This window comes from Diabrotica virgifera, chromosome 7, assembly GCF_917563875.1.
Source record: "Diabrotica virgifera virgifera chromosome 7, PGI_DIABVI_V3a".
Lineage (NCBI taxonomy): Eukaryota > Metazoa > Arthropoda > Insecta > Coleoptera > Chrysomelidae > Diabrotica > Diabrotica virgifera.
In genome coordinates, this window is record NC_065449.1 from 15,729 (window position 1) to 133,075 (window position 117,347).

General features: G+C 33.0%; 4 protein-coding genes across 12 annotated transcripts; 1 reads left to right on the top strand and 3 right to left on the bottom strand.

Annotated features, from left to right (window-relative positions):
* Nucleotides 1-5,950: 5,950 nt before the first annotated feature.
* LOC114328441 (uncharacterized) lies at nucleotides 5,951-64,258 on the bottom strand. 2 transcript variants are annotated; one of them, XM_028277290.2, is made up of 17 exons: nucleotides 63,990-64,258; nucleotides 63,274-63,453; nucleotides 53,841-53,901; nucleotides 53,684-53,784; nucleotides 36,770-43,773; nucleotides 31,455-31,732; nucleotides 30,362-30,577; nucleotides 27,947-28,518; nucleotides 23,242-23,478; nucleotides 22,200-22,414; nucleotides 20,481-21,183; nucleotides 17,462-18,196; nucleotides 14,033-14,306; nucleotides 13,728-13,883; nucleotides 11,214-11,524; nucleotides 8,560-8,889; nucleotides 5,951-6,869 (listed from the first exon to the last, which is right to left on the bottom strand). In XM_028277290.2, the coding sequence occupies exons 2-17, from the start codon at nucleotides 63,435-63,437 to the stop codon at nucleotides 6,440-6,442; spliced, it is 11,787 nt and encodes a 3,928-aa protein (XP_028133091.2). In that variant the 5' UTR covers nucleotides 63,438-63,453; nucleotides 63,990-64,258; the 3' UTR covers nucleotides 5,951-6,439. The 2 variants fall into 2 exon arrangements, with proteins under 2 accessions (XP_028133091.2, XP_028133092.2); XM_028277291.2 differs by lacking the exon at nucleotides 63,990-64,258 and adding an exon at nucleotides 63,751-63,890.
* Nucleotides 64,259-64,325: 67 nt separating this feature from the next.
* LOC114328443 (uncharacterized protein C3orf38 homolog) lies at nucleotides 64,326-102,154 on the top strand. 8 transcript variants are annotated; one of them, XM_028277296.2, is made up of 4 exons: nucleotides 64,332-64,846; nucleotides 64,903-64,947; nucleotides 93,037-93,210; nucleotides 101,391-102,154. In XM_028277296.2, the coding sequence occupies exons 3-4, from the start codon at nucleotides 93,093-93,095 to the stop codon at nucleotides 102,125-102,127; spliced, it is 855 nt and encodes a 284-aa protein (XP_028133097.2). In that variant the 5' UTR covers nucleotides 64,332-64,846; nucleotides 64,903-64,947; nucleotides 93,037-93,092; the 3' UTR covers nucleotides 102,128-102,154. The 8 variants fall into 8 exon arrangements, with proteins under 8 accessions (XP_028133099.2, XP_028133100.2, XP_028133097.2 ...); XM_028277298.2 differs by lacking the exon at nucleotides 93,037-93,210 and having other exon boundaries at nucleotides 64,326-64,846; nucleotides 64,937-64,947; XM_028277299.2 differs by lacking the exon at nucleotides 93,037-93,210 and having other exon boundaries at nucleotides 64,327-64,846.
* LOC126888007 (uncharacterized) lies at nucleotides 91,074-92,715 on the bottom strand. The gene is made up of 2 exons (XM_050655999.1): nucleotides 92,011-92,715; nucleotides 91,074-91,953 (listed from the first exon to the last, which is right to left on the bottom strand). Exons 1-2 carry the CDS (start codon nucleotides 92,428-92,430, stop codon nucleotides 91,561-91,563), a joined length of 813 nt encoding a protein of 270 aa, XP_050511956.1. The 5' UTR covers nucleotides 92,431-92,715; the 3' UTR covers nucleotides 91,074-91,560.
* Nucleotides 102,155-108,564: 6,410 nt separating the features above from the next.
* On the bottom strand, nucleotides 108,565-112,164 carry LOC126888008 (protein SREK1IP1-like). The gene is made up of 2 exons (XM_050656000.1): nucleotides 111,116-112,164; nucleotides 108,565-108,818 (listed from the first exon to the last, which is right to left on the bottom strand). Exon 1 carries the CDS (start codon nucleotides 111,791-111,793, stop codon nucleotides 111,173-111,175), a length of 621 nt encoding a protein of 206 aa, XP_050511957.1. The 5' UTR covers nucleotides 111,794-112,164; the 3' UTR covers nucleotides 108,565-108,818; nucleotides 111,116-111,172.
* Nucleotides 112,165-117,347: the final 5,183 nt, after the last annotated feature.

A 117,347-nucleotide genomic window follows, 5' to 3' on the forward strand; every position in this document is an offset into this window, starting at 1 on the left:
TATGATAAGAGTGTATAGTATTTAAATTTTCTTCTTGTATATATTCGACATCAAAAGGTTCTATAAATTTTATTTCCGTTGGAGTTTCTGCTAAATTATTTATCATAGTATAAGCGTAGTGATTATTAATGTTTATTAAACATGTGGGAATTTCTGCATCTCCAATTTTCATATAATTTAAAATTGCTGTACCAGATCTTCTATTAACTGGAATTTTTACTTTTTGAGACGTTCTGGGTGGAATAGTTATTTGACTGGGTTTGAAATATTTCTGTTTCTTTGGATCTTGGGATACAAAAAATATTGGAAGTTCGGTAATTGGAGTCTTTAGAATAAAATTCTGAAAATCTAATGTAGCATGGACTTGGGATAAAAAGTTACATCCTAGCAAGCCATCAAAATTGGGAAAAAATCAAAAAGGTAAAATTTGTGAAATTCAGGATTTTTAAAACAAGGGAATATTGGAATTGTCATAGTTTCATTGTGAAACGTAGTATTATGTGCAGTTTGCACAGAAAATTGTTCGGGAACTATATATTTTGAAAAAAGTTCGTTTGCTAAATCTGGTCTGAAAAAACTTTGTTCTGAACCTGTGTCAATTAAAAAAGTAGCATTTATTTCGGGAATAATTATTTTTGGTAGTTTATAATATTCTTTAACTGCATTAAAATTTATGTTACTGTACTTGTTGAGGCTAGTTCTTGAAAATTTTCACTATTTCTTCTGCGCCTAATATGATTCTGATTATGGTTATTTCTATTCAATTCATCATTTCTTAAATTATTATAATTTCTTGTATTTGCGTTTCTTACATCATGATTATATAAATTATTTTGTTGTGGAGGACGACGATCACGGCGATCGTTTCTGAAATTACTTCTTAAACTAAAATTATCGGATGATGTATCCATTGGCTCAGGGTATATTCTGTTTCGGATATTTTGGGTTTGATTAGAAGGCTGATTTCGAAATACGTTAGAAAATGGTCTAGAAAATTGTCTATTAGGTGGATTAAAACCATTATTAGAAAAATTAGGGCGATTTTGAAAATTATTATTATTATATCTAGGCTGAAAATTTGAATTATAAAAAGGACGATTTTGGTAATTATTACTAGAAAAATTATTTTGCAAATTATTTCTGTTTGGAAAATTATTATTTAAATTCCTTGGAGTATTATTATTAGAACGGGTATTGTTAAAATTGGAAAGTCTAGAATTATTATTATTTCGATTTTTGTAATTAAGGAAATTTTCTTCTTCTTTGGCGAATGCCATAGCTTGTTCAATTGAATCTGGGTTCTTAAGTCTTACGACTAATTGCATATGATAATTTAATCCATTTATGAAAGTTTTGAGACAAAGGTATTCATATTGTTCGATTTTTAAAAGTTTCACTTCTAATGTATCATCTGAAAGATTTATTTTAGAACATAGGAGGCTACGTGCGTCTTGAATTCGCAAACCGAAATTTTGGGGAGATTCATTTCTTTCTGGTTTCATTGAAATAATGTCCTGGACTAAACAATCAATCGATCTTTGGTCCGAAAAAGTAACTATTAGACTATCTTTAACTTTTGCCCAAGTGTCTAGTTCAGTTCTTGAGGCGATTATATCGGCTGCTCTACCTATTAGTTTACTTAAAATAGTGTCAAAAATACAAATGTTAATGGGCTTATTGGCATCTTCTCTACTGTGATTATTTATAAAATTTTCGCATGATTTTATAAATCTATTTAATTGTTTCGCGTTGCCATCAAAAGTAGGAATGTTATCAGCTTGATATTTTACTAGTTGAAAATTTGTTTGAGCCATTTTTCGTTTTTAATAAAATAATAAAAATACAATAAATATTTCAATTAGAAAAATCCTTAGTAAATATATATTCAAATTAAAAAATATATTAATTAAATCGTTAGTCAATTTTCAATAAATCTTTTTCAAAAATATCTTTTAAAAATTGTAAAAATGTCTGTGAAAATGTCTTTAAAAAATGTCTTCCACAGCGAATCAAAAATATAATAAAAATATATATGGAAAAGGATATGGATATAATTAGGAAAAATAGAAGGAAGCACTTACATAAAAATTTTCATTGCACTGCTGGCTGAATCTCTGGTACCAATAGGATGAAGACAATTCTTGTTCTTGGTCCCTGGCGTGGTATTTTCAATAGGATCTGGACTATGTTCGTTCCTGGTCCCTGAAGTTCCAATAGGAGTCGGACAATTCTTGTTCCGGGTCCCTGGGGTGAGTTTCGAAGACGTTGCTGCACCAAAAAACTGGATTCTTCCGATTAATCGTAGAGACGAAAAATTACACTACTTTAGCAAAGGTTAACTTGAAGCACTATGTAATTTTCGGAAAATCCTACTGACTGCGCCAAATATGGTTTTCGAACGGGAAAACGCTTTTTAAAAAAAAATTTTATTTTTTAAATTACAAGTTCTTAGTACAAACAAATCTACAAACTTCGAAACTGAATAATAAAATGACAAACACCTCTATTTATAAGTTCCTAATGCGTCACCTTCCACCTCCTGGATCTATTGAGTTACAGGGTTGTAACATCATTTCCATTCATTTTCAGTACATTATTCTTATTTTATTAGTTCACCTTTTAGTCATCATTACTATCCACTTAGAGCTGTTCTTCGACAGGCATGCAAACGAGCCGTATCCATCCTTGAGTGTCAAGTTGTTCTCTTGCATCTCTTGCTAGCTAACTCTATTTAGTTTGCCTCTGTCTCTCCATATTTCTACGTGTATCCCTCTTAATACCCCTTTCTTCAGTACTACTGCAAAGTAGTATTTTTCTTACTTCGGCTTCGACGCTGAAGCCCCTTCATTTTTATTTTCATAATAGCCACAACTATTTAGTAATCTAGTACATTTTCTCCTTACTTCTGTTGGAGTATATCTTTTTTTTTACTTTCACTCCAACAGAAGTTTTCTGATTTTTGTTACAAAATCTGAGATAGTATAGGGTCAGAATTAGGAGAAATTTATTGAATTAAAATTAATATTTTAAGGCCCGCGGTCTTTTCACCTCCGAATAAAGTTATTCGGAGGTTTATTTGACAGATTTACATGTAATCTGCCGGATAAACTTCCCAATAAATAGTTATTCGGAGGTGAAAAGACCGGGCCAAAATTAAATAGTAAAGGCTGTATGACGCTATGCATTTTTTTGTATCATTTCTAATATCGTTTCTGATATACATTTTCTTGTATCGTTTTTTGTACGTACATTTGTGCCCTGTATGACACTATGCAAGTTCTTGTATCGAAAATTGTATGAAATTCGGCACGTGATTGGTCGAAATTTTGTTTATCACCCTGTGTCACGTTACATTGGTATGGTAGTACTGCGTCTACAGCTGATTTTATAAAATTTATAAACTTTTAAAAATATAAATTTAACATTTTAATGTTAACCAGAATTTTTACGTTGACTGTTATTTGTGTTTTTATTTTGTTTTGATATTTGTGCTAAAATATTTGCATTAGAATTATCTTCAGTTTGATCCAAATTAGGAACTATTGTATTTTCCTCTATTAAAAAATTATGCAACATGAAACCCAAAGTTATACACATAGTTTGAACTTTACTAGGAGCTAAATATATTGTTATTAGTAGAACAGTAGTCCATACCAAACGGTATATTAAGTATCAATAAAAGATTTATAAATAATACCTACAAAAACACAAATAAATTCATATGATCTCATTTTCAGCCGCCATTATGACATTTAGATGTTTTACCAGCAGGTTTTACGTTTTTGCTCTTTGCGCAGTTCTTGTACAAGAATCTGTGCCTGACACAAATTCTTGTATCTGTGTATGACACTATGCATTTTTTTGGCATATCAGAAACGATACAAGAAAATGCATAGTGTCATACAGCCTTAAGAATGCATGAATTTTCATGCATTCGGCAAGTGCCAATAGCAGAAGAGCTTCTTCATCAGACGAAGTCATTATGTGTTCGTCAGCTACGAATAAACGTCTAAGGGCCGGTTTATTACCTCCGGATAACTGTCTGTATCTGTAGAGTACGGAGGGAGAGTCAATTCTTAGTGCACTTAGGCGACAATTGAGCCATTGTGCATCTTCGCAGGAGGTTGTCATCCTTAGCTCATTGTCCATCCTGCCATTTGCAGGAAGGTGGACAAACCACCAGAGGACATCTCCCCTATGTCGGCAGGTATACGCTAAGGCTCGTCGAATGCATACTCTCGTATTGACAATAACTCTGGACATTCACATAGCACATGCTCGACAGCTTCGTCATCTCGTTCAAAATTCCTGCACAGAGGTGTGTCTACTAGCCCCAGTGTGTGGAGGTGTTTGCTTAATTGACAATGGCCAGTTAAAAAATCAACTGTCAAGCGTAGGTTTTTTCTGGTCATTCTCAAGTACTTTTTTGATGCTGATTTCCCAAGGTTTTTTAGTGTTTGTTACCTTGGCAAGTCTACATCCTGGCCCTTCTTCCCATGATTTGTGTGTGGGAGTAACATTTGGCAATTTCCGCGATTGTTGTAGTTGACCAGCCAAAATGATAACCAGTTCCTACGAGTCTTAGGCTGGCTGCCTTCCTAGCTAGCTGGTCAGCAATGCGTCAGTCTTTATTTCCATTGTGCTCCCGATAATTAGTGATAGTGATCCGGAGCAAGGTGAGGAAGACCGGCCCTAAAAATATAATTTGTATGGCGAAGAGTCGCGCCAATGTGGAAAAGCCTTGTCCGCTACCGCTCCGCCTGCGAATGTTCCGCAACGGAAAATTCGCGTCACAATAGTTTCACGTCGGTTTGGGGGATCCTTAAGACAGTGATGTGTCCTGTCACCTTTGCTATTCGACGTTTACTCTGAGAAGATATTTAAGAAATCTTTGGAATGCACCTAGGATGGTGTCTAATTATAAACGGTCAATGTATCAATAACCTGCGATACGCTGATGACACGGTCATTCTGGCAGATAATGCTGTGTAGATCACTGCAATGCCTAATGGACCGAGTAACGACAGCCTGTAGAGAATTTGGAATAAAATTTAACAGAAAGAAGCAAAAACGATGGTCATCAGCAAGCACCAAAATAAAAGGGTGAAGGTCAATGTCGACGGAACAGATCTGGAAAGAGTAACAAGAATAACGTATCTTGGAAATAATCTTGATGAAATTTGGGCAACTCACTAGAGATAAGAACACGTTTGGAAAAGTCACGTACAGTGTTTTACGAAATGCAAAAAGTTATATATGCAACTGCCTGCTGGGCATATCATTGAGAACTAGAATACTTAAGTGCTATGTTTTCTCCACTTAAGTGCTGTTGTTGAAGCCTAGACAATGACAGAAGCAACACAAAAAAGAATCCAAGCATTCGAACTCTGGTGTTACCGTAAAATGCTCAGATTGTCCTTCATGAGCGGAGGATGAATAAGGAAAGAGAACTTATGCTTATAATTAAAGAACAGAAAATATTTTGGTCACATCATAAGGTATCAAAAGTATGACCTTTTAATAGAAGGCACAATCAAAGCAAAAGTGGACCAGGAAGAAGACGCAACTCGTGGCTTAAAAATCTACGACAATGGACGAATATGGCCTCTGTAAAACTATTCAGGGCGGCTGCAAATACAATTACATGGGCAAATGTAATGGCCAACGTTCTTAAGGATAAGGCACCGGAAGAAGAGTACTTCAACCTCTCCACCTTCCATCACGGCAAACCAAGAAATAAATAACCAAAACAATAGCGAGCTTAATGTTGTAGTCATATTAATGAATAATCGAACTAAACAATTAGCAGCTCATGTTACATAAATGCCACTTTCCATCTCGGCTCTGATCTTTCCAGTGATATTATCGGGAATTTTTAGGTACTCATAGTTTTAACGAATAGACAAATATACCAGTTGAATATCCGTAAATGAATAATAAATACGCCAAATTATTTTAATTTTATTTTATATTATACAAATAATTTCTATGTACAAAGTCTTATTATACCTACTATCAACTTGATACTATATTTACTCGGTTAATTATAACAATGAAAAATATTAACGTACATCACAGGTAAAAGTTGTTGCATTCAAGGTGCACTAATTATATAACAACTAAAATTAATTACTCCTCCTTTTTTAGAACTTTCTGAAACTTACATATCGATGAAATTAACTTAAACAATTAATTTTAAAAACCAGTTTTTATTTTTGGACATGTATTTGCCATCCAAACTTTATTTACCTGACTATGAGAATGCCTTTTACATTGACCAATTATCAAAATATTCGTCATCCTTAAAACTATCATTCAAAAGCGTATCCACAGAAGGTACAATATTATCTAATTCTAAACTGTCTGCGCCCAAATCATCCAAAATTATATCAATCGCATTTAGATCAAGTCATGAATCGGCGGCTTCTTGTGTAGTAGGTCATAACTCGATTGTAACAATTTCATTACTTTCATCTACATGTGCATCACATCTTTCCAATATTAGGGATGGATGTAAATTGAAAAGAGTACCTAGTCTCTCCGCAGACATATCCAGATGCATTCCGTTAATTTCCACACTTGACATAATTTTATTTAAGTCTACATCTTCTACGGTATTTCCATAAAAGCTAAATTCTTCCATAGGAAGAGTTGAAGGTTTCGAAGTGGATTTTCTCGCTGTATGTTTTTTAATTACTGCTGATGGAACAGAGCGGGCAGAAGGTTCTGGTACAGATACTGCTGTTTTACAAATAGTTGCCATAGTCGAGACATATAAAGCTTCAATAGCTTCATCATGTATGATGTTCTCCTCAACATTAGGGTGTTCCTTCTTATAATGAAAACTACCATCTGTTTTGGATTTTAACCTAAAAAATAATTTTGTTACTTATGACCATTAGAATAACAATATCGACAAATTCAAATGAACATAATTCAATTTTATGAAATAAAAGGAATAAGTATTTCATTCTTGCTGTTTGCTTTTATCATATCATGATAATCTAAATTAACGTTAATAATTGGAGATTTCAATGCCGAATTATGAAGAAAACCAAAATAGGAATAAAAAGATATGGTACAAAAATGGAATAAACATTGATAAATTGATGTACCACTAGAGGAAATGAAATGCAAAATCTTTTCGCTCTGTAAACGTTTTTCGGCAAAACAACACATAGAAAAGACTAACTCCCAACAGCAACACTAAAAACGATATTGGTTACATTCTTACAACAGAAAGGACTATCATAAAAAATGTAACAGAAATAAATCGATTTTCAACTCTGGCAGCTACCGCAGATATATACAAGCCAAACTGGTCATTCACAGCCGATTTGAAGCTATCATAGGCGACTTAGACTTAGTAGTTATTAACTGATACATTACTGAATGTGGGAAAATAAGTAGCACAATAATTTATTATTCTACTTGGGAAATAAGCCACAATTTAACTTGAAAAATGATTTTATTGACGTTTCGACTTCTACCTGTCGTTATCAAAACACAAAATATTAATAAATTAACCAAAAATGTTGTTGCTTAAGGCTCATTCTCACGTTTATTGCTGATGTTTATTTCTAATTTCATTTTCTCCATTTCCACAGTCCATACATCAATTAGTGGTTGCATCTTTCTCGGGTTGTCTGCTATGGGAACGACGTCGTTCACATACAGTAATCCTTCTATCATAACTGGTGTTAGGTGCGTATAGCCTATTATTGTTTTAAGTGGTTTGTTCTTCTTTTTTACATTTTTAAATAATTTAACCATAATTATGACGAATAGGAGTGGGCTTAGGCTATCACCCTGCTTTATCCCCTTGTTCATCCTAAATTCTAGTGATCTGCTACCTCCCATTTGTACTTTTTCCACTCTGCCACAAATAACTCGAAAAGTATTGACTTAGAGAAAAAAGTCTATAGAAGAAAAGTTGTTTAGAATTAGTTATTTTATCCAATTCCGGTCTTATTTTGAATGTATTTTTTTCATCTTCGAGAGGGGGGTATTTCCTCCATTTTTGTAAAATGGAGGGGATGTAGAATTGTAAACTTTTTCTTATAAAATTATAGACAATTTCAACTACCTATTCCCAAATTTTCATCCTTCCTTTAATTTTTTTGGGGTCAGATTGTTCTTTGATCGGGCTATTATGGGATACAATTATGGGGCACAGCCAGTAATTCTAACTTGGAATATCTTCAAATATGTCAAAATAAAGTTCTTCGAATGATAGTAAATGATCCCTGGCACGTGTCAAATGAAGTAACAGAAAACTATCTAAAAGTTTCTACTATCAAGGAAGAATTCTTCACCTTCAGCAGAAAATAAAAAGAAAGACTAAATATAAATCCCAATACGTTCGACGTTACTGGTGAAGTGCGCAGACTAAAGCGATATAATCAAACTTAATAACTAGATTTAGTAATCTTTAAACATTATATTCTGTCTGAATATTTAGTTAAAACTTATTGTTCCACTGGAAGTAACAGATTGGTAAAATAAAATTTATTTTAATCAGATTATCTCATTTAATGAGATTCTAAAAAAACCACTTACTTTATTCCGCAGGTGCCACATATATAAGCCTTGAAATGATTTCTCACGTGCGTCCTTACATTTCCAATACCGTTGGAAGTAAAGTCCCTTTCATATCTACATAAAGAACATTTATAATGTTTCCATTCTTTTTTCGAACCTGATAAGGAAAGCGGTGCAACATTCTTACGGATACTCGGTTCTGATACTTTCGTTTTCACGGGTTCGAAATAGTGTATCTTGTTGAATATATCTTTACATTTCAATTGAACTCCTGGATGTCTTCGATTGAAATGAATCCTTATCCCATGAAATTTGGTAAACCGTTTTTGGCAGCAACAACAGATATACCTTAAAACATATTTAACATTTTAAATACATACTTGAACGAATTTATAGATCTATAATATTAATGAAATATAAGCGTTTCATTGTTAAAAACAAATATATTATATTATGGTTTAAAAAGGACATATAAAATTAGTAATAATATTTTATCTTTTAACTTTTTAATACCAAATGAATTTTAAAACACCTAGTAGGTACTAGGCTGGACGAATTATCGCTCCAGTGTCTTTTTATGTATACAAAATTATTGTTAAAATGATATAAAAGCGGTAATATTTAAGATGTTTAATTTTAAAGACATTTCTATCAATAATTATTATTATACTATAAATAATAAGTAACTAAACATTAAGAAATATAATTTTATTCAAAAATTTTCAAATTAACCAATCTACTTTCGCAGTTATTACATATTTCAACATTCTTGCTGTGTGCTGATACTTGCGATCTTTCTTCTTTAGGAAAATATGGCACTTTCTTTTTGGATGTGGTGAATTCTAGATTATGACCAATTCTTAATAAGCCTTGGTCCACGCAGATACATTCGCTTATTTCGACATTTTAACTACACCGGATAAACACTATACACTCCAAAAGCAACTAGTCAAGTTGAAAACATAAACCACATTGAAAATTTCCTTACCAAGGTTAATAAAACCATTAAAACCACTGTCGCAATCCAAAACACAATCAAAGACAATTCTTGAGTTTTACTTTCTATTTTCAGGTACATACCTTTTTTTAGCAATTATTAATGGATTAAGATAAGAATAATACTATTTTGGAAATATCAGGTATGAAGGTATTTGAACCACCAATCAACAAATAAATTCGTTTTGGAAACCTATTATATTCACTTTTTATTTTATTTAATATATGAGTATAGGCGAAATTCAAAAGGATTATGGCGATATTCAAAATATATAAAGATATGCAAATACATATTGTGTGTGTGTGCGTGTGTGTGTGTGAGTGCGTGTGTGTGTGTGCGTGTGTGTGTGTGTGTGTGTGTGCGTGTGTGTGTGTGTGCGTGTGTGTGCGTGTGTGTGCGTGTTGTTTTTACCTTATTCTATATTCTATTAGTTTTATTATTTTTATTTGTTTTTACCTTATTCTATATTCTATTAGTTTTATTATTTTTATAGCTGTTTCATTTAAATGACATTTGTTTCTTTCAAATAGTTAATCAGTAATTTAATTATCTTCATTTCATGACAACTTAGTAGATACTCTATACTAATGGAAAAATACACTTGTGTTTGTCGCAGATTGTAATATAATAATTGGTCTATATATTTCTCGTTAATTTTGCATTCAAAGAGAATATGATTCAAATCTCTAATCGAAATATTCAGCCCTGTGATGAATCACTCACGTTAAATATAACGTAAAGTTATCCTGTAGTTAAGTTGTAATCGTCGAATTGGTGTGATGTATCATATTTAACTTAACTACTTGCGTTATTTCTTGACAGTTCTTGAGTTATCTGATATATCAACTCTCACTTTAGAACGCGACGTTAAACCTCAAGTTATGAGATAACTTTGTAGTTATGTAAGGATGTGTAAGATTAGGTTCATCTTTTGACTTGTTTTTAGATAGAAATCAAGTAAATATTCAACGAAGAACGCTGCTTTAGGTTGTCCTAGGTCCTAAGATTTTGTGCGATATTTTATTAATTTAATATCATATATAAAGCAGTACAAAATTAAAAATATCAAAAACAAAGACCTAAAATAACAATTAAAAGCACGTACGTAATAATAAAATTAAAACAATAATTAAAAATAAAAAATAGAGCTAATAATTTAAGAATAGAAGGGTAATACAATTTTAAAAATTATCCAAAAATCAAATCGAAAGATAAGTTAAAATTTATAAACATAGGGATTTTAAGTACCTACTGTTCTTTCTATCTACTTTTATGATACACCGCCGAACAGCTGTTTGCTGTTCGGTCATCGACGGTGGCCGACAGGTAGGTATACCTTCTCATGATTCTCTTTCTCGCTCCAACTTGTACTGATTCTACATAAGGTTCTCTTTGTTAGAGACTTCAATATTTTCTTCCTTTTATAACGTTCGTGAAATAACATTTCATAACGGTGAATGATCCATCACACGGAATTTACGTTAAAAGTTATCGAGAAAGTTATGACTGAGAGTTATCTTAACTTTACCGCAAACGTTAAAAATAACTTCGGTGATTCATCACAGGGCTGATTATCACAAAAGCAAATTGATGAATTAACTATTAACAGTTATAACGAATAAAAAACTAAACTAAGCAATTATCACTAAAAGTTTTATAATAATAAATGTTTTACCTATATATAAAGAATGTTTCTCCTTCATGAACATCCAAATGATGTTCTCTAATAGTTATTTCAGAACCAACTTCATTACAAATGGTGCAAGCCACATAATCATCCTTTTTACTCTCGCACTGGGGTCTATTCAGTACCTTGAATTTAATGTGCATGTGATCGTGTTGGCCAGATATATGTGACCTTATTTGCATTTCAGAATGGGACATGTACGGGCAATACTCACAACAAAATACGTCGCCATCGTTGGGAACGTTGGTATCAGTTTTGGAGACTATTAACAAATCTGATATATCTAAAGCATCTGAGGGCTATAAATAAAAAGTGTATTAAAAGTGTGGAAGGAAATGTAAAAGATACACATAATATTTTGTATTACAAATCTTTACCCCATAGAAAAAACGTTCTTATTAATACACATTGAAGGTATTTTCAGTAGTGCGTAACATTACAAAATATTCAGTTATACCGTTGATTGTTCTGAAGCTATTTTTTTGTGGCATTTTTACAATTTTAACTATTTATAATGGGAAATAAGCCACAATATTATTAAAAAATTATTTTTATTTTTTAATAAAAAGTTAAAATTAATACCGTTGATTGAATACACGTGTATTCAATCAACGGTTATATTCACTTTATAAAAGTACGTAGAGTACTTACAAATTTTCGTGAATCTGACTCACTCATTTGGTGACAATCTACGAATGAAATGATGAAATCTGACATTACTGAAAACATTAAATTGTCTGCATTCTCAGAACAAGACAGAGTCAAAATAGCTTTTCCTTAGTAAAATATACTGTGAGGTATACTATAAGTATATCTAAGTATAAGTATAGCTAAAAATTAAATGAATAACAATACAATAAAAGTCTGCTCCATTGTATTCGCGGTGTGCAAGTACTTGGAAAGGGAAACGAGAAACGACCGTGCGCGAGTCGCGGAGAAATATTGCAACCATCTTAAATAATTCATATTGTCAATTGAAATTGTCAAATTGACGTATATTTCATACCTTCTGTCATTGACTCAGAAAAATTATATATTGCTCCATAATATTGATATGATATGCAATTATTATATAAAGGTAAATTTAATTAATTGTATTTTGCTTGCAGTACTGCATTTTAATAACTGATTTTATTTACTACATACAATTGTTTACGTTTGCTAAACATAACCTGCATCTTATTTTTTCTTCTTATTATTTTTTTGGACTATGGTCTTGACAATTATCCAGCAACCAGGACTAATATAATTGGCCAATATAATTAAAAGTGCGAATTAAAGTACAGAGCGTAGAAATAGAGGTCGCTTTGCCGAACTTGCACGGTCCCATTATAGACCATGTCACTTATCTACATTAACAGTTAACACCAGTTTTTGAAGTTATACTTCTTTAGGCGCGATTGAGATTAAGGGTAAATTTATATTGTTCTGCGCGCATGCGCACACCGACAGTTTGGTATTTCTTTATACAGGCTCTGATTGGGTGTTGAAATGATCTGTCAATAATTGTTCAATATGGAGGTTATCGGTAAACAAAAATGTTGTATAATATATTAGTTTTTATTGTTGTGAGGACAGAAATAAAATCAAATTTATAATTATAGTGACTTTTTAAATAGTTTTGAAAAGCCACAGGTACGTAATTCTAAATGTTTCAGTTGTATTCCAATAAAAAATTATCTTCATACCTATTTGGAAAATGTAAAAAAAATAATGTAAAAATAACACCTAGTACTTGCTATGCTATACCTTTAGTAGGCAATGCTTTAATTTACATAATCTGATTACGAACAAACTTTCTACAAATTTTCATCTAATGTATCGTTTTCTTACTCTATATATTGTTGTATTTTAATTCGACAAAAATCAAACTATTAAAAATTCATATAAACAAAATGTCAAAAAGTTGTTCAGTTTGTGTATATTCCCACATGACGTATACGCGAATGTGGTGCAGTTTGAAATCAATTCGACTCTCGTACGGTGGTATTCACGGGAAGTAGGTTCAAGCCCAATGCAAGTTATATCATTTTTTTTATTTTTTTTATAGGATTTATGATTGTAAGTATATTATTATATAATTTTTTTCAGAAAATACGTATTTAATTAAAATTTTTGGCAACAATTATTGTTCAGAAATCATTTGTGGCATTTTTCAATGTGTTTGTGTGTGTTTTATTCTTTTATTTTTTTTAATTTTTGGTATTGTTTTAATAAAAATTTTTGGAAAGTAGTAGAGAAACTGTTTAAAGTATATTGATTTCGTTGAAATCATATAATAGAAATATAACTTCTTACGTGCGTACAAAGTACACACATTCTTTTTTTTATTTTAATTTTTGTTGATTCAAAGAAATAACTAATTAAAATAAAATACCAACGAATTGTTTAGTCTATGTTTAAGTTTTATTGCAATAAACGAAGCTCCAAGTGATTTAGTTTGTAGTAATAATATGAATCGTCATAAATTAAATCAAGATGCAGCTCCGTTGGCTAAATTACCTCGTGGTGATCATCAGCGACTTCTACAGACACTTTATCGTTACTTTCATCCAGAAAAACCATTCCTTGGACTGTCCCGTCTTGCTCAGATTCATCAATCATATCAGGACGAACCACTTCTGGTACTAGAACTTGTGCAATAGCCGTTTGATTTACCTAAAACAAATTTAGACTTTAAAAACAAACTAAAACTTTATATACCTACCTTGATTTATCAGTCACAAACAAGGTCTTTTTTTTTGTTTATTACCCTGGTGTATTCAGAAAATCAACTATAACTTCTATAAAATCAATAAAATATTTACCTTTGTTGGAGGATTAAGTGATGTTGTCAATTTGGATTTTTCCTTTTCCTCTTCAGCTTCTTTCATATGTAAGAAATCAGAGTACTGAAGCTCTCCGGCCACTGTTGGACCAGCTGCAATTATAAAAGGAGTTTTTCCTCTACCATGTGGTAAAGTAATATGTAGAGTCATGTGAGTGCGCGTATACGCTTCAAAACTGCATTCGCTACATTTAAATGGTATACATTTCCAATGAAATATTGCATGCTCATTTCTTTCTTGCTCAGATCGGTACCTAGAAATTTTAACAACATTTATTCCGTTTATTTACACCAACACATGAAAGTACAGAGTACCAACGTACCAAGCTCCTGATATATATACAGTGTGATCCAACAAAAATTTGACCCCCTCCCCCAGAAACTCAGAAACCAAGAGTTTCTTCAAAATTAAAAAAAACACTTCAATTTGTACTGGAACGCGGACGAATTTTCATGCAAAATTCATGCCCTCAAATGTACCCCCCTACTGCCCCACATCAACCCCCACTTTTTTTTAATAGCAAGTGTAGTCGAGTAGCACATTATTTGAAAGGTATTTTTTTTCTCTACACAACCCTATATATTTTTTTAATTTGCGGAATAACTTTTAAGATAATTTTGGATTTAACTAATTTATAATAAATTTTTAAGTCCAAAACTATCTCCAAACTTATTACGTAAATTAAAAAAAAAATAGGGTATCATGTATAGAAAAAAATTACCTTTCAAATGATATGCCACTCGATCACACTTGCTATTAAAAAAAAGTGGGGTTGATGCGGGGCAGTAGGGGGTTACATTTGAGGGCATGAATTTTACATGAAAATTTGTCCCCCTCACATTAGGAATTAACGTGTTTTTTTTTAATCTTGAAGAAGCTCTTGTTTTCTGAGTTTCTGGGGAGGGGGGAGTCAAATTTTCGTTGAAAAAGACTGTATAAGACATATTCAATATCAACAAACAAGTGCTTTATTAGGGTTGCAGTTAGAAGTTTGGCCAGGACATCAAAGAAACACTCTTTTGACTTTTTGTCTAGCTTTCGGGATTGTTTGATCCCTTTATCAAGCTATAATGTAAAACAAAAATGTAAGTATTGATTCAAATTTTATATTGCATTAGTAAACCTACTAGTTTGTTGAGATTATTAAAAGAAAGCTTGATGGTATAAAATATTATACTCAACATTCCAAAGTAACACAAATATTAAAAACAGAAGACAAAGAACACAATACATTTTTAAAATTTTGATTAAGTAGCAGGAGTGAGCACAATAATTACCCTGCCATATCTATCTATTTTTAATGTATGTCAAACCCTGACACATAGAGAACAGAAAGAAGAAACAATCAAATTAAAAAGTAGATAATTAGGTGTTATTATTATTGTGATTATTTTCAAATTCTACGAGGCCACCACGAGGCCCATAAAGGGTGATCTGAATTCATAACTGTCTTAAGAGTATGCAACATATTATACATCCCTGTGTGTTTTGTAAAACAAACAAGTATTTGTAACAAACAATTGCAAAATTGCAGCAAACAAACAATTTTTAAGTCATCCACATCTTCAACAAAGTGGCGTGTCAAAAATATGTAAAAATTACAACAAAGAATGTGAAAACGGTATCTAAGCTATACACAAAAACCAAGGATCCCTTCACTACACAGGAATCTTTGAATGTTGTTTATTATATACCTTGTTTAAATTGTAACAACGTGTATTCGCGGTGTGCAAGTACTTGGAGGAGATACGAGAAACGATCGTGCGCGAATAGCGGAGAAATCTTGCAACTTTCTTAAATAATTCATATTGTCAGTTGAAATTGTCAAATTGACGTATATTTCATACCTACTGTCATTGAAGAAGAAAAATTATATGTTGCTCCACAATATTGATATGATATGCAATTATTATATAAAAGTATATTTAATTAATTGTATTTTGCTTGCAGTACTGCATTTAAATAATTAATTTTATTTACTACATACAATTGTTTACATTTTAATAACATAACCTAAATCTTACTTTTTCTTCTTATAATTTTTTTGGGCTAGACTTGACAAGTATCCAGCAACCAGGACCACTATGATTGTCCAATATAATTAAAAGTGCGAAAAAAGTTGCCGAGCTATGAAACCAGGTGTCGCTTTTCTGAACTTGCACGGTCCCAATATTGGGGAAAGCTCTAGTAAAGTTGTGCTAGAAAACTATAGTATTTTTACTACAAAAACGTTATTACGTAGGTCAAAATTTTTGACGTAAGAGAACTGTCAAAACATTAGATTGTGACTTTTCATTATTGCTATATTTATTATAAACACGGCAATAATGAAAAGTCACATTCTAATGTTTTGACAGTTCTCTTACGTCAAAAATGTTGACCTACGTAATAACGTTTTTGTAGTAAAAATACTATAAGAGAGTCATTAATATTCAGCTCAGCGGGGTACTATTGATGGAAATGTGTACTTAAATAAATAAGGGATTATTCCATAAAACAGGTAGATCGTTTGTTGATAGAATTTCACACCTTGAAGAATAGCACCCCGCTCAGCTGAATATTAATGACTCTCTTAGATAGTTGGCCAGAATTTCCACAGTAGGGCTATCTCTCATCGCAGTGACATAAAAGTTAAAAAATTAAATGCATGTGCACTAACAGAACATGCTATAACAGTGAAACATGAGTTCAATTTCGAGGGTTCCTGTATTTTGGAAAAAGAAACAAACCACTGTAAATGTGTTTTCTTGGAAATGTGTTACATAAAATCTAGCAATTAGTGTATAAATAAAAAATCAGAAATAAATAAACTTGTAACATATATTGCTATCTGCTTGGACAACATTCAAAATAAAAATACTTGTTTGTTTTACAAAACACACAGTTAAAACAGTTATGAATTTAAAATCACCCCTTATGGGCCTCTGGAATTTGAAAAGAACCACAATAATAATAACACCTAGTTACTTTTTAATTTGATTGTTTCTTATTTCTATTCTCTGTGTCAGGGTTTAACATACATTACCAAGAGAAAGACATGGCAGAGTAATTATTGTGCTCATTCCTGCTACTTAATCAAAATTTTAAAAATGTATTGTGTCCTTTGTCTTCTGTTTTTAATATTTGTGTTACTTTGGAATGTTGAGTACCATCAAGCTTTCTTTTAATAATCTCAACGACCAGTATGTTTACTAATGCAATGTAATATTTTAATCAATGACTTACATTTTTTTTTAAATTACAGAGTCTTGATAAAGGGATCAAACAACCCCGAAAGCTAGACAAAAAATCAAAAGAGTGTTTCTTTGATACCCTGGCCAAACTTCTGACTGCAACCCTAATAAACCACTTATTTGTGTATATATTTATGTTTGTGTGTGTGTATTATATACGGAATAAAATACTTACCATTTGTTACAATATCTGCACAAGACTTTGTGTGGTGTACTATTAGGTGAAATTTCTTTAGGAGCCGCTAAGCTACGAACAATTATATTACACTGCATTCTAATTAAATTTTGTAACCATATTTCTAATCTTGGATTTTTCGGTAAAGAAATTATATTATTAATATCGAATTGTTGTTGGTGCTGCAATACGTGTTTATACATATATTTGTATGTAACACTCACATCAGAACATATTTTGCAAGCGTATCTGTTAATTTCTTTCTCTTTGAACATATGGAAAATGAAATCAGATATACGTTTTGATTTAAATTTGTTACACTTGGGACACTTTAGTTGTTTTAGGAATGGAAGTCCGAAGCTGCCGAATGTGTCCAGCAAACTATGTTCGCTAAAGTCGTCATCTATTTTAGAGCTTTCTACGTTACCATGTTCATCAATATCAATCTTTTTGAATTCTGGCGAATCTATTGTTTTCCTTCTGTAGGTTGTTATCGTTTGTGGCCTAACCTCGTCATCATCGATAATAATAACATCATCATCCAAGTCCCTTTTTATTAACTGGTTTATTTCTTCAATCAACTCGTCAGTGTCAGATTTTAGAGAAGGTGTCGGTTGAACAGGAACAGCCGATTCCATTTGAGTTATTTTCTTCGTAGGAGTAACAGCAGAACCTTTAGTTGCCTTCTTTAGGCTCTTTGTAGGTACAGGTGTAGATTCGTCAAACAGAATACCCCTATAAAAACACACATAAAGTATTATTGCGATGAAACATAATTAAATAATAAAGAACTACATACTTCAATAAAATTAGTATATTTTTAGTTATTAATGTAAGCCTGTGGAACAAGTATTCAATACTTAAGTTCACAGCTAACATAAAAATGATATATGTAGATATAAGCCGATATCCCAAATTTATTGCTATTCTTAAAAGAAAATTCATTGGCTACAAACCAAAAAAATCAACACTATTTAATAAAGAAGAAATAGATAACTTAATATCAGAAGCTGGAGGTAACATCTACTTAGTAACAAAGATTTATTATTATAATTATGATAAATGTAATAATTGCCTTTCTTTCTTTCGATTAATTTTTATGCATATATTTTAGTTTGCATTGATCACTGGTTTGGCAGGCGCTTGTCGTTGTGAAGAGTTTTGTAAAATGAATTTAAATGATATATAAGTTAACATAACCATGTTAGAAATTAAAGTTTCCAATTATAAAACTAATATGAAAAGAACCTTTACGTCTAGGAAATATTACGAAAACGGAACAACCTTGGTATTCACAGTTTTGGTAATATCACTTGCAAAATAGCTGAATTTCTTAAATTATTGCATCGCAAAGTATGCACCGAAAACTGTTTGCGAAGGAGCTCAGCTACTTCATTAGCTGATGGTGGTGATAACCAATTTGAAGACACTTCTTCATTGAAGAGGCTGGAAATCATCCAGTGTAGCAGAGGGAGAAAATTCTTTAAAAAACAAAATTCACATAGCATCGCAGATTAAAAAGGTCGTAACAAAATTAATATTTCGAAAACTAGTATAAATAATACCGATACGGTCCGTCTATTAATACCAATTTGAATACTGCAACTTCTGTTCATATTCCTAATACAGTGGAACCCCGATAAGTCGGCCCCGATAACCCGGAAGTCCGGCTAACCCGGACCGATTTTCATCAGATAAACATTTTGATTTTCAATATTTTGTATTTTTCAATTTAATTGTGGCTTATTTTCAATCAAAATAGTTAATTATCAGACAATCCTTTCAACAATAAAAGTGTATGTAATATAATATTTGAGAGATAATGTGTCTAGACTCTCTGTGTCGTGTACTTATGTGTGTAATTTGAACACGAGATTAAAAATTACTCATAGTACACGCCGCAGAAACAACAGCCAGCTGTCTGTAGTATCTATTCCTTTTTATTTCAAACTGTCAGCATTGTTTAGGAAAGACTATTTAAAAAATTCTTTTATAAACAATGGTCTTTAGTATTGTGTGTCTTGTATTGTTTGGGTTTGGTGTTTTTTTTTAGAATTGTAATGAGTAGGTAATATGTACTGTGCATATTTATAAAAATATTTCATGTTATTTCAATTCTAACGGAGTTTATCTGTAAGTATACCGTATTTTATTAATTTTTACCATATTCTCCGGCTATCTCGGATTTTCGATAACCCGGATCGGTCGTGGTCCCGATTAATCCGAGTTATCGAGGTTCCACTGTAATATTAATATTATTGGTAGTCAAGAGAGGAATTGTTATGGTATACAGTGATGAGCGCGCTAATAACCGGCAAAATAGCGTAAAAGATGGAAAACATAATATATTACGAAACAAAAAGAGATGAAACTAGTGGAGGTGGGAGATTTAGCGATAAAAACCTATAAATTTACATTCTATTTATTTTTTCCCACCTTTAAACGTATCGGACAAGTTTGGCAACTGCCACTGTGACAGTGACAGTTTTAGTTGGCATACTCATGCTGCGTCTAAAGGTGGCAAACAATAAATAGAATGTAAGTTTATAGGTTTTTATCACTAAATCTTCTACCTCCACTAGTTTCATTTCTTTTATCTCACAACTTAATGCCTTCCATCTTTTGAGTTATTTTGCCGGTTTCTCTCTGCTCACCCCGCAGAATATCGTAAACACATTTTCGAATATTAAATATTTTCCGGGGCAGGAGTAGCTCAGGCAGGCGGTAGGATGTCTGACTTGTATGCAGGTAGACCGGGATTCGAATCCCAGCGTCGATTAGAATAGCTAGACATTTTTAAAAATGCCTATAGCCCCCAGGTCGACTCTGCCTGAACAAAATGAGTACCTTGGGTAAAACCAAGGGTTCAACCAAGGCGGTTGAAGCGTAGCACTTGCCCTGTTACCTTTATTGTATACCGTAGCCGCTAGATATAGCAGACTACCCTGCTATAATCCCAAAGCCACGTCAGCGGTATAAAACGGGAGACTATAATTATTAAATATTTTCAGAAACTTACCGAATATGTCTAACCCTTGGCCGGTCTCGTTGCCATAACGGAGTAGTGTCAAATACATCTGTATCTTTGTCATCTTTATTTTCCTCTTCGATCTTACAATACACCTGTATAATGTTAACTTCTTGGTTCGAATGGTGCTCCTTATAATGCCCTGGGAAGGTAATCAAGTCATTGGACTTATATATGCAAAGAGCGCATTTAAATTGAGAATCAATATCATGCTTTTCCAAGACATGATTTCGAATACCATCTTGTGTTACTGTTTTGGATTTACACATGCAACATCTCCAAGGTTTACTAAACTTGGAGGAAACCGGAGTAGATACAGGATGCGCATTCTCTTCATCTTCTATATCTTTCGGTTCTGATTCTAAGCATCTTAGAGTAATAACTTTCAGTGCAAGATCATTGTGATATTCCGTGATATGCCTGTCTATTTTATGTTTCAGATTGTGAACAAAATCGCAATAGTGGCATTTATAAAGTTGTAAACCATGTAGTTTAAGATGTTTAATTATATTATCTGCATCGGCATGGTTTAATTTCATTTTACAATGGACGCAGGTAAATTTAAGTTCTTCACTATGAAGCGCTATAAGATGGTGGCGAAGATTACCCTCCTCTGGACAAATGTAATTACAACCTTTGGCACAGCAAGTATAACGGGAGCTTGATGGTACAAAATCCGGAAACTTATCATCGTCTAAAAACATTAAATCTATTATTTTTATGTAATATCATTAGAAAGCTGAAAGTATACAGTGAGGACGTTTGAGTTGGAATAAATTCATTTTCTCAAGAATGGGCGACTCTGGAGATAAATCCTGAAACAGGTCGATTTTTGTTGTACATACTTGTGCAATCGAAAAGCATCAGTTTTAAACGTTTTAGATCGTTTGTAATGTGAAAATTAGCATTTTTTAGGCATATTTCAAATGCCTTATATTTGTTGCCAAAACTCAAAATCGAAATTTCATGTTATAGCTTTTGAAGTTTGAAGATTAGGCTATAATGCTGGGGCCACAGTAACGTCTAATGCCGTTAATTAATGCATTATTTGCCATCTCTGTAATGCAAAAAATGCGTTCCTTAAGGACATTAGACTTTACTGTGACCCTAGCATAACAACAGAAATTCTACAGCGGCCAGTTAATGAAAGTAATAAATTGTATTGATCTCTTGAGATTTGCACGCATCCGTTCAAAATATTAATTTAATTTGTAATTGTCGATTGAATTTGAATGTTTTTTTTTTTTCTAAAAATGTATACCATTTTTATTCAGTTGCAATGCGAAGCCAAAAATGTCTTAATTTCTACTTAGATTAGAGAGCGCAACCAGCACTCTTATCGACGATTTCACCTCTTGTTAGAGGCTCTTCAGAGAATGCATAGGTTGCTTTCTCTAATCCAGTAAATTTTTCGACATATATTGGTTCCACACTGCAACTGACGTGAACGGATTAGGTGACTAGCGTCATCTGGCAATTGAAAGATAAAGTTTTTCAATCCTAATAGCAACATTATTAATATTGAAAAATATTAAAAATATTACTAAAAGATTTTTAAATTGAAAACTTATTGGTACATTTCCCTGGTGACACCTCCAAGGCTTCTACAATTTGCAAGCCAAATGGATGCTGCACAAAGTGATGTCTTCACTGCACATAATACACACTGAACATTTACTTTACGTAAACATAATACACATTGAGCATTACCTTTTTTATCAAGCTTAGCGCCACCCATCCTCATGCTGGATGTGTGAGAACTGGAAGCCAAATTTACCATTTTGTCAAACATTTTTTCATTCTTTCCTAAGCACGGTACTGGATTAACTGGTGCGGTATCTGGCACCGATATTTCCTGCGAATGGAACTGCAGGTGCCTAATCAAATTCGTTCTAACTTTTGTAGTATATGAACAAGTTCCACACCTTAAAATAATATCTATGATAAAAAAGATGCCAACCATTATCAGTAAATACGTTCTTTAACACTAAAATATTGCAAAACCTTTAAAGAACCGCTTGGATTGACATGAAATTTGGCGCACACATAGCTAACAAGTCTAAGAAAAAAAGTGATATTATGCCGATGTGTGCTTTTCCCCTGAGGGTGGGTTTCATCCCTTCTCGGGAGTGAAAAAATATACGTCCAAAATAAGTCCGGAAATGGATAAACTGACTACTTTTAAGCAACTTTTGCTCTATAAAGGTTTTTCATTAAGTCAATACTTTTCGAGTCAAAATTTGAACTACTCCTATTGGTTTAAAAATAGACCATAATTATTGTTAAGGGGGTAGGCGCAAAATCTTGGTTCAATGCTACTTAAATGTATTCATTTTTTCCGAATCCTGAGAAAACTAACAAGTGTTTTTGAAAAATTTAAACGCAGAATGAAAGATTACATTATTACCGATGACCGAAACTCCCTGAAAGTTTCTATGTTTATTTTAATAATTTACAGGCTACTTTAATAATCTTTCATTCGGCGTTTAAATTTTTCAAAAATATTTATTAGTTCTCTCTGGATTAAAAAAAAATGAATGCATATAAATAGCATTGGACCAAGATTTTGCGCCCACTCCCTTAATCAAGCTGTATTAACTGTAATTAATCAACGGTTAGGATCATCTACATCCCATTCGGTGGAACAACACATGAAAAAAATATCGCCCGTGCAGATTTTAGCGTATTTTTTTCTTTTATAAATTACAAAATTATTAAAGACAATTTTGAATATTATGAGATTCGTACATACCTCAGATCTGAGCTGAATATGGACCGCATTGGAATTTTATTAATATCACCAGGATTATAAACATGTTCTGGTGTTGAAATCGGCGAAGAAGGTTCAGATGAAATGTTTTCTTTTGCTGGAGGATCTGCTATTAATAACTTTGGTTTAATTATGTATTCTTCCCCATTTGAAGCAATAGTGGAATTCAAAACAGTCTGTGTAGTCTGATTTACGTTATGTCGATGTTTCATATGGCCCCTAATTAAAACAAATAACACATTAGTTCACACACATCTTTATTTGGTATAAACTATTAGTTCGAATGATGAAACAAACAGAAATGTCTTTGTAAAACTATGCGTTACTAAGATTTTTTTATATACAGTTGAGTCCGCGAGTCTTTACCCGTGCGTCATCATTTAAAGCATACGAAATATGTCGGAAATTTACTGAACGCAACGGCAAATGGATATTATTCCGACCACGAGTTATTATAAAATTTGACGTTATCAAATAAATAGAATGTCAAATTTAAGTTTTGCTTTAAAATTTTGGTGCATCATTACACCTACATTTGAAGTACATACCTTAATAAATTATTTTATTTTCATTGATTAATAAATAAATAAACAATTTATAAAAAAATTCAATAACATATTTTATTTTCTTTTTGTTATTTTATTCACTTTGGCGGAACCTTAAACACAAGCATTCAACTGTGTCAACAATGAGATTAGCTTTGTACGTCGTCAAAATTTATCTTAAAAGAACATAAACTTATCACAAAATTTCTAACTCCAATATAAAATTAGTTGGGAAAACAACTGTTTGTATACTATTAAAAACTTCAAAATGCAAAAACTCGACAAAATAACAGCAAAAAATTCAACAAACTGACAGCCACAAAAGTAAACAAACCAAAACGTCAGATATTGTACTTAAAATATGTGAAGACATCCCCAATCGTCTTTCTTTGTACCTATCTCTTTTCAATACATTGAGTCTTAATCGTTTATAAAAATAACATGTGTTTTTACTTAAATAACAGGCGGCAGCTGGTTTGTCATTAATTTCATGCGTGCAAGAGAATGATGCTAAATAAAAAGTATGTGTTTTATCTCACCAGGTATTAATGACGCACGGGTAAAGACTCGCGGACTCAACTGTATAAAGGTTTAAAATTATGGAATAAATTCATTTTTTTTTTTTGAGAATAGGCCACTTTCGAGAGACAGGTCGATTTTTATTTTTTAATTATGATTTTTTGACATATATGCCATAATAGTGACATCATCCATTTGGGCATGATGACGTAATCGATTATTTTTTAATGGGTATAGGAGTCGTGTGGTAGCTCATTTGAAAGATTAATCAATTCTCCATTCAGTAATATAAACATTAACATCTGTCTCGGTATTTTTCTCCAAAGTGACCTATTCTTGAAAAAATGAATTTATTCCATAATTTTGAACCTCTCTGTACATATACTAAAAGAGACAAAAATCTATTAGGACGGACAACCGAAAGCATAAAGGTGAACATATCCAACAAACGATTGAAGATAACAAGAGCCTCAAGGTTCTAAGGAGAAAATTAATAAATGGCAAAAAAGAAACTTCGACTGACTCTTAGAGACAGGGTTGAAAACGAGGAAGGCAGACGTCATACAGCGCATAGCATGGTTGAAGTGGAACTGGGCGGGTTATGTGGCCAGAATTAATGAAAGTCGGTGGACCCAAAAAAATTACAATGTAGACACCACGAGCGGACTGAATAAGCAGAGTTAGACCAGCTACACCCTGGTCTACATGATGAACAGACAGATGACGTCAAAAAAATCGCTAAGAATTGGCCGCAAGAAGCTCAAGACCGACAGAAGTGAAAGAAATTAGGGAAGGCCTATGTTCAACTTTGGATGCAGAAGGCTGGATGATGATTTTTCATAACAATCTTTACTAATTTATAGGCTACTGCTAATATGTATAAAAAATAAAATATTTAAAAATTTCAAAAAATTTCTTTTTTTTCTGCTTTTTTGCTTATAACTTAAAAACTATTCATTTTAGAACAAAGTCGTATAGGAATAAAACAAAGATAATTAAATTTTCTATCAGATGCGATTGGTTAAAAATGTCTTAATTTATCACCCTTGCTTCAAAATAACAATAAATATAAAATAAGGGGGCAAAACAAGCGTGTCTTTATTCAATGTTTTTCCATCACTTAGGTTACACTTGGAACCTTCCTAATTCGCTTAGAAAATTTTGGTAATGTGCTAAAACCGTCCACCAAATTTCATTAAAATTGACTTACTAGATTTTGCATAATAATTTTACAATCTAAACTTTTTTTAAAAAATTAAATTTTTTTAAAATCTTGCACAACAAAAACTAGAACATACAAATAAAAGATTTTTCATTTTTTTTACAAGTACTCCACCTATCTAATGCACTTTACAGAATTGAAATCGGATTATTTTAAATGTTTCAATTTTTATGTTTTAAAGTTATAAACAATTTTTTGGCTTATAAACAAATTAGTGCTGTGGCCAGGAGGGTGTGCTACGGGCTCCTTTATTTAGATGGACTTACCCAATTTTTTTTTATGTATTTTGACCCGTAGAACACGAATTTTTTGAGTAACAGTTGATCCGGATGTCGATAAGATTGTTATAAACAAAGAACTTGAGGAATTACATGACATCGATTTTTCGCAAAATAAAACATTTTTTTGTATTTCTTGGGTAATTCTAAGCAAAAAATGTTCTTACAAGTTTTTTCGTAGGATGCATAGTTTTCGAGATAAACGCGGTGGAACTTTCAAAAAATCGAGAAATTGCAATTTTTGAACGCGAATAACGTTTGATTAAAAAATAAAATAGCAATTCTGCTGACAGCATTTGAAAGTTTAAGTCAAATTATACCGGTTTTAATTATTTGCATTGATAAAATTTATTTTTTTATTATTAAACAAAGCTATTTGTTTATAAGCCAAAAAATTGTTTATAAATTTAAAACATTGCTGAGGCCCCTTAAATAATCCGATTTTAATTCTGTAAAGTGTATTAGATAGGTAGAGCACCTCTTTATTAGTGATGTTGATTATAGTTACTTTCGAGTACTCGTTACAAATCGTTACTTTTGTATAAAGTAATCATTTACAGTATTCGTTACTTTGATTACTATGATTACTTTTGTATTTGAGTACCGGTAATCATAATATGAGGTAATCATGATATTATCGAAAATCGTATTTCTCAGTAGGTAGGTATTTTGTATAGGTATTCCGATATAACAAGTAATTATTTACAGTATTCGTTACTTTGATTACTATGATTACTTTTGTTACTTTTGTATTTGACTACCGATAATCATATCGAGAATCGTATTTCTCAGTAGGTAGGTATTTTGTATAGGTATTCCGATATAACAAGTAATCATTTACAGTATTCGTTACTTTGATTACTATGATTACTTTTGTTACTTTTGTATTTGAGTGCCGGTAATCATATCGAAAATCGTATTTCTCAGTGGGTGGGTATTTTGTATGCCCCCCTAAATGCCCTCGTCTAATTCTAATAAAACCAATGCAATACATACAAAATTAAAGTTGTTGATCATACTGTAGAAACATTATCATTTCCACATTTTCCGGTCAGTCTAGAAAGTAATCAAGTGTACTGGCTGTAGATACAATAGTCGATACTCGCTCTGATACGACTGGTACGAAGTAACGAAGTAATCAGAGTAATCAAATTAGATACAATAGTCGTTACTCGCTCTGATACGATTGGTACGAAGTAACGAAGTAATCAGAGTAATCAAAGTAGATACAATAGTCGTTACTCGCTCTGATACGATTGGTACGAAGTAACGAAGTAATCAAAGTAATCAAAGTAATCAAAGTAGATACAATAGTCGTTACTCGCTCTAATACGATTGGTACGAAGTAACGAAGTAATCAAAGTAATCAAAGTAGATACAATAGTCGTTACTCACTCTGATACGATTGGTACGAAGTAACGAAGTAATCAGAGTAATCAAAGTAACGATTTACTTCTCTGTATAGTAATCGTTACGTTCGGTATTCGTAAGTAACGAGTACTTTGTAACGAATAGTTACTTTTTCAACATCACTACTCTTTATATGTAAAAAAATTAGACAACTTCTAAATGGTCTACTTTTTGCTCAGAAAAATTTTAAAAAATACCTTAAGACATTTTGTACCAGTCGTATATCATACAAAATTCAATTATCTTTATTTTATTTCTCTACGACTTTGTTCCAAAACGAACCGTTTTAAAGTTATAAGCAAAGAAAGCAGAAAAAAATCGATGTTTTTCGAAATTTTTAAATATTTTAATTTTTTTATTAATGTTCCGGGCATATTTGAGAAGGATCATAAGTCAATTATTATTACTGAAGGTGTCACCTAACTTTATCTGCAAAAGTCCGAATGCCACCTCTCACATCCAAAAATAGACGTTTTTTCGCAGATCCTTACTGGTCTACTGTGTGTTCTACTCACATTTGCAAAACTTTAAATATATGTATACAAAAAATTCGGACCACACAAAATTAGGGCATTGGGCCATGTAGGTACCGGGCTCTCGGAATGCCATGTGTTGGGGTTTGACAATCATAATATTACAGTCACCCTCCAGGGGCGTAGCGTAAGAAGTTAGTTTGTTACAACATAAAATATAAATAATAAATTTATAATTACCTTCCTTGTCTAAACGTAGGGAACTTGTTTCCACAAAGAGAACATGAATATCGAAGAATGCCATGGCACTGTATATGATCACAAAGAATATTGGAATTTCTAAAAGATTTCTTACAATGGACGCATACAAATGGCTTGTTAGAATTATCTTTATCTTTACACAATAGTGACTTGGCTATGTGTTTCTTGAAGTCATTTAAGTTAGAACAAGAGAACTCACAAGCTGCACATCTGAATAATTGGTAACCGAGAAGACCAAATTTCTTTTTTGATTTGTCATTTTCATCTTCAGAACTATCCCCAAAATTCTGGGAATTCACAGATTCTCCTAATTCCAAAGGATCGACATCACACTCTCTCGATTTCTCTCCTTGCGTTCCCCCACTGAAACTAATTTGTTCTAAAGAAGTTTCAGGCATTGGCTCAACTGAAGGTTTCTGCTTGGATGATGGGGATTCTTCAATCATTATATTTTGTAATTTCTTATCACTTAAAGCTGTAGGCGACGGCATCTCTATCAACGTGTCAATATCTAAAGGATCTGTTAATGGTGTTGAAGATTTGGATGGTATCTGTAAAGTATAATGTATTTTAAATTACAAAAAAAACTGAAAAATTCGACTTACTGATAATTACCGGAAAATTTAAAGATTTGACGAAACATTTTAAATTGCATTTTGCTAAATAAACTGATGCAAGTGTGGACCCTAGTCTTTCATCGCCAAGGGAAGGCTTCACATATACAGATGATACCGGGAGACGGGAGAATGAACACCCAGAGTTGACCAAAACTAGTCATTAACGACGACAGCAAGTGGTCTGAAAATTATCTACAAGTAGAGAGTACTTGTAGAAGTGCACTGGAATCCACAAAAAAGTGTTACAACGGCGATGAGAAAGACAGAGGATAACCACCTCACTATTTTGTTCTAAGTAAAAATTATAATGGAATTCATTATACATGTTTGTTGGATTAATGAGGTGAACTGGCCAGCGGCTGATAGATGTAACAGATAGGGATGGACTTGAGCCGAGCCGAGCTTTTGACAAGCTTGAGTTTGGCACGAAATTTCACCAAAACCAATGAAATCAACTACAACGGAACACAGCATTTTCGTTGGAGAATTTCTTCTCCTGAAAATTTTCAGGAAAAAAACATATTTTCAGCGTTGTATGCAATGTTATTATAGAATATTAATCAAAATTAAAGTCATTGGAGCAGAAAGAGTAAAACTATTTCCAATATTCGAAATAGTTATTTTCCTAACTAGTGCGGAAAGTGATACTTTCACGCACGAGACTGCCGTTGACCCGAACGACGCGATAGCGGAGTTCGGGCAAGCAGTCGAGTTAGGAACAATATTTTTTCTATGGCTGTATGTTTGAAAAAAAGCCACAAAAAATAGAGTTATATCAATTTTTATTTAGAAGTGAAAATACACACATTAATTCTTTGACAAGGTTGTCAAAACCAAACTTTCAATATAATGGGTTACCACGACGACGATTCAAAACCATTGTAATTGTCTACTGATCTGACTTTTAAATATTATGTCAAAATAATTTTATTTCATCGAATTATCAGTAGTAATTGCACAAGAGCTCTGAAATTATTGAATTTTTCCCGAGTGACACTTTTGACAGAGATGTCAAAGTGTCACGAGAGCAAAAATTCTATATTAATTTCAGAGGTCGAGTGCAATTTGTTGCGATTATTTCATTAATAAAACTGTTCAAAACCAAAATTTTATTGTAATTTATATAATATGTAAGTACCATTAAGCACACAGTTTTTATAAATATTTGACGATTGAAAGTCATCACTTTTATAATTTTTAAAACATTAATTGCCATTAATGTCACTGAATGTATTTTTTCGTACCAACGAAGGGCATCTGACGTAATACACTTAACGACGGGAGATTATCAAAAATTATCGATTTAATTCAGATTTCTGTAGCTTTCTATTGGTCAGAATCTCCTATGAATGAAATAATCGCGCTAATTTCATTAAAACATGAACACAATAAGATAAATTTGAAATAAATTAGTAAATAATATCTAAATATTAGTTTATTGCATGTATTATAATATATTACCATAATGCCATATTTCCAGGTATTTTACTTTCCCGTACGCCGTGCGGGAAAATTTACTTTCACGCACGCCCTGCGGGAAAGTGCAACTTTCGGAAACGAAATGCGTGCGTGAAAGTGGCTCTTTTAGCACGGCCGTAGAAGAAAATATTATAGTAAAAGTTGATATAGTAAAATGCGTACCAAGTGCGTAATCGTTGCATATTACAATTATTAAAAATAAAGAAAATATTTGTAATATTGTGAAAAAATAATAAAAATAGGGTATTTTGTTAGTCGCTTTTAATTTATACATATATCTAACGTAAATTATACTTACAAGACTTGATGTTGTAGGTAATGCTGGAGATCTATTGGCATCTGCAGAATTAATATTTGAATCAGCGTATGGGCTACTTTTAGGTGGAGAAACTAGTAAACTTGGGCTATTAGGTAATTTTAACTTCAGTTCTGTATTATCTGATATTGTGTTTGTAATATTTACAATTTTTCTTATTTTCGTAAATGCTTCAGGAGTATTAAACACGTTGTGTGGCTACGAAATTAAAGCATTGTAAATTCAAATAACTACTTAAATACATAGATCAACAACTAATAATATTCGGAATAAATGTGCTCATGCAAAAAAATCTTAGTCCTGTCGTCAGGGACGAAAATGCCTCTTAACATCTAAAAATTGTACGAACAAGCTGAATTTTGCTGCGAACCTCAATTTTCAAAAAGGGAAAAAAGGAAAAAGGAAAACATCGATTTACCAAGAAATATGTAGGTACGCCGCACTGTGGTTCCAAATGCTGAAAAGGTGGTCATGAAGCTTTAAAAGCGTATATTGTTCATAAACTTCGGAATTACTTTCGTACTTAAGGGTTTTTTGGCATCGCTGATTACGAATCTGATATTATTTTCTTTGAAAAACAAAATGGCAGATCCAACATGGCAGAAATTGAAAATATCAATAAAAACGTAAATTTTTTTGTTAAATTTGGTAGTTTAATGGCGGATCCAATGTGTAATAAGCGTCATTTCACACTTTTTGTGTAAAATGCGCTCATAAGATGACATTTAAAATGGCCGATCGCTTCAAGCGTTGTTTCTGAGAGAACGGTTCTTTCTACACAAATACTGGTAATGAACGTTTTTGTTCAAAATTATCTCAGCTACATTTATTGTTTGAAACATTTTTTTCTACGGCGACAGATTCTTTCTAAATCAATGTTTTCCGGTTTTCAAAATTGCTTGAATCTATTCAAATTATGAATACAACCAACGAGTATGGAACCTAACATGTTATAAACATAACATAAAAATAAGATATGTTGATATCAAAGTAATCATGTGCAAATCATCATTTCTGGGACACATATAAAATATGTAGATGGTGTTTTACTTAAAAAATATATACTGATACTTACCATTTTGGGACTGATAAATCTAAACAGTATTTCTGGATAAAGATTTGGATGTATATTTGACAAATGATGATACATCGTTTTGATTTCACAAGAATTGCTTGTGCAATAACCACATTGGTATACAGATACGTTATGAGACATTGACCAGTGTTGTAATAATTTTGCATGTGTTACTCGACTGGTACATGATTCATGACCACAAGTAAAAAAGTTATTCTTATGTGCTTCCTTAACATGGTCTGAAAATTCATTCTCAAACAAAAATTCCAAATTGCAACCTAAAATTATTAACATGATTAATTGTTTTGTCTAAGTAAAATAAAGTTATTTTATAATATATAAATATATATACAGTATGTCCCTGTAAGTTGTATCCATATGGAAAACTTTTTTATTATTCATTTTACGAATTACTAATTATTAAATTACGAAGTTATTCTTTATAAAAAGCTCTGCATGGTCCAAAACCTAAGATTTAACCATCAAATATCAAATTTTTGAATATTATACGAGGTATGTTAAAAAGTTTGAATTTCACTCAGGAGTAAAGTAGCTTTGTTTTTCGTAATATTGGAAATTGCTATTATGAAAAGTTGTTTGGAATTAAAAATTATATTCTAATATGCAATTACATCCTTCTAATTAAAAAAAAAATTTTTTTGAAAAGTTATGGATAACTATCATTATTTTTTCAGTTATTTCAAGTCGGATAACTCTTTTATTATTAATTTTACGAAAAAAAGTGATTGTTAATAAAAAGTTCTGGATGGTCTAAAACTTAAAATACAACCATCTTATATCAAATTTTATAAATTTTATACGAGGTATGTCAAAAAAGATAAATTTAGATCAAAAGTAAAGTACCTTTATAGTTCAGAATATTTCAATTAGAAGGATGTAATTACATACTGAAACATAGTTTTTAATTCTAAATAACTTTTCATAATAACAATTGTCGATATTGTGAAAAATAAACGTATTTTACTCTTGAGCGAAATTCATATTTTTTTACATACCTCGTATAAAATTTATAAAATTTGACATAAGATGGTTGTATTTTAGATTTTAGATCATGCAGAACTTTTTATTAAAAATCACTTTTTTTTTCGTAAAATTAATAATAAAAGAGTAATCTGAATTAAAATAACTGAAAATAATGTTAGTTGTCCATAATTTTTCAAAAAAAAAATTTCAATTAGGGTGTAATTGCATGCATACTAGAATACAGTTTTTAATTCCAAACAACTTTTCATAATAGCAATTTTCAATATTGTGAAAAATAAAGCTACTTTACTCTTGAGTGAAATTCGAACTTTTTGACATACCTCGTATAATATTAAAAAAATTTGATATTTGATGGTTAAATCTTATGTTATGGACCATGCAGAGCTTTTTATAAAGAATAACTTTTTTTCGTAAAATTAATAATAAAAAAGTTTTCCATATGGATACAACTTACAGGGACATACTGTATATAGTCGAGGAAATGAAGCTGAAAAAATGGCAAAACCTCGCAATTTTTTCGTCCAGCATCGATTTGTACAAAAACTTGGGATTAGGCTCATTACACCCTCTAGTTCATTTTCTATATTGAGCCGTTGTACGCTTTTGGTTTTTTAAGGGTGAAAACTACCCCTAATTGTAAAAAATTATAAAATAACATTTTAAACTTTAATATTGTCAACATTTGGTTCTTATTAGTTACATAATGTTTGTTTTATGCTTTAAGATATACTATCATAATATTTCAACCCTTAAAACCACCCTTTTTGGAGATATATAAAAAAATTACTTATTCTCAAAAGAATAATTTCGGCTTGCATCGATTTACATAAAAATTTGGGATTAGGATCATCTCACCCTGTACTTCATATTCTATATCATGCTTAAGGGCGTTGATTATTTTTAGGGGTGTAGACTACCCCTTATTGTCAAAAATTATATAAAAACATTGTAAACTTTAATATGGGTAAAATTTGGTTTTGATTGGTTAAATAATGATTGTTTTATACTTTAGGATATAATATAATATTTCAACCCTTAAAAACCACCCTTAACATTACAGTTTTTATAAGTAGATATTTGAATAGATCTATACAGAAAAAAGTAGAATTAAAGAATTACAAAAACATTAATTTACACAAAAATACGAATTTACAAATATATACAAATACAAATCCAAATAGTTTTTTAGTCATCTTCCAGTATACGAATCGGTTCTGTGGTATTATACATACATTGAAAATTATCCATAAGCGGACTATTCGAATTTTTCGAAATAAAAAATTCGTTTTATAAACATAGCTCCTGCATTTTTGGCGATAAAGAGTTTTTTCAAAAATGACTGTAGGATTTTTGAAGAGTTATAAGACTCTGTAAACTAAATTCCGTGAGATCCCTTAGTTTTTAATTAGGGTGGGTTTAAAGGGCTCGAATAAGGGGGTCTTTGCTCGTAAATAGAGGATTTATACAGCTATATCTCGCTAACTGTTCACTGCAATGAAAATCTATGTACAAAAGAATTTTAGTTATTAATAAAGCTACAATTTAGTAGTCCATGATTTTTTTCGTATCTCCAGTATTTTCGGAGAAATTTTGAAGTTAATGTTGGAAAATGGGAAATTGCAAAAAATTAATTTTTCTTTAAACTCCAATTTTTCTAAAATTAGGCCTTTTAAATAAATCAAACTTCTTGGGTGTATTGATAATACAAATATAAAAGGAATTACAGAAAGGTAAAGACCAATTTTTAATTAGGAGGGTAGTTAGGTGGTTGTTTTCACTGATTTTTTCATAGAGCAAAGCAGGTACAATACCGACCTTTTTTTGATCATTTATGTCGCTTAATTTTTAGACTTTTTATTATTATTTTTTGAAAGGATTTACTGTATACTTTAAAAAACATTATTTAAGTTTTCCTCGAAAAAAATGCAAAGTTTTTCCGTTATTTGGCTTTGAATATTTCAAATTATGCATTTGACGAAAAAAGCTAACTTTTACCATGCCGTATCTCGGTTTGTATTGATCTTAAAGATAATAGAGAAAAAGAATTTGGTTTGTGTTACTAAAAGATACAATTTTGATATCCACAATTTTTTTGATTAAATGCATATTTTTCGAGGTATTCTTACAAAACCCTCTAAAAAAGTCGATTTTTTCGTCAAAAAACTGTTACTTTCAAGCGCGAATAACTCGAAAAATATTAGTTTTACGAAGAAAATGTAAAAAACATTTTTTTCTAAGAATTACTTTTTACATCGATTTACATGGTTAAAATGTAATAAAAAATTCCCGCCCACGAGATGGGGTGGCAACCACCCCCAAGGTTTTAGCGTACAGCGGCATGATATAGAAAATGATCCTTGGACTATTCCCTACCTTCTGTGAAAATTTCAAGTAAATCCATGCTGGACGAAAAAATTGCGAGCCAAAATGCTTCATTTCCTTGACTAATATATATGTTTATAATATTTTATAATAAAAAATAGTAAATTGCAATTCTTCTTCTTATGCAATCCACTAATGGATGTTCGCGATCACGTTTGACCATTTTTCTCTATCCCTTGCAGTATGTATTAGGTCTCCTATGTTTCTTAATCTTGTCTATTGTTTGACATTACGGAGCCATGACATTTTCTTCCTTCGATCTTTCCTTCAATTAAGGTTTGCAGAAACTGGTATCTTTCGTTTCTAATTAGGTGCCCCAGGTATGCCGTTTTTCTCTGTTTAATTGTGCATAGCAGTTGTCGTTCTGTACCAATTCTTCTCAGGATTTCTTCATTTGTTATTCTTGCGGTCCAGGGAACTTTAAGGATTCGTCGATAAATCCACATCTCAAATGCCTCTAGCTTATTCATTGTGTTTATTTCTAAAGTCCATCCTTCCGTGCCATATAGGAGCACCGACCATATAAAGCATTTCGTGAATCTTAGTCTTAGGCTTAGGTCAAAGTTAGAGTTCGTAAAGACGTTTCTGAATTTCATGAATGCACTTCTGGCTCGTTTTATCCGACATTTCATTTCCATATGCGACATCCAGTCTTCACATAGCCAGGTTCCCAGGTACTTAAACTTTCTTACGCGCTCTACATCTTGGTTGTTATATGCTAGTCTTGCATTTTGATGTTGACATAATTGACGGCTGATTATAAGGAACTTCCGTCTTTTTATGTTGATTCTAAATCCCATGTTCTCGCTATGTTCTCGAATTTTATTGAGGTTTTGGAGGTTTTCTATATTGTCTGCTATTAAGACCGAGTCATCCGCATATCGTATATTATTGACCCAAATTGCAATAAGATACCACAAATAAAAGCACCAAATATTAAATGGAATCGTCGCATCAATCTTGATTATAAACAAGAAGAGCGAGAATAGAGGTAGCCCGACAAAGGTTTATTAAAAAGAAAAGCTTATTTTGTAACAGTAGCGTTAATATCAGCCTTAGATGTCGTTTTCTGCATTGCTATGTGCGGTCAATACTTTTATATGGAACGGAGGCTTGGACACTCAACATAACACTGATGAACAAGTTAGAAGCCTTTAGATTCTGGCTTTATAGAAGAATCTTGAAAATACCTTGGACAACCCACACCACCAACGAAAATAGGTACAGACAGGGGTACCATTGTTGGGTTCTGGGGCTAGTTAGCAAATATAACGAGTTCACTGATGATGGATTGATAGATCCGAAAACGTTCGTTCTGAACATATTTTATGCAATATAAACATGAACATATTATGCATAACATATGCATAATATAATTAATTTGAAAATGTTGAAGTGCAGGAATAATTTAATTTCGCAGTAATTGAAGATATATTTTATGACAAATCTTGGATGCAAAAAAGATCAATAATATATGATCTCCCAAAATTCTAATCCAACATTCAACTTTTGTGGATACTGCGTATGCACAAACACACTCAAATTCTTATTTTCCTGAGATCAATAACGTACAACGAATGGATTATATTTCTTGTAAATTGTGAAGGACTGGTCTTAGCTCTTCCAATAACGCCAAATCTCAATGTTCCTTGGATGAAATTTTCACACATGATCTGGTAAAATACTTGATAGTTCAACTGTAATTTGTTATTTTTATAAATTTACTATACGAGTCAGTGCGTTTTAAACATAATTGTCTTATGAATAAGAGCATATCTATCATCTATCTAAGAACACGGTCTGATAAGAAAATTAGGTTCATAAATTTGTTTTATAAAACTTCTTATATTCTCGTCACTTTCATATATTAGATTATAAGACAAAATAAACAAAAATTACAATACTTAGTACTTAAATACATTTCTTACCTGGTATACACCGATATGGTTTGCATAACATTTTAGGATCTAGCTTAGCATCAGTGATGGTAAATTTCTTTTGAGTTTTATTTGAATTCACTGTTAATACAGAAAACTTTTGATACGGATGGACTCTCTCTTGGTGCAAAGTTACATACGATTTTAAACATGCTCTATATAGACAGTACGGACAGGCATATTTGCAGTTTGCATGTCTTATATCAATATGAACCACAAGATGTTCCCAGGGAGTTTTCAAATCACAATAAACACAAGGAACCATCGAATCTTTATCTGCAGTTCGACTGCAGACTGTATTTACATGTTGCTGTAGTTCATCACCAGAATCAGAGCTAAATAAACAATAATATTGTGGACACTTATACAATTTTTCCACTTCTTTAATAAACTTGGAAATAGCTTTTGTCGATTTTCTAGGCTTTGCTAACTCCGTCGATGTTAATTTGGCTTCTTTAACAACAAGCTGCAATGGTTTATTTATAGGGGTAAGAGGTGGTGGATTTTCTGGAGTTTCTGCAAGTGATACAACCTCGGCAATTTTGAATGGGAATGGATTATTCTCTACTTCATTAGTTTTGATGTCTCTGGCATTTATAATAGTTGTTTCTGAAACACCAACATGTTTTTCTGTATTGCAAATTACACTTTCATCGGGCTTCTCTTTCTCAGAATTTTGATTATTGGATAGAGCATCACCACTTAATTTTCTAAGTCTTATCATTTGAGGTTTTGGTGCAGTACTAGTTCTATTCTCATTGACTTCTTCACTATAAATATAATCCGAGTGATCTGTTATTGTGTGTTTAAATAAGTTTTCCAATAAGCTACCATCTGATGATGAGATAATTTCAACGCCACATGTTTCACACACGTTAGATTTCTTAAAATCAAGCGCTAAATGGTTTTCTTTACAATGTTTCTGAAATGAATCTTTGTTTTCTGTAGAAAAGGAGCATAGATCAACAAGGCAGTAAAATGTTGATAACTGATCTGTTTTAATCACTTTAATCAAGCCGCACACTTCTAACACTTTAATTGAAGGACTCAACTCGGTTAATTCATTGACGTGGATTAATGGAGGAGGATCTTCATTATCATTAGCATCGTCGTCGCTAAATGGATTATTGCTAAAATGATTGTCTGATGACCTTCCTTGTAATTTTTCAAGTATATTAATTATACTGTTATCATTTTTCTTAGAAACCCCTAACGCCGATTTAGGTGTTTCAATGGTTTGTTCTGTAATAGGTTCGGAATTTATTTTTGGTGCAGGGGTCGAAGTGAAAACAATTTTTTCTAATACAGGCATTGTATTAGGGCTTTCGTTTACAGTATGATGAACGTTTTCTATAAATTCTTCGGGTTGCTCCTGTTTAATGCTAATCTCACTTAGATTAATTCGGTCACATACCTTATCCACAAAATTTAAAGACGTTCTGTTTTCGTGTGTGACATTAAGGTCATCAATTTTGGAAAGACGATCTTGTTCGGGTTTATCCTTTTCTTCTTTTATATCTATTTTGGATGTAAACATACTCATATCTAGATCTTTTTTAATTACTTCTGCTTTTATTTTAACTGGCGAAACTTTTTCTTCTTTTTGATTAGTTTTTTCGTTAACAGAAATATTTTCGTTATTAGTAGATTGGCTATCAGTTGGTTTGTCCGAAATATCATTAGAGCAAGAACTATCCATTGCTGTTTTTTCCGAAATATCGTTAAGGCAAGAACTCTCCTTTGTTGGTTTATCCGAAATATCATCAAGGGAAGAACTATCCTTTGTTGGTTTATCCGAAATATCATCAAGGGAAGAACTATCCTTTGTTGGTTTATCCGAAATATCATTAGCACCAGAACTATCATTTGTAAGCTTTTCATCCGTTTTCTTTTTAGATGGAACGTCCGTCATTTCCATTATTTCTTTTAATTTTTCCTGTGCTTTTTCCTTAGCAGCTCGCTTAGATCTCACGGGCAAAATTTTGTCAAGATCTATATCAGAATTAATACCTCGTCTAATGTTAGGCGCCTTAGTAACCTCTAGGGGTTCACTAATTGAAGGAAGAGCGACACTAGTTGATTTTCTACGTTCCACTTTCTTCTTTGGCTTTGGACCTGGCTTCGACTTGTATTTTTTCATCCAAGGTGCAATATCACTACTTGGAAGTTCACTAGAAGTCATATCATTTTCAGTAGCTTCTGCATCATTTATATTATGTACTATTGTACTACTGCTACTATTTTCCTCTATTGACTTTTTTGGTTCGCAAAACTTTTCAATTTGTTTGTCAAAAATAGTAGACAGATTAATTTTATGTATGGGAGTTTCACCTGAATGATACTTCTTTATATGCTGCTCTATTGTTTGTTTGTTAGTTTGGACATAGTTACACTCAGCACACAAGTATCCAAATATGATTACATCATTAAAAACCTTTCGAACTACAGGTTTGTCATCTGCACCTTGGTGATTACTATTTACGTGTGCTTTAAATGATTTACTAGTGCAAAATGAAACAGGACAATGTGTGCAAACGTGTCTGTATTCGCCGGTGTGGGTTGTTAAATGATCATAAAATTGCGTAGGCAAAACAGTTGTAGTAAATTTACAAAAACGACATACATATGAGATCTTTGTACTTTTTACCACTTGATATTTATCGTATTTCTCCATATTCATTTGGGCATCAGCTATTGCTTCATCAGCCAGAGCTGGACTAAATCTAGCACTTAATACTTCGGAATCTGGATGTTCTACTTTGTAGTGTGTTGTTATATACCTGCCCTGAAAATTGCACAATTTACAACTGTAGAACTTTTTCTGTAACGAAAAATCTATCCAAAATTCCTTTGTGGGGAGTAATAATTCCTTTGTGGGGAGTAATAATTCCTTTGTGGGAAGTAATGATTCGTTTGGAGATATTTCAATTTCAGGTAATTTCAACTTCGTTAATTCATCCAAGTTTTGTTTCTTTTTCTTTTTTTTAATTATACCTGCCGCCCAATTACTTCTCGGTCGTTTTCGTTTTGATGATTTTAACTTATGACTGTCACCTGTAGATAAATTATCATCCTCTTTATCAGAACGACTGTCTGCATCTTCGATATCTGAATTTCTGTTTGACATTGATACCCCAGTACTTATAGAAGATTCATCATCGCTTTCTGTAACTGTCATACTTCTAGTGAAACGTCTCGATGCCTCAGATTCATCAACACTTGTATCAGGTATTTTCTGTATAATTACCCTTATATGTTTCATAGTTTTAAGTTCAGTTTCAGTCTTTTTTTTATTTTGATTTTTATTTTTCGGCTGAGGTTTTTTACCTGGTTTGGTGACTATTTCTTCTGCATTACATTCAACGTTTTCTGAATTCATCGCAAACTTATCGTCTTTTAACATATGACACATACGCTTACCAGATGCAGTTAAAACACCATCTCTAATAAACATTTCTTGGATATCGTCATGAAGCTTATCCAATTCAGATCTAGCCTTTTTTCTAGCCTTATTTCCTAACGTTGCAGTTCGTTTTCTTGATTTTGTTCTTTCCCCTACGCTAACCAATACCCCACTTTCTTTGTCCAACTGATCTCCTGTCTTTTCTAAAAGGTTTTCGCTACTTAAAACGTTTTCACTTAATGATACATCATTGTCAACTTCAATTTCGCTAGTATTTTGCTCACCAATATTTTGTTCTCCAATATTTTCTTCAACAATATTTTGTTTAACTGAAGATGGAGTTTTTCTCTGCCTTAATTTACGTTTGGGAATAATCTTTTCATCTGCGGTGTCATCTGCATTCTGCTCTTGTGTTACCTTATCTTCTTCCACTGCTTCTTTTTGGGAATTACCCTCCTCGGTATTAGATACACTTGGCTTTTGGGAAAGTTCTTCATCAGAACTGTCTTGATCCTCTTCTTTGGCATGAATAATTTTAGTTATTTTGCCCAATTCCTTTGGACTAAAACTGTCGGAGAATGTACTAATTAGAGAATATAAGGCAGTCTTCTTTTCTTTCTTATTTTGGCTTCCTAGGAGATTAGCAAAAAATTGTGCTAGTATTGTCTGTTCAGTGACGGGAGGTTTAACGGGTTCTTCGATTTTTGTCGAAGTTTTACTATCTTGAGAGTTAGAAATATTTTCAGCTTTTTTGTCATCAGTGACATCACTTTTAGTTTGCTCTTCACTAACCGAAGGCTGAGATTCCTCTTCTTTATATACTGGAGAAGAAATATCCATTGTGGTTGAGGTTACTTCTAATACATCGTTATCGATACACACCGAACTGTTGTGTATCTCCTCTTTATTTAAGTTCTTATTAGGATCTGATTTAATTTTAGTTTCAATTAAAGTCGATACGGGAACAGATTCTTTGTTATCTACACAGTTTACTGAAGTTTTACTATCTTCTTCATTATCACTTATATCAATAGTTTTATTTGAATAATCATGCCCTTCTTCATCTTGACTAATAGTCTCTTTACTCGTTTCGACCTCTGGTTCCTTAGCCTTTTCTTTTTCATCTTTTTTCTTTTTAGGTATTCTAAAACTCTGAACTCCATATCCTTTACCAGATTTCTGTTCTTCTCTACTGTTATACAAACTATCTAATGGAGATGAAAATGTGTCACCTTCAATCACTTCCGTTCTAGTTGATGATCTCGATCTTGAACGTGATCGATTCCTATTTGTTCTTGAATACAGTCGATCAAATTTGGAATCTTCACGACTTGATGATCTTCCTCTATTTAGTCTTGGATCCCTATTAATCTTTTCAGCTGCATCCAAGGTTTGTTTTGTAACAGTATTTTCTCTGTTAACTGATCCCTCTCTATTCAGTCTAGGATCTCTAATATCTTTGACATCTTTTGAATCTCTCTCCCTTGTATCTCTAACCACTCTAGGATCTCTACTATTTTCTCTCATTTCTCTGTGTTCTCTATATGTCATAGGCCCTCCAAATCTAGGTTTAAAATCTCTTCTTTCCCAATGTCTGTTATCACCTATCCTCCATCTTAAATCGTTGGGTGCATACGGTTCTCTATTAACGACGCCATACGGATTTACATTTTGAAACGGCTTCTGGTCTTGGTAATGAGAAGCATCCGCTGATAATAGTGGTGGAATATGGTTATACTGAGGAGAGGGACATATGTTTTGAGGATAGTAATCCAACCGAGGTGGTTCCATTTGATTAAAATTATTAAATGGTTGATTATACCTCTGCGGCATATTAGGTGTAACGTGTACATTATTTGGAGACATAATTGGAGAGGTCTGATCAACGCGAGGCCGTCTAGAATTGAACTCCTCTCTGACATACTCAGAAACAAAATTGTCTCTAGGGGATATACTGACAGTCTCCCTTGGAGAAAGAAAACTATCTCTTGGGGACATAGGTACAGATGAATTTCCATGAAAATTATCTCTTGGAGACATAGGTACAGATGAATTTGCATGAAAATTATCTCTTGGGGACATAGGAACAGATGAATGTGCATGGAAATTATCTCTTGGGGACATAGGAACAGATGAATTTGCATGGAAATTATCTCTTGGTGAAGCCAATTGAGTATTTGAAGCAAAAGTCTCCCTTGGTGACATAAGTGGAGAGGGACTTGGATGAGATAAAAAATTTTCTCTGGGGGATAACAGAATATTTGGACCTTGAGGATGAGTCCGTGCTGTGGGGTGACTTCCCCTTAAAACTGGATTATGTGTTAACGTAGGTAGAGGAGGTTTGAATGGCGGAAGTTGTGGTTCCAACTGTGAACATTTTACAAGACTAGCTGGTGGAGGAGGCGGTGGATCTGACAGCCGATATATTACGGGCGATATTTGAGGCGACAATTTCATACTTTGTTCAATACTCTTAGTAATACTTTTATCAACCTCATCTGCAATTCGGGGTTTCTGACTATACTTTTCAGCCAACCTTTTGAGACTAGCGGTGTCTACTTCATGTTCAGTTTTAGAATCTTTCAAATTATTCGCATTAGTTTTTGAGGCTTCTTGTTTAAGAGGATTTGCCAAATGTTTAATTCGGGGATCTTCCAAACGTTTAATTTCAAATTTAATTAAATTCTTAACATCTTTGTTATAATTGTTGCTTTCTGATGTACGGTTTCCTTCCTTTTCCGTTTGTTCCTTCAATTTTTGTACTTGTGTTTTATTCTTTTCATCTTTTAAGTACGCGTTTCTACGTTCTTCCCGCTTTCTATTCACTTCTCTGATTTTATCATCAATGTCTGATAAAGTACTAGCAAAGCCACTACTACGTTCCTCCCGCTTTCTATTCAGTTCTCTGATTTTATCATCCATATCTGATAAAGTACTACCAAAGCCACTACTACGTTCTTCCCGCTTTCTATTAACTTCTTTGATTTTATCATCAATATCTGATAAAGTACTACCAAAACCACTACTACGTTCTTCCCGCTTTCTATTCACTTCTTTGATTTTGTCATCAATATCTGATACAGTACTACCAAAGCCACTACTACGTTCCTCCCGCTTTCTATTCACTTCTTTGATTTTGTCATCAATGTCTGATAAAGTACTAGCAAAGCCACTGGTTACTTCTTTTACAATTTTTGAAGGTACCTTCGGTACAGCAGGTTCTTTCGATTTCTTTGAATGCCGTTCATTTGAAGAAGCTCGTACATCCCTATCTAATTTGATATTATGATCAGACTTTGAGCGGCTCTTTTTAGAATCATGTTTTTTGTCCTTATTCATTGATTTTATGTTTTCAAACATCAATTCTGTGGCAATTTTGTTTCGTTTCTCAGTTAATTCTTTTAAACTAGCTGCCTCATTTATTTTTTCTTGCACGTCAACCTCCAAACACTTTAAATCGTCAAGACTAATGGGAGGTTTTGAAATTTCAGTGGTTTTCCCCCTAGAAAGATTTCTTTTCTGCTCATCTGATTTTAAGCTTCTTTCGCCTTCCCTTTTGCTAGTGTAATCATCTCCTTTGTCGTTGAGTACTCTGAAAAATATTTGCTATTATTTTTCTAATACAAATAAAGTAAATATTAAATAGATCCCTATTATAAGAATTAAAAACCGAACGATTTTAAATACAAATAAGTATCAGTGATAAGTGCACTAAGAATCGGCCAAATAAAGCAAAAGACGGAAATCATAATACGTTGTGAAATAACAAGAGATGAAACTAGTAGAGGTTGAAAATTATCAATATAAACCTATAAATTTACATCATATTGTGACAGTTTGACACCGATACATCTAAAGGTGGGAAACCATATAATGTGAATTTATAGGATTCTATTCATAATTTTCCACCTACCTATATTTGTTTCATCTCTTTTTATTTCACAGCGTATTAGTTTTCTGTCTTTTCCGTTATTTTGCCGGTTATTAGCGAACTCGTCACTGTATTCTTTGCTACATATTCCATATATTTTATTTTATATGCTAAAATAACACCTAAATAAAAAGGATATGATTTATAAATCAAAAGTTTATGCAGTTAATCAGAGTTGACCGGTTATGGTAGGGGAGACCGAGTGGGAATTTTGTGTGTTGCTCTTACGCATCAAGAAATCACAACGGTAAGAAACCTTGTACCCTGTAAATGTACCCATACCATATAATATGGCTCTTAATACACAAGCGTGCGTTGGGGGCAGTTTGTAAAAAAATTAATCCTTAGAAAACCTCGCAAACGTCAGATTAAGACAAGGCAAGTTAAGTAAGTAAATGAAGAACAGTGTATATTTCAAAAATCTGACGATTTGAGCGGAGATTTTCACAAAAAAAACGAATATTTCGCGAAATGAACATCAGATCGAACAACTGAAAAATACGTGTTCAATATTTTTCAAAAATCTATCGAATGACACCAAACACGACCCCCACGTAGGTGGGTGGAGGGTTACTTTAAAATCTTAAATAGGAACACCCATTTTTTATTTCACATTTGTATTCCTTACGTAAAAATAACTAACCTTTATTCGACACATTTTTTCGAATTATAGATGGCGATATAATCGGAAAAACAATTTGTGGAAATGGAAAATAAATTTAAAATGGAAAATCCTCTCTAAAATGGAAAACTTAAGTTTTTTGGTTTTAGGACCTAATATTCACAAGCCAATAGGTACCCATGACGCTTTAGTAAATGCAAATTTAGCATCCAAGGTTCCCACACTATTACTAATAGTCATATGTCCTCTTCTTTATGGTTTAAACTGTATATTAACTCTGTTCTTTCATTAAACTCCACCAAAAGCCTTGTAACTTTTATGAAGGACGGCAATTAGTTCCACTCCCTACATTTCATATTCACAGATACTTATAGCAGTTTCTTACTCAATTTCGAATTTCCTGTACGGTTGTTCTCTTACTCTACCGTTGTTTTCTCAATCGACAGTATCTAGTCATATCTGTTTGCAGTTCTCGTCCTGTCAATGTTGCATCTTAACAATATGTTTAAATGAACAATGACATATTATTTTTTGGCTAAATATTACCTCATGTACGTATCCATACAAGGGTTCGAACCCTTGTATGGAGCCGTGTAGCGGCTCCAAATAGTGGATACGTCGGTGAACTCCGCTCGGCGCTCACCCTCTTCGATTCAACCGGTTTGCGGTTTATATGTAGGGGAGGCATGCAGTATCCATTTGAGCAGCTACATGGAGCGGGGTTCACCCTTGGATTAGCCAGTTGATTGTAATGATAATTGCATTTTTACTTAAAAAGATTTGACGTAAAAACGATTATTAAAGAAAAGAAATTGTGTTGATGACGTCATAACCGTTGAAAGACACTGCATGTTCTTTTTCGGTGCGCCATGAGTGAGACATCAGTATAGCTTTCCTCTGATTGGTACCCTGCTTAAGCACTCCTGGCGAAACATTCTGAAATATTTCACATGATTCTTGTTTAATACAGTGATAATAAGACTGAACCAATTATTGATTTACTATTGTGCTGAAACATACGCCCCATACTTTCTACAAGCATTATACAACCCACGGATTCATCATTTTCTTTTCTTACTTTTTGAGTAATTTTAGTCATATATATACGTCGCTTGATGACGTCACAGTATTAACTAAAAAGACTTTAGAGTGCACGAGCAGATTCCGCAACACGAATTATCTTATTTCGCTGTCTTGACTAAGTGTGAACAACTAGGTCTGACTCAGGAAAACAAAGTCGAACGAGACAAAGTTCTCAGAACAACTTCGATTCTCTTCATATTAGACCAGGGCCGATCTGTGAAAAAACGTCTATTTTTGGATGTGCGAGGTGGCATTCTGATTTTTGCAGATAAAGTTAGGTGACAACTTCAACAATAATAATTGACTTATGCTCCTTCTCAAATATGCCCGGAACATTAAGGTGATACAGTAGCGATCAACAGGTAGCCAAAACGCGTTCCAAGAATGCGGCTGCAATTTTGAATATTTTTTCGAGATATTTGGCACACGTATTTGTAATATAATAAAGAATGGCGGTACAGAGCCCAATTTGAAAAATATATTAATATGTGGAAATTACTCTGTAATTAAATACAATATTAAAAAAACGAGCCTGTACCGCCATTAGGAGGAACAAAAAAATACACTTTCTTCAAATAAACTTTTTTATCAGATGCCTAGATTTTGTGTCATTTTGGAACTACTAATGAAATAAAAAATTTTAGTAGCTCCAAAATGACACAAAATCTAGGCATCGGATAAAAAAGTTTATTTGAAGAAAGTGTATTTTTTTTGTTCCTCCTAATGGCGGTACAGGCTCGTTTTTTTTAATATTGTATTTAATTACAGAGTAATTTCCACATATTAATATATTTTTCAAATTGGGCTCTGTACCGCCATTCTTTATTATATTACGAATACGTGTGCCAAATATCTCGAAAAAATATTCAAAATTATAGCCGCAATCTTGGAACGCGTTTTCGCTACCTGTTGATCGCTACTGTTTCCTCTTAATAAAAAAATTAAAATATTTAAAAATTTCGAAAAACATCGATTTTTTCTACTTTCTTTGCTTATAACTTTAAAACAGATTCATTTTGGAACAAAGTCGTACGGAAATAAAATAAAGATAATTGAATTTTGTATGATAAACGACTGGATAAAAATGTCTTAAATTATTACTCTTTCTGCAAAATAGCAATAAATACAAAATAAGGGGGCAAAATAAACCTGTTTTTATTCAATGTTTTTCAACCACTCTGGCTGCACTTAGAACTTTCGTAATTCGGTTAGAAAATTCTTACAACATACCTAAATCGTTCACCAAATTCGATTGCAGATAAAATGCGATTGCGATAAAATCGACCTGATAGATTTTGCAGAATAATTTTGCAATCTAAATTTTTTTTAGAAAGTTCAAATTTTTTAAAAACTTTCTGAAGAAAAAGTAGACCATTTAGACGTTTGCTAATTTTTTTACATATAAAGTGGTTCTCTACCTATCTAATACACTTTACAGAATTAAAATCGGATTATTTAAGCGACATCAGCACTGTTTTAAAGTTATAAACAATTTTTTGTCTTAAAAACAAATACAGTGAGGACGTTTGAGTTGGCATAATTTATTTTCTCGAGAATAGGCGTCTGGAGATAAATCCCGAAACAGGTAGATTTTTATTTTTAAATTCTAATTTTTTGGTATATATATCATACAAGTGACGTCATCAATCTGGGCGTGATGACGTAATCGATGATTTTTTTATATGAGAATAGGTGCCGTGTGATAGCTCAATCGAAAGGCTATTCAATTTTGTATTCACTAATATAAACATTAACATAATCATTTATACAGGATTTGAATTAAAAAAAAAATTTGAATTAAATTAATTTCAATATTTAGATTACGTCATCACACCCAGATGGATGACGTCAATAGTATGATATTTATGCCAAAAAATAATAATTTAAAAATAAAAATCAATCTGTTTCGGGATTTATCTCCAGATTCGCCCATTTTCAAGAAAATGAATTTATTCCAACTCAAACGTCCTCACTGTAGTTGCTCATAAGCCAAAACATTGTTTATAACTTTAAAACAGTGCTGAGACCGCTTAAATAATCCGATTTTAATTGTGTAAAGTGTATTAGATATGTAGAGAACCTCTTTATATGCAAAAAAATAGCAAATGGCCTACTATAACAAATTCTAAATGGTCTACTTTTTGTTCAGAAAGTTTCTAAAAATTTGAACTTTTTTAAAAAAATTTAGATTGCAAAATTATTATGCAAAATCTATTAGGTCGATTTTAATGAAATGTGGTGGACGGTTTAAGTGAGTTTTTAAGAATATAAGAATTTTCTAAGCGAATTATGAAGGTTCTAAGTGCCACCAAAGTGTTGAAAAACGTTGAATAAAAACAGTCTTTTTGCCCCCTTATATTCTATTTATTGCTCATCTTAATTCTCTTTGCCTTATCCCTATGCGGGGTCGGCTTCCCTAATTGCATTTCTCCACACAATTCTATCTTGGGTCATATCAATGTTAATCCCCTTTACGAACATGTCCTGCCTTATCGTCTTCCACCAGGTCTTCTTTGGTCTTCCTCTCCTACTCCTTCCAGGAATCTGCACTTCAGCTATTCTTCGTATTGGGTGATTAACGTCTCGACGTTAAACATGAAAAAAACATCTTAACCTATGCTCTCTCATTTTGGCATCAATTGGTGCCACACCTAGACTTCCCCTAATATACTCATTTCTAATTTTATCCTTCTTTGTCACTCCACACATCATCATCTTGTTCCTCTTTCTTTTTCACTGTCCCACATTCAGTTCCGTGCATCATAGCCGGTCTTATGGCTGTTTTATAGAATTTTTCCTTCAGCTTCATTGGAATTTTTCTGTCACACAACACACCACTCACTTCTCTCCACTTCATCCATCCAGCCCTAATTCTACTGCATGCATCTCCATCTATTTCTCCATTACTCTGCAATACCGATCCTAGGTACTTAAAACTATTGCTTTTCACAATCATTTCACCATCCAAAGATACCATTTTATTTGTAGTAACTCCATCTTTAAATGAACATTCCAAATACTCTGTCTTTGTCCTACTAAGTTTTAAACCTTTTTCCTCCAGAGCTTGTCTCCACTGTTCCAGTTTTTGTTCTAAGTCTCTTTCACTATTTCCTATTAACACTACATCATCAGCTTACATTAGGCACCATGGAATACTACCCTATAGTTTCGCTGTTATCTCATCCAAAACTAATGAGAATAAATAAGGACTAAGCACCGAGCCTTGGTGCAATCCTACTTTCACCTGAAATTTATCAGTCTCTCCCACACCTGTCCTAACACTAGTCGTTACTCCCTCATACATACCTCTCACAATCTTTACTTATTCGCCAGGGACTCCTTTCTTATTGAGTGCCCACCACAGAATCTCTCGAGGACCTCTATCATATGCTTTCTCAAGGTCAATGAATACCATATTATTATGAGCGTTGGTCTCTTTATTCCTGTATTTTTCCATCACTTGCCTTACAATGAAAATTGCATATGTTGTTGATCTGCCCCGCATAAAGCCAAATTGATTATCGGATATATCGGTTTCTTCACGTATCCGTCTATCAATTACTCTCTCCCATATTTTCATGGTGTGGCTAAGTAGTTTTATAGCCCTGTAGTTTGTGCATTGTTGTATGTCTCCCTTGTTTTTGTAGACAGGTACTAATATACTGCTTCTCCATTCGTCTGGCATTTGTCCAACTTCCATAATTCTATTAAATAGACCTGCTAGCCAACTTATTCCTGTCTCTCCCAATGCTCTCCATACTTCCCCAGGAATATCATGGAATATCATCTGGTCCGACTGCTTTTCCTATATTCTATTTATTGCTATTTTGCAGAAAGGGCAATAATTTAAGACATGTATATTATACAAAATTCAATTATCTTTATTTTCTTTCCCTGCGACTTTGTTCCAAAATGAATCGTTTTAAAGTTATAAGCAATGAAAGTAGAAAAAAATCGATATTTTCCGAAATTTTTAAATATTTAAATTTTTATATTAATGTTCCGGGCATATTTGAGAAGGGGCATAAGTCAATTATAATTATTGAAGTAGTCACCTAACTTTATCTGCAAAAATCCGAATGCCACCTCTCACATCCACCTCAAAACAGATCCGCTTTGGTCACTTACGATCTGTACAGTTACGATCACTGAATAGTTTATACCTTAATTTGTTATTGTAATATGTACTGTAAAATTGCAGTGTCGTACGGATCTGATAAATGACAAAGTCAAAAAATTTCAAAAAGTCAATACTTGTCAAAAATTTCGAGTGTTGAAAAATAAAATAAAACGATATCAAACTCCTCAAAAAAAAACTTCTTTGTATACTTCCCATTTTGTTAATTTTTTTATTTAGCTTAATACCTCGGCAACTAACGGCCCTTGGCATTTTTGTTAAATTTTGTAAAATATATTTATATTGTTTCCATTTTTTAATTTTAATCAACCTATTCTAGGTACACCACTGGTAACGTGACTTTGACATAAAAGGTGCGTTTAAACGAGGTAAAATTTTAAAAAATCGGCTCCTAGATACGTAAGCCTCTAAACTATTCAATGATCGTAACTGTACATTTACGCAGAGAGAAATGCTATGTGCCTATGACGGCGCTAAATCAGCATGCCCTGTTAAGGCAAGCATTGCTATTACGTGCCGTCGCCAATATACCCGAGTCAATGCCACGTCAATGTTGAAGGAAATTAGACAGCAGGTGTCTGAATATGATCTCTGCCATGCAGTTTCATACTGTGTTAAACGATAGTGTCAGAAGGCCCAAATTCACATAAATGGGCATATATTATTCATCGCCATCATCAAAAGTGGTTTGAAAATCCGTTGTGGATCTTGGCCTGCTCGCAAAGAAGTCGCCACTCCTGTCGATTCCTGGCAACTTCTCTTCATTTTCTGATCCTTAGAATCTTTAGGTCTTCTTCTACATTCTACATCATCAATCTTCTACATCATCAATTTTCTTCGTGATCGTATTTTACTTCTTGTGCCCTCTGTTTTTGAAATTGTTAATCTCTTTGTGTATTCGTGATCTGGCATCCTAGCAATGTGTCCAGCCCATCTAAGTCTCTGCAATTAACGAATTTCACAATATCTAGATCGGTGTATAACTCTATATAGTTTTAAGTTATATCTTCGACACCACAGACCATTTACAGCCCCGAAAATATTTCTAAGAATTTTTCTCTCAAAAATACCAAGAAGTCTTTCATCATTTTGAGATACGGTCAACGTTTCAGCCCCATATATCAAAACAGGTATTATTAAGGTCTTGTATATATTGAGCCTTGCGGCACGTTTTATATTTTTATTTTTTAAATGTTTCTGGAGACCGTGAACAGTTCTGTTTGCTATTGACCGTCTCTTGTCGTGTTTGTTGCGTTTAATAGCGATCCAAGATATGTGAATTCTATGACTTGCTCAAAGGTATGGTTGTTGATTTGAATTCTCTGTTGGATATTTCGGGAATTTTTAGAAACCAACATATACAGTATGCGGCAAAATAAACGGGTCTAGGACGTTTCATCGCCGCCGTTTCGATGCCGCCAGTTCGATGCCGATGCCGGCCGATTCATCGCCAGTCAATTAATCGCTATCTGATATATTTCCGAATTTTCGACAGTTACAATTATTAGTTATTTTTAGTATTAATTAGGAATTCTAGGAAATGCGAGATATGACGGCGATGAAATGGACTGGCGATGAACCGGCGGCATCGAAACGGCCGGCGATGAACCGGCGGCATCGAAACGTCCCATTCCGAAATAAACAGTACTGAAATGAATATTGAAATGTTTATGATTATTTATTTATTTAGTATACATGATATAGCCTTCAAATACTATTCACGTCGACGCACGTTTCCGATAAAACAGATGTTAAAATACCCTCTGGCCCAGTGGCAGATCTACGGTGAGGGAAAATGAGGAAATATCCCCTAACAAGGTCCAAAATTAACGAAAAAAATTGTTCAAACAAAAAAATGTATTAGCTAACATGAAAACGAAACCACAGACAGACAAATTCAACCCAATAGACATGCTAGTAAGGAAAATTAAAGGAACTTAATGCCTGTAAGTTATTATTTATGTGTTTTATGCAATCTTTTTTATGTCTTTTGGTTGTTTCCCCCTAAGGCAAATTTCCCCTCCCAAGGCAAATTTATAGATTCGCCACTACCTCTGTCATGAAAAAATCTTAAATTCTAGCCCGTATGTCCGAAATGGCAGACGGTGGGTCTGTCCGACTCCTTCAACATTCCCCATATGTACGCATCTGGTGGCGTTAGTTCTGGTGAGTGGCAACTCCCAAAATGATTACGCAGTATTCGAAGAGACTCCCTGGCAGTTTGACAGGTTGTCCTGTTCTGCTGAAACCACTGTTGGTTTTAAGCTTGGACCGTTTTCGTGGCCTTTTTCGTATGTCTTAAAATAGTACTCGAACATAAAATTTTTTTCTGCAAAACTGAGAACCTAACATTATCACGACATTCACATACGTTATAACGACGTTCGGAAACCACTCAATGCGTTTCGGCACCTGACACATACGAATTTGAGGCATACGAATTTCAGTAGTTTATTTTGCCGCATAACGTAGTTGGTTTTTTCCTCTTTGCCACAAGTCCTAATTCACTTGCCGCGTTCATTGCACCATGTCTCTCATACTTCTGCCCACTACAACCATATCGTCAGCAAATGCGAGAATTTCCGTTGATCTATTAAAAACAGTTCAGTTCATTCTGATATTTAATTTTCTGACTGCTATTTTTAAGGCAATATTAAAGAGAAGACACGCCAGCGCGAGGAGACCATTATTAATGTCAAACAACGTAGAGTTTTCTCATTGAATTCTAACGCACGAGCTTACGTTTTGCATTGTTAGTTTGGTTAACTTAACTAAATTAAGAGGAGATCAAAGTCTATGATTGCATTACATAATGCAGTTCTTTTAACACTGTCATAGGCTGCTTTGAAGTCTGAAGCAGTCTACGAAGAGAGAGTGTGTATCTGTTATATTCTAGTGACTTTTCTAGAATCTGCCTATGTGCTTGAATTTGATGTATAGTTTACTTTCCAGCAGTAAATCCGCATTGATATTGACAAACAATATCCTTTGCAAAATGTTTTTTAAACGATACATTGCCGAAGATTTTATACGCAGATGCTAACAGAGTAATGCCTCTGTAATCCTTACAATCCAGTTAATCACCCTTTTGATGCAAAGGACATATAATTCCCTTTAGCCACTCTTCTGGTACCAATTCATTCTGCCATATAAGGACTTTTAGTTTATCGATTGCTGCAAAAAGTTCATCACCACCTTTTTTATACATTTCCGAACAGATTTCGTCGATTCCTGGGGCTTTATGATCTTTAGAGTTTTAGGATGGCATTTGAAAGTTCTTCACTTGTTGGATCTTCACTGTGATGATGTAAATTTTGTTGATTTTCTATGTTGTAACCTCCTTCAATATCGTTGATATTTAGATGTTCGCTGAAATGTCGTGCCAATCTGTTAAGAACTTAGTTTTTACCATGTATGATTTCACTGTAAGTGTCTACAAATTTTTAATCGTGGTGTAAATTCTCGACGGCTATTATTTAAGGATGCATAATTATTAAATCAAACAATTTCCAAAAAAGTTGTCATACTTGTCTCATCTTGAATATTCTATTAAATCATTTTCCAATGGAAGGTAAAAGATCCTTTTGTAATCGTTCTAAGTTACGAACAATTTTATAACCATACTTAAAACTATATTAAAATTAAATTGTACTATTTCTACATTAAGCCATTAGAAAGAAATTACAGTATTATATAACTTATAATTACTTATCAACATTGTGTCTTACCTTTCCGATGGTATCGAAGAAGCTGTGGAATTATCTGAAAAACTAGGGCTTATACTAATCGTTCTGGTAGTCTCATTATCTGATTCAATAGATTTGTGGTTCTAGAAAACATTAAATATTTAGAACTAAAATATATTTATGCATTATCAGCACTTACCACTTTTATGTACAATTTCGAGATAACGTCCTCACATTTATTTAAGGTCTCGACTTTTAGTCTAAAAATTATTACATTCATGTAAATAACTGAACTTCATAAACTAATTCATAGAATCATTTAAGATATTCCTATATTACATTAGATCCACATAAATACAAAAATACATAAGAGGCTTGTTCAATTGAAACCAATCTTTGGTTCAGAAAACATTTATTGGCAAATATATCTAATCTAATAAAACGATAGAACGACACGCCAAGCGAAAACGCAATTTGTCCTAGCGCCATCTAGGAAAAAAATCTGAACTACCAAATGGCATTTCCGTGGATTAAACCATATTTTTAGTTTTGTAAGATGTTTGATAGATAACTTAATAATAAAATATTTATTTTAGATATATTTTTCTATTAATATTTATAGGTGGTAAGTAATTTTAACCTATATATTACATACATTTTTTGTTGTATATAGCAGTATGTTATATATTTTTGTACAGTAGGAAAAATGAAAGAATACCCATGAACGAACAAATAAAACACGCTGTATTTTCCTGTTACCGTGTCACACAAAAAATTGGCCAGCGCAGGTACATGTAATAATTATTGTTACACGTACTTGCACTGGACAATTTTCTTTGTGACACGGTGACAGGAAAATACAGCGTGTTTTATATGTTCGTTCATGGGTATTCTTTAATTTTTCCGACTGTATGTATATGATATGCATATGCACTCAAAAGTGCATAAAATGCCGGCATTGAAATATTAACCAGTTTTGATTTTAAATAACTTTTTTATTTATGATGCTATTGTAACAATTTTTGAAAAGGTAGAAGCAACATTATTCTTTATTAATTCACGAAGAATTCAAAGGTGGACGAGAAACATTGCACATTGGAGACCTCGCGAGCACAGTCGTAGTAGAGAAAGACCACAAAAGCTATGCATAGACGACATCAAAGCAAAAATGGGGAGAAACTGGCACCAAATAGTACAAAACACAAAACAGAGAAGAATAGAGAACTCATGGTGAGGCGTTTGTCCAGGAGTGGATGCTAACAAGCTGAAAAGAAGAAGAATTCACATCATTATAAATAGGGCCGGATTTATATTAACCCATTAGCGCCCAAGTTTTTTTATTTGAAAATCTTTACTTTTAGGGTTAATTAGATGAAAATGTTAATAATTTAATAAAAAAAAAACAAGTTTTTCGGTTTCATGTCTTTTTTTAAAAAAATTATATGGTGTTACTATATGGTAACGCTGGGCGCTTAAGGAATTTTTAGGATCGTTAAAATCAAAATTTTTATTTTTTTTTTTAATATTTATTTGAGAATATTTTAATCGTCTGGTGTGGTATCCTATAAAACAATTAACACACAAATAAAAGTTTTACTCCTATAGAAGTCAAGAAAGACATAACCAAACTCAACTCACGAAAGGCTCCAGGTTATGACTTAATCTAGGCACAAGTACTAAAACAACTTCCTCGTAAGGCCATTATTATGCTAACAGTAATATTTAATCGCATGCTAAGTTTATCATACTTTCCAAAAATTATGGAAATTTGCAGAAATTAAGTCTGGCAAAGCGCCCAATTTTTTTTTTATTATAGGTTATTCACTACATGCAATCAATAAACAAAAAAATTATAAGCATGTTAGTTGTTTGTTCAAAGGGGTGTAAGTATAAATTTGGATTTGTTATCCAATGATAACAAAGACTCCACTAGCCTCTTAAATTATTGAACTGTGCCCTGAAAGGGTAAGTAGTTCACTGCACTGCACTGCATGACACTTCACTTCACTGCTGCTTAGAACCTATGTGGTAGCTCCAGTGGTTTGTGCCTCCTCAGTCTCCGAGTCTGCTCACTATTATCCAGCAGGTTTAGTGCAAGATTATTAGGGTGGTTTTCTAATTTTACCAAATAGCGGCTGCTGTATTCACTCACTGTCTCCTTTACTGTGACTACTTGAAGATCGTCTCTGATTTCTCTGTTAGGTATAAACTAAGGTGCATTTGTTATCGTCCGTAGTACCTTCGACTGAAAGCGTTCCAATATCTCTATGTTTGAGTTTGCAGCCGTACCCCATAGTTGTACACCATATGTCCATATTGGTTTTAAGGCTACTTTATACACCAATAATTTGTTTTTTAAACTAAGCTTTGACTGTCTTCCCAATAGCCAGTAGTATTAAAGCGCCCAATGAAGTAACATCTTATCGACCCATCAGCCTACTCCCAATCGTTAGCAAAGTTTTTGAAAGATTGCTGCTACAAAGAATATACTCAGATCATGAATTCCTAACATTACTACCAGAACATCAGTTTGGTTTTCGGGAAAATCACTCTACTACACAACAAGTCCATCGAATAGTAAATAAAATATCAAAAACTCTCGAAGAAAAGAAATACTGCAACGCTGTATTCCTAGATATCTCACAAGCGTTTGACAAAGTTTGGCACAGAGGTCTGCTTTACACAGTAAAATTAGCACTATCTAGTAACTATTTCCTCCTAATCAAATCCTATTTATCAAATAGCTATTTCTTAGTAAAATTCAAAGACCAACAATGCAGCCTCTGTCCTATTAACTCCGGAGTTCCGCAAGGTAGTGTTCTCGGGCCGCTGCTTTTCTCAATCTACACAGTCGATATACCAGAGTCTCATAATACTACGATCGCTTCCTTTGCTGATGGCGTAGCAATACTAGCTGTAAATGAAGATCACATACAAGCCTCATAAGACCTGCAACACCATCTGGACATACTCAGTGAGTGGTACACAAAATGGCGAACAAAAGTAAATAAAACAAAATCATCTCAAATAACGTTTACAAACCGTCACAACACATGCCCACCTGTAAGAATGGAAAATGTACGAATACCAACAGTAACAGACGCTAAATACCTTGGCCTCCATCTTGACCAACGTCTTACTTGGAAAAAACATATACAGACCAAAAGAAGACAACAAGACTTGAAATTTCGGCAAATGTATTGGCTCCTTGGACGCAGATCAAAACTCAACATCCAAAACAAAATTCTTCTGTACAAAGCAATACTCAAACCTATTTGGTACTACGGACTACACCCTGGGGCTGTGCAAAGTCAAAATCACTCAATATCATTTAAAGATTTCAGTCTAAAGTTCTAAGATCAATAGTGGATGCACCATGGTATGTAACTAATCAAACACTTCACGAAGACTTAAATATACCTTTCATCAGAGAAGAAATCCATCGAGCATCTGAATCACAAAACGAGCGAGCATACCATTCACCATGACAATGAGTTAGTAAGGGAATTATTCCATAATGGCCTTGCCACAAGGAGACTAGATCGAACCTGGCCTCAGGACCTATTTTAAAACTTAAACATAAATAGAATAAAATGAGACATCATTGGAAGTCTCTTCTTCGTGCCTAAAAACATGGAACAAATTTACTTAATACTTTTTTAATGATGTAGATTGTAAATAAACATAATTACATAAAAAAAGTTGCATTTTTGGCATATTGTTCGTCCAAATGTTGTACATCCGTCACCAGCACATCGCCTTCTACTGCTTGGTGTAATGAAATGGTCGAAGCGATCAAAACGAAGATCTGGCAAGTTCTGTCTATGTAGACTAGATCTTCCTGTATATAAGGGAGGACTTCCATATCTTGCGAGAAGAACTTGGGCTAATTATCTCCTAAACGATAGCAAGGATATATCTTTTTTATTTTTTTTTATATAAATGCCATGAGTTATGGACTGCAACATCCAACAACCATGTTACAATTGGCCAGTACAATTTTTACTGCGAATTGCTACTCGGTAGATGGAAACACCTTGATCCATCAAGTCGGTACCCCCATATTTTTGTTGTATTCAGCAATACAGTGAGGCCGACTTACTTGAATGTGTCGTTTTTCTTCATGAGAAAATCTTTTTACCGTGCCCAATGCTGAACCATCACAACTCGTAGATGCCACTGTAACAACAGAGTTATCTTTCCATCGCACCATTAACGCTATCGCTTCTGCTAACGAAAATCAACGACTGAAAAAAAATAAGATTATGACTCCGTACAGGAATGTCATCTAAAACAAGGGACGACAGTCGTACAAGACGACGAGATTTGCAATCCTAAACGCCTCGTCTACGGAGCTCAATGCCACAACGAAAGAACTTGAGTGGCGGTGAGAGATCTACGCGACTGGAATCGAGTCGACTAGTTCGAGCGTCGCGTCGCCCCATGTGCGAACAAATCAACGTTTCACATTGATCACCTATCATTTTAAAAATATGCCACAGAAAATTTATTTTTTTTTTAAGTGCGTTATTATGTTCACGTTCTGTTACAGCTATTCCGAACACTTCCTCCTTTGTTACATGATCCATCCATGGGATACGTAGTAGTAGTTTACGCAATATCCAGATTCCGAATGTTTCTACGCGATTCAATGATTTTAATTTAAGAGTCCATGTTTCAGTCCTTTATGATATTATAGGCCCTATATAACATTTTCCATGATTGTTTACCATGTTTGATTTTTCTAGGCCATCATTAAATCCTCTCACCTAGTCGTTTAGGCACTAAAAGCGGAAAGCTTTAATAACTTGTTTTATTTTTCCGTTGCGTCACGACCCCCGCGTCTCTTTCCTGTCACGATCCTATAAGCCGTTCAAATTCCCAAGTAGTAACTGCGCATGAGGTTCTCACTAAGGGTTCTGAACCACGCTAAGTCACGCATCCGCCGGCAATATAGATTCAATGCTTACAACCGACATAACAATAATTGTTGTTTATATGTGTTCCGATTATGTTTATCTCTTTTGCTTGGTTTTGAATCATTACCTGATATATTATATCTCCTCTACATACATAGATAGACATTAAATAGGGTATAAGACAAAAGAGTTCTAGCGTCCACATCTTGTTATTTACATTTCTTGAGTTGACTTTAAGTTTATCCCTATTTATTTTGTTATACTGAACTATGTTACTTTTTAGTTTAACTATACGCCGTTCATTCATTCTATCAATAATTTCCTCTGTCATCCAAGATTGCTTTGCTTCTCGTTTACCGTCCCAATGACAACAATCGGTGACAAAAAGTACTAAGGTATTCCGAAAAATTGTCGGCTTCACCCATAAACCGAAACACTGTTTTTCTTCCTATATTAATACACGTGTTAGTAGATGTCATGTATAATTTCACGTCATTTCAGGCAGCAATTGAATGTGGGTAGTCGTTCGAAACGGCTACATTGTGCGCAGTGTTGAAATTAGAAAAAATCGAGTATCGTGCAGTAGTAAAACTCCTCTTAAACTAACCCTTAACAGCGACCCAACTAACTTGAAGTTATGTATAAATATTTACGGCCAATTTGGCAGTCGGGGTTAAAGATCCCCTCAAAAATGTTAAGATAATCTGCGTAAAGCACAGCAGAAATCATCACATCATCATCGGAATATAAAGAACACTTGGAATTACTAATACTCAAAAGATATACAAGGAACGTTTAGTCATATCTTGGACCAGAACTTGAATATGAAAACGTATTGCGCAAGATAGATGCCGCGCGTGCTCACTGTAGATCACAAACCCATTTAAATTACCATTTTCGAAGTCTGGCTCATTATAAAAAAAAAATAAAAGTTGCACATACGTTGAACAATAACAGCCTAAGTGAGGGCGAAAGTTTAGACTCAGTTAAGTGAGATAGCGCACGGGTGACTTATCCTAGATTTCCGTAATCAATAGAATGTTCGAACGTAGCATAAGGTGACGCAATTTTTGTACGCCGCAATAATTTTTGTACGCTACAGTAGAGACACAAACGAATCGTGATCTTTCGTTCGTGTGCACCAGAAGAAATATATAGCAAAATCAAACCGAGTTCGGTATTATTTCGAGCGACAGCACCATTAAATTATGGTATTTTCTGAAGAGCGGAAAGAATAGCAAAAAACCCATCGTGATGGTTATTATCACAATAAAATTTAAAAAATCAGGGAATAAAGGACAATGTTTCGTTAGGCTTATCAGGAAGTTGTTTTATTTTTTAATTTCTTTAACAGTAACAATTTTTACTACGAAATTAGTAAACGATTAGCAATTGATTAATCACGGGCCGGAGTAGCTCATGCGGTAGGATGTCTTGACTTCCATGCAGGTAGGCCGGGGTTCGAAACCCAGCGCCGGCGAGAACATATAAACATTTTTAAAAATGTCTGTAGGGTCCAAGTCGACTCAGTCTGAATAAAATGAGTACCTTGGGTAAAACCAGGGGTAATAATAAGTGATTGAAGCGTAGCACTGGCCCTGCTACCTTCCTCGTATACCGTAGGTCTAGATATAGCAGACTACCCTGCTATAATTCCAAAGCCACGTTAGGGGTGTCAAACCGGAGACTACAATTGATTAATCAGTTCTAATAGTGCGTCTAGCATTTTGTGAATCATTATTTATGAATTGTTTTAGACTGTATTCTTTAAATAAAAGTGAATTACTCTCTGCATATTAATTATATTATCATAGAGCGTAGTATTAAAAAAGGCTTGCCAAAAATACGATTCTAAGTTAAGGATATCTCAGAATAAAGGTGACGTAATAATCACATAGTGGTGAACGTAGGTCAGTGGCTATACTAGCCGGGTGGTCCGGGTTTGATCCCCGACACAGACCCCAGAAATGTTTCACTTTTTAATTTAACTGAGCTGCCACCGGCGAAAGCTTGTGAATCCGTCGGTTCCGACTGCGTAAGTATTCATTATCAATAAAACCTAAGCCAGAAGGTTGCAGATGAAAGAACTACAATAAGCCAACTGGCTGAATTACGGCCGGTTATAACAAACTGCTTCCGAAAAAAAAAATATATATATTTACATAAGCACAACGACTGAACAAAGTAACCAACAAAGAGAGCGGAAAATAAATACAGAAGTGTGGAGTGGAAGATTATAATCGTTCACGTATCAACGAATCGTAGTCGTTCCGAGGACAATGATACTCAGTGATTATTATTATACGATTTTAGGTAAACGATCATCATTAAGCAGCGTTTAGACGCCGCGATAAATGCGGGCAATTTGTTGTGCCGATAAATTGCTACGATTTATTGATTTCTTTAAAGCTTCTTTAGACGCTGCGATATATTGTCGCGATTGATTATAAACTGAAACAACTCGACCGTTACAATAAATTGATGCAATCCAACTAAAATTCCGATAAATCGCTGCGATGTACCTTTACACACAACGATAAATTAAAACAACTCGATCGATATCTAGAAATTGCTCGGATTTATCGCGACGTCTAAACGCTGTCTTACAGTTGTCCCCAAGAAAACGAGCCTTCACAGTGGGTAAGAGCCGGTTCTATATCTAGAAAAAAAAGCGGGAGCCGTGCCAGTGCTGGAAAATATCGCGGCGTCGATATTTTACGAGACGAAAAGAATTTTGTTGATTTGGTCTTGAAATTGTTAAAACAAAAACTAGAGAGCTCTACTGTTAACTTTCAATGAAAATGGACGACTTGAAATAAGAAAAAATACGTTCCCATTATAAAAATGCACCTGTCACAAAAGTCCTCTCGCAAAATATCTATCTACATATTATAAAAACTTCCAAGACCCTCCTCACTGGTCAGCGTTTTTTCTTCTAATCATGCCAAGGTGATTATAGAGGAGTAATCTACTGTACTTTTAAAAACAAACTAAAATAACGGCATTGCTTAAATATGTTAATATATAAGAGCTTATGCCGAAAAATAAAACTTTTTTCAAAAGCACAAATTGTCTTTTTCATCAGCAAAGAGTTGTAGACCACCAATGTATGCAGTATTTAACTCAAATGAAAAAAAGAAGACTTCATTGTAAATTAAAAGAATTGAATTGATTGTAAAATACAACAAAAGAGACTATATGCAAAAAACCTTTTATAAATAGGGATTGTGTTTGTAATTATTTTATCAGCTGAAAGGCAAAAGAAAAATAATAAAAACCAATCATGACAAAATGTTGACTATCTACAAATAAATAGGATATACAAGATCTAACCAACTACTAGAAAAAAAATCTAATTTTATCAGAGATGCAATTTTTTATAGAGTAGCTCAAATATGTAAATAAAATATTTAACTTAGATCTACTTATAGTAGGGAGAATGTATTTATAACAGGAAATAGCCATATCTAAAACCATATAACTATTTCTCATGAAATATCACATTATTATGTGTGCCATATATCTTGAATTATTCACCATTAATTTCTACTTGACTGCACCCCTAAATCTTTTAAATATTGTTGCCTAATTGCAGTGGCATAAGCAGGGGCGGGGTTTGGGGGTTGAAACCCCCCCTTTGGGATGTATTTTGAGCTTTATATGCTTAACACCATTCTCTGAAGATTCCATAACCAGTTTCAGTCCAATGGTAAAAGTGACCATTGATTTGAATCACCAAAGTTAACATATTAATTTAGATAGTATGCACAAATCATTGCATATATCTTGATTATAATTGGTTATCTTTGAATCACATTACATCATCATATTTTTTGTTATGCATATTGTTTTTTAATAAATATCATTGTTTTTGTTTAGTCTATCCTTAAGCTTATTTTGCTTATGTCCATAGTTCCAAAAACAAGCATAACTATTTTGTTACGGATATCTTTCCGTAACTTTCTATAATGTGTAATAATAAGAGTTGTGTCAAACAGTAGGTGTTCAATATTAATACTGTTTACTCAATATAGTTGTTTAAATACACCCCCCTGACATAGTTTAAAAAGTATTAACATTACTTGCCTTACGCTGTTCCTCAATCGTACAGAATTTGTATTATGCCCATGTAGAAGTTTTTATATGTATGCTATGTTTTTAACTTTATATACTTAAAAAAAAGGAAAGCTAATGCACTCTGAAAGCATTAGGCATAATAAATGTAACATTCTAAATAATTAATAATTTTACCAGGGACAAACTTATAATGATTCAATGTAAAAGAACAATGTGATTAAAACAAATAATATACTTAGGTAGTAATATTACTATAGTATTGGTATATGACTAGTTACCAATATGCTTCTTTTTTGTGTCCAATTTCATAAGAATATATCACTGGTAATTACTCACTGGTACTTAGCTCTTATATTGTTTTAATGTTTCAAACTCTACAAGATATAATTGAATCATAAATGAAATTAATCTTATTTTGTGCTATACATATTTTTAGGGTACGCCACTGGTTAATATTTGCCCAGTCCAAAATTATAGGCCTATAATTTCCTATAATTTTTGGTTACTAGGAAGGTTCTATATATATTTATAAAAACCCGTTTTTAATTAAACTAATCTAACATTACTTCAAAAATGACTACTTATACTTTTCATTTTTCATTTATGTACTTGGTAAGCTTTATGATAATCACTTACTTTTTCTTCTTATCTGTAATCATTGCATATAAAGATTCCATTTTATTAAGCTGTTGTTCTCTGTTCTTTTTATTGGGATCTTTAAGTTGAATTATCATATTTTCCAGAAATGGAATATATTTTTGTAACCCTTCCATCTTTTTATTGTAGTCCTCGTCAGACATTTTTGTATAGGTAAACCTAAAAAAAATGTTAAGTGGCCATTTGAACTTATTTTCTTAAAAATTGTTAAGCCTTAAAATTAGTAAGAACAACTAATATATACGGCGCAAAAGTAAGCAATTATGCTGTCCAGTGGAAACTACCGAGGTACTACAAATTTTACTTTGAAGGCAAAGTTAGAATTAACCTAGTAATATAGGTAGGTATGTATACGTATAATTTCTATATCTTGTAATGTAAAGACACGTTTAAAACTATTCCATGTATACCTATTATAATCAAGTTGTGACTAGCTACCGACTAAAAGTTACTTACCTATATCGTTTTTTGATGGTTAAAACTATCTGTTACTCTATCTGATAATGAATCATTACAAATTTTCAAGAATTAACCAAAACTGTAGTACTCCTTCCAATAGAATCTATTATCTGATATAAAACACCCAGTACGGCTTATTGTTGAGTCGCCATATTACACTAAAACTGAACGACTAAACGGGCCAACATCAAAGCTTAGCTAACGCGCCTTTGTTATTAGAACTTATAATGTCTTACCTTGGGGACACACTGTACACTACACTAAAATACTATAATTAATACACTATACTAGAAATTAGGAAACATTTGATGTGATTTTCAGTAAAATATAACTCACTTTAATAATCGGAAAACTTTAAACATTTTGTACTAAAATCACGTTTTCAACATCGGCACATAAGCATCGACTCTACTGACTATTTGTGCGCAGGGAACAAGTGACACGAACGCTGACGTTACGAACCGAATGTCGGCCACTTCCACTTCCCCCCTGTTTTAGTGAGATTTTCGGTTCCCAAGTCGATGCGTTAGCATTTTCATTTTTCCATTTGCCACATGGAGTAAGTACGAGTTCGACGAGAATATATAGGGGAGTGGCAAATTATTATGGTTTTGTAGCAGTACATGAAAAATGATTATAGTGTAGTGCACTTCCTAAATAAATAATGCTAAATAGCATTAGTGTTTTATAGAATATAGAAAATACTAGAGTAAATTATCCACAATTATTTGAGAAAATATTTCACGAAGGTCATCGGCACCAGTTATTTGGATGTCGTACAAATAGGTGACATCAAGGACAAATGGGGCGTTTCATCCTTATAGGTGGATTCTAATTTCTAATGTAATTAGGAATGGCTCTGCCTCTGTTTTAGATGTTGCTAAAACTGAGTAGTGGTTTTGATGTATTTGTGATCTAAACAAAATGCCTTACTTCAAATTGATTTTGAAATGCTTTAATTAGTCAAAATTGTAGTTCATTGTAATCTTTGTGTTGGTTCAGTGTGTTTAATCTAATCTCCCTATCCTTGGCATTTTTTCTTCGAAAATATAAAAATGTTCTAGTTGACTTCCAATCCAAAATGACCTGATATGTAGGTACACTAATTATTTCCACTAAAATATAAAACTATATTTTTATAATTTACAGTGGTGATAAAACTGTTCTATTGACCAAATTTTAGGGCGAATATGGGTAAGTGGTCCATCAGATGTAAATTTATAAATTAGTATAGATTTATAGATTAGTAAATTCGGACAGATGTTTATATTCAAAGAATTGAAACAAATATTCAGGGAAGGCATTTATTCACTGCTGTATTTATTCTGAAATCTCTATTCCAGTATAATGTAACTAGCTGTTTTCTAGTATAGGCCAGGTTGGTATACCATTCAGTAATAAAATTATCCTAGTGTTTAAACAAGAAGTTTAGTTGCATACATACTTGACCAGTATATCACACTAGATTTTCATGTTAAGTAATTCAAATTTTATAGCACTTAAATAAATTTTTCAACTCTACAATCTTAGATAAACATGACATATTGGTAACTATCATATTTTGTGTTGCTTCCAAGTACTTAATTTGTTCAATAATAGAAAGTGCTGTAGTTATGGTTACTATTTCATAATTCAACAAAAAATATTAGACACAAATTTGGAAAGACATTTTAGTACCTAACTATCATAATATAATTATCTTTTTATGTATGTAAATTACTTAATAGTTTTCTGGTGAGTAGAAATGTGGAGCTAGTGGTTAGTGCATTACTAATAGTTTTATCAATGTTAAAATTTTGTGTTCTTCTGCTTCTTTATTGGGTTATATCGCTCAGGATAATTCGCCCAGCTTAAAATTTGGTGTTGGTTAGTAGATGTAAACTGCTGTTTAGATAAACTACTATGGATTCAAGCCTTGAATTTGTTGAAAAGTTGTTTAAAAAAAGTGAAGGTGGATATTATTTAATATAACATTCCAGTGGCCGGTTTCACCAACGACCAATAGTAGGTTATTCGATAAATAAAGTTATTCAACCAATCAACTGACACATTTACAAACATCAAATAACATTCTATTTAATAATTAACCAGTTAATCTCACTTTAAATATCTACGACAAACAAAATTCGTCAGTTTAACTTTAAATTAGCAAAAATGTATTGAAACAATAAAAATATAATCGACTAATAAGTTTTATTTGTAGAATAAATATTCATTGATTTACTTGTTGTTGGTGAAACTGGCCCTAAGTTTTGTCACAAATTTGTGTTGCACCTGATAAGTACTTTGGCCCTTCTGTGTTAATCTAGCTTAAAATGGACTAGACTTTACTCAGTTGACACAAACAAAAGTAATTAATCCATTCGTACTGTTTAGTAATGTTTGGTATCATTTTTTCTGTACCGTTCTTGTCAATGTCTATAAAATATATCGGTATTTTCAATAAATTTATACGTATCATTAGTATTTATTGTAGTATATTTCAGACTACTTATAAATTAAATTATATATTGCCAAATCTATAGTTATAATAGGTACATTAATTTTAATTTAGATATTTAATACATACATAACAGTATGTGGCCATCAAAGAAGATAGTAATTTTGTTGATAACTGGAATTTCACATGCCTCTACTAGTCAGTAATCGAAAGGTGAATGACTACTAAGGCTTCTCCCCCTAACAGAGTTAGAGACTATTTATTGATTCCAAAATGTTGACTACTTTTGTGAGAAACTTTGTTGTACCTTTTATTTGTTATGTATAATCAGTCATTATTTCTTTCTTCTCGACAGATAACCTATGCTTTTTTTTTTAAATATTTTCAAATCCATTTTTACAAAGTGAAGCCTCTTATTCCCATTTATCATATTATAAGAGGAATTTTTGGAGACTTTATTAATTTCAAAATAATACTACTTTCTGTAATCATTGTTGGTCCTTTTAAAAAATTTTGTGTATAATCACAATATTTTTTTCTCATCTACAAATCACTGCATTTTTAGTTTTTCAGATTTTAAGAATATTTTCATGTACCACCTTGAGTGAATCCTCTTATCTCCATATGCCACATCTCAAAGAAATTTGTTTTCTTCAATTCTGCTTGTTATATTATCAACTAGTTTGACCATAAAGTACAGTTCTGTAGTCAAACTAAGAGAGCCCTTAATATTCCGCTTAGCGGGGTACTATTGTTGGAAATGTGTACTTAAATAAACAAGGGATCATTCCATAAAACAGGTAGATCCCTTGTTGACAGAATTTCATACCTCGAAGAATAGCATTGCGCTGAGCTGAATATTAATGACTATCTGGGATATATTGTCAGACTATATAAGGTCTTTTTAGTAAAGAAATTGTATATAACATTTTTGTGAATTTCTGTATTAAGTGGGAATAAGCAGCTTCTTAGGTTTTATGAAAATGCTTAAGTTTAATTTCTAGATTTCTTTTCTTTTTTCTAATTTTTATTTTCTACTAAGTGTGTTAGTTCCTGTCTGTTTAAATTTAAAATTTTATTAACATTGATGAACATGTCCCCATTTATCAACGATCTTGAAAAGTATAATTATTACATACCTATGTTTTTCTCAATTAATTTCGAAGCCAGCATTATAATATATACAGGGCCGTCGAGGCGGATGAGCCCCGGCAAAAAACGGGAAATGTTACGTTATATAATGCTAATATTGGACTATTTTTATAAAAATTGAATTTATTATAAAAATAAGTTGGGAATTTAAAAATTTTTATTTAGATTAAGTAGATACAACTGAAATTATCTAACAATAATAAATAAAATTGTTATTAAATTTATAATAGTAAAAATATTTATGATAGGGGAGCAAAGTATGCTAAATGTGCAGTCACTCGAGCGCTTTGGGGACCGATTGGTTTGTGAAGAGTAGGTCCTAAAACCAAAAAAAGTTAAGTAAAATTTTCCATTTAAGTGGGGAATTGCCATTTTTTAATACAATTTTCCATTTCCAACAATCGTTTTATCGTTTATTGTGCCATCTATTCATAATTCGAAAAAATGTCTCAAATAAAAGTTACTTATTTTTACGTAAGGAATCCAAATCTGCAATAAAAATGGGGGTCCTATTTAAGATTTTAAAGTAACCCCCCACCCCACCTCCGTGGGTGTCGTGTTTGGTGTCATTCAATGGATTTTCAAAAATATTGAATACTTGTATGTTGCAGTTTTTCGATCTGATATTCATTTCGCGAAATATCGCGGGGCTCCTATTTAAAATTTTAAATTTACCCCCCACCCTTCTCCGTGGGGGGTGGTGTATGGTATCATTTGATAGATATTTGAAAAATATTGAACAAGTATTTTTTAGTTTTTCGGTCTGACGTTTATTTCTCGAAATATTCGCTTTTTTCTTGTGAAACTTTGTGACCCACACATTTCCTTACGCCCCGCTCAAACCGTCAGATTTTTGAAATATACACTCTTGCATGTGCTTAACCTACCTTATCTTAATCTGACGATTTCGAGTATTTCCAAGGATAGATTTTTTTCGGGCCCCCCTTAACAAACTCCCCTGTATTCATATCCAATATATGGTAGGGGTACATTAACAGTGTACAAGGTTTCTCCCCATACCATAATCTGCCGCGCTCGAGTAACTGCAAAAATCCCCGCTTGGGCTCCCCTACCGTTACAATAGACGTGCTTTTTTGATTGGCAAAGATGTCTATAATTTTCGAAAAATCGCATGATTGTAGCAAATCATGCTCAATGCACAACGTTGCTAAGTCAGTTAACCGATATTTCTTCATTGTAGATCTTATAGAATTTTTTATTACTAGAAAGACAACTAAAGGATCTTTCCGCTTCTGATATTGTCACCCGCAATATGCAAAATATTCTTTACGCAATAGCGACGTTAGGAAATAATCATTCCAATTTAAGATCTTAAAATTTTATTTAGTAAATCTATTGGAGAAATGCTAATGTCTTCTTTATACAGGGTGTTTCATTGGGAAAGTAACATACGTTAACTATAGAAAGAGGACACTTAGGCGGTCTCAAAAATACCATTCTTAATGGGTCTCACTCCATTAATAACAGAGATACTGGGTGTTTTATCTATTTTGCCATTTTCTTATTTGGTTCATAACTTTTTAACCACACCGTATATTTATTTTATATTTGGTACGCAAATATTCTTTCAGGTGTACAATAAATTAATTTATTTACAAATGTAAAAAATCCAGGCCCGGATTAAAAAATATTAGATAAATAGAATAGAAAAATGTTTCGACCCAAAAACAACACCCTGTACATTAAATTTTTTTAAAATGAATTTTTTAGTTGAAAAGAGGATGAAAAACTAAATTTAGTGGTATACTTTGAATTTTCGGCAAAATGATTTTTCTGGTCAAATTTTGAATTTAAATTCTGAAATTATGTGAATTGCGAGAGCTCTAAGTAGAAAAAAAATTAAATACAACTTACAACTTGTTAACCGCACTGTATATTTATTTTATATTTAACACGCGAATATTCTTTTAGGTGTCCAATCAAATATTTTATTTACAATTATAAAAAATCCAGGTCTGGATTAAAAAATATTGTAAAAAAGTTTCGACCCCAAAAACACCCTGTATATTAAATTTTTTTAAAATGGATATTTTAGTTAAAAAGAGGATAAAAAACTAAATTTAGTGGTATACGTTGAATTTTCGGCAAAATGATTTTTCTGGTCAAATTTTGAATTTGAATTCTGAAATTATGTATGTGAATTGCGAGAGCTCTAAGTAGAAAAAAAATTAAATACAACTTACAACTTGTTAACCGCACTGTATATTTATTTTATATTTAACACGCGAATATTATTTTAGGTGTCCAATCATTTTTTTTTATTTACAATTATAAAAAATCCAGGTCTGGATTAAAAAATATTGTAAAATTTTCCGACCCAAAAACACACCCTGTATATTAAATTTTTTTAAAATGGATTTTGCATTTGAAAAGATGATGAAAAACTAAATTTAGTGGTATACTTTGAATTTTCGGCAAAATGATTTTTCTGATAAAATTTTGAATTTGAATTCTGAAATTATGTCAATTGCGAGAGCTCTAAGTAATTTTAATTAATACCATTATTTAATCTAAATTGGTAAAATGTTAAAACATTTCAGTGTTTTTTTATTATCTGTGACAAATAGTTTATGGCAAATATTCATCTTTAAATAATGAATAAATAATAAAGAGTCAATAAAGAATACATCACTTTAATCAACAAAGTATCTAAAAATTATAACAAAACTAAAGTACTTATTCAAAATTACCACCATCAAAAATTATTGTTATGTGTCAAAATGTTAATATTTTACCAATTTAGATTAAATAATGGTATTAATTAAAATTAAATCATATTTTAATTTTTTTTACTTTAAGCTTCGTAATTCACATAATTTCAGAATTCAAATTCAAAATTTTTCCAGAAAAATTATTTTGCCGAAAATTCAAAGTGTACCATTAAATTCAGTTTTTCAGCCTCTTTTCAAATGCAAAATCCATTTTAAAAAATTTAATATACAGGGTGTTTTTTTTTTGGTCGCACATTTATACAATATTTTTTAATCCGGACCTGGATTTTTTTTATTTGTAAATAAATTAATTGATTGGACACCTATAAAGAATATTCGCGTGTTAAATATAAAATGAATATACAGTGCGGTTGACAAGTTGTAACCTGTATTTCAATTTTTTTCTACTTAGAGCTCTCGAAATTCACATAATTTCAGAATTTAAATTCAAAATTTGACCAGAAAAATCATTTTGCCAAAAATTCAAAGTATACCACTAAATTTAGTTTTTCATCCTCTTTTCAACTGAAAAATCCATTTTAAAAAAATTTAATGTACAGGGTGTTGTTTTTGGGTTGGAATATTTTTCCAATTTTTTTTAATCCGGACCTGGATTTTTACAATTGGAAATAATTTAATTTATTGTACACCTTAAACGATATTTGCGTGCCAAATATAAAATAAATATACAGTGTGGTTAAAAAGTTATGAACCAATTAAGAAAATGGCAAAATAGATAAAACACTCAGTATCTTTGTTATTAATGGAGTAAGACCCATTAAGTATGGTATTTTTGAGACCGCCTAAGTATCCTCTTTCTGCAGTTAACGTATGTTACTTTCCCAATGAAACACCCTGTATAACTCGCGCAATGTGTCATTTTTTTTAAATATTTTCTTTATCTTCATCTTGAGATGTCCATTGTCGATAATAAGTATATTAAGAGCCAACATTAGAGCGTCATCAATATTACTTCAGGAGATAGTATCACACCATTTTTCGAAAGTTCTGCGAAGCTTTGGCAACAGTGCGTCGGCAATATATTTGACATTAACTAAGGTGAAGGCTCAATTGTAACAATATAGGTACTCATAGGCATAGGCGCGCTAAATGGAAGTAATAGAAAACAATTTTATTTTAAATAAATAAATATTTATAAAAATAAACCAAAATAGGTGAAAATTTTATTAAAAGCGTGTACTATTATGGTTTTTTATTTAATTTTAAAATTTAAATTTTAAACCATTGATGATATTTCTGGAATAAAAAATCCTCCTAAAAATTAATATACTCGCATTAGAATTCGAAATATTTTTACGTAAAATATAGGGGAGACCGGGGCAGAACGGGAAATACATCGGTGTGCATAATAGTATGGTATAACTAGATCCAAGCCCAGACATCCAAAGTGAAAGTTATCCTCCAACACCAAATTGTTCTATATGGTCCACACAATGTTCAGAAAAAAGTCACACCATTTTGAGCGTCGGGTTTGGGGGGGGGGGGAGAGAGGGGGGAGAAATCGGTAAATTCGTAGTTTTTTAAGTTTTCGTCAGTATTTCTAAAACTATGCGGTATAGCATGAACAACCTTATATACTAAAATGAACGGTTCCAAAGTTACGGAGGTAGTATAATATAATTGGTCCAAAAAAGGCCTAACCCAGACATTAAAAGTAAAAGTTTTCCGCCAACACCAATGTTCTATATGGTCCAGATATTGTTCAGTAAAAAGTTACACCATTTTGAGCGTCCGGTTTGGGGGGGGGGGAGATGGGGAGAAATCGGTAAATTAGTAGTTTTTTTTATGTTTTTCGTCATTATTTCTAAAAATATGCTTTAGCGTAAACAATGTTCTATACAAAAATGTTCTACATCAAATTTAAAACAAAAAAAGGTCCTATACATAATTGTTATAAAATCAACGATCCAGAGTTACGGAGGGTGAAAAGTGGAGGTTTTCGATACTTTTTATATTTTTTGGGCAATTTATAATATTTTTACTGACTGAAAGAAATTTTCTTTAACAGGATTTGCTATTTCAGTGGCCGATGGTATGTTAGTGATAAGCCCTTAAAGAAACGTCAACCTCACCACCCAAAATCATCATCAATTGCCCAAGAAATATAAAAAGTATCGAAAACCTCCACATTTCAGCCTCCGTAACTCTGGAACCGTTGATTTTATAACAATTATGGGTAGGACCAGTTTTGTTTTAAATTTTATGTAGAACGTTTTTGTATAGAACATTGTTTACGCTTAAACATAGTTTTAGAAATATTGACGAAAAACGTAAAGAAACTACTAATTTACCGACTTCTCCCCCATCTCCCCCCAAATCGGACGCTCACAATGGTATAACTTTTTACTGAACAATATGTGGACCATATAGAACAATTTGGTGTTGGAGGAAAACTTTACTTTGGATGTCTGGATTAGGCCTTTTTTTGGACCAATTATACTACCTCCGTAACTTTGGAACCGTTCATTTTAGAACGATTATGTATAGAACCTTTTTTAATTCAAATTTAATGTAGAACATTTTTGTATAGAAGATTGTTCATGCTAAACCTCATAGTTTTAGAAATATTGACGAAAAACGTAAAAAACTACGAATTTACCGACTTCTCCCCCCCCTCTCGCCCCCCAAAACCCGACATTCAAAAAGGTGTGACTTTTTTCTGAACATTATATAGACCATATAGAACAATTTAATGTTGGAGGATAACTTTCACTTTGGATGTCTGGGTTATGTCATTTTTTGAATCAATTTTATCATACTATAACTTATAGTCATCATAATATCGGCAATTAACTCCATTCGAATGAACGTGGGTTGAATCACTTCACTCATTAGAAAGAAACTTATAGTCATGTAGTATGCTTCTTTACCGACATAAAATCCGTTTTCTTTTGTTTTGTTAAAAAATTTAGTAATATTTGTAGAAATGCTGTAAGGTGAGAGGTGAGTAAGTAAGTTTTATCACGTTTTCATTCAAATATGATAGATATGTTACTGAATTTTAATATTGGGTGCTGTGAACCGTTTTATATCTTTTACGTTACAAATGACTAATTTTGTTTGAAAAGACGTCTGTTGGGGCAAAGCTTAAGCTTTCGGGACAAGACGGGACTATCCCATTCTATATTGCCACTATATCTATACTTTACAGCATTTAAACTTAGTAAGAAGAACCTAAATAAAACTGAAACTAATAAAAAATCAAAGAAAACTAAAGAAGAAAACGAGATGGACACTGAATCATCACAAGAATATGAGAAAGATTGTGGTTGCATCCACTGTGGATACTTATACAGGGTGTTAGTAAATAAGTATGAAAATTTTTAAGGGCTAATTCTACATGAAAAAATAATGCCGGTTTGCTCTATAAACATATGTCCGCAAATGCTTCGTTTGCGAGATACGGGGTGTTGAAATTTTTATTTCAAACTGCCAATTTATTTATTGCTCTAAAACCAGTTGAGGTACGAAATTGAGCTATTGAGCATCTTTTGACATACAATTAAGAATTTTGTATTCATCATTGGCGCGCATACGGGTAATAGTCTGAATTTTTTTAAAGAAAAAAATAGTACGCCACTGAGATATTTCAAATTAAAAATTATTTTTAAATTCCACGTTTAATTTTTGATAAAAAACCTTTCTTGCCTTTTTTTCATATAATGCACGTTTTTACGCAGAAAAATAAAACATTTTGGCGCGTATTTTTCATTTCTTAATACATCATCAAGAACTATCACAATATAATAATACTAAACTACAACAATAACAGAAAATATTACTAATAAGATTTCAATTAGGTGCAAAGCTGCAGAAAATGTTTAAAATGATCTGCTTTACAGGTAACAGAAGAACTTTATATTCATCATTGGCGCGCGTACGGGTAATGGTCTGAATTTTTTGAAGAAAAAAATAGTCCGCCACTGAGATATGTCAAACTGCAAATCATTTTTGAATTCCTCGTTCAATTTACGACAAAAAATCTTCCTTACCTTTTTTTCATACGAGGCGCCGTTCTCATACAAAAAAATAAAACATCTTAACGCTTACAAAGTATTTGAGGTAGTTTCCATATGCATAGAAACTTAGTTCAAATACTTTGTAAACGTTAAGATGTTTTATTTTTTTACATAAAATCGGCGCCGCATATGAAAAAAGGCAAGAAAGATTTTTTGTTGTAAATTGAACCAGCAATTCAAAAATAATTTTTAATTTGACATATATCAGTGGCGTACTATTTTTCTCTTAAATAAATTCAGACCATTACCCGTACGCGCGCCAATGATGAATATAAAATTCTTCTATAACCTCTAAAGGAGGTCTTTTTTAACATTTGTTGTAGCTCTGCACCTAGTTAAAATATTATTAGTAATATTTTCTGTTATTGTTCCAGTTTAGTATTATTATTGGATATTTCTTGATAATGTATTCAAAAAATGAAAAATACGCGTCAAGATGTTTTATTTTTCTGCATAAAAACGGTGCACCATATGAAAAAAAGGCAAGAAAGTTTTTTATCATAAATTACGACGTGGAATTTAAAAATAATTTTTAATTCAAAATATCTCAGTGGCGTACTATTTTTTTCTTTAAAAAAATTCAGAGCCTTACACGTAGGCGCGCCAATGATGAATACAAAATACTTAATTGTATGTCAAAAAATGCGTAATAACTACCTCCTAAAACTCACCAAATTTCATTTTCATAGCTCAACTGGTCTTAGAGCAATAAATAAATTGGCAGTTTGAAATAAAAATTTCAATACCCCGTATCTCGGAAATTAAGCATTTGCGGACATATGTTTATAAAGCAAACCGGCATTAATTTTGCATGTAGAATTACCCCTTAAAATGTTTCATACTTATTTACTAACACCCTGTATATGCAGGCAACTGAAGGATGGCAGTGTGTAGTGTCTGCCATGAATGGGCTCAAAATTCCTGCGCAGGTGTTGAGGATGAAGACGAAGGTGCTCATATTTGTGAACTCTGCCAGTCTGACTAAAATACATTCCCATTTTGCGCCGTAGCATTTCCCATTTTGCCCCGGTCTCGCCTACTTACCTACAAAACTCACAATTAATCTATTTTTTCAAATATTCCGACAACTTAGTTCTATTACACAAAAATATAATCAATTAATGATAAATAAACACTACTTTCGCATAGATCAATACTAACGAATTCTTAAAATCATACAGTACTGTACTGAACTAATATGGATACAGATAACAGAACAGATAAGAGAATCCTGACGCAGGTTTGTCAAAATGACAATGACTATTTCTCTATGTTGCCTAATCAGTTATTACATATTTATAAATATGTTCGATTTGTTGTTAGAGATAAAAATTTTAGTAGTTCCAATATGACACAAAATCGCATGGAATAAAAAAAGTTTATTTGAAGAAAGTGTATTTTTTTGTTCTTCTTAATGGCGGTACAGGCTCGTTTTTTAATATTATATTTAATTATAAAGTAATTTCCACATACATACTAACATATTTCTCAAATTGGGCTCTGTACCGCCATTCTTTATTATATTACGAATATGTGCCAAATATCTCGACAAAATATTTAAAATTAAAGCCGCAATATTCGAAGGCGTTTTCCGTTTTGACGACGCGCTACTGTAGGCTCTTAAATAGCGAATGAGTTTAATTTTTCACATTAAATTTTTCAGAGCGAAATACTACCTCGGGCTCAGAATTATCAGTCGTATCGCATCACTACTAGGCCCAGCAAATCATCAAAACATCTCGCGCGTCAGAGAAAACAAAATTTAAGAAATTTTTATACAAATATACGCCAATCATCTGTATAAGCATTGGTATAAGGTACTGTACAATAAATACTTACTCGAAGTATTTGCATAAACATAAACTATCCAGTGATGCGCTGCAGTAATAACCGGCAAAATAACGCAGAAGATGGAAAACACATTAAGTTGTGAGATAAAAATAAATGAAACTAGTACAGGTGTGATATTTAGCGATAAAAACGTATACATTTACATTTTACTTATTGTTGCCCACCTTTAGTCGTATCGGACGAGTTTGGCAACTACTGCCACTGTGACAGTGACAGTTTTAGTTGACATACTCCTCTGATGCGTCTAAAGGTGAGAAACAATAAATTATATAATGTAAGTTTATAGGTTTTTATGGCTAAATCTCCCACCTTCACTAGTTTCATTTATTTTTATTATCTCACAAATGTTAATGTCCGACTGGTATATTATTTGAAAAAGTCAGTTAAGTATGATTTAATACCCTAGGGCGTTATTTTGGAAAATAACGCCCTAGGGTATTAAATTTAAATAACTAGTTAAATACTGTTAAGTTGACAAATAACAACCTCAGTAAAACTATGATTACCACAATTACGTTACGACTATTGCTGGTAAATGTACTTATTTGAAAACTAATTAATTTAAAATTCATTCAAATTTTTTGCATATAAAGAATATTTAGTCGGACATTAAACGTTGAAGGCACCACGGGTATTATAGATACTAACGCTTTCGGTCAACGTATATCCCTCGGGCCCAAGGCCCTCGTTATATACACCGTTGACCTCGAGCGTTATTATCCTTGTAATATCCTTGGTACCTTAATAACTATTTCCATCTTTGCGTTATTTTGCCGATTATTAGCGCGCTTATCACTGTATATAAACACTTGTCACTGTGCTAGTGAAGACTTAAAATTCTCGTCATTTAGCAATTACATATATATTGGTTGTTCAAAAAAAAGTATTCTACGACTTCGTGCCATCAATCGAGATGTCGAGAAAAAATAATGTCGAGAGACGCTTGAGAATACAATCTCGAACGATAGAGCACTTGCGTGCGAGATTTTTGTTCGACACTTGTCATGGTCGATATATCTTGACTGAGCTCGAGAATAAGACCCCACTATTTATGAAAGTAACTTATTTTGTGTGATTTAAAAATATAGAATAGTTTTTATCACATTCTATGAAAGACGTAATCCTTGTTTTAATAGATATTAGTCATCCTCCTTCATACTTTAATGAGAACATTTTTGTGGCTTTATTTATCTGTTACTTTTGATTTATATGTTTTTATTAGTTGCAACACGTAATATTATATTTAAGTAATTGTTTTCGTAATGTTGTGTAGATTAGCATGTACATACCTAGTGATATTATTTTTCCAATCTCAGCTTGTTAGGATTTATGTGTATGTGATTAAATAACATCTGTATTAAAATATAACATGATAACAGCTTTTTGGAGTTAGAGAAAATACACACATCAAAATAATCTAGGGGACAGAAACAAAATGCGAGATTACAAAAGCATTTCAAATAATTTATTTCAAATATTTAAAAAAGAAGCTATAAACAAGGGTTCCGAATTAATATACAATAAACATTTTGAAGTTATACTTCTTTAGGCACGAGGGTAAATTTTTATTTTGCTGTGCGCATGCGCACACCGACAGTATGGTATGAAACGCTATGAGGGATCTGATTGGGTGTTAAAATCATCTGTCAATAATTGTTCAAATGGAGATTCTGGATAAACAAAATGTTGTGTATATTAGATTTTATTGTTGTGAGGACAGTGACAAGAAGCAAGTTCATAATTGTAGTGACTTTTTAAATAGTTTTTAAAAGCAACAGGAACGTACCTTATTGTAAATATTTCAGTATTGTAATAAAAAATTACAAATTAGGTAAATACCTATTTGGAAAATGTACCTACCTAGCTAGTAGGTAATGCTTTGATTTACATAATTTGATTACCAACAAAAATCTCCATATAATATATTGCTTTTTTAGTCTATATTTTGTCGTATTCCACAAGAATCAAACTTATTTGATTAAACTAACAGAATAAGCAACTGTCAAAAATTTTTTAAAACGTTTAGTTGCTAGGTATAAGATTCCACTTCATTCACAGGTCTCGGTTGTTAAATTCTGCGTGGGGTGAGTTCAAAATAATCTAAACCTGATAGACGCAGGTTCAATTCCCAATGCAAATTTTTATTTTTTTTATACATTTTATGATTGTAAGTATATTTATTATATTTTTTTTTTCAGAAAATAAGTATTTAGTTAAAATTTTCTCAACAATTGTTCAGGAATGATTTCTTTGGTTTCATTTTTCAATGTGTTTGCGTGTGTTTTATTCTTTTATTTTTTTTAATTTTTCGTATTGTTTTAATAAAATTTTTTGAAAAGTAGTAAGTGTTAAAATTAGTTTAATATTTAAATAAAATATAAATAAACTGTTATATTGATTTCGTTGAAATCATATAATAGAAGTATAATTTACGTGCGTACAAAGTACACACACATTCTTTTTTTTTTCTTTGAATTATCGTAATAACTCTTAAAAAATTAAGGGAACTCCATAAGTCAAAAAATGGTAACATAAGAAAATATAAACCTAATTTTGTTGCCCCTCAACTTCCAACAAAATAATCTTTAGCTTAAGCTAGTATAGTGTATGACCTCCACGGTTATTGATATAGTCGATTCGCTAAATTGAGACACAACTGTCTACACTACAATCACAATAAAAATGCACTATATAGAAATAAAGCAAGACACGTTGAATGCTCGAGGATATAGGCGTAACCAGAGGGTGGTTTTGGGGGTTATAACCCCCCTTTTGGATGTACTTTGAGCTCTTAACACATAGTAGCTCTTACTTGAAGTAGATGTAACCCCCCCCCCTTAGGATCATCCTGGTTATACCTCTGCTCGAGGAGCACTCCCAGATCATGATTTGAGATGCTCCTCGTGCTTGGTTATTTCTAATGCATCTTTATTGTGATTGTAGTGTAGACAGTAGTTGTGTCTCAGATTAGCGAATCGACTATAACTGCCCTACATCTGTTAGGCTAACTCATGATCAGATGGTATTTTGCTCCAGTCCATTGAAAGGCCCTCAAACAGTTGCTGTCTTGTATTGAACGTAATATTTTATTGTAAAATGCATCCGCCCAATATGACTTATACATGCTCAATTGCGTTTAAATCTGGCGATTGTGCAGGCCATAATAAAACCTCAATTTCATTATCTTCACGGAATGTTTGTAAGACCCTGGCAGTATGTGAACGCACATTGTCGTGCATTAATTGAAATTGGGAAATAGCTTGTTATGCAAAGGATACAACAGTAGGTTCGAGAATAATATCGCAGTAGTCTGTTGCATTTGGAAACCGTTACAGAAAACGAGATTGGTTCTTCCACCAAGAGTGATGCCACCTCGGACCATTGCCGCTTGCTTTCTATGAACCTTCTGCACGATGATCAATCGTTCAGCATTGCCAGATCGTCTTGTATCTGGTGCAGATCCAAATCGGGGCTCATCTGTGAACAAAGTAGAGGCCCACTCACGTCTTAACCCAATTTGAGTGTTCTTGTGCCCACTGAAGTCGATGAGCGCGATTTCCTCTGGATTACACAGGTCTACTAGCATTTAAACCTACTTCATGTTCATGCAGTTTACTTTTAAAATTTTGGCAACTTACAAACACCTGGTGGTTCTCTTGCAGCCTCATTTGTAATTGTGATGCAGTTATAGTGAGATCTTGCAAAGCCTGTAACCTAAGAAAACGGTCTTTAATCTGATTGTTTATCCTTGTACAGCCTCTATGATGTTTAGCAACGTCACCAGTTTCATGAAACCTTAATCACAAACAATTAATAACATTACTGTTCGTGTGGAGGACTTCAGCAACGTCTCTTTGACTTCTATCAGGTATAAGCATCCCGAAAGCACGCCACTGCATTTTGCGATTTAAATTATGTCTCTCCATTATTGGCAATTGCAAAACTAAATAAAAATCCACGTAGACCTCGAAGATCAAGTACCAATAAAGAAATATTACTTCTTATCTTATAGACAAACACGCATATTATGTTTTGTTAAATTTTTATAGCCATTCTTGTCAACATTACTGTACCAGCATTAGCGTCCAAGCTGGTACAGTAATCGAAAAAACAACAAAAAATATTAAAATCATAAATTTATTTTTATATTTCCTGATAACATTGACTTAAAGCTGTTAATATAGGTGTCCCCTAGATTATTTTGATGTGTGTAATTTAAAATTTCGCTATAATTATTTTATTTCATTGTGTTAGGAATTCAGTTCTAATAAATAATTTTTATTGGTGGCGTTTTCTTGTAACCTGAGGTATGGATATATGTGCAGCTGATGTCACACTTGAGTTTTCTCTAGGATCTAGGTATTAAAGGCTCGATGCACATTTGCGTGTTTTCAAGCTGCGGGCAAGCTACGTGCGATCGCTGGCGGCATCAGCAGTAGCAGTACGTGAGTTGAATTTATTCACTGCACACTCGAGCTGAGTCGCGACGTGCACGTCACTTGCACTAAGGCTACGGCTCCACAGGCGACAAATTTACGCTAGCAGTAGCCGTAAAACGAACTTAGGTTCCGCGGAACGGAATAGGAATAGCCGAACTGAACCGACTACAGGACTTGTGCGTAGTCGGTTCAGTTCGGCTATTCCGTTCCGCGGAACCTAAGTTCGTTTTACGGCTACTGCTAGCGTAAATTTGTCGTCCGTGGAGCCGTAGCCTAAGAGCACGCCAGTTTCTGGTAGGTCGCCACGTGCACCGTGCACGCGGCTTGAGAACAAGTCAGGAGGGTTGGCAGTCTGTGCTGGGAAATCATTCAGTACAACCTGACCGCCCGATCGATTTCAACGTAGATACAGATCCGTTTTATTTCTGGCGTGTATTGATCCCGAGAAACCGCTCAAATGTGTAATGACCGGAAACTTGGCTTGAAAACACGCAAATGTGCATCGAGCCTAACATCTACCAACTATTCAAATAGCGTGAATAATTTATTTAGTAAAAAATATATGATTTTATATAACATTTTATCATTGTTATATGTTTTCGTTTTTTAAACAGTATATTATTCAACGAGCATGTAATGACGGCAGGGCTGCTTTATCCATTAGACAATATAGGCAGTTGCCTAGGGCGGCAAATTATGAGAGGGTGGCAAAAATACTGTACAAAAAAATATTTGTATATAAAAATTGAAATCGAATAACATTTAAGTACATCGTACATCTATAAATGGAATATAAGTGGGCATTCATTTCTAGAAAACAAATTGCATTTTCTTAACACTATTCATTCAAAAAGGAAAGAACAGAAGTTGCAACTTAAGGGATTATTGGGCCGTCAGCAGCATCGCAAAGGCACACTGTTCTATAATTTTTTAAAACTCGATCCTTTTGGGTTTAGTCCTGTCGCCAGGGGGGGTACAACGGCCTCGTTAATTCAGATGGACTTACCCAAATTTTTTTTATGTATTTTGACCCGTAGAACACGAATTTTTTGGGTAACAGTTGATCCGGATGTCGATAAGATTGTTATAGACCAAGAACTTGAGGAATCAAATAACAGCGATTTTTGGCAAAACAAAACAATATTTTGTATTTTTTGGGTCATTTTAAGCAAAAAATATTTCTACAAGTTTTTTAGTAGGATGCACAGTTTTCGAGATAAATGCGGTTGAACTTTCAAAAAATCGAAAAACTGCAATTTTTAAACCCGAATAACTTTTGATTAAAAAATAAAATAGCAATTCTGCTTAGCGCCTTTGAAAGTTCAAGTCAAATTATGTCGGTTTTGATTATTTGCATTGCTAAAAATTTATTGTGTTATTGCTAAACAAAGCTACAAACAACTAGTGCGTGAGTGATGTTTCTATGATTTCTCATTTAAAATCGAACGAGTAGGTAGAATAGGTACTAGTGCAATCAAGACTATTTCTACGTTACATGCGTTAAAACGCATGTAAAAGCACGGGAAACCCTACGTGTTTATAGCTTTGTTAAACAATAAAAAAATAAATTTTTACCAATGCAAATAATCAAAACCGATATAATTTGACTTAAACTTTCAAATGCGGTAAGCAGACTTGCTATTTTATTTTTTAATCAAAAGTTATTCGGGTTCAAAAATTGCAATTTTTCGATTTTTTTAAAGTTCAACCGCGTTTATCTCGAAAACTGTGCATCCTACGAAAAAACTTGTAGAAATATTTTTTACTTAAAATGGCCCAAAAAATACAAAATATTGTTTTGTTTTGCCAAAAATCGCTGTTATTTGATTCCTCAAGTTCTTGGTCTATAACAATCTTATCGACATCCGGATCAACTGTTACCCAAAAAATTCGTGTTCTACGGGTCAAAATACATAAAAAAAACTTGAGTAAGTCCATCTGAATTAACGAGGCCGTTGTACCCCCCCTGGCGACAGGACTAGTTATTCGTGGTTGAAAATTTGCCATTTTCATTGAAAAATGTCGCCTTTTCGGACGTTTTTTTGCGAATACCTTAAAAATTATGCATCTAACAAAAAAAACTATATAAAACTTTTTTTAGCTTATGAAAAATCAAAGAGATTCGTTCCTTCATAAGTCTTCTAGTGATAACATAAAAAGAGATATGGTAGGTGAAAAGACATTGTTTTGTGCATGCTCAAATCGGTGTGTTCAACTTCAGAGAAATGGTCGATTTTAAGGGTATATTGCTATCGATATCTTTTGTAAGTACATACTGCCTGAAAAGACCTTTAAAACGACCGCAATGTTAAATTTCGATTGCATTCAAACTAAGCGAGATATGGGGCAACAAAAAAGAATGACTAATTTATTTTAAGATAAAATGCGAAGTATGCATATGTTAACCCCTCATCCACCAGATTTAAATGCATCGTTTTGCTTCTACAATACCTTTTAGTATAGTGTTTTTTTCTATGTTCAACAAGTTGGACGGGTTTAAAATGTATGGTTTTTGAAAAAAAAATAAGATCAAATTATAGAGAGCATTTTTAAATTTTTTTAAAAATCTTCCTTTTTCTCCATGTAACTTGAAAATGATAATGAGATAAGTAATGAAAGAAAAATAAAATTGTCATCTAAAAGAAAACCTACATTTTTGTAAGGTATTTTTTTACGTATCTCTTATAACTTTCGAATTACATGGAGAAAAAGGAAGATTTTTAAAGAAATTTGAAAATGTGCTCTATAATTTGATCTTGTTCTTTTCAAAAACCATTCATTTTATCTCCAAACCATTTCAATTTTTTGAATATAAAAATAATACTATAGTAGTAGGTATTGTAGAAGGAAACCGATGCATTTCAATTCTGGTGGATGAGGGGTTAAATATACTTTTTTTTTATATATTTATATATATACTATTTCTTATTTTATACTAATTTTTCCTTAAAATACATTAGTCATAAATTTTTTGGCACCATATCTCGCTTAGTTTGAATGTAACCGACATTTAACAGTTATCGTTTTAAAGGTCTTTTCAAGCGCTACAAAACGTATTCGTAGCATTATTATACCCCTAAAATCGACCATTTCTCTGTTATTTTAAGTTGAATACCGATTTGAGCATGCACAAAAAAAATCTTTTTTCACCTACCTTCTCTTTTTTTATTAAAATAGAAGATTTATGAAAAATTGAATCTCTCTGATTTTTCATAAACTACAAAAATGTTTTATATAGTTTTTTTCGTTGGATGCACAATTTTTATAGTATTCCCAAAAACAGTCTCCGAAAGTGTCACTTTTCAATGAAAATGGCAAATTTTTAACGATCAATAACTCAAAAAGTATTGTTTTCAAAAAAATTTATAAAACAGTTATTGCTTAGAATTAGGTTCTCTGGTCTCTTCCGGTGTTAGTTTGATAAAAAAAATTCCACCCCGAGAACGGGTGGGAACCACCCCTAAATTAAAAGCGCCATAGAATATAGGGTAGACTTTGTTTCTTGAGCTATTCCCTACTTACAGTGAAAATATCAAATAAATTGATGCAGTAGGATGGAATTCGGATCCAAATACCCTCACTGATTCCACTAATAGATACCTACATCATTCATAATACGTGAGTGCATAATGCATAAAATCACCAATAATTGACATATCTAAATATTTAAAAAAGAGTGGATTGAAAGATATTTTCGCTAATTTTGATATTGCTTTGCGCATTTATTTGTGCCTCCCAGTTGCCAACCAACGTGTCGGCTGAAAGGTCATTTTCGAAAATGTCAAGGATTGAAAATAGTCATGAAAATAATTTCCGATCAAGTATGAGTATGACGCAAGAACTTCTTAACAATTTGTCGATTTTGTCCATAGAAAGTGACGTAACACAGGCGTTAAATTATGACGACGTTATAGACGATTTTTCCCAAGAAAAATCAAGAAAGAAATCTGATGTGATCAAACTGGAATGACAATTTTTATGTATTCTTATTTAAATGAAAAAATCTGCTTGCAATTTTTTTTTTCGCAAAAATGGTACATGCTTGAAGGGCGGCTACTAGAGAATTGCCTAGGGCGTCAATTGACCTAAACGCGGCCCTGAATGATGGCTATTACTCACGATGAAGTTTCTAATGACAGATGTGATAATTCGGTCATAATAGTTGTACCAGTTTTTTATGACGCCAAGTGAACAACAATGGTACAAGTATATACAGTGATGAGCGCGCTAATAACGGGCAAAAGAAGGAAAACATATCGCAAATTGTGAGATAAAAAGATAAAACTAGTAAAGGTGGGAAATTTAGTGATAGAAACGTATAAATTTACATTATATTGATTGTTTCCCGCCTTAGAGTTGTGAGGAGTAATCAGACGAGTATGTCAACTAAAACTGTCGCAGTGTGAGCAACGAATATAGACGCAAGCTCTATATATTCGTTGGTGTTAGTTGCTAAACTCGTCCAATACGTCTAAAGGTGGGAAATACTCAATACAATGTAAATTTATACGTTTCTATCGCTAAATTTCTCACCACTACTAGTTTTGTCTCACAACTTAATTATGATTTCCATCTTTTGCGTTATTTTGCCAGTTATTAGCGCGCTCATCACTGTATAATATAATGTTCGATGATTTAGCGGCTGGAATTCCTATTACCTACGCAAACAATGAAATGAGAACGCGCATAAAAACGATCTGGACCGCGAGTGCGAGGTCCGTCGTATGATGAATGCGCATCATGGGCGTGGTTATTTTCACCCTTTCAGCTATGTTTGGTAAACTGTAATTGGGTTATTTTTAGATCGCCCCTCGTAGAATCTTGTGTGAAATGTGTAGGAGCGAGAAGGCAGATGGCTGCCGCGACTGTAAACGACGTTAAGTCATGCGCGCTCATAACAAGTCTGATAAAAATGTCTATCTCTCAAGATTAAAAATTTACATATAAGAGTAGAAATTCTCGATTTAAAAAAATTGTAGGCAAATGAATCCAGTAATCATCAGTGTGTGTGTGAGAGTTGTGTTTTATGGCGCTGGAGCTAAGCCAAGCCAATTAACCTAATCAGCAGTGATAGTGATCGACGCATAAATTCGATGCGTCTATATTATGACCTAACAACTCTTGGCGGTCTCGGGTTTCATCGTAGGGTATTAAATCGACGCGCGACGCGTAGGTATTGTTATTGATCTTAGTAAAATGTTGAATCCTACGACGTGTGTAACTGCACGTAACATGTTTTTGTTTAAAACGTTTGTGTTGCATCGAAATATAATGGAGAACTCTACACAATCTTATACTTACAACTTACATTTAAAGTGTTTCAGTTTCAACTAATGTCATTACGGAATGTTTGCGAAAAAGATAATTTTTCACTATTTCTCCAAACTTTAAATAATTCTGTGGAAAAATTGAATAGCTGATTTTGTTTCATAGTCCTTTCGTATTATCCGGGAGGCATCACCAAGATTTTGTTTTTGGAATTATCCAAATATCTCTTTTTTTGTAAGAGCTGCGCAGTTTTTTGTAAATAAAATCACTGATTGACTCATAGAAATAAATATCTTAATTAGAGGTTGATTGATAAGATTAGAATGGCCCGCATGCAGGACAAATCTCGATCCTATCGAGCATTTATGTGATGAATTGAAAACAGGTATTCGCCGTCATCCTAGACCTCCAGAAAATTTGGTACAGTTATGGCCCTGGTAGAGGAATATCGAGCTATTCTCCAGGCAAGGATAACGCATCTTATTATTCGATGCCAAACAGATTGAAAGGAGTCGTTGCTGCGAGAGGTGGATGTACCCGCTATTGAATTGTTTTGTTAATTTTAGTGCGTTTGATATTTTTAATTAAATAAACCTTCAAAGCAGTATTTTTATTTACAACTTTTACAAGAAAAGAGATATTCAAATAATTCAAAAAACAAAATCTTAGGGATGCCTCCGAGATAATACGAAAGTAGTAGGAAACAAAATCAGCCCTTCAATTTTTTAAAGTTAGGAGAAAATATAACGCTTTATTCACCCCCGTATAATGCCATCTATGCAAACAATTGTTGTTATCGGAATAATAATAAATATATCAATACATATACCTACAGACTAATGCAAGAATCTTGAACATCGGAGTACAAATAAAAAAGTTATAAATTGTCAAACTTATTCAAAAATTTTTGCTGGCGGAATTTTTTGCCCATGTACCTATATGTAAGAAAACATATGACTATAGTCTGACCCTATGATTACGCAAGGCGCACTGATATGGTGGTCTAAATGCTTATAAAAGATCACCAAAGAGAAGCTTCAACGGCAAGCATACTTAATCATAACAGGACGAGTGATGTTTACTACACCAACCGCCTCCATGGAAGTCATGCTCGACCTCCCTCTATTACATATATGGATGCAGAAGGCGATATGGTAGGAGCATGTAGAAGAATAGGGCAAAAGGATACCGGGATCAAATCTGGACAGATCACCCAGAGTTGGAAATGGTACGAGATGCAATGCAACCTAAATATAATTTCGAAAAGACGTTTTACGCCTTTTACTCTTTCTGGTATACAGAGACGGCTCTAAAATCGACGGAGTTGAAGTTGGCGTATACGGAAGGAAACCAAGGCTAAACCTTAGTGAAAACTGAGATCATCACTCTACTATCTTCCAAGAGGAAATTTATGCTGTAAAGGGGTGTCTGCAGGAGCAAATCTATAAAAATTATATCTGACAGTCAAGTCACTAGGCGGCATTAAAGGCATTGGAATCTCAATATATTGCTTAAAGCTTAACTAAGTGAACAGAACACTATTGAAAGTGAGATTATAATGCTTTAGAAATGTAGTTATAATCATAGGCGTAACCGGGTGGTTGAGGTTATAACCACCCCCCCCCCCATTGGAATGTACTTTGAGCTCTATACGCTTAATATCATACCCGCCGAGACCTTCCAATAGTTGTAACCCCCTCCCTTAGGATCACCCTGGTTATGCCGATGGTTATAATTGTGTTGTTTCTAATTTATGTTGTTAAAAGCTTTTAATTTTTAAAACAGTTTAGGAATACTATTTTAAAGTTATAAATTTATATTATTGTTCAAACTTCAATATTGGCTCCGTGCGTCTCCCCTCTACTTACAGTCACGTGACACGCTGTCAGATTTTGTCAGGACGTTTTAACATCGAGTCTTATGGGATTATTTTGTTAAACTTGAATATTTTATTTTGTAGTGATAATAACCGAATACAATTGTTAGAATTCATTAGTTATTAATTTATACTGTAATTTATAGTGCAACAAAAATATTTTCTTTTTCGTTAATAAAGATTTATTGATATAAACTGCAATAGTGAGGTTATGTATACAAAATCAAACTGATAATCAATATTGGAAATAGAAGAATTTATATCAGATTAAGTGCGTTTTTATTTTCTGTTTATATTAATACATAATATCACTAGCGGGACACGGCATTTTTTTAAATGTCTCATTTAAACATACACAAAGCGTCCTGGGCCCTGATTCTAAATCAAATTTCGACACTAAACAAGTCGCTTTCAATATGGCGATGGCGACTGTCGAAATTATTTGACACGGAGATGAATGAATGGCCAAAAGCGAGGTTAGGTTTAGTTTAGATGTGTTTTGTTTATTTCTTGCAAGGAAAACTAAATCAAAAGGTATTATAATATAGCTGGGTTTAATTGAAATTTGCTTGTTTTGAGGAATTAGATAGAATAGTATTAAATTAGAAATATAATAATTGAGAATGTCCACAACATGAATCATCAACTCAATGAAAGATGTGAGGTAATAATCTGGGAAAATTAGTAAAAAACAAGGAAAATTAATTACCAGCTATTTTATTGCTGGACATGCTGAAATAAAATCTTCAAGATTTCCTATATTAGTAATATAGCTGTGCAAAGTCCACAGAAAGTGTGCTATTTTGTTTATAAACAAATTAGCGCTCCGAAATCTTTTTTTTTATTATTGCTCTAAAACTCCGAAAATTTTAACTTTAAACCAAAACACTCACATAAAAATTGACAGTAATTTAATTCTGCACATTAATAATTTATTCCAATTTCCTTCGACGGAAATTTTCTTCGGAAAATTCGGGTTTTCCAAACAAAATCTTTAATTTTCAACTAAAATTTGAGGGAAGTAATTATTTATCAATAATTAAATAATTTGGTGACAGTGACATAAATCTTTTTTGTTATGAGTGTCTTGAAGATATGAAAATTTGTATGTACAAAGAAGACCGGAATTAAAAGGTATCTAATGGTTCAAAGATTAAAATCCTGTTGTTTATAACTCTGTCGCAAATGCCGGTCAAATTTGACCGGTTATACCTGGAATCACTCCTCGCAATTCAATTTGTTTTTCTTCGAAAAGGACACAGAAGCCGTGCTCTTTTCAACAGCGTTAACTTAATTTAATTTAATCTAATATTTTCTGAGGGGTTCTATTTGTTTATAAGCCAAAAAATTGTTTCTTTATAACATTCCCGAGACCGCTCAAATGGTCCAATTTCAATCCTGTAAGGTACGTTGAATAGGTATAGTGCTTTTTTATATGAAAATCATAGTTATTCTGGTGTATCATAATCTTTCTGGTTATTATTTCGACCGAAATTTTTTAATTAACATTTTAATTATTGCTAAACTATTGGTTAGATTGTCGCCGGTCTCCTGATATACAGAGAGGGGCTAAATTATGGAATAAATTCATTTTCTCTAAAATGGACGATTTTAGAGAAAAATCCCGAAACAGGTCGATTTTTATTTTTAAATTAAATTTCTTGGCATATATTTCAAACTAGTGACGTCATCCATCCGAGCGTGATGACGTAATTATTTTTTTAAATAGGAATATGGGTTCGTGTTGTAGCTCATTTACAAAGGCGTTCAATTCTCTATTCAGTATTATAAACATAAGTTTCATTATTTATACAGGGAGGCCAAGAAAAATTTTGAATTAAATTAATTGACGCAAGAAGAAGAATGCATGTAATTTATTTAACTCAAAATACATTGTATTGCTGTCAGAAAATAGAAAAAAATGTTTATTTTGCAAATAAACATTGCTTTTAGCTTAAATTAAAAGTTCAAACTGCCAATAGGTAGGAGGGAGTCTGTTTGTGATTTAATTTAAGCGAAAAGAAATGTTTATTTGTGAAATAAACCTTTTTTTCTATTTTCTGACAGCAGTACAATGTATTTTGAGTTAAATAAATTACATACATTCTTCTTTTTGCGCCAATTAATTTAATTCAAAATTTTTTTTTGGCAACCATGTATAAATACCTAATGATATTAATGTTTATATTACTGAATAGAGAATTAAACGCCCTTTCAAATGACCTACCACACGACCCCTATTCCCATTAACAAAATTATCGATTACGTCATCACGCTCAGATGGATGACGTCACTAGTATGAAATATATGCCAAAAAATTGTAATTTAAAAATAAAAATCGACCTCTTTCGGGATTTTGCTCCAAAATCGTCCGTTTTAAAGAAATGAATTTATTCCATAATTTAGCCCCTCTGTATAATCTACTATAATAAATCTTTCATGTCTTCAATTATTTAATTATTGATAAATAATTAGGTACTTCCCTAAAATTTTAATTGAAAATGGCAGATTTTTTGGGAAAACTCGGATTTTCTGAGTAAAATTTTTGTTGAAGGAAATCGGAAAAAAAATAACTTTGTGCAGAACTAAATTACGGTGAATTTTTATTTGAGTGTTTTTGGCTCAAAGGAAAAAATATAGGAGTTACAGACCACTAATTGAAAAAAAAAAGAAGATTTAGGAGTGCTAATTTGTTTATAAATAAAATAACACACTTTCTGCGGACTTGTCATACCCCATATTACTAATATATGCAATCTTAAGATTCGATTTTAGCAATAAAATAGCTGGTAAATAATTTTTCCCAAAAATGGTATTTTTTCGATAATTTTCCCAGACTATCAACAAAATCCAAGAAACCGAAGCGCCAACCCAAATTCTGAGCAGTCTCAACATAATAAGGTTAATATCCCCAAGAATCGCGCGGTGTCGAAATGAAATTGCGACTGTCGAAATGAATTAGAATCAGGCCCCTGATAAAATTTCAAAAAACCGCCACCATGAGCAGGTCGGTCGATTTTGCTTTGACACTTTGTTAACGCTCAGAGCGAATAATAATAGTCTCCCGTTTTATACCACTGTGGCTTTGGGAGTATAGCAGGGTAGTCTGCTATGTCTAGGGCCTACGGTATACAAGGTAACAGGGCCAGTGCTACACTTCAACCGCCTATTATTACCCCTGGTTTTACCCAAGGTAATACCCATAGCCATACCCCCCGAGACGGTGTGCCGAGACCTTCCAGTAGTTGTAACCCCCTCCCCCTACCTTAGGTCACCCTGGCTATGCCGATGGTTATAATTGTGTTGTTTCTAATTTATGTTGTTAAAAGCTTTTAATTTTTAAAACAGTTTAGGAATACTATTTTAAAGTTATAAATTTATATTATTGTTCAAACTTCAATAATAATAATAGTCTCCCGTTTTATACCACTGTGGCTTTGGGTCTGCTTTGTCTAGGGCCTACACGGTATACAAGGAAGGTAACAGGGCCAGTGCTACACTTCAACCGCCTATTATTATCCCTGGTTTTACCCAAGGTACTCATTTTATTCAGGCTGAGTCGACCTGGGGCCTATAATAGTAGATTATACCACGAGTCAATAATGATGGCTATTATTCCCGAGGAATATTTACGAACCGAGCCGCGTTAGCGGCGAGGGAGTAACATTCCGAGGGAATGAGAGCCATTATTGCGAGTAGTATACTCTACTTTATCTACGACAAATTAATTAATTTAAGATTTTTAATGAACAACTTTATTTGTTAAAAACATTAAAATTAGTAATAGTACAATTAATAAACTGAATTGGTTGAGAATCATCATTAACTTTAGTAGAGTTTTTAATACAAATATTTGGGATCTCGATTGCTGTAGAACAAGAAGATGGTACATTACCGTTTATCTCTTTAGCGATAGTATCTGCTGTAGTTGCCTTGTTTCTCATAGACTGATCAATGTATCCTTCAGCTACCTGTGTTGACTTCCAGCCCCCATGACGCTTTAATCCAGTTAAATCGCCTCCTCCATCAATATATACAGAGTGGCAGATGATCTGCGATAACAATGGCCGGTATAACTTTGAGGATTTGGCAAGTTTAAATATTTGGCAATCTGCCTACCAATATCTGCAAATTTGTTCTTTCCTATACGTTGTATTGTATATTTAGATTTTTGATAATTTAGAAAGAATGAATTTATTTTCACATGTGACGGACGGAGATCGATGTATTTCTTCACAATATTGTAAAACGTACTGTTTATGGTAAATTTTCGTACAATTTTGGTTTTAGACTTGGGGATTGTTATTAATAAATCTGTTTGGAGATCCTTCACGTCTTCTATATTCATTTGATAAAGTTCGTTTGAGCGGCATGCACCCATAATTCCAATGATCAATATTACCTGAAGCAAATAAGCATATGAGTTTTTGAATAAATCAAATTAAATATGTATATTTACCTTATGTAAAAGATAAATTTCATCAGGAGCTTTGTCAATAAATTTCCTAATTTGCTCTGGGGTTAGAGTGGAAGACTTTTTTGCTTGAAATCCTTCCGATTTTCTCTTTAGAAACGCTCTTAGTTTGCCGTATTTTTCCAGATCAACGTCATGGTTTATTCTCAACATAGATTTAATCATTGAATAGAATGACCATAATGAAGACGGTTTATATTTTGCACTTAATTCAGCGAAATAGGCCAGCAGAACATTTTCGGAAAATGATTTCGCGTTGTTTCGAACACGCCATTCGTTGAAGGTTGCGTACGTTTTATTATAAATGGATTTCGATGTCTCAGGTATTAAGGTAGATGCTGTTGCTGTAGCTAGTTTTACAATTTCTGGTGGTGTATAATTAAAAGATTCTTCATTTTCGTCCATCTCAACACAAACTGTCAAATATACTATTCGTTTGACAGTGACACTTTTTGAGGTTGATTATTTTGTTTCCGTGGTGAATTTTGTGATTGTTGTGTCAGAGGGATTAATAGCTATTAATCCCTAAGGGATTATTATATGGCATTATATTGCAAACACCACAAGTATAATACATACATTATGTATCAGTCGTAGATAAACATTTTAAAAATGTCTAATTAGTTGTTCTTGCCGGCGCGGTAGGATTTGAACTCCGGACCACCGACACGCGAGCCAAGCACGCTACCACTTCGCTACGCCGGCCCTTCAAACTTCAAAACAGAAAATAATCCTAATTTATAACATTCCACAAACGAATTGCAGTGTAATATTGGTTGCCTACATGCGAAGAATAATAGTTATTACTTTATTATTTGTAGAATATCTTTATTTCCCCATATTAATTAGTTATTATTCGACTGTTAATGGTAGGACTTTATTAACTTTAATGTATTTTAATAGGATACCAATTTTATTTTCATTCCTAATCAAGAGAAACGGCCAGTTCATTTGTATCTGACATTTATTAAATTGACATATGACATCTCAACCTATGTTTTTGTTTTCTAGTGAAAAATAAAATAAATATGTAATATTTTTGTACTAATTTAACATAAATAGTAATTATGGCAAATAATTCTGAAACAGGAATTATCGATTTACTATCTAAGTTGGATGAAGATAATTTACTATCTCTTGGAAGGACTGTTACTCAAGGACTCTTAAAAATAAATTCCAAAGATGGTAAGTTCTATGTTTTTGTTTTGGTGTACTGTCTTCAATAATGGACTAGTTAGTATATATTGAAGGGAGAAGCTAGAAGATACATTGAATACTGTTCTCTTGCTTTCTATCTATCTATAGCCTATTTCGCTCATTCTTGAATGTAGGCCTCCCCTTTTTCTCTCCATGATTCTCTGTCCTGGGCCATACTCAGCCATTTGGAACCAGCAGCAGGGGCGTAACAGAGGGCCCCGCAGCGTGAAGCTTGCGGGGGGGCCCCAATCGCTTAAGGGCCCCATCTTGTCATCTGATATTATGTAAAAATCTGTTATTGTTATATTATTTTTACGTTGTCTGTTTAAATTTAAAAACGTAAAAATTTCTAACTAGACGTATTTGCCAAGTGAATCATCTCATAATATCTAGAAACTTAATCCCTTCCGGCCTACCGAAATTTTATGGCAGCGACAATAAACTACCTATATAATGCTTTGTATGTGACTATTGAAAGATATTAGAATTGCAATTTGACGAATTTAAGAACAATATTTTTAAATCTAAAAATGGGTTTTCTTTCTCTCTGTTCTTTACCTACTTTTAGTATTTCGATACAATATTATCGCCAGTAATTTCATATTGGTTGTTTGCATTGAATGTTATTTATGTTTGTGTTGTTTTACGGTTATAGTTGCATCAGTTTGGAATGCATTTATTTAACAATTATTGACGACTTTTCTTGTGTAATCATTGAACAATCTCTCAAAAGATAAACGGTAAGATAAGGAAATTATAACACTTACGCTTTAGGGAAGTCAATGTAGAAAAACTTGCATTGTTTCGGTTTCGGAAAAAATCAAACAAGCTTATATTTTTCTAAAACATGTTTTGTTAGTTTATATATCTTATCTTAAAGTGAAAATTTCTACTCACAGATGCCTCTAATTGTTTATTAATTCTTTAAACAATAAAACTGTTTTATATTAAATAATTTTAAAAGATATCGGTGAATTCATCATTTTACTTTGTTCAAAAATGTTTCTATTTGCTTTTTGCTTATGCTGAATTCGAACATGTCATTAAATCAGGGCCATAAGTACGATGTTGGGGGCCCCGGGGCAAACGTGATCTGGGGGCCCCCTATCGGGAGGTCTGGGGTTAATCACTCAGCAGAAGGAGTCCGGGAAAATTGATATTTAACCACTTGAAAACGCATTTTAATGTACTCCAGGACTGAAGTTTCCTGTACCTACCTACATATTGCTATTTTAGTTGACCAACACAACAAAAATTTGAAATCACATTATTTTAAACTAAATATTTACCATCAATATAACATCTTTTCTGTTTTCATAAAAAATATATTACATATAACGTTACTTACATTCTTCGGCTATAATGTAGGTTTTTAATCGCGTTATATTTCCTATAGGCAGTATAACGCGATTACAATCGCGGGGCCCCCTTCGTCGGGGTCCCCGAGGCACTGCCCCGGTTGCCCCAATGGTAGTTACGGCCCTGTCAGACATTACAATTTGAAAATTCAAAATAAATTTTTTTGAGCACTTATACAGTATGTCTGCGTGGCTTTGAACCATATGGGAAACATTTGAGGTGTTCTTTGCAAAAACCCCATATGTCACTTTTTACAACATCGGAGATATTTAAAAAAAAAGTTATTTAATTGAACCCTATTAAGTTTACGGAAATTCTGAAATTAGTGATTTATTATTTTGATGATTACACACAGTTTACAATATAAATAACATTATTTTTTCCTTTTGTTTATTTATGAAGGACATTTATTCATTTGACATATGGGGTTTTTGCAGGAATTTTTCATTAATTTATAGGAAAAACGATATTTATAGTAATAAACCAAAATAAAAAATGAACGAAATATGGTGTTTACTTATAAAATCACACAACACAACTATTCGAAGGAACTTTAACCTATAAAAACCTACTGACAGCCAAGCGATAAAGTTTCCCGCAAAAACACCAATAGTAATTAACAAAGGGAATTGCGCTTGACATATGGGGTTTATGCGGAATCGCCTATACTTTTGTCGCTTATATTTTGGACTACTGTAACTTTAATGGAAGTTTCTTACGCAAGGAACGTAGGTAATTAGTCCTTTAATCCATAGATGGCATAAGTCCATTTTCGGAAAAAAAGGACTACTGGGGTTTTTGCAAAGAACGCCTCTTTTTATTATCAATTTTACAAAAAAAGTTATTCTTCATGAAATGCTCTGAATGGTCTTAAATCTGAGATACAAAATAAGACAGATAAACCATCAGATATCAAAGCTTATCAATTTTATACGAGGTAAGTCAAAAAATAGGAATTTAACTCAAGGATAAAGTACTTTTATATTTAACAATATACGATTTTAATTTCAATATGTAATTACATCCTTGTAAATAAAAAATTAATTTTTCCAAATATTTCTCAAATTACCGATAACCAACATCATTTTATTACAATAATTATAATAACTATTTTATTATTAATTTTTTAATTTTACGAAAAAATTCTTTATAGAATTCTTATCAGATTCTTAATAAAAAGCTCTGCATTATCTCAAAACGAAGATTCAATCGTAATATATCACATTTTACCAACTTTATACGAGGTATGTCGAAAAATATGAATTTCTCTCTAAGCGTTAAGTACCTTTATAGTTCACAATATATATTTCAACTGGAATGATATAATTTCATATTTAAACATAGTTTTTAATTGCGAACAACTTTTTATAATAAAATTTTTCAATATTGTAAAATATAAAGGTGGTCTAGGTACTATTGAGCGAAATTAATATTTTTTTATATACCTCGTATAAAAAAAATAAAATTTAATATCTGATTATTGCAACTTAGGTTTTATACCATGCAGAGCATTTTATGAAGAATAACTTTTTTTCGTAATATAGATATGTAATAAAAAGTTTCCCATAGGTTCCAAGCTACGCAAACACACTTTTTTGGAATGGGTCTGTATACCGATAAAGATGAGAAATGTAAGTTGTTATGAACAGTGAATGATAACGCTAACACAAAAAAGTTTTTGTTAAATAAGTCGTATTTAGTAATTGTTTAACGCGGGAGCAGTCGCGCTCACTTCTGTCACGTAAGTAGTCGCGTGTAGAACAAAATCTAACAATACAAATTTAAAACAAATTTCAATTTTATAATATTTTTGTTTGCTTGTTATGTTAAAAATATATATTTCTAACAATTTTAAAACTAATTGGTTCCCACCAAAGCCAAAAATTCCACAAAAAAAAATAAAAATGAAATTAAAAAAAAAATCCTAAGCATTACCACAATCTTCTTCGAGGCACTTACAAGTGGAAAGGTATGTTGCAAAATTGTTCATTAAGTTATCACGGAAAATGATAAAAAATTGGATTTTTTTTCTAACGGCGCGACTGCTCCCGGATTAAAAGGGGCCCCAGTTCAAAATTCTGCGGGGGGGCCCCGACGGAGTTTGTTACGCCACTGACCAGCAGCGTGTTTTTTGAGGTTGTCGATCCATCTCATTTGAGGTCTTCCTCTATGGTATTCCAAGGGTCTCCAGTGTAATATTTGGTTATTCAGTCTGCCATCCTTTTGCATTGCATTGTACCCAGCAAATTTCCATACATCTTTGACCTTAGTGATTTTTCTTATCCATTTGTTTCTTATTATCCTTCAGATTTACTTGTAGCATTTTTCTTCCCATTGCCCTTTGTGTTTGTAATATGGGTCATTCAACGAATATTCGACTCTCTTGGATTATTTCGACAACGAATATTTTACTGTGCAAAATATGAAGAACGAAAGTAAATTGAAAATTAAATTGTTGATTATTGGAATAATTATTAGAGCCATTTACTTTTGTACTTCTTATGTTGCACAATAAAATATTTGTTATCGAGATAATCCAAGAGAATCATGACCGATACTTTATAATACATAATCCAATGACCCATACTTTATCCATGTTATTCCTTGTCAGTGTTCATGTTTTCGCTCCACATGTCAATACAGGCAGTACACATTGGTTGTAGACTTTTGTTTTTAGGTATTGCGGGTATCTCTTATTTTTGAGAATGTAGCTGAGCTTTCCAAACACTAGCTATGCCAATCTGATTCTCCTGATCACCTCCGATGTTTGGTTCTCCTTGTTATGGACTATGGCATCTGCATAGCGAGTATCCAACCAAGTTTTCCAAATCCTGCCCATGCTAGTCTTGCTCTCCTATTAATTTCCACACGTTGGTTTTCTTTGCCAAGTTTCAGGATTTGGCCTAGGTAGATATATTCCTGGACTTATTCTATCTTACTGTCATTTATAGTTATGCGTCTGGGGTCATCTGTGTTTGTCATTATTTTTGTTTTCTTCATGTTCATTTTCAGGCCGACGTATTGGAAGCTGCCTGCGAGTTCCTCTATCATAATTTGCAGTTCCTCGAATGAGCTCGCTATAATCACAATGTTGTCAGCGAATCTGAGGTGGTTTAGCTTCTTGCCATTAACGTTAATGCCATAGGTTGACCAATTTGTCGTTTTGAAGACGTCTTCTAGTGCTAGGTTGAAAAGCTTTGGCGATATTATGTCTCCTTGTCTCACACCTCTCTTAATAGGGTTGGGATTTGTATTTTCGTCTAGTTGTACTATCATAGTTGCATTTTCATATATATTATGTATTAGTTGTCTATATCTCGAATCTATTCTACAATTATTAATAGCTTGTTCTATGGCCCACATCTCGATACTATCAAACGCCTTTTCATAGTCTACGAAGGCAAAAAATACGGGTAGTTGGTATTCATTTGCCTTCTCTATCAATGTTCTCATTGTTAGCAGATGGTCTGATGTACTATATCCTTTGAGGAAGCCAGCCTGTTCCACTGGTTGGTAATTGTCCATTTTGTAGGTCAACCGGTTGTTAATAATTCTCATGAATAGTTTGTATACTTGACTGAGCAACGATATCGGTCTATAATTCTGTAGGTCACATTTGTCCCCTTTTTTGTGTAAAAGTATTACTAGACTTTCGTTCCAGTCTTTAGGGATCTTGCTATTATGGAGACATTTATTAAATAGCTCTGTTAGTATAGGGATTGTTACTGTTTTGCTTGTTTTCAAGAGTTCGGCAATTATACTGTCCTGTCCTGGAGCTTTATTATTTTTTAGTTCTTTTAAAGCTCTTTCTATTTCGAATCCCTTTATATTTGGTAGTATGTACTTCTGATTCCACGTTTTTTATTTTTCTTTTGACTTTCTCCTCTGTTGATTCATTAGGCTGGCTTTACAAAATATGGGGATGCATTATACAAATTTGTAAATAACACCAGTACATGGATAATCGCTGAAAGTTTTTTTACTCTAGCATAGGCGGTTCAGATGGTATAAAAAGGGGTTTTTTTAAAATGGAACACCCTGTAATTAAAAAATTTGCAATTGCCCTTAAATGAAACATATACCAAAAAATCAGTCACATATTTGTGATTAATTTCCGCAGCGTTTCTTCTTAATGTTCATTACAGTTAGGGAAAAATAATTTTTTTTTAAAAAAACCTTTTTTAAAAATTTGTCAACTTTGGGGCGCCACCCCCGCTAAACGGTGGGTGATAGACATATGCTGTCGGGAAATAAATAGTAGGGAATATAGTCCTCTTCATTTTACTATTAAATAATTTTTTTGCAAAACGTACAAGAAGGGCTACGTTTCGCAAAAACCACAAATTACCCCCTTTAAAGGAATGAAAAAGGTGGTTCCGGGGCGAAATTTTTTAAGAAAAAGTTAGTCTCATAATAAGCACCCCTTGATATACCAGAAAAAAAAAATTCAACCGAGCTTGTGTCCATTTTGCGAGGTTCAACCTCTGTTTCCTACACTAAAATACGTTCTTATTCGTCTAATTCCAAATCAAATAATTCAACGCGAAATCACCGAAAAATCAAGCACTTTTCGGGAAAAGCCTATTAACATTTTTAAAGCATCTAAAAAAAGCTTTATAATTGTTTTTTACAAAAGTTTCTATCATCAAAAATAAATGAGTTACACTGAAAAAAAAACTGGGCCCCTTTTTTTGGTAAAAAAAAATCGTGAAAACCTCCCTCTATTTAGCACCCTAAATAAAATTAATCGTTACCGCTTTACCATTTATTTTAACTGTATGTGTATTGTTTATATGATCTGTAAGTTTGATTGGTTTGAAGTGCTTATTTTAAAAAAAAAATTGCTTTTATAGTAAAAAAAAATTTCTAAAAATTTTTGAAAAATTTCCTTTTTTCAAAATAACTTAAAAAGTATTAGTGATAAGAAAAAAAAGTAGGTTTTGCTATTATAAATATGCTAGCTTCATTTTGTTTTCCGTAAGATAAAATTGGTAACATATGAACAATATAAGCGATTTAATTAAAATGCGAAAATGTGTTTTTTGTCATTTTTCGGATTTTAAATCGCTGATAACTTTAAAACTATTAACTGTTGAGAAAAATGTCAAGAAACTTATTTTATTTAGAATGTCCCAAAGAATCTAGAAAATATATTTTTCGGAGGAAAATAGGAGATTTTTGAAAATAGTGCGCGCCGCACCGGCAAAAAAACCGGATGGACACGCATAATTAACAATTAAAAAACTACGGTCTAAATTGAAGTTTGACCCGATCACACTTCGGAATCTTAAAAAGGAATGTTTAAACTTTAATCCAAGTTATTGGCACCCTTAAAAATACTAATTTAAATATTAGTTGTTAAGCTTCGAAAATGCGTATTTTCGCATTTTTTAGATTTTAAATCGCCTATAACTCGAAAACTGTCAATTTTTGAGAAAAATCACAAGATACCTTTCTTGTTTAGAATGACCCAAAAAACCTAAAAATATATTTTTTGGAGCAATAAAAGGTGATCTTATGTATTTGTTTAAACAATTTCTGCCCAAAAATTCCGTCCGGCACCCTTCAGATTTGTTTAAAGGGGACATTTTTTAATATGAATCCGCAGAGAAACCGAATTAGAAATGTTTTTCAGATGGGAGCGGTCTCACCACATTGACTATATTGACTTACATAAAAAACTTTATAGAACAAAAGTTGCTTAAAATCAGTCAATTTATCCATTTCCGGTCTTATCTTGAACATATGTTTTTTTACCCTCGAGAAGGGGTGACTGCCACCCCCCAAGTAAAAGCAACCAGCGGCACAATTTCAACTTTGAAGTGGAGGGTAAGTAGAACCTAAATCCGAATTTTTATGCAATTCGGAGTTGCCCCTGAAAATTACACGGTATCGTCGAATTTCCCGTTCATTTACTGGGCTACCGCCGCTGCAACGCGTCTTACTATCACGAAACATCGATATTGTTCTGTCTGTGTGGAGATGGGACCTGTTATACGAGGGTCGGTCAAAACTAGTCTTTTATTACAATATACAGTGGAACCCCGATAAGTCGGCCCCCGATAACCCGGAAGTCCGGATAACCCGGACAGATTTTCATCAGACAAAACAAACATTTTTTCATTTTGACTGAGTTTTTTACCAAGAAATAAACAATACTGTATAGAACTGTACGTAATTTAGTTGTACTGTGCATATGTATTTCAAGTTTTTGCATTTATAATGTGTATTTGTTTATTATTTATATGTATTTTACTAATTTTTACCATATTATCCGGCTAACCCGGATTGGCCGCAGTCCCGTTTAATCCGACTTATCGAGGTTCCACTGTATATTGAATATATGAAAAAATGTTTGTCCAACAGATATGTTGGGCATTTTAATAAGTCCGACATGTAGAGCATGTTAAATGACAGGATTTATGTTGGTAGTAAATAGCGGTCTGATTTTTGCATGAGAGTTTAATGGAAGGGTTATTGGGTTTAACGAAAGGGTTTTACAAATCAATTGGAAATTCTGTCCCACAAAATACGTGGGACGTTTTCATAGGCTGACATTCAAAACCTGTAACCTGTTCCACAATTAAAACTTCCCCTATTCCAGTGTTCCCGTATATCAAAGTTTGTCCGACTAGACACCGTTAAGCTATTAACAAATTTTCAACTTACTGTAAAAAAAATTTTTTTTAGTACACAGAATCCAGAGAGTTATATCCTGGCAAATCATTTCGTGTTTATATGACCAATAATGTATACAGCAAATGAATTTAAAAAATATCTGCATATTATAATAGTTATTTATTTTGTAGATGCCATAAAAGCCATTTTGAAACATTCACCTGATACTTTGAGCATATTAAGAAGGAAATCAGTAACCAGGGAAGTTTTGTTTTCATATTTGGATGAAAAAGATATAGTTATGAAGGCACCTATAACTAAAAATGAATTAATTGACAGAATTATGGAATTTTGGAATATAAAACGTGCTGATGTAATAACTACAGTCAGTTGTCGAAATAATGAAGAAACAATAAGTGAAACTAAACCACTAAGAGAAGACAGTAATAGTATATCAGCTCTAGCAGAACAGTTTGCAGGTTGGTTCTATTCTCTAATGAATGACGAAGGTGTTGGGCCTGAGAATTTTTATCCAGATGCGAAAATGAAAATTAATCTTCATTCAAATAATGACTGTGACACTATCGTTGTTGAAGACGATCCAGACGGTTTGGCACAGCAATTACTTAGGATTAAGTTACAACATGGTATTTTCTTCAATCCAAACGTTAGTAAAGAGGGTACCCAAGGAAGAATGGATCCCCATGGATTGGTAGTAGTTTTAGTTTGTGGCACACTCCATGTGCAAAAGACATGCGTAGGTGTTTTTGAACAGGTATTTTCTCTAGCTAGGGACCCTTTTTGTGATAACAATTGGAAAATTAAAAACTCTGAATTGAACTTACGAAGTAAAAGTGCGGTGATGGGACAACCACGTTTGTGTGACAGTGAATTAACCTCAAATTTATTATCTCTTCCTTCTAGCTAAAGTTATTAAAAATATTATAAAAACGGATCTTTATTTTATTTTATTTTCAACAACTACACAAATGGAGAAAACATACCAGAAAATTGGAAAAAATGATAGATAATCCCAATACACAAAAAGGGTAACAAGGAAGACTACAAGAACTATCGCTGTATTACTGTAACCAGCACCTTTAACAGATTATGCACCTTTAGAGATCAAACAACAAGCAGAATTCCAAGCAGGAAGATCCTGCATCGACCACATCTTTACGCTCAACCAACTCAATGAAAAAAAAAAGTAGAAAGAGACAGGGAAACACATCTACTATTCGTCAATCTAACTAAGGCATATGATACCGTACCACTGTGTAAATTATGGCAAGTCCTGAAAAAATCCCCTATTAATATAACTTTAATCAAAGCGGACTGCCGGGAAAAATTGGCCACAAGCAAAAAAATCAATGGAAAGAAAGACTTGAAGAGGCTTATGTTCAGATGTGGATGTGAATGGCTAGACGAAGAAGAATTAAAGCAGTGCAAGAATTCTATAACAACATTCAAGCAAACATAAAAATCAACAACAGATTATCCGATAGCTTCATGGTGAATAAGGGACTACCACAGGGATGCAGCTTATCGCTTACACTGTTTAAAATCTATGTAAATGAGGTCTTGAATAAATGGTGGAAATCATGTTCTGCCATGGGGATACAGCTAAATGATGAATCAACACTATACACACTACATTTTGCTGACGATCAGGTGGTAATTGCCCAGGATAAAGATGATCTAATATTTATGACAAACCGACTGTTTCGAGAATATAAAAATGGGGCATATATGTCAATATAGAGAAAATCAAATATATGTGTATAGAACAGAAAAATGAGTTACAACTAGAGATGATATGGTTACTGAGCCAAGCTCTGATTATGTATACTTTGGAACAAGAATCCAACAAGGTGGAAGCACAGAATTCGAAATAGAGGAAAGAATTATGAAAGGAAAGAAAGTAATAGAAGCTTTGAACTCACTACTTTGGTCAATATTATTATTTCTGGCAAAGATCGTCCTGCGTCTCTAGAGTCTCATGTGTTTATTTAAAAAGGTTGTGTAGATTGTTTGTAAATTTGTTCCTATTAAGTATACCACACCTAATACTCACAAGTGTTGTATAAGTGTAATTAATATTATAACAATAATCATGTATATTTGTAAATTTAAGCAATGCTTCAATGCTCGGATTCTTAGACCATTTCTGTAGACAAATTGACCCAGGTCTATTTCTTTCTTGCACTTTCTAAATATTCGGTTGTGAATTATTTTTAGTAGTTTCAGTACCTTCTTGTACTACCTTTTGACTACTTCCTAAATTTTATTCTATGTATTTTGTATCTTTCATATTTTTGTTGCGTTTGGCCTTGTAGGTACTCATATTTTAATTGCTTCTTTTGTTTTATTTTAATTTTTACATCCTTATTACTTGGTGTCCGATTGTCTTTCCTATTTTTCATTGTGGTCCCACATACTAGTTTTGCTGAATTTATTATAGCATTTATAAATTTTCCCATTCATCTTCCACTATTTCTGTTATTTCTCCTTCCTTGTCCATTTCCTTCTGTAACTTTCCTTGTATTTGATTTTCGTTGTTTCTTCCCCTAGTTTATGTATTTTAACTATTTCTGTGTATTTCTTATTCTTGTCTTCTGTGCTTTTTATTTCCATTCCTTTGTTTCATAGCTCTTTCTCACTCTTATGTCTGTTATCCAGCTTATCTTTCTTTTTAATACTATAGTATAATCAATACTAAAGGGTAATTCATTTAGAGGTATCTACTTTTTTCAAAAAGAAAGAACAATGAAAAAAATGAACTTTATTTGAAAATAGTTATTGTCGTAGAAAAGATAATGTCTTTACAATTACTTCTTAAAGATAATTTCTTTCAAATGTTGACCGTGTCTGTGGTTTAGATGGTCCATTCTGAAGTTCTAATTCTCAATGACGCGTTCGAGCATTTCGATTGGTATTTGACCAATGACTCGAGTAATATTGACCTCCAATGCCTCATTCGTAGCCGGTTTATTCATGTAGACTTTAAAGTTTAGGTATCCCCAAAGGAAAACGTCTAGAGGTGTGATATCACAGGATATAGGAGGTCAATTCATTGGTCCGAAGCGTGAAATTTTCTCACCGAATCGTTTTCGCAGTAAAGCCATACTTTCACGGGCTGTATAGCAATTGGCGCCATTTTGTTGGAACCAAATGTTTGTGAAACTACGATCTTCAATTTCTGGTACCAATTAGTCCGTTATCATGGCGCGATAACCGTCTCCATTCACGGTATCATCCTGTTTTAAATACATATAGACCGATGATTCCACCGGCCCATACACCACACCAAACAGTTGTTTTTCTGAATGTAATGGCAACTACTGAACCTCGAGTTCGAACTTCGAGTTGCTCATCAATCCAAATATAGCCGTTTTGTCGATTCACGTCCCGATTTTGCCAAAAATGGGCCTAATCGGAAAACATTTTTTTTTTTTTTCGAAAACAGTGGATCTTCTGCAAGTTTATCAAGAGCACTTCGACTGAAACGGTGACGACTCGGAATGTAGATCGACCTCAGATCTTGCACTAATTGAATTTTTTAGGCTTTTAAACCAAGATCCTTATACAATATAAGCCAAGTTATTGCATACGACAAGCCAAGCTGTTGTGAACGGCGACGAATCGATTCTTCGTTTTTCTCGCGTACACCATCCGCTACGTTTTCTTCAGTACGTGCTGAATGTGGTCTATTTGGTCACGTGTTATCCAATAATAAGAACTGAGTTTCAAACTTACTGAGGGTATAGCGAACTGTGCGTTTGGTAGGCCAATTATATTGGCCATAATTTGCTCTAAGCGCACAAAACACATTCCTCATTGAACGCCTATTTTCGTAATACAGCTGAATAATATCTAGACATTGTGCCGGGCTAAGTCTTTTCAGGATGAAATGTCAAACAATGCTGAATAAAAAATTCAACGTCGGGTGATACGATTCATGCACAATCTCCCATCAAATCCACACCAAAAAAAGTACTTCTAAATGAATCACCCTTTATATATACTATACTAGGCAAACAGAATTACACGGTAGAGATAACTAGAGGAATCCGAATGACTTGGGCATCAGTAGGAAGACTAAGTGATGTGTTGAAAAATAAAAAGATACCAATAAACCTAAAGAAAGGAGTATTCAACAGTTTGTATTCTACCAGTTATGACCTATGGAATGGAGACCATGGCACTTACAGAGGTATCAGCCAATAAATTGAGAACGACACCGAGGACGTGCAAAGAAGGAATTGAAAGAAGAAGGTGGAAGATGTAATTGGAAGAATTGCGCAAATGAAATGGAACTGGGTAGGACACGTGGTACGACAAAACATCAAAACGTGGACGAGAAACATTGTACATTGGAGACCACGCGAGCTCAGTCGTGGTAGAGGAAGACCAAGAAAGCGATGGCTAGACGACATCAAAGCAGAAATGGGAAGAAACTGGCACCACATAGCGCAAAACAAAGAAGAGTGGAGAACTCATGGAATGGGGAGGCCTTTGTCCAGGAGTGGATGCAAACAGGCTGAAGAAGTATAGTCAATAAGTGATTCTTCGTTTCTGTCTGGCATAGGTACTTCTATAGGTCTTTCTATTTTCTTCGTGTTTTGTTTCATGATCGCCATTTCCTTTATCAGAATTTCGTTTTCTTGTATTAACTCGTTCATTCGTAGTTTCTAGTCACTATCTACTATATTTCCCATCATATTTCTTGTATTCTCAATCTCCTTATTTTTTCTTTTGATATCATCTACTAGTTGCCTCATTAATTCCAACATTTTATTTTGATTATTTTTGTTTCCATCTTATCTGGTATTCGGTGTATTTTTTTAGCATTCGGATTATTCCTCAAAGCTAATAATTTTAAGTATGTATAAAACAATAAGTAGATAAACGTCAAACAGCTCATAAAAAGATAAGAAGGAAAAGAAAAACAGAACGATTTATTTATGAAAAGAATATTTGCGTTAAAATATTTTTGTAGAGTACAAAAATTATGCTGATGTGATAAATGTTTAATTTTCGTTTAAAATTGATTACTCGCTAGTGTTGTCACTCCTACCGGTGAATAAATATATATTTATATTCAAGAATACAATGGTCCATTACGAATTCAATTATAATTTGGTAATTTGTAGTGGCCTTATGAACATTGTACTGTACTGAAGTCTGTCATGATATTAAGGATACACGATAACAATATTTTAAAAGTATGTTACACTTATAAATAAAATTCGATGATCATCCACCTGACCGAAGAGTGAAAGATTTTAACAGAAATCATTGTTTCTTACTAGAAATTTTCAATTAATTAAATCTGAATCTTAAACGGGCCATTCATGGTACCACTAGTGGTATTACTATTATAGTTGGACATTCGGCTCCATTCACGCTCCAACTTTTTATCTTACTAGCGCTCAAACTTCAGTCTTAGTTTGTTTTCACGGTGGTGTACACTGCTCAGCGAAAAAATGTATCGAGTAAAGTCTATTTAATTTATTTGACGTTTCGACTTCTACTTCTGAAATCGTTATCAAAATGTTCCGAAGTGGAAGTCGAAACATAAAATAAATTGAATGTATAACTAATATCGTGGCTTATTCCCAATTCAAATAGTAAATTTGCATAAGATGCCAAAAGAAAATAGCTTCAGATTAATAAGAAACTGGTCTTTATTTACAGAAAGGAAAATGATTGGTCCCAACAAAAAGTAGATAATGAAGAATCGTGTATTTTAATAAAGGTAATTTTTGTGAAAGTTTATTTTCTATTAAATATTTGCAAACTAGGAATGTTTGCGTAGAGAAACTTGTAGACATCCCATATGCAATATACTGCGAGGCATAAGTTAGGTATATAGAAAATTTATGCTCATTTTCATAATTGATTTTTTCGTGAACGGATTATGGATCACGCTAATTTTTTTACTATTTTAGATATTTCTTTAGTATTAACACAGTTGTGCAAAGATTTACTCAAACTTCTTTTTTGTACTTATACCGGGTGGAGAAAAAGAAATGTTTTTCTTATGTTAAGTTTGAAACACCCTGTAGGGAGGACGAGGTACAAATCTGTGTATAGATCGGAATCGTATTGTAGTCTTATGTTTTGTGAACATTTTGTTTTTTGAATCTCCCTGATATCTTTAGAAAAACAAAAGTTTGAGACGCCCTTTAGGGAGGAAAAGGTAAAATGGTGGTTATGCATCGATACTATATTGTAGTCTCATTTTTTGTGAACTATTTATTTTTTAAATTTCTCTGATATCTTTAATAACAAAGAAATTAGACGGTTTTACTCTTTAATATGTGTTTTAACTAACGCCTGCGATACGTGAGGAGGTCATGTCTTATACCACTAAGACGAAATTATTTCCTATTATAGTGCGAAAGAAAAAGAGTGTTCAAGAAGAAAAATATGTGTAATGTACCTCTCGATATTTAAAGAGCCTCCAGGTAGACACCAAATCCGTATTACTTTCTGGGAAATTCCACCCCAAAACATCATAGAGCCTCCATTAAACAATCTCGTCTCTCTTATGTTGTGCTGTGCATACCGCTTACCTTATCGACATTTACCTCTTATAGGTGTCGATAAGAACTGTTTACGTTATGGGCCTTTCTGTTTTTAAAGTTTTGTTAACGGTTATTTTTTAATGTTAACTTAGTTTTGTTTCAGTTAAAATACGGGTTAAGGAGTAAAACCACCTATTTTCTTTACCTTTAGAAAGCTAAAGATATCAGGGAGATTCAAAAAACAAAATGTTCACAAAACATAAGACTACAATACGATTCCGATCTATACACAGATTTGTACCTCGTTCTCCCTACAGGTTGTTTCAAACTTAACATAAGAAAAACATTACTTTTCTTCCACCCGGTAGAAATACAAAAAAGAAGTTTAATTAAATCTTTGCACAACTGTGAAAATACTAAAGAAATATCTAAGATAATAAAAAAAATAGCGAAATCCGTTAATCAGTTCACGAAAAAATCAACTATGAAAATGAGCATACATTTTCTATATTCTTAACTAATGACTCGCAGTGTAGTAGAAATTAATCTAACATCAGCATTCACGCTCCAACTTTCTTAGGAAGACTACTAGTGGTCCCACTAGTGGTATTATTAGTGGTACCACTAATCCAACCGGCCCATTCACGGTCTGATTTTAGATCCAACTACGAAAGTTGGACCACTAGAGGTACCACAAATCAGATCGTTAATGGCCCGCTTTAGATATAATAAATATGTTTTAAAGACAAAAATTTCTATTTTTGTTAAAGGCAAAATTAGAATATACAGCTGATCAGTAAAAAAAATCTTTCGCCATAAAATAAAACTAAACGAAAACGAAATTATATATTCTTTATTTATTTACCTCCACCTACAATACCCTCATGTCTTGAAAACAATAATTTTCTACACATAAATATTGAAATACTGCTTATGGAATATTTAATACATGTCATGTGTTTTGCACTTTGCTGTTCCTGCTATATTATTGAATTGGCCAAAGATCAAAGTTGACTATTCTCATCTCCATCTACGGTGTTTGGACAGAACTGCATTCCATTTTCAGTTAGTTAAACATAAAAAATATTTCTAAAAAATAAAAATACATTTGAAACTGTCTGTGTAGCTAAGTACCAATATATAGGGTGTTCCAAAAGTAGCGGGACGGTAGAATATCTCGCGAAATATACAACATCAGATAAAAAAACTGAAAAATACGTTTTCAATATTTTTCAAAAATCTATCGTATGACACCAAACACGACACCCCCTCCACATCCTGGATTTGGGGTGGGAGTAACTTTAAAATCTTAAATAGAAACCCCCATTTTTTTATTGCCGATTTGAATACCTCATTAAAAAGTAACATTTATTCGAGACATTTTTTAGATTTGTTGATAAATGGGCTAATAATCGTATTTTTCCAATTACGCAGCGCTATTGATCAACAATTCTAAAAAATGTCTCGAATAAAGGTTTCAATACCTGGGGCATATGTTATGCGTAATGAGAGATATAACATACTTCAATTAATTAAGTATACAACGGAAAATCCAGGGCAAGAGAAGTGTAGGACGGAGAAGAATCTCATGGTTGCGTAACTTGAGGGAATGGTACGCGGATGCATCTCAACCGAACTATTCAGAGCAGCAGCATCTAAGATCAGAATAGCCGTGATGGTTGCCAAATATTCGACTGTCCCGTTACTTTTGGGACACCCTGTATATGAAATGAACAGTAAAAAAAGTCAAAAGTTTTAAAGGTGAACATCAAAGCTAGGCTTTTGAGGATGATTTAACAAAAGTAACAACACAGTAATTAAATGGCACTTCAAAAAATTACTAACGAGATAATACACTCAAGAAAAGGAAAGCACCAGGTAAAGCAGACACAAGATAAAGACGGATCAAAGAGAATAGAAGAAGAAATAAATAAGATATTGGGAAAAATCACGTCAGGGACTTGGAGGGGGAATAGGAACTAATAAAAACAGCATAATACGAGCTGGATAGACCTTAGCATTAGTATAGCACAAAAAGAAAAGAAAAAATACTGGTTTGATGAGGACTGCAAAAGAATTACAGCACGGAGGAACAACGCAAAAATTGAAAATATTTTAAGTAATACAGAAAAACGTAGGCAAAGAGAGTATTATAAAACTAAAAAAAGAAAAGATAAACGAATATACAGGTAAAAGATAAAAAATTACTGAAAAAACAACTAGACATGATGGAAGACAACTACATATTTATTTATGTCTAAAAAGAAATTAGAAATTTTTATCAAGGAGTAAAAAAGACACAAGTGACACAAAATAATAGTCCTGGATCCCGCGTACCAAAAAAAGTTGATTAATAGCAAGCTGAAAATTTGTTAATAGCCTAACGGTGTCTAGTCGGACAAACTTTGATGTATGGGAACACTGGAAGAGGGGAAGTTTTAATTGTGGAACGTGATTTTAATTGTGAAACGTGTCATCCTGACAAGTATATGATTGTGAAAACTAGCAAGTTGTTTTTAAGTTTGTTCAATAGCAAACTTTATATAATATATGAAAAACTGTTTGTCCGACAAATATGTTGGGCATTTTAATAAGTCCGACACGTAGTGTAGCTATATAGTAATAAACGACAGGAATCATATTGGTGGTAAATAGCAGTCTGATTTTTGCATGAGAATTTAATGAAAGGGTAATAAATCAATAGGAAGTTCTGTCCGATAAAATACATGGGACGTTTTCGTAGTGTCTGACGTTCGAAACCTGTAACCTGCTTCCCAATTATTAAAACTTCCCCGGTTCCAGTGTTCCCGTACATCAAAGTTTTTCCGACTAGAAACCGTTAAGCTACTAACAAATTTTCAGCTGGCTATTAATCAACTTTTTTTGGTACGCGGGATCTAGGCCTATAAAAGTACAATGTTTTGCAAAAATAAAGATGTTAAGTATGTTATTAGGAGACAAGACAGAAAAATTAATTATATGGGCAAACCATTTCGACGAATTATTACCGATAAAGACCGAACGGAAAGAGATACAACACAAAAAATGGAACAACAACAAATACAAGAACTGACAGAGAAGGAGATAATCGACGAATAAGAGACTTAAAAATCACAAAAGTGCGGGAGAAAGCGAACTTCCAGCAGATATATTAAAAGTAAGAGGAGATACTCTGTAACAAAAGATAACTCGACTTATTATAAAAATATGGGGAAACGAAAAAATGCCAGAGCAATGGAACACAGCACTTATCTGTCCAATTCACAAGGAAAGTGATAAAACTGTCTGTGAAAGTTACAGAGGAATCACACCATTAGACGTATATTTTGAAATAAATCAAAAATAGTACATACCTATATATTTTAAAATTTACATACTATCCTTACCTGTATATATTGAAAACCATGATCAAATTTTGCTTGACATATCGCAAGCCGATATCATTATTCTGTTGATATTGTCACAAGAGGAGCTGAGGGATTATTATCTCCAACCTCCAAGTTTTCAAAATTTTTCGTTAGTTCACAGTCTTTTTCTTGTTCGTCATTTTCATCAGATGTAGCTGGTCCCTGTTTGTAGTAAAATTTCATGCAGCGCAGTCTACGGGAATGCTTTTTCCTTTTACCATCATGGCTTTTGTGACAGGGTCCTTCAGAAGAATTTTCCGCCAACCAACAAGGAGAATAATGAAAATGATGATGGGTAGCTGGAGACTTCGAATGGTGGTGCATCTTATGATGATGTTTAGACCTTGATCGAGATCTAGAATGTCTTCCTCTCGAATGTGATCTACTCGACTGTCTTTCAGCGCATCTTTTTTCCTTTTTTTCTTTTTTCTTCTTCCCTTCGTCTTCGCCTGAGGCAGAGCTACAACTGGACGAGCTGCTGCTTCTCTTCTTATGTTTCTTTTTATCTTTCTTTCCCTTGTGTGGGGATCTTGATCGGGAATGGTGTTTTCTTCCTTTCTTTTCTTTTAAAAGGCCAGATTCTAAAAGAGTAGCAATTGCTCTGTCAACAGTTGCCTGAATAATTTCTTGTATATTTAGAGGGATTTGCTGTTCCATTTTTAATATCGTCACCAAACTGAATCACAAAGACGGAAATAAGTAAATAAAAAAATGACAAGAGAACCCTAGTTACACGACTGTCGAACTACGACTAAAAATAAAACGATTTATTGATATTTTTATACGTCACTTGAAATACACATCACCACATTCACATAATACATATTAGCGTTCTTTGTACTGTGATACGAACTCCGGACACCGCGAACCATGCCGTGCCGTGGCCTAGAATAGTAGTCGACCAAGGAGCGATATTATTTAAAGTTGTGCAACAATGGGCAAGCAAATTTCATCATTTGAAAATATATTAAGTCATATATTAGTAGTCGTATAGATGAAATAATTGCAACAGATATGTAATTAGAACATCAAACTCGTACAAATATCTAAACTAAACTAGAAAACGATTGTATGATTTTTATCATATATTTTGAAATTCAACCTACAAAGTAATATTAAAAACTATCTAGTTTATTTTTTGTGGAATATTGCTATTAGAAAGTTTAGACAAAAACGCGACTACAGGTCAATTAATGTGTTTTAAATCGAAACAAACTACCAGTGGCGGCTCTATCATTAGGCTCATAAGCGCATCATAAAAATGAAATACTGAGAAAAAGTCCATTAAAAAAGGCAAACTTAACAAAATTGTTTAGTTCATTCATCATCAACCCGTACTCGTCCACTGCTGGACATAGGTCTCTCATCTTTCTCTGTTTTATGCGGCTTGCATCCGCAGTAGCCGACAATACGCTTCAGATCGTCAGCCCATCTGGGATCGTCTATTTCTTCGTTTGGGATTCGGTTCCTCAGGGAGACACCCAACATCTGGCGCTCCATAGCCCTCTGAGCTATGCGAATCTTGTTCACTACCTTTTTTGTGAGTGTTAATGTTTCCGCCCATAAGTGAGTACAAACAACACACACTGGTCAAAGATTTTCCTTTTCAGGCATATGGGTAAGTCCGAGTTAAATAAATAGCTCAGTTTACCAAACGCTGCCCAGGCTAATCCCCTATGCGACGCGTGGGAGACCGCACGTCTGGTTATCTCTTCCCAACCGAATTTCATGTCCCAAGTACTTATAAGATGCAGTCTGCTCAATATCCATTCCATCAACAACAATATTACGATTTAACACCAGATTAGTCATTATTTGCATCTTGTTAATATTAATCTTTAGTCCGACCTCTAAGGAAGCGTGATATAACTTGTTCAACTTTATTATTGCATCATCCATACGATCGGCTATAAGGACGATGTCATCTGCAAATCTCAAATGACTGAGCTTCTCTCCATTTATATTGATACCATATTCGTTCAGATCTGCCTTCTTAAAAGTGTGTTCTAAAAGGATTGTGAACAGCTTTGGTGAGATGGTGTCTCCTTGCCGTACTCCTCGTTGCATACAGAATTTATTAGTTTGTTGATCAGAGTCTTACGCTAGCCGTTGCATTGTGGTAGATATATTTTATCATATTAGTGTAGCGATGGTCTATTCGGCATTCTGTCAATGCTTTTAACATTTTCTGCTGGTTTATGGTATCGAACGCTTTCTCGTAGTCTACGACTATCAGTGCCAAAGGTTTGTTGTATTCCGCCGACTTCTCTATCAAGTTTATTTTTTTATTACCATTATCTCTATTTTTTATTAGCAGTAAGTGGTCGTTAATTGTTTAGTAATTAATTTAAATAATATAAAGTCAAATAGCCCGCGGGCTAATTATTAGTAATTGTTAGCATTTATTCATAAAATTATTTAGAACCTTTACCCAAAGATGATGCAGGTACCTTTTATCTAAATTTGTTTTTGAACTTGCTCTCGAATTCGTCAATCGAGCGTCATTAGTATTAATCTTCTTCTTCGTGTGGCTCATTCTTTAAGGACATTGGCAATCTTCACGGCCAGTTTATGCTGTCTGCAGCCGTTCTGAAGAATGCTATTGTTGTTTTTCGACTCCACTGCTTTAAATTTTTTAACCAGGATGTGCGTCGTCTTCCCTGTTCTCTTTTTTCTTCCACTTTTCCTTGTATAACCAATCGTATCAACTCGTATTTTTCATTTCTTAATAACTGCCCAAAGTAGTTGATTTTTATTTCTTTCGTAGTATTGAGTATTTCTTTTTTCATATTTCTTAATGTTTCCGTGTTTGTTAAGTGTTGTGTCCATATTTTCCACATTCTTTGATAACACCATATCTTAAAGCTGGCAAATCTTTTTTCAGTTACATCCGTAATTGACCAGGCTTCAACTTAATATAAAAGAGTAGAAAATAGGTAGCATCTCAATACTCCAGTTCTATTTTCTATTCCCAGTATTTCGTTGCATAATACGGCTTTCCACCATTAAAAGGCGAAAGACAGCATATTTGGGGCAGATAGGTACAAATGATAAGTACGAGTTGTTGCAGGTTTATTAAGAAGGGCAAAATCCAGGGAAAGGGGTCCTGGTAGACAAAAAATATCCTGGCTGAAATACATACGCGACTGGACCGGGTTAAGCACACAGACGTTTTTAAGAAAAGCAGAAAATAGAGACGAATTTGCAATGGTCATAGCCAACCTTCATTAATGGAGGCGAGACTAGAAGAAAAAAGAATACTGTTTTCATCTTATTGAAAGCACATCTGACCATCTCAATGCGTCGTTTTATTTGAAAGGTGCTCACATCCCAAGTAATTGTATCTGGTTACTTTCTCTAAAGTTTTATCTGTAACGTAGATTGTTTCGCATTTCATCGTGTTTTTACTGGCAATTATGATTTTTGTTTCTTTTTTGTTGTTCAGAGCCATTCCATACCTCTCGCAGTCCTGCGTAGTGCGATCAATCAAAAGTTGCAGCCCTTCTCTGCTGTCCGCAAGGAGTATATTGTATCGTCTGCATATCTATGAGATTATTCACTTGTGTTTCGTTATGGCTTCATTGATGACTTCTAGTGCCTCTTTAAACATCTCTTCTGGGCACATAATATAAAAAATTAGAGGGGATAGTACACATCCTGGTCGTACTCCTCTTCTTATAGGTACCTCTTTAGATTTTTGTTAATCTACTCGTATTATGGTATTTTGTACTTATTCTCACATTCTGATGATCTATTTATGTGTCCCTTAATACGCTTGCAAGCCAGTGTTGTATTTTGTCGGAGACTTTCTCAAAGTCAACTAGGTATATTAAAACGTCACACTTGACATCTCGACACTATTCTATGAGTGTTTTATGATACGTTTTCTTGCTTTTTTTTTAATTTTCCTTTGGTAACTCTACATCAATTTCTACCTCTTGGTTCTACCTATTCTCTACATTCTTTCGTTGTCTTTAAATATAGTATGGTATAACTAGACACAAACCCAGGCATCCAAAGTGAAAGTTATCCTCCAACACCAAATTGTTCTATATGGTCCACATAATGTTCAGAAAAAAGTCGCACCATTTTGAGCGTTGGGTTTGGGGGGAGAGGGGGGAGAAATCGGTAAATTCGTAGTTTTTTACGTTTTTCGTCAATATTTCTAAAACTATGCTTTAGCGTAAAAAGAATGTGTGTGTACTTTGTACGCACGTAAGAAGTTATACTTCTATTATATGATTTAAACGAAATTAATATACTTTTTATTTATATTTTGTTTAAATATTAAACTAATTTATACTTACTACTTCTCAAACATTTTTATTAGAACAGTGCCAAAAATTAAAATAATAAAAGAATAAAACACACACAAACACATTAAACAAGCCACAAATATGTCTGAACATTAATTGTCGAAAATTTTTTTAACTAAATACGTATTTTCTGAAAATACAATTATATAATAAATATACTTACAATCATAAAATGTATAAAAAAAAAACAAAAAAGAAAGTTTCTATTGGGACTCGAACCAGCGCTGATAAGCGCGGTTGGTATTGGAATTCATTCGCCTTCAACGCTTAGCCACGGACACTATGTGTCATTATTTACGAAGATCGACTAACTAAGCGGATTAAACTTGTGATATTTTGATATTTTGAAATTGATCAAATTATTTTAATTTTGAATTGAAATGATTTAGAATTGAAAAAATACAACAAAACATAGAGTAAGAAAACAATATATTAGGTGAATATTGATAGAAATTTTGATGGTAATCAAATTATATAAATAAAAGTATTACATGCTATGTATTTTGGCAGATCAAATAGGTAGGTTTATACCCATGATACATTAACAATTATTACGTACCTGTTGCTTTTAAAAACTATTTAAAAGTCACTACAATATTATAAACTTTTTTGTTTCTGTCCTCACAACAATAAAACTAATATATTATACATTTGTTTACCTTTACCTTTACCTCCAAACCACAGCTGTCCTACAGCTGCCATATCGGATAATTTTTGACATGTCATTTGAACATCCAATCAGAACAAAGTTATAATGCGCATGCGCCGGGCTGATAGGTTTTAATATATAAAAATTCACCCTCTATCGCCGGTAAAGAAGTATAACTTCAAAAAATGTTCTATACAAAAATGTTCTATGTAACATTTAAAACAAAAAAGGTCCTATACATAATTGTTATAAAATCAACGGTTCCAGAGTTATGGAGGATGAAAAGTGGAGGTTTTCGATACTTTTTATATTTTTTGAGCAATTTATAATATTATTACTGATGAAAGAAATTTTCTTTAATAGGATTGTGTTTTGTAAATAAAATTTGCTATTTCAGTGGCCGATGGTATGTTAGTGATAAGCCCTTGAAGAAACGTCAACCTCACCACCCAAAATCATCATCAATTGCCCAAAAAATACAAAAAGTATCGAAATCCTCCACTTTTCACCCTCCGTAACTCTGGAACCGTTGATTTTATAACAATTATGTATATATAGGGTTACCATAATTTATTAAGGCCAAATCCGCACAGGAGTAGTCCAAGGGGTTGTAGGAAATGTAAAATATGAGTTTGACTATGTTGCTACCTACATTGTGCATATATGCGAAATGCATATGGCATAATTAAAAATACAGCTGTTTCGCTACAATATGCAATTAACATCGAAAATCTCTGCCAGTTTAAAATACATATACACCTATGTTTTAACATATACCTTAGACCTAGAAAATAATTTACTTTAGACAAACCTAACTAGGTGCTGCGCAGAATGAAATTTCCCACCGTTGGGCCAAGTGTTTTCCATTTTTTTAGTAAAGAAAAAACTCGGACATTTTTCATATCGGGACGCCAATCCGGACATGTCTGTCAAATGCGGACTGTCCGGATGTATAGGACCTTTTTTGTTTTAAATTTTATAACACTTTTGTATAGAACATTGTTTTCGCTAAAGCATAGTTTTAGAAATATTGAAGAAAAACATTAAAAAAACTACTAATTTACCGAATTCTCCCCCTCTCCCCCCAAGCCCGACTTTTTTCTGAACATTATGTGGACCATATAGAACAATTTGGCGTTGGAGGATAACTTTCACTTTGGATGTCTGGGTTATGCAATCTTTTGGATCAATTGTATCATACACTGCAACAAACTTAAGTTTGGGAATATGATTCATAACTCGACGA

What these genes read in the sequence shown, in the direction of transcription:
- LOC126888007 (XM_050655999.1), bottom strand. Translation starts at nt 92,430, where the DNA reads ATGGACGAAAATGAAGAATCTTTTAATTATACACCACCAGAAATTGTA. An exon ending in AAATTTATCTTTTACATAAG is followed by an intron (nt 91,954 to 92,010) that starts GTAAATATACAT and finishes TATTTGCTTCAG; the next exon opens with GTAATATTGATCATTGGAAT.
- LOC114328441 (XM_028277290.2), bottom strand. Translation starts at nt 63,437, where the DNA reads ATGTCTGACGAGGACTACAATAAAAAGATGGAAGGGTTACAAAAATAT. An exon ending in ATTACAGATAAGAAGAAAAA is followed by an intron (nt 53,902 to 63,273) that starts GTAAGTGATTAT and finishes AATAATTTTTAG; the next exon opens with ACTAAAAGTCGAGACCTTAA. An exon ending in TGTGGCACCTGCGGAATAAA is followed by an intron (nt 6,870 to 8,559) that starts GTAAGTGGTTTT and finishes ATTATTTTTTAG; the next exon opens with GTTAAAATCCAAAACAGATG.
- LOC114328443 (XM_050655996.1), top strand. Translation starts at nt 93,093, where the DNA reads ATGGCAAATAATTCTGAAACAGGAATTATCGATTTACTATCTAAGTTG. An exon ending in AAAAATAAATTCCAAAGATG is followed by an intron (nt 93,211 to 101,390) that starts GTAAGTTCTATG and finishes TTTATTTTGTAG; the next exon opens with ATGCCATAAAAGCCATTTTG.
- LOC126888008 (XM_050656000.1), bottom strand. Translation starts at nt 111,793, where the DNA reads ATGGAACAGCAAATCCCTCTAAATATACAAGAAATTATTCAGGCAACT.